Source organism: Acipenser ruthenus, chromosome 16, assembly GCF_902713425.1.
Source record: "Acipenser ruthenus chromosome 16, fAciRut3.2 maternal haplotype, whole genome shotgun sequence".
NCBI lineage: Eukaryota > Metazoa > Chordata > Actinopteri > Acipenseriformes > Acipenseridae > Acipenser > Acipenser ruthenus.
The window spans coordinates 7,748,461-7,892,639 of NC_081204.1; the positions used below are offsets into that span (position 1 = coordinate 7,748,461).

General features: G+C 36.1%; 1 protein-coding gene across 4 annotated transcripts; it reads right to left on the reverse strand.

Annotated features, from left to right (window-relative positions):
* Nucleotides 1–13,547: 13,547 nt before the first annotated feature.
* On the reverse strand, nt 13,548–112,746 carry LOC117412625 (E3 ubiquitin-protein ligase PDZRN3-B). Of its 4 annotated transcripts, XM_034021139.3 has the most exons (10): nt 111,924–112,746; nt 108,145–108,225; nt 106,437–106,544; nt 21,818–22,071; nt 20,711–20,798; nt 17,880–17,978; nt 17,189–17,251; nt 16,959–17,060; nt 16,531–16,647; nt 13,548–16,050 (listed from the first exon to the last, which is right to left on the reverse strand). In XM_034021139.3, the coding sequence occupies exons 1-10, from the start codon at nt 112,635–112,637 to the stop codon at nt 14,500–14,502; spliced, it is 3,177 nt and encodes a 1,058-aa protein (XP_033877030.3). In that variant the 5' UTR covers nt 112,638–112,746; the 3' UTR covers nt 13,548–14,499. The 4 variants fall into 4 exon arrangements, with proteins under 4 accessions (XP_033877030.3, XP_058844647.1, XP_058844648.1 ...); XM_058988664.1 differs by lacking the exon at nt 108,145–108,225; XM_058988665.1 differs by lacking the exons at nt 106,437–106,544; nt 108,145–108,225.
* Between the last annotated feature and the right edge of the window lie 31,433 nt (nt 112,747–144,179).

Genomic DNA, 144,179 nt, shown 5'->3' on the forward strand with positions numbered 1-144,179 from the left:
TTTTTGTCTTCTTAATTAGCCTTACAATTGCCTATGTGTGATCTGGTGGTAACCAGGAGGTCCCCGGTTCAAATCCCAGCTCACTCACTGACTCACAGTGTGACTGTGTGAAAATGTAAATATATGAAGGTTAGCAATTAGTCCCATATATTGCACCTTGTTTTACTATATAACTACATAAAAAAAAGAAATATAATGTGCTACATCTAATATGATTGTTGTCACGTTTTTATATGCAATGTATGCAAGTATCGAAAAACTAACCAGAAGAAATATGAGTAAAAAAAATCATAGTAAAAAAAAAAAAAGAAAAAAGAAAAGAACAAAAATGTAACACACAAATCTATACTATATTATTTATGTGCAAATATATTAGATTTTATTTTAATGTAAGGGGTACTTGTTAAATATCCATTAGAACAGGTTGTAGAGAGATGTTTATGAAATAGGTCACTCTCTTCCTTATTGTAGAGCCCCTCGTAACAAAATGAACTTTGTAGACACCAAGCAAGGGACTAGACTTGGTCGGTTTAACTCATTAAAGGAATATTAAACAGATCATCTATCAACACCCAGGAAGTGACACTAATCTGGCATTTCTATTATAATGACATAGTACCACAACCTGATTAATTTATTTCTAATTATGCTTGTATTACCTATAATCAGACCATTCCTGTAGTCTGTATACAGTACATTGTCTCCTGATGATTGTTATTGGAGGTATGCTTAGTGCCTATTGTCTCTCCTTAACACTGATTTTCATTTGAGCTTGGAAGGAACATACAGTGCAACATACTATAGTATAATGTATTTGTTCTACCCAAACACAGTTCTGGGCTAGTTTTTTTTTCTTCTCATTCATCTTGAAATAAGTTTTGTGTTTTTTAAAGCTTCCCCCTCTTTTGCTGACCTAATCTCTTAAATCTCTCTTCTGAATGCGGTTGGAAGCCTGGAGACTGAAGAGACCAAAGGTTTTAAACAAACAAACAAAAACCCCTCACAAACACAGATGAATGTTAGGATTGTCGAAACCTTTTATGTAGAACATTTTCCTGTATAATGTGCAGTAAATACAACCTTCTGTGAAACCTCTTTGTTATGTCAAAGGTGAACACATGTGAGTCGAGAATAGCATGGCACTGCCACTCTTTGTCGCCAATCCAAACTCATTCCACCTGAGGAGTAAAGAGGATTTCATCAGTCCATGGAACCTTGTCCTAGTATGCACCATCACTATCTTCAGCATGTTTTTATTAAGTTGCCATTCATCCATTCAGTTCTATTCAGCCCTTTCTCAATGCATAATTGAACCGCCTATGCTACTGTTACCGTGTCCACAGTCGTCTCTCCAACCTTAAAATAAAGTTTATAATATGTTGCATAAGATGTATGCTTAATTCCTAGACACTTGATTTAAAGTGTACTGTGAATGGAGACTTAAAAAGTCCCCTACTTTCCCCTTCATCAATGACCTCAAGCTATGGAAGTGGGCATTTGAAGATGTTCATTATAGAAATGACCTGACCTGATGCTATCTATGTCACAGTTCACCTACCAAGTAGCACTTTCAATAGGTCCTGAGGATGGGACATTAGCATTCACTGCATGCGGCACAGATTTAGAAGCAAGATAGGGGAACCTTCATGCTCTACGGTGTAGCCAAATACATGTTTGGTATAATCAACATTGGTATAATGTGATATATCTGGCCAGCAGTTCAAATGGTTATATTCCTGTTTCTTTGTAAATGTATTTGTATAGAAGACATATGTAAACCAGCAGATTTTTCCTATGCTATTTCATAGACTGGACTTGGTTTTCTTTATTCATACAAACTTGACACCGTGGCTCTAAAATGCTACAGTCCATACATCTGCTTTTCCAATAACATGGCTTCCATGTTGATTCTGCTGTCAAGGTTCTGTCATAGATGTAAGGATATGTAAATTTAGCTGGATTAGTTACGAGTACCTTATTGTTGGTTTACTAAAGAGATACTTATTAAGTAACAGGGAATGGATCAAGACAACTGTAAGAGCAAGTCAGATGGATGGGATTTGTCTTTGTGTAAGACATCACACCTGCTAGCATGGCTTAGTGCCAAGCCAGGCCCAGGTATCCAAGCAGACATTGGAGTAGAAACACTCGTTTCCTTCATGAGCCCAAACCAGATTTGAATTAAAGAATATGTAAACAAGGTCAAGGACTTCAAAGACTTTGGTGAGTGCATTTCAACCTGCCTCTTACCAGCTGCTAAACGTACGTATTGGAACTGTGCCCTGAAATTTAAACATTGCAAATAGCACACAAAGGAAACAACATGGCAGCATGGAAATAAACACCTGACAAGTTTAAATCATTTTTATAAGTTATCCAGGCAGACAAGTATGTTATTATAATAATAAAAACATCAGGAAAGAATCTCCCCCCAAAAATGGATTGCGAGTTCCTTTGTTTTCTTTGCATGCCATATTGTTATCTCCCATTAAAGAGTTTGTACACACTGTTCTCCCAAGACATAAATCATAGCAGTCTGTGCTCAGCCATCCTTACAGAGGGGTAATCAATTACATCCCAGCAGCCAGAGATGAATGGCTTGAATGTGTCTTCTGGCTGCTTTTATTTTAATGCCATCTCTTGAAATAATCTACATTAAAATAGAAATACTGTGTTTTATTTTTAAAGCAATAGAAACACCCAAGGCATTAAAAAAGTATATACCTTTTTTTGAGGACATGAATTCATCTGTTGATTATCTCCAGGAAAAAAAAGTTAGTGCTTGTAACAACCCTAAAAAACAAACAAATGTTCAGTTACATGCAAATGGAATCACTGTTAATATATAGCAGTCATAGCATAAACTATAAAAAGCAAGAGTGTTCCTGACTGTCAGTCTTCCTAAGTTACTGTGGTCCAAAGTTAGAACTAATCAGGGTCAGATTCTGGATCCTATTTGTTGGTCCCTCTGTAGTTTTATATTTATTTACAATAAAGCATTTGTTGTTAAATTGTTTGAACCAAATGCTAAATCACAGTTTATTACTCACCTTACTGCATTTAAAGTGATCAGTTTCCTTCACTCATAAACTGATGTTTTTAATTGCAGTTTAAATAATAATAATAATAATCATTTTAAATTCTCTTTTATTATGAATTTGAAATTGCCTAAATAAAACAAAACATTCACTGAGTAATGGTTATATCCTCCATAACTGTAAATAATACTGTTTGAAATAAATGTGGTTATTGAAATAAAACAAAGCTAAAATGTTAACGGGTCTGCAGTTGGTAGCTATCCAACAACACTGATTATAGTATCGTACTTAGCCTGATTCATGGTTTTGCAGTGATTCTGAGTATCCTGTCAAAACTGACAGGTTTCATTTGTTATTGTATTGTTGTTGTCTGTAGCAGAAGAACTACTAGAAAGTATATTTTGAGAAGAAAGCATGTTTAGCACGCAGGTGCATTTCTGCTGTGATACTGGAACTCACTTTGACATAGTAGATACAAGTAACCCTCTTTCTATCCAATGAACTGTCAGTTTAAAAAAAAAAAAAAACTTCCCATTCACAAATCCTTCAGTTTGAGTTCTTTGCTACATAATGTGGTTCCGGGACTAATTTGATATGCAAACGATGACTGCACTCATTCAATCCTGGCATGCACTTGAGTGTATTAAAATGGTGCTGCAAGAAATTAATTCCGTTATGCTAAGATGGACAAGACAAAGGAGTGCGATTAACGTGTGTTAAAAAAAATTCTCACAAAATATGAAAAAATATGAACGTGTTAATCGCAGTTAACTGCGATTAACTGACAGCACTAATAGATAGATAGATAGATAGATAGATAGATAGATATTCTGTATACTGACAATTTTGTTACTTTCAGTGAAGTTGACAAGGTAATTATGGTTCATTGAATACATTTCATGTCATTCTGTCAAGATGTGATTGACATGTTATTTCACACCATGTTTTTACAATTGTTACTGTCAAAGTACTGTGGTTCTCCTGTCTTTTTTGTAATTCATTAATTTTAGTGCTTGTCACTTAAAGAATAAATAGAACAGAGTTATGCCAAAGTCAGGGTCAAGGGTTGCCTTTCTAAACGAACAAAAAACAGAGGTCAAGGCAATCACCTCTGCCTTTGCGGTCAATTCAAGCTGGACATCAGTCACTGATCTGGTCTGTCTCTGTAATCATTGTTAAGGTAACGTGGTGAAGGAAAGATCGAATACTGACAGGTTCATTTCACTCTGTTTGATAAGCAAATACCAAAGTGGTACCTCTAAATCAAGTATTTGATGAATAACATGCAATCCTAGTCATGTGAATTTGTTACTGCTTAAATAAAGTAATGGTCCCACAGTGCTGTGCGTGATTTTTATTGATGCTCAGTGATTGTATCCAGCGAATGGTAAAATAACGCAGAATACATTTCAGTGTAGTTCTCCAACTTAACGGACTGATAATAATAATAAAAATATGTTTGCAGAGTACAGCGTTGAAACAGGACTGACTCACCGAGAATGGAAATACCCAAACGGCAATGAACAGTCAGTAAGCAAGATCCGCAACAACCAGACGTTTGCTGTCCGGTCAGTGGTTCTGACAGGACACTGTACAATGATGTCCGGTCAAAAACCGGACAGTTGGCAACCTTACATCTGATGTGGCTGCACGCATATTCTTTTCAGTTGTTAAAAACGCAAGTCCTTTGTATTTATTTTTTTATAATTGGAAGTGTTCCAGTTTGAATGTAATTTGTGTCTTTTTGTTGAACTGTTATGCACAACAGTGTTTGTAGTTATTCAATTTTGTGTTAAAAAAAGAAAAAACAATGTTTGTTAAAATAAAACACCAATGCATCGATTATTGCTGATAAATTCCTATATGATAATCGAATAAGAAATTAGTGTGCTGATTGCACTAATAAACTAATAAAGTCAATGATGAGTGAAATGGATTCTGATGTTTGTTGTACAGAAAAAGCTTCAGATGCATTAATAGTTAAGTTTATTAGTATATTAATTTTACTCTAGAGCTTAAAATAGATTGAAATTCTATTACACATCTCATGTCCTACAAATGTATCCCAAAAGGCAGATACTGAAATGGTATTTAAGCATTTAAATAATCGATACTGATAAAACACAATGCAATCTAACTGAAAACTAAAGCATATTTAAATTGCTTTGGTAAAGCAAGGCACATTGCTGCTTTCTAAGACAATTAATTTCCAGTCAATGTTATATTCGTATGATATATATATATATATATATATATATATATATATATATATATATATATATATATATATATATATATATTAGTAAACATATTGGATGTGTTTATGCTTTAAAAGGCAAATGACTCAGGCAGCCTACAGTACTTACCCCAAGATAATAAATGTGCACATGCAAGAAGCTACGAATGTCAAATGTTTTGTTACAAGTATTTAATTGGATTTGTAAAGACAGTATTCTGTGTGCATCCATAACAACTTTAACTAATAATTCAATCTTTGTATCCTGTGTTCCTAAAGCAGTATGGGTTTTTTTTTTGAGACAATCTTCTGTCTTAGGCTATGACAGTAAAATCTGTTTCTCGAGTTTGTAGGAGATTGTTCACCAACTGTTGACGGATTATATCAGGTTTAAGAGCTCTGAGTATGTCTGCTTTAAGGAACAATCAGTGCCAACTGCTGATGAAAAGAGAGACTCATTCACAGAATCACTGTAACCAACTATGGTTAACTATGGTATTTACAATGTAAACGCATTGTGTTATCACATCTATGGACACTATCCACAGAACAGGCCTGTTGCAACCAAGTTAATCACAAGACCTTAATAATGGAATCAGTGGATTATATCACACAAGATGTTTAAATTAATATCCCCCCCCCCCCAAAAAAAAGATTTAGGGGTAGATGTACTAAAGTGTTGCGCCTGTGGCAATAGTCGCAAACCTATTACAAATGAGTCGGAAGTCATGGGTGAAATGTACTAAACAAGCGCAATGCTATTAGCGACTTTTTAGGGACTTTTTCTTTGCGCTTCAAGTTTAGATGAATGTGTAATTATGGGCGTTCCTGCATAAATTTGCAAAAAGGGGGTGGAGTGCAAATGAGGGTCCTCAAATATTATATTGAGATGTACTAAAGCTGCCGGCAATTGCGACACTTACAATTGCATCAATTTGTTCAGAACTTTTGAAAGCATGTTTTATACAGTCGCAATTGTTGCTGGCATTTCCCAGTCTGCTTTTTCTCATGCGTTGCCAGTTGTGCTCAATGCATTTTTGAGGCGAACACCCAAGTACCTATTTCTCACGGAAGGCAGGGTGTACTTACAAGCCTTGAAAACAAATTTCGGTGACATTTTTGGTTTCTCCAGTGTGCTAGGAGCAGTAGACGCATGTGCCACTAACCCCTCCAGCTCATTCTGAGCATTTGTGTAGGACCATGATCTATTTTGTGTCAATTGTCTAGGCTACTAAGTAGGCCAAGTTAAAAATAATAATTACAAAAAAAATACGCTAAAATCATTTAATTTCAATTTAAATAATCTTTTATTCCCATTATACACCAATGTGTACAATGCAGCAGCAGCAGGTATTCATTTGATTTTACTACTGTACAGTATACTGTATAGGTCTACTGTACAGGTTTATATTTTTACATACTAGCCTACCCAAAACACATTAGTGTCATCTGAATGATTTACTTTTAAAATACATTGAGCACAATAAATGAATTCAACTATTAAAGTATTAAAATAGATCAAATGTAAACAGAACAGAATGCATTGTACAGATGACATTTACATTTAATAAAAACAATGTTATTTTGATTCTTGCATCCTTGCATGTATAGACGTTATCTCTTGGGCACCCTAGCTGCTGCAGCAAACCACAACTCAACTCCCGCTATTTTTTTGAACAATGTCGCACAACTCTCGCAAGTATATTGCTGCTGTCTTCATTAACATTATTTTCTCTTAGTACATACGACAAAATGTTTACTTTGTCAAGTGTCGCAACGAAAATGCAAATTGCGGTATGTTTGCCCTGCGACTGGCCCATCTTAGTACACCTACCCCTAAGTCTTACTGTAGTAAAGTCCTGCTTTTACTGACTGGAAACAAGAGATCAACTGGGACTCTGTTTAACTATTAATCTATCTTATTATACCCTTGGCTTTGGTGCAGTGACAGTCTGGACCACAGATCAATATAGTGGTCACAACTGTAGCAGAAAGATTAATGATCATTCAATTAATCTGGTTCAATTACTCTGTCAACATCATGAGAAGCGATTGGCAAAGAAGGAGTTTACTTCTGCATTATTTGTACTAGCACATGTTAATCATGGAAGAGACACACGATACATAGCTTTCAGCAAACCTAAATGTATTAGTACTGACTGTGGTTCAGATTAAGGAAAAGTATAAAGAAAATTTTTGTAGGCAGTATAGCACAAACGTCTTTGAAGTGCATTTTAAAATGCACCACTTCTCGTTGCTTTCTGACTAAGATTTTAAATCTGTTTAAATAATTGGTTGACTTTATTGCTGAGACACTGGGGTAGGGATTACCATGGGAAGCAAAAAATCAAAACCCTACCACTGCTATCTGAGAAGAATCTATTGCTGCTTTGTCCTGTCAGTGCTGGTTTGGTAAAGTATGTAATCGCTGTGATAGGTGGAAGATTATACACTGGAAGTCTGACATTCCTTTTCAACCATTGAAGATACCGAGGAGCCTTCACTAAAACCAGTAAATGGTTGCTTTACTGTAGCCAAGGTGCATTCTAAATGATTATAAGCAATTTATTGTGCTTTCATATTGTCACTAATCTATTTAGATGGCTATATTTTCCCAAGGTACTTAACTTTTCATATCAGCAAAACAAATGGATGCATTTTTTTCATTCTATGGTAATAGAGCTTTTCAAGAGTATTAAAAATAAAGTGTAATTCTTGGTTTGTTATTATTTGACTGGAGTATGAGATTTGTGTTCATACTGTATATCATATCATACACCCTTTTACAAATTAGGATAATTTATGTGTGTTATGTACAGGTTGTGCAGCTACAAGTTACAGTGAAATGATATAATATAAGGTTTATAGCTAAATAAAACAACTACATGAGATGAATAGATAACAAGAGCAATAACACAAGGCTTCTTAGGTGCGCATGTTATAATCATATGGTACCTTGTTGATAAGGTAATGGATGTACTGGTACTGGCAACGTTTTACATTTGTATACTATGAAGTTACTATGAATGCATTGAATGTCAACTAGTGATTTGATAATTAGCATTCTGCAAATTACAAACATTCACATGATATTCTTCAGTCAGTTACACAATTTCAGCAAGTTCAGAATCTGGTGCATGTTTGTTGTGCCTGGAATTGAAAATAAGGTGCTTTCATGGAACAAAGAAGACTACATTGTTGATGCAGTGGTCTAAGCAATCAAAGTCGTGAGCCAATGTCTGTTGCATCTCTGCTTTCTGAACTTGGGGTCAGTGAGTTGTTTCTAAGTTTACTTGCCAGTAGCAATGGAATGGAATTTCTTACATTCACTAGGGAAAGACTGTTGGACAGGAACAGGTAAATGGTAACGCACAGGTACCAGCTGTACTTAAAAAAACACAGGAGTGCTTTATACTTCTGCATTTTAAAAACTCACCTGGATGTGACGACAGAAATCGAAAACGATACACAAAGTGATTCTAAACAAAAAGAATACATCAATTAAGATAACTGTTATTCCTCATCAGTTTTGATGATGTATAGTATTGCCACAAATCATGTATTTGACTGTGTTAATATGCCTATTTGGCAGTTTTTTTGCAGTTGTTTCAAGATTTTGCCTGATTAATAATCTCTTGAGGGTGTTTTTCCAAACATGCAAATGAGGTTCCTGGGCTCCCATCCAGGCCGTGTTGAACAGATGGTTGTACCACCTTGTCATTGATACTCACAATTACATACTGCATTAGAAGGGATAAGTTGTTCAGGTTGGCTGTTACATTGGTTTACATGATAACAAGGCAATACATGTCTATGCTGGTTCGAGGTGTGTAGCTCTTTGTTAGTTGATTATGGGACACATATAAAACATAAGACATGTCTAAACACTTTGCTTTCGCCTGAGCAGCAAATTGCGCAGCAGATATGTGTAATACCGTGCGGCCGCTTAGAGCTAACCCAGGCTTTAAATAAATCAGGAGTTTTGAGATCCAATATTCTTATACTAAGTAAAATAACTTTTAGGTCTGAGATTTAATAAGCCTAAAACATATTGTACAATTCCGTTGCACTTTGTTATATCTACAATGCTTAGTTATTTATCCTGTGGCCCTTTGTCTTGAATTACATTTCCTCACGCTTTTTTCTAAAAGGGAATCCAGCCTGAGTCAGAGGGATTCAGTGTCAAGACCAAGAGGTAAAGGGCACATATCTGCTCCACTGCTCACTACACACTTGTTTATTTACAGCCATGAGGGACCCATAATATATTGATAGGCAGCTATAGTAGGGGAAGGTTATCCCCTTACATACACTTAAGTGGGATATTTATTGTTTGAAATCAATAGACAACATATGGTGCACAAAGTACACGTATAGAACAACATTTCGAACTGCTACCTTGGCCTTGAGCCTTATATACATAATATTGTGTGAACACTCTCTCTACATACTGCTGAGATTCGTAAGTGAAACCTTAGGCAAAGAAACTAAGTCAAGTAGACAGATGTTTTGGCTAGGGTCTTCATCAGCATAAGGCACGAGCCAAAACATGTATCTACTTGACTTAGCTTCTACTTGACTTAGACACTTATTATTTCTTTTATTAGATCAATAACACATTGAAGTGGCATTGAGTGGTTTATGGAGTTTATTGAATGATGCTTTCTATGTATTCTAACCTGTGCAAATTCTTCTTGACTGTGAATGATCTGTTCTGGTGAATATTGATAAGAAGCAGGTAACAATATACTTGGATTACAATTATTTAGGACACACCATATGTATAACTAATAGGGGAACTATTGCTGGCTTACCTCCCACTGTATACTCCCTCTATTCCCCTTATAAACTATATACTTATCTTTTTTTAACTTAAAACCACTTTCTGCAAAAGCTCTTTTGTATTCTCTAATTCTGTGCTGTCCTTGGGTCTAGCTTTTGTGGTAAAGATATCACATAACTTGATCTAATTATCCATAAGCCATGATGACTAGATTTCCAGATGATGCTTGTTTGCCTGCTGATCCCAGTTAGATGAAAATCAGGGATTCCAGTAGGGTTGCAATAGTGAGCTTCACTTTAATTAAGAACTGTTGGTAACCAATAACATGTTTAAGGGGAAGACCATGTTTAGTCATGTATGCAATACTAAATTGTAATGTGATCCTTTAAACCTTCTTAAGTCACAGTTATACTGCATGTAGACAGGGACTACTGAAAATTGTATATTGTGTATTTTCTGATTAGATTGCTTTCTTTTATGTTTTTCTAATTATTTAGCTGTCGGCTTTTCTTACCTCAACCACATTTCTCTACCAAAGGCAATTCAAAAGGCAGCTCATCCGGTTCATTAAACCAATGTTTGCCCTGCTTTGCTCATTCCCACTATATAAGCAAAGGTAGTATTGAAGTCAAGGCAATGTCTATTAGTAAAGAATCAGTAAGACGATAACTTGTACTGTGAAATAGTACAAGTTATACTGCGCTTCTAATAACCCCAACAGCCCTTTACCTGCATGTTTCCAGTCTACAAGTTATACTGCGCTTCTAATAACCCCAACAGCCCTTTACCTGCATGTTTCCAGTGTACAATACAAGATCTGCGGCTCGTTTCTATATACCAATACCAAGTGGTATCAGGCTAGTACAACATCGGGAGCACAATATACGATAGAGGGAGCGTTTCTATATGATATTATTATTATTATAATTATGTATAATTATGTAGCCTATCATTTTTTTAATGACTATTTCTTGATACTGTAGACTTCTTTCTCTGTAACCACGTTTAAAGTGCTTTGAGATACTGTGGTAAGAAAGGCGCTATATAAATAAATAAAATTGAAAATCGATCAAGAAATTATAGTGATCCTCTCTTCTTCTGCTGAGAGTGTGTAGGGTGAGGGGGCCTCTGCCTGTTTGATCCCATGTTATGGCCCGTGAGCCGCATTCATTTTATTTGCAATTTTCAGGCCTTTTGATTCCCCTTTTGAGGAAAATGTTACACGGCTGTGAATTTAAAACATTAAAATGTCCTTATTAATTTGTACTTCTTCTCGCAGTAGGCATATCTGTAAGCTAGCTCTGCTAGTATAATGATTTCTTTTTTATGCTGTTTCGGCAGATGCCTTCACTGATTTTCCTGTCCAGATTGTCTCCTAACACAACCCACAATTCCCCTTAACAATTAGGCTCATTATATTTTGTTTTTTTAAATGTGTCACATGTGTTCTAACATAGTTAATAATTATTTAGTTAAATATTAAATTAGACTTGTTAAATAACTCCTTATTAGTAACACCATGCTGTGTTTATGGTGCAGTTCCAAACGTGGGAACATATACAATTACACATACAGCATACATTAGATAGAAATAGATAGTCATATGACTAAGGATTATGCAAATGTGATTTCCACGACCATTCAAAATACATTACTTGTGGTGTGTGGTTCATGTATTTTTTGACATGGCTAGTCTATCTGTCGTATTGAAACACGACACCCACCAGCTATGATTCAACTCGAATATAGAAACAGGTGATAACAAATCGAAATTGCAGGTGATCTCGTAATATAGAACCGAGCCCCAGGTCCTTAGAATGGTTTTAAAATCTACATCTAAATCAAGACAAATGGGGGTTCTATCTGAGGGACAAAGCAAAACTAGTAAATGTTCGAGGAAGTAAATATTAAATAGTATATCTCTATTCTCTCAAATGCATTCTCGCACTTGCCATAAGTAATCTGTCATATAAGTCTTTTCTATACAAGATGCTACCTTTCGCCTTTGAACTTAATACAAAATACATTAATGCAAATTAATGTTTCTGATCAACCAGCACCCCACATTTATGTGTAACGCAAAATAACATTTTAATCTAAAGATAAACATTAGTAATGAAGCAGCTGATGGAACTACAAGTTATATTACGACTAGCATGGGAGTTTAAACTGTAATACTGAGCTACATGTAAGAATTCTTTATTACATATTGAGGCAACGTTTCTAGGGTTGTGCAAGTTTAGTTTGTACTGTAAATTAAGTTCAGAGCTGTTTACTGTGCATTTCCCCAACAAATACTCCTGTCAGGAATGATATGTATGATATTAAATAGTTTCTCCTGCTTTGGACGTTATTGACTTATTTACTGATGAAAAGGAAATGTATAAAAATGTCACATTTCGTGTTCTAGTAAATAAAGTCTGTGCTAGACGAGTACCAATAGGCTAGTAAAATGAGAATATGGGGAACCAGTTGACAGCTACACATACCTGAACTGTGGCAATTTATCATGCATAACTGAAGACCTTAATTTACAGAATATATGGCCTCTGTCTGTATTAAAATAAAGTTGATGAAAAGGTGCAGTCAATATTTCTAAAGTTGATTTTAAAAAAAAAGGTTTACACTGACTAACAGTCTAATGGAATGAACCCAATTGATATAAGAAAATACCTTGATTTATGAGCAGACAATTTAATTTAATGCCAGCATTTATAGTTCATTGTCTCTGGTGGTGCTGCTTGTGTTAAAAATGAAGGGCAATATTAATACTGTTTTTGGGTAGCAGTCTGTGTGTGTCTGTGGTGATTGAGTTCCTGTCAGATAGCTAACAAATAACTGTTTGGAGTCTTTTAATTTGAAAGGAACTGTAAATAACACACAAAGATATATGTAATACATTCCATGTGTCTCCCTGGCCTGCATCTACAGCATGTGGAACAGAATCTCCAATCAAATAAAAAAGCACAGATTAATCAGAATCTGAGAAGTGGTTCCCATGATCTCCAGGAGCTACATCTCCAGTATCAGAAATATCTCCAACTCATACAATTGCCAAGATATGGCCCTCAATAGTTTTGTATTCCCCTGAATTTCGACTGAATCAACAATCTTCGTCTTCAACAATCAAAAAAATAATGGCAAAATGTTAGTCTAAAGTGGTCACTTAAATTGAATCTATACCATTGGGCCTCTTTAGTTTCTAAGAAACAAAAACTGCATTTTATTAAATCACAAATAAAGGCTGCCAATGTGTGAAACGAGGGGAGCATTACAAAAAGCAAATGACAAGCACATTTGATGGTCTTCAAGGAAGCTTCACAATGCCATTGACTTCAATGCCTTTCAACCCAAACTTGTAGATTACTTGTAGTTTTATGTAGAATGTGAAATAGACCTGACCAAAGGAATGGCTTCAGTTTCATTGTGACCCCTGAATTAACCAAAATGCAAGAATGAAACATACAACACCCACTATTTTGAAAGCTCATCAAATATAAAACAATAATTTATTATTTCTCTCATTTTACAAGACATCACAATGTGCTGCTAACTAAAGATTCATTAAAATGCACTATTTAGTTCAGTACATCCAATCCAATCCTACAAAGCGCACAGTAACTACAACAGGCTTTAACAATTCCAAGTGTTTTGTATAAACAAATTAATTAACTATACATGCAAAATGTATTTGAGAGGCTGCAGCTGTTCGCAGGTAGCAATGATATCAATAGACAGCAGCCCTGTTTTACCGCAAGTCAATTTTAGCAAGTGTTTTACGTTTTTGCAGAATCCATTTGATGGCGCCTTTTAATATAGACTAAAAAAGTACAGTCAAGTACAAAATGTTTTTAAAGTACAGACAAACCGGAACATCAATGATCCTTTGGAAAAGTGTAAAAACATTTACAAATGTCCAATATAAAAAGGATACTGCAAATAACCTTGAAGCTAAATATTGATTTAAAAATACGTAAAAGTACACATACAGTAAAATACTGGTAGAAAATACATGTCTTCTTACAAATACATATTGGCAGTTATTTGTATGACCTAGGCAAGCTTTCTGTTTCTACAATTGCATGAGGATTTTAAAGATCGTAGTAAAACTAAAAACTAAAAAATAATGATGCTATGGCTATTGGTGTATAAAGGTTCCAGAAGTGTAACAGTTTTACGTATTATTCAAAAGGTACAAAGGTATAAAGATTATTGAAAGCATGTGAAAAAAAATCTGTACTTATTTTGCCTTCAAAACAATACTACAATTCATGATCTGTTTTTAAACATTTCTGATACCCAACCTTTTACATGTCGGTATTGTAGCTCAACATCTGGGGACCATTTTGTATTTACACAAAAAAAAGGGTTGCCACATTTAACGAGGCAGGAATTTCTACCCCAACTGGTAGAATCTTATTTACATTATTTAGACAGCCCACTTATACAGTGGTTACAGATAAAAGGGAATTGTATACTCTTGTTCCATCTGGGGATTTAGTGCCGTGAGTTAACAGTTCTTGGATCGTCATCCAATTGTCAAAAACTTTCTTGTTCCTCTTCTTGTTCATCTTTTTGTGGCTCAGTTCAATAATATTCACCTCCTTTTTCTCCTCTCCACTGCCCTGCTCCTTCAGACAATCCTGTCTGCTCTGCTTCATGAACTCTCGCCTCTGCCTCTGCTCCTTCGCTCGTACTATATGCTGTTTGCGCTCCTCCTTGCTCCAGTAGCGGCCCATTTTCATCTCGCTGACTGCGTCATCGTCTGTCGTCATGCCGCTGCGCTCCTCTCTGATCCTTATCGCACGCTCCTTGAGCAGCTTGTCCCTCACCGGCCTCTTAGTGATGTACCGCGTCCCATCACTCCTGATCTTGACCTTCCACTCCATCTTAGGTTCCAATTGGCTTGGAGAACTGGGGTCTCTGCACATGCTGACCAGGCTCATCTGGCTCTGGGCATACTCTACTGCTGACTTCTGCTGGATCAACTGCATGTAACTCTGATAGTGCTGGGCATGAGCTGGGATGTGAGCATGCTTGTAGGGAGAGTGCTGGTATGATAAGTTACCAGCTTTTGAAGTCTTGCTGGCATCTGTAGTTTTCCTATCCTTTCCCTCTGACTGCTTGCTGGAGTCAGAATCCTTAGAGGAGTAGGAGCGGGATTTAACAGAGCTCGACTCTTGGCCTCCAGCTTGGGACAGAGAAGCCTTTGGCGCTGTTCCGTTGGGCCCTGTGCTGTTGGCCACCACCCCTTCATTGCCCTGGCTGTTGATATCATCAGCAGTTCTGCGGAGAGAGTTGTCAGGGGACATCTCCAGTGTAAGAGGAGTGCTCCTGCAGCTCTCCCCAGTATTGTAAGCACTCGAGCTGTCCTTATCTGATTTCTCCGGCAGCTCTGTGATATCAGACAGCTCGTGTCTGCGAGCGTCAATGCTGGTGTTGTAGTTGTGGAAGCCGCTGTTGTGAAGCATCCAGGACTCTCTGTACTGCTCTTTCAGCTGCTGCATCTTGTGAGCTCGTACAATGTTCAGGCATTCCAGCTCAATGCTTCTCAGCTCTTCGTTCAGCATCTCCAACTCCTTGTCTACACTTTCCTGGTCGCTTTTATTCATGTCCATTGCACTGGTGTGATAATAAAGGCTGTACTGGTTTGCACTCTTCACTTGGCACTTCAGCTCAAGAAGCTCTCGAAATCTTTCGCATTCGTCTGCAGGAATCCCCAGAAAGTCTGCATCGGTGTAATCGGCAGATATGAAGGACTCATTGCTGAACTGCATATCCCCACTTCCCAGGGTGTCATGGCTGTAAGTCAGCTTCTTGCGACTGCCTAAAGTGTTGGATGAAGTGGTGTGGTCGTCTCCCATGTTCTCCTGCTCTGAGCTCTCATCGTTGCGTGTGCTCTCGTCGGTACGCCCCACTCCGCTGTCTTTCTCGTGCTGGTTGGATAAAATTGTAGCCGTGTCTGTAGTTCCTCCATCCTCATCGTGCTTTTTCTGGAGACACAAAATAGTGAAGAATTGTCAAACAAAATGAAAAGCTGTTCATTTTCGAAACAGTTAATTTGATAGATCATATCTGTGCATATTTTTTTTATTATATTTGTATTACTGTATATTGTATTTTTACTTTACATGTTTTAATTCTGTTCAAAATATAAATTAAAACATACAATTTATAATGACTGTTGAATAAACTGACAGGAATGTTCAACTTAACAACCAAGCTGGCTGGGGTTAAGTGTAGTGTTTAGGACATAACATAAACTACAAAACATGACATTACAAACTCCAAAAGAAAATGTTATTAATAATTATCTTTCGGAGAATCAAGTCAGAACCAAAATAATCAAATGCGAAATGATTACTGAACCTGAAAAACATGTGTTTTGGGAAATCTTCACAATTTCAGAACCGAAACAGTATGTATACGATATGACGTTTTTGACAATGCGTTGTACTGCAGAATAACCTTACCTGCTGAAGCATGCTGGCAGTAAATTGCATCGCCTGATGGTGCTGCTCCTCCAGCATATCTATGTGCAGATCATCAAGAAAGTCATTCCTGTCGTCATCCATCCATCCTTCGTCCAGCTAGAAACAGCGAACAACAAAAATAAGTTAATCGACAGCTTATGGTAATACGGTTTGTACCAAAAAGCTTGTCGAAAAACTCTCAAAATGAAGTAACACAGCCCACTTCCGAGCGAGTCTTCTGTAAAGAAGGGTAACAGTAATGGCTTTTTTTTGTGTTCGTCTCCTAAGCTTCCAGTAATCCTTCAAGCCCCTCGATCAGAAGAAGGTATTAATACTGAATTTCACCTAACCCAGTTGACATAGTTGTTACTTCTTACATTATTAATGATGTATACTGGCATTCTAGATAACTGTAAATGAGCGCTCACCTGAATCTCAGGCCTGGCTACGAGGAGAGACACATTCTTGTTGTCTTCGCTGGTCAGAAGTGACACCGCTTCCTCTCTGTTCTGAATCTCTATTCCATTAATCTTAATTAAAAAAAAATCAATCAATCAATCAATCAATTAACATTAAATAAAAGGCAAGGTTGTCAAAATACAAAACCAATGTACTTGATTTGCTATCAGCAAACTCCTATTTAAACTACATAAAGTACCTGGATAATTCGATCTCCTTCTCTGATTCGGCCATCTTTTGCAGCAATGCTATTTGGATCAATCTAAATAAGAAAGAAGACAGTTTAAATAATTGCGATTTAAATATAATTTCCATATAGCTCTACATTCCCTTCGATAATTTACACCACCTCCCAACTATCAATTGATTGTTTGCAGTATATATATATACATATATATGTATACATATAATCATGTTTCTTTTATTTCTTATTATCCATTAGTGCCTATTTTAGGCAACTACCTCTCATTTATGTTTTAATTGAAGTATGGCATATTTAGTATTTTATATGTTTTTAGGTCTCTATATGTAAGACTATATGTTCTTGATAAAAGTCAAAATCTTTAAAGGCAATTCTATCACAGCACTGAATAATATATTACCTAAAAGCAATCGCATGAAAGGAATGCTGAAAGAAAAAAAAAAAACATTTACATTGGCTGTTGCTATAGAGACTGTAATATGATAGATGGGAAGTGTACAAATGTCACCTCCAATTCCCTTCTTACAGCCACTAACAAAAAAAAGGGATTTGGGGTAATGTCCTTGATATAAAACCTGCCCCCACAAGCTCTGAACACTACTGATGCGTGGCTCTTTCATTTCAGTAGATACAGCAGATGAAACAGATTTACAATGCACGTTCAAAACGAAATTCACGGTGCACCTACCTCGCTCACATAGATCCCTGTGTCATCTTCATCATCTGTTCTATAGCACAGTGTGAGCCCAAGCTTGTCTTGGCTGTTAAGTCTGTACAAGTCCACTTCCTAAAGAAAAAAAAAAAAGTGTCAATTAAACTGGTTTCATTTTTTGCTGTGTATGAAAAATGGTTCAAAGTAACAAAGTACAGGTACATTTTTACCGTAATTCATACGTTTTTTTTTTTCATTTATGTAAATATCTTTATATTAACATCTGAATTTATTCAATTAAAGGGTTCCCTTGGTTTCATTTGTGGAACCCACTTTAGTATTCTGCTGATGATAACTGCCAAGAAGGGAAGGCTTGAGTGACAAATATGTTTTGTAATTACTAACTATATCTAACCTAGAATTTGTAAACCACTAAAAATACTGATCACGTAACAGTCATCATAAGTACACTGTATTGAATATGTATTTAAGTTTGCTCTCATTCAAAGACTGGAGTATAAAAACCTTGAATGCTTTGAAGCTATTAAGCAAATTGAAGATGGATTATTTATTGATAAATGGCAGCTGCCAAGCACTGACAGGCCAACAGCCTCTTCTTATTGACTTGTCAACATGTGTACTTTGTTAAATAACATGGTAGTGAATGCTACTGACATTTTACCTACTCAATCAATAACACCGGCAGTGAAGTGCTCATTGCTAAAATGATCAGCACTCATGTAAGTACAAATATATTCCATGTATTAAAGGTATTAAAACAGAAGATACATTTTAAAGCTGAGAAAATAAAAACGCATGCAGAAGGACACTATGACGTGAAACACTGGGTTTGGTGCAATATGAAGAGCATTCATTTTAATAGATTTGTTTTATAATACTGCATGTTTTGCTACTGTATTCCCTTTTTCAATACATTCAGTGAAATAGCCAGCATATTAATATGTGTTTAATAGTGGTTGAGGTGCTGTTTTGACAGCAAGTCATTAAATGCTTTTCCGCAACGTCATATAAAGATAAGTAATTTTCTGACTCCATCAAAACAACATGTAAATGACTGAACTATTAAATATAAAAACTCTGGGGGGAAAATGAATATAGTTCTAAAAGAAAGATTTATAATTGGATTTCAGGAGGTTGGGAACACTTTTCCCCGCAATACCGTCCATGGAAAACTATATATTATAGCAAGAGAAATGAAGCACTCCCATGTCAGCCTGTACATTTCTAATCATAAGGTACTTCATGTCAGATGTAAAAAACTTCAGACCCTGGCAGTAAAACATTGCGATTGGTGATATATTTATGACTTGCTGTATACTTCTTACAACCTTTAACATTAACTTTCAGAGTGTGCTAAAAGGTAAATCACTGTACTAAAGAACAAACAAGCAAACCCGACAAGATACTTTGACACTGTAGTTGTATTACAATATAATAACATGGTACTTGAAAGGTTAATACAAGCATGAATACATACTATACCTACAGTAAACATGTCATCTTCCCTGTTAGACTTAATTGATGGAACCATTTAGTTACTTGTGACCAGGTTGAAGCCTAAAGTCAGAACTTACAGATTTGTTTTCTCATATTAACATTTACAATGTTTAATCTTGGCTCCCAAATAAGATATTTTTTTCTTACATATCTGTAATAATTGGAGTGCCTGACTGAAAAGTGGCAACAAAGCACAATGTTTAATCTTGGCTTCCAAATAAGATATTTTTTTCTTACATATCTTTAATAATTGGAGTGCCTGACTGAAAAGTGGCAACAAAGCACTAATGTAATTACAAGGCGATACCAACAGGTCAAATATATATATATATATATATAAAAAAGATTCTGCAAGTTTATCTGAGCACCCCTACCAATCTGGAAACTCTCTGCTATTATAATAGTACTGTGTGAGCCCAAAGCCCTACCAGAAATGGCAAAAACAAGGATGCAGACCAAATACTGCAAAACAGTACCATCCGGGACTGTGGTACTGCACTACAAATGCAGAAACTTTAGATTCAGGCAATGTCCTCTACACTGAAGCCTTGAAGAATGATTTGATATTTTTCTTTTGCTGCCTTGACATTTCCATTACAGTAAATGGATATCGGGCCTCTGTGGTCTGTTAGAGAGCATTTATCAATAAGAACAAAAAGCACAAGGAGAGGTCGACAGGGAGAGCACTGTTATTGCTTTGACCCATCCATTGATCTTTGTCTTTAAGAACTAAACAAGGTTCTTTAGTGGTTTCAAGACATGCCATCAGGCCACTGGGAGTTTTTCTAATGCTCAGCTGCCTGTGTCAAGCGGCCGTTCACCTTTTGGCACAACGTAGTCTATCAAAGTCAAAGTTATTGATGCTAAAATTTGGGCCACACAGTGGAAGGCCAATGACCTTTCTTCTCTTCACTTTAAACGTATACAAATACAAATGTTCATGAACAATATACTGCCTCAGTTTTTCTTATGCAGACTACAGCTTTTTTTATTTTTAGTTAACTCAATCAAAGGTGTATTAACGGTTGTCACAAGTAAGTAATGATGTTGCCGCTTGGCATCTGTTAATGATATATATTAAACATGCATCTCAACTCTTGTCTGGCATATATTTAAATGTGTATACAAAGACAAATTAGCTGTGTTCATAAGTAAAATTGTTACAAAGCTACGGGGATCATGTGGTCTGCATGGATTGAGATGCTGCTGTATGGAATGCTAATTACAAGACTGGGTTGCTGCTATGTTCTTCCATTTGCTCAGTGCTAGCTAGTTTGCTATAGAAATTCTTCTGGCTGTTTTGTAAAAGTGATCGCACCATCATAATATACTGTTATTCTTATTCGTACCTCATATTCCAACTCTTCTCTCTCCATTTCCTGGTGCATGCCTTCCAAGAAATCATTTGGGTCATAATATTCATGTCCTGGTGAATGTCTAAAAGAATTAATATAAAACAATAAACTGATGTGTTAATACTTCTTCTTAACACAAAAACATCAAAATTATCCTGTTCAAGGTCAATTGAATATTTAGACAGATTTGATAGAAATTAAGTTCTGTGCTCATTCTGTACCTTATATTATCATTCAATCTTCTACCGATTTGGTTTTATGTTTTATCATCAAGGTCATTTTGTTAATCTGAACACAAGCTTCAGAGCCTTGACTCCATTAATGTAATGACAATCCACTCTGAAATAGGGTATCAATGGCTCAATTGTACAACATAAAGAGATTTCTTTATAGGAAAATAATTGTGAATGTATGCCATTCAAACCTATAGAGCTTTAGTATCTAGAACCATTATGATCTAACACATAATAAACATGAATAGTGAATATTTTATTTTAGAATCTATATATATTTCACTTTTATCTCTATCAAGTTATCACATATGGAAGATTGTAATGGTTATTTCTACTGTTACCACTGAAAGGTTAGCATTGAATTCTGTCATTGACTCTTGTTGATTACACTTCTAATTTAGCAGAAGGGCTGAAACTAATATTAATTAGCCCGGATAATATTTATACATACCCACCCTAGGTTTGGTTATCCACATAGACATTGGTGTATACTGTGTAAGTGAATGTTTAATTGAACTGCATTTTTCCATTTTGTGTCAAACTATATATTTGTTTTAATAATTGCAGTGCTGTATGCCTAATAAGTGATCCTTGAAATATGCAAGTGTATAGCAAACCCTTACTTCAAATGAAATTAAAGCTTGAAAGAATGTGGTGGCCTTTCTGAAAGAGTGAAAGGCATTCAATGTAAATGTTAAGTGTGTATAAGATTTTTGTTATGTTATGGGATCTTTTGAACAGGCCCACTTTTGTCTCAAGTGTGTGTTATAACAATTTATTCACATAATATGCTTAACATTAAGATAAGTAAGTGTTTAGAAAGCACTGTGCATAACAAGTAAAAAAAAGCTTCAAAGTTTCAACTTACTCTTCTGGCAACAGGTATTGCTCAAGTACTGCCACAGGTGGGGTGGGGGTGGTGCGCTTTGCAAGAGCCATGATGTGTTCAAAGGTTATGTCAGTCTGTGTGCCTGTATCCAGCAGCTGAGACTCATGGGCAGGGTTGAGCATTTTGGTTCTAGGAGCTCTTCGTAGAACTTGAACCACGATTGGCTCCTTGGCTGTTCTGAAAGCTTCTACTGCCTGTTCATGGGTCGCCTTGGACAAATCTTTACCATTGACCTATTAAACACAGCAAAATAAAATTTGTGTTACCCTTTTAGAGCAAGTACAGTACCTATTTGGGAGAAAATAAGGATGTCCTTATACTTCTGTAAATGTATAGTTTACAGTAGTTCTTGCATAATTTTACAAAGCATTGACACGTTTCTACAACGCATGATTTACTACACATTGCTAGACTTTTACCATGACAAACAGTCACAAGTGAAGATAAAAAAAGGAGCGCAATTAATTGCAAAGTTTTGTTTTAAATTAATAAAAGGTAGAACAAATTTCCATAAACATAATAATAATAATAATAATAAATACTACTAATACTAATAAGTACAGTGCAATAATTCTGCGCTATATATGTTACAATACATTTAAGCTCAGGTTAATCTTAATTTTTTTTTTTTTAATATTGACCTGTCTGCCTTTAAACTTGTCTATAGACTTTTCAGATTACAGAGTTTAGCACACCAGGGCCAGAAGTGTATTAGAATGCAAATCTGTATACTGAATGATTGACCAAGGTTAGTTCTTTTAATTTCAATTTTCAATTTGAATAAGTTTTCTCTTAAAAAAAAAAAAAATAGGAAAGACTTTGATAAATGCTGAATTTAATTTGAATGCTATTACTTCAGACATACAGGCAATAAGCATAGACACAACTAGACTGTACATCAATGTTCATGCTGGGAACACCTGCTTTAGCTTATCTATTGGAACACTGTTTACTTTTTGTGGTGGAAATATTTGTAGTTGTGGCCTTGAAGAGTACTTCTCAATAAATATTCTCACCAGGAGACACAGGTGATACAGATGGATAGAAGCCACCAGCACTTCTGATGGTTTGCTTTCTTCAGAGAAGCTCTACTAATTACCTCAGGATATGTTAACACTAAGAGCACTCGCTGGAGACCCCAATGTGAAGGCAGATATGCATCAACATCACACAACCACAGCTGCTCACTGTGAGCTTTTATCTGCTCAAACAAATGGACTTTAAACTTCAAAAACAGTACATTTTAAAAGAGCCCTTTTATAAAGCCTCTCCCTCAGGAAATTAAAAAGTGTCACGACTAGACAGTTTAGTAGTTTAATTTTGTTAATATGATCATTAGACATTTTCTCATAATCCTATCCTCTAGAAATACAGAAATATGTATATAGAACATATGTGTACAGAAATGACCAAACCTATCATGTTGGGTAGCTCTTTTTAAATGTTGCTGGACACCGTGGTAAAACATTGCAAATTGTACTAAATTATGGTAAATCACTGGAGCACATGGTTCATCATATGTACACATGGGGGAGGCTTTTAAAAATAGTTAACCAAGAATAAGGATGGTAAATGCAATACAGTTGTATAAGAATGGGAACAGTAAGGGAAACTGCAAAACTAACAAGCACATTTACCATGGTCAAAGGATAGTATAATACAGATTAACTTCAATGATGCAAAAGCTGTCTTTTATATACACTTTACCGGTGCCTTTAAACAGAAACAATGGAAGTGTACACAAAACGAATTTGTAATGACTGTAATTTATTTATTTATTTAGCAGACACCTTTATCCAAGGCGACTTACAGAGACTAGGGTGTGTGAACTATGCATCAGCTGCAGAGTCACTTACAATTACATCTCACCCGAAAGACAAGGCACAAGGAGGGTCACACAATGAGTCAGTGGTTGAGGTGGGATTTGAACCGGGGACCTTCTGGTTACAAGCCCATTTCTTTAACCACTCGACCACACAAACTAACTTGTAATGGTTGTAATAATACCCAAACCATATTGCTTCTCGCAACTGATACAACTTCAATGACACATTTTACTGACCTTTCAAATGTATAATAAGTGTGCAAACAAATGTACAGTACAAATATTACTTTTTCTTTACAAACTACAGGTCTGCTTATTGTAACATTGAATAAATATGCTCAATGCAAACACTACACGCGCTGCCTCCAAATGTAATTAAATGTATCTTTGGCTCTCCTATTCAACATTTTCCTCCTGATCAAAAGTTGCTTTGAAATTAGGAAAATCAATTTTCCCACTCAATATTCTAGTTATGTTTTTTTTTTTTTTAACTCTAAATTACATGCGGCTCAGACATAATGCATACACAATAACCATGATGCACCAATGATGATGCAGCAGAACATTCCTTTTTATTGATCAAAGTAAAAATAGAAAACTGTACTTCCACATCCAATGAACATTAAAGTCAAAGGATGATATATGATAACATGTTAATAACTCTTACTAGTTTATAAGGTCAAACTGCTGAGCAAAATGAGATATTAATTAGCATGAGCCCAGCTTTGATTAATCAAGGTCGTTACACAAACTGAAATGAGGTGCCCTCATTTAATAAAGTAATTTCTCCACAGTGAAAAATATGGCCTCCCCTTGGAAATGTACTGAACACAATATTTTAACCTATGAAGATTAATTTGTGAAAAAGGCTACAGTATGTTGCTATTAAGTAGCTAATTAAACCCGGATGCGCCACTTGACACATTTAAACTGCTCCTTGGTGTTTTTACAACTCTTTCATTTTAATTGAAGATGAAAGGGATGCTATAGTTTATGATTATACCACAATTGATATTGATCCAAGAAGATTTTCTAATGGATCCTTCACTTCACAGAGAATTGCTGTATATATGTTCCTTGTCTATCATTAAAACAATGAGCTATCCCGACATAAATGTTTACATACAGAAATTTTTAATTGGCATGGCAATTCGTTCTCTAATAGTTTAAAATATTGATTAAAAACAAATATTGAATGTTAATTTAACAATTCAAACTAATTATAAACACTTTGAAAACAAAAGTGACAAAAACCATTGAAAAAACTGACATTACAAAGTGGATCATGCTATCCAAATAGCGATAATGTTATACTGATAATTTTTTTTCTGTAAATGCATGTGCTTATAAGATAATAACCTTTTTTATAATGCTTTTTTAAAACAATAATCTATAGTATCTATCAGTGCGCTAATGTTTTTTTTCTTCCCAGAGGAAGGGTTATAACAGAAAATATTGAACTTTTTTGTTTACCTTTTCAGCCTTCACAGGTGTACAGAAATTGAGTCAATGGCTCAAACAGTTTTTCTAAAATATCTTTAACTGCCTATAGGGATTTGTCAAGAGGTAGACTAGTCCACACTAGGAGTACAGCTGTGTCAAACAATTTCATTTTTCTGAACCAGTTCACCTGAAAAGACCCTGCTTAACTGGGTACATACATAATTCATATTCACAGCTTTTAATGTATGAATATAACCCAGGATTTAATGCAATATTTAAATGGCTTTTTACAGAATGTCCAATAGGCTTCATCTTGTGTTGATATCAATATTAACAGAAAGTCAAATAAATGGAAAATTGTACTCTTAAACTTTGAAGAGCTTTTGCGGTTGTTAATAACTAAAAGGGATTATTGCTAATCCAAGCCTGAAGGATAATTGGATCATCTAAAATGGACCCAAGTTTTACTCCTCAAACATTTAAATTGAAGAAATATTCCAGCACTTTCACACTACTTAACTAACAATTGCTTACCAGTCAGTGTTTTGTGTTTGGATTTTATTCCCAGTTATTTGTAATGCAGAAAGCTGAAGCCCTTGGCAAACACCCTTTACCGACTCTCACTCATTGGTTACACAATGTAACAAAGCATTCTGATTGGCTCATGCATTTCTTACTGAAGAAGGTAAACATGAGGCATCCACCAGGATATCTGATCTTCCAACGCATATATATATATATTAAATCTTTGTAAATTTCTGAACTTTTAACAGATATATGCACTTTAACTTATTGGTTAGAAATGGAGGATAACGCCTCTAGTTCCTGTCACAAAACACAACATTGTGTATTCACTCTAGGACAACTTTCCTCCAAGCCTGTCTTCGTCCCTGAGCTCAGGGGAGCAATTTACAACACTATAGATCAGCTGTGTAAGATAAATGTCATGTGTGGCGAGATCTTTCTTCTGCTTACTGTCCTGGGCTTTACAACTACAGACAGTAATCATTCTCCAGGCTTCCCACTGTTTCACAAAGGCAGCACACCCTAAACAAAGCACTGCCACTCCCATTGTAGCCAGTGCCTTTCACTTGACTGAACATGGAACATGATTAGCACTTAGTTAGGGGCAGACCAATACCACTTACAGCTCAGACCTCACTTGCTAGATGGCTTCGTAGAGAATGGCTTGTGCTGTTATCCAATAAAAAAAAGGAATTTAAAGAGCTACAAGGATAAATATCATCTCATACAAATAATGTGATATGCAGTTGGGTTACTGGGATAGGCTTATCCATTTAGACAATTACTTGTATGGTATTTTACTGGAACAGGCCTTACTGGTATCTCTTACATCTCAACAGATCCTTTATCAGTATGCTAACAATTGATCCCTTTATTACCAGACCTCACAATAACGCAAAAACTTGTATTTATTTCTCAATACGTCATGCATGTGTTAGAAGTTGTTATACATTCAGCAAACCCTGAGAGTGTTTAATCCAAGTTACAATAATGATAATCCTTATGAAGCTTGCATGGTACAGTGAACTCTTAGAGTGTCTGGGTATCCTGTTAATACTTTCCATTCCTTTTTATGTTCAGGATTTCAGATAGCATGACGTAACCGCACATTCAAATAATGCAATTTATTTGTCGTATGACATGTAGGTCAAAGCTTTTTTTTAAATAAGGCTGAATCAGGTTACTTTAGGGGAAAAAAACAGCATTATCAATTTTGTTATATATAAGGTTTATACTTTAAGCTCCCCTTTAGATTATTAAGCACCTGAATCCTTTTAATATAAACTCAACACAGTGTGTCCTTTGTTAGGAAGGGCACGGTGCCATGTAAAGCTATGACTGACAGGTTGCAGAGGGGAACTGACACCTCTCAGTGAACACTGCTATATTAAACTGCTTACATTTTACTCTGACTGGCTCTTTTTGTGTTTTCTTTTTCTTAAAAGAATGGTAATGAGGTCTGGAACAAGGCCTTGCTTCACTAGGGCTGACATCAAATTTCAAATTTTTTGGGGGGGGGTGAAGTACCAGGGCACTTCTCAGAAACAATGCCGTGCCACTTTTCATTAAAGATATCAGGCTTGTATCATCCTGGTCAAAAATGTAATTTTTCCTGCTGTAATCCCCCTTGTTATTTCGAGAGACAGACAGTCTGTTATTCTCAGCTGGAGGTGATGTTGCATACTGTGTTCCTTACTTCAAATCTGTGCCCCAGTCAAGGTCAGAACATCAGAGATATTTCTAAACATCTCATTACACTGTTTTTAGTAAAATCATTGTTCTGGAGATCATTTAAATTATCAAACACTGCTGTATTTACACCTTGCTGCTAATTCCATTAATTTATATCGGACATAATTAAATTCTGAACACAGAGCAGCAGGTGTTAGCATTTCATGTTTTTTTTTTTTTTTTTATACAGACCAAATGCCAAGGAGGCTCAGTCATCTTCTTTATAGTGGGATTCACCTTTGTTCTGCTTTCACATAATTGTGTGTAAGACATTTCTGAAACTTCTGTCCACTGGAACATCTGTTTTTGTTGCCATTATTTTAAAATGAACTGTATAACTTGTAATTGAAAAGCTATTCAGATACTGTAGGTTCATTTTGAAGTTTTATGAACTTGCAGTCATTACTCTAAAGCATTGGTCTCCTGGTCTCGGAGAGCCCCAATCCTGCAGGCTTTACATCTTTACATCATCAACGGTTAAAGATCTGGAACATGTTAATCTTGACTAATTAAGCTAATAATTGGTTCAATTAAGTAACTGAGAACTCGGATTAAACGAAAACCAGAAGGCACTGTAGCTCTCCAGGACCAGGGCTGGAGACCCCTGCTCTAAAAAGATACCTACAGCTAGCACTTGTATATCTCACACAAATCAGTAGTCTTCAATTTCTTGAAAGCCATGAAAATCCTTGGGAAGCGCAGCCTCTAAATGCTCATTCCAACTGCCCACAGATGTCTCAAGCACTCTCTATGGTCTGATACACTACTTAAGAAAATCCTTAGAATGATGCCTTTTAAGAAATAAAGAAAGCTTTACAACTTTAAAGGTTTCATAGAAGATGGAGAGGCTTAAGCTTATGCCTTAAATGGAGTGTCGGAAAGAGAGTTCAAAATGTAGGTTAATTCTGGTTGCAATTGCAGTTAATCCTCCTTTTATTTTACTTTTAACAGTCTTAAGAAAAGCAATACACTTTCTTTAAGCCTGATAATGGACTTTTTTCCATGTATGCATGTTATTCTTTTCAGCAATTCATGAAAACAGTTACCAAGTTAGAAGACATTTTCTTTGCTAAATTACAACACAGAAGCCTTTATATTAGCATGATGTATTATTGAAGGAAGAAGGAAGGATAAACAGCCTAAGTAAAAGTAGTTAATTAGCATGGAGAAATAAAAAAGAAGCCATTATTTATTCTCTTTCTTAATCTTATTTAAACGTTGGAATGGCATTTTCTTATCCAGGGAGATATCAATGCAATATACAACAGCGTCACAAATCAGTTATTTCAGTTATTGTTAAGTCCTTATTATTTGGTATGACTCCAAACCTTACCCAATACCAAAAAAGCTTTTCTGAAGGAGAAGTCTAAAATAGATAAGAGAAATGTGTAAATGTAGTTTTAGCGACAGTCAAATAAAAGGCAATTAACAACGTATGTGTAAAAAGCTGTAGAGCAAAATCTATGAAACAGATGATGATAAAACTGTCTCAAGTCAACCTGAGGAGGCTGAGACCTTACAGAGCAGCTTGACAATAATGGGCTGTCATCCTTCATTAGTAATAGTATAGCAATCATTGCTATGAATACCACATGATGTAGAAAAAAAGAGCCTCATTTTGTTAAGCTATGATTTAAGACTTGACAGAAAATCCTTATACAATTTACTCCAGCCACTTTTTTTGCACAGCAGCTGTTCAGTCTTTTCAACTAGTCTAGTTTAGTCCCAATGTACTGTGTCTTGTTGTTCCACTGATGGCCATGCACTAACAGAACCTTCAAATTAAGTGTTTTATTCCAGTTCAGAAACGGCATTGGGAAAGGAGCAAGCATTACTCACCCAAAATATATGGATATCGCAATAAACCACTGTCCCTTGGTATGGAAAGTGAACATGTGTGTTTCAGAGTCACAGGTCATGTCCAGCTGTCAGTTTAGATACGCATTTGTAACTGTATTTACACTTAATAATACTGCCTCTAAAGCTGTAAGAGGCTCCAATGCTTAGAGGCTAGGCACGAAGACCTGTAACCTAGTAATGAGGAATAATGGGACTAATACAAATTAAAACGGCTACTAGGTTATTTTTAGTAACTCCTGAAACCCTGGTGGTGTTTCAATGTTTTATTCAGGATGTGATGTTACCGCACAATAGAAGGCATCCTTCTTAGGCCCTGAACACACGTTTACACTGCACTTTGGCAAATTTGCAGTGTCACTTTCAAACAAGCCAGTTTGATATGCAAATGTTTAAACAGACACATTTCAGTGTGCATTTTTTTCAGAACGACAGAAGCACAGCAATACAAACAAATTACACAGTGGTTCTGACGCTGTGTAATATTACACTTTATCGACGTTAGAATAAACGAGAATCCTATACAATTCACATGAAGCTACTTATAGGAAGCTCCAATAGGCAGTCTTGTATGTGTGTCATGCAGCTTCCTAAATGTCTCTTAAATAAACATGGATAAACAAAAAACAGATTTATACTTGAGACCATTATCAAAATGTGCCTCCTCTGCTGATTATACCTAAGAGATGCTTCTGTAGTCATTTCCAGTGTAAAGTGAGAATCTCTGGACATGTTCCAATACCAACTGGCATAGGCAGCAAATCTATACTTGGCTACCAGGGAGATGGGCAACTGCCACTGGATACAACCCACAGCTTTCAGCCACTGACTGCACACATTTTCAAAAGATGTGCTACCATACTTACAAGCCTTCAGGTGCTCCTGCTTTGAATATCAGTAACCAATGTAAGTTTTCAATCTAAACCAGTGACCCTCTCCTGAATTATAAATGCAGAACAGAGGGGGCTTCGTTCCTTTAACTTGCACTCTGTGATTGCCTTCAAGGTTCCCTCTCTTGTCTTCTTTGCCTCAGTCGTATGTGACAGTACGGCGGTGAGAAGCCGTCTCCAATGTCTTCTCCCCTGTGGCTCCCTGCCACCTGCTTCACAGCATTAGACAGATGTGTAAATGTACAACCGTAAACCTGCCTGTTATTAAATTAACTACATTGCATTATTTAGGCTTCACCAGCACAATGTTCTTTCTTTTAACCCTACAACTGTCAAGCTTCATTACCTATTTGCAGAAGAAAGCACTATGTACAATCTGCTTAGGAAGTGCTTCTTTTGCACTGGGCACATACATGCAGTGTATACAATCTGCAATGTAATATTATCTGCTCTTATACTGAATGCAGTATTATTATTAATATTAATACAATAGATATATTTTGTGGCAAACATATTTCTGCTGTAAGACACCATCAACCTTCTCCTAATATTGTTTTTACACTTGAAACAAATGTATTCTTTTATTTTTAATGAAGGCTGATAGACCACCTTATTGAACGATCTGTTTAGAAAACACTGTCATTTGTTGCCACATGGCTTAAATTAAATAAAGAGCAGACTCATCTCCATTCTTCGCAAGACAAAATAATATATATATATATATTTTTTTTTCTTATGACACAACACAATGTAAACGTCTTTCTTTTAAAAATAAATAAATAAATAAATACCACAAATAATAAAAGCATCCAGCAACAGTAGGAATCATGATATAAATAATTCACAACTACCTATTATTTGTTGTTGGCTGGCTTGCCTTCCAGATATTACCCTGCTGTGATTCATTTGGAAGCACCACACTGGTTTTCAGAATAGGCTCAGATGGATACTGTGTACTGGGCAATCACTTGAACTTATGATAAAATAGTTAACTTGAATCAAATGTTTTGTTCATCAGGCTAATTTTGTTTTGTGTATGACACACAACTCAAATGCTTTTTTTGAGTAACTTAAGACACACACAGCATCTATAAGACGTGGTCACTAAAATGCTTAGAGATCAGCCCATTCAGCCTTAAACAATCAAATCAAATAAAAGTAAACACAAGCAGAAGTAATGCATTATTAAAGGCTAGGTCAGAAGAAACATTTCAATTACCAGTTTGTGGTAAAGTTCTAATTAAGGAAGGGGGACTTCAGAGTCACAGACGGGCGCCACAGTCATTAAAGGGCAGTTTTCTGAAGATTAAGGGTCTCCAGACTGTCAAACAGAGTTTTTGCTGAACTACCTCTGACTGCAAATCTATTGGAACCAGCATCTTGTTGAAGCACATACCTTCCTGCTTTGATGCAAGTGTGTTGAATTCATGACAGTTATTGAGGTCACTTGAGTGGTACTGCTTTGAGCTTTCTTGTATCTTTTAATCATTCCTCTAAAGAAAGATCCTGTTTTTGCAGAATCAGCCTTGAAGTTGCTTTAAACATTTTTTTTCCAAAGCTACACTTTAATCCTCCTCAAAGGCATGCACTTAATGCTATTATGCAATGACTACAATGAGACAATTAGGATGTAAAACCTTAATGACAATGTTACTTTTCAACTTGAATCCTAGTTTTAGGTATGGCGACTACTACACAATGAACAATACCGGTATTATTATAAATGTGCCTGTTTTTCTGGGCATCTCATCACAAATACAAATTGCTTATTGATTGTCATCATAGATCCATAACTAAAAAAAAAGATACAGGTGTTTTAATAGATTTGGACAACCAATGCACCTTTGATTGTGAGATCAGGATATCTGTTTATGGACCATATCTTCATATTGCCATAAACTAGAAATGTTATAATGGATCTGTAAAATTCATGTTACAGCAAAAACCCCTTGGTCATCATAACATTATCACTGATACTGTGCAATACAAAACCAGCTTGCATCACGACTGCATGGCAGGTTCTATTGATATACAGTATACACAAATGGATATGTAAGTTGGACAGTATGTAACAACAACGCAAATAACTAATTGTTAGGAAGGTATTCTCCATGTATAGGTTATAATAAGGTGATAGCTTGTGTAGACTAACCCTTTCAATGAAACATGTTTAGTGGTATTACAAAAAAGATGAATTGAAAAAGATAATTGAATGTGGCAGATATTGGCTCACTGTCAACTAAACAGAAGGCTTGGTAGGAAAAGGGTTAATATTGTCTAAGCACTGATGGTTTATGAAAAATGAAAATGTCTGGTTTATTTCCTTACATTGCTTAATACACAAATGAAAATCAACATTGGATTCCTGATGCTTATGGAGGTATTGTTTGTACAAGATGGGTGAAATAATGTATATATATATATATATATTTTTTTTTTTTGTTAAAGCAAACAAATGATATGACTGGTGCAAATCTATATTTCAAGTGCTTGGTATGTAAATGTATTTTTTTATTGTATGATTAAAGCGCAATAAGGTATGTGTGCAACAAGAGAGAAAACCATTGTTCTGCATCATTAAACAAAGCCCTGCAAGGAAATTGCAGGCAACATGCCAGAGTCCTTAATGAAGAGGATCTCTTTGAATTATCTGTGGATGAGGCAGGAATAAAGCCTGAGACCCCCGTATATCTGATCCTTTTTGTGTTGCTCGTCATGAGGGCTTAAGAAGCCAGGCGCACTGGACCTACAAAATTGCAATTTATTGAAGCATTAATTTCCTAGCCAAATCAAAGCTTTCACCTCCAAAAAAAAGAAAACACCACAATATCCAGGTGCTACTGTATATAAATAAGAATTTGAAAGATGTTCCCTGGGATCGCTTTCACACCTCAAATGTGTATTTTAACAGTTCATTAGACATGAAGCACAGTGTTTCAGCAGGAGCTTTCTTAATTGGAAATGCCCAGACTCCAAGAGGAGGTAGCTCCACCTTGGGTTAACACAATCAATTGCATATTATAAACTTTAGGTCTAGGATTAAATAGGTCAGAGTAATTCAGGGAGGGTTACAAGTACCCTGTTGCTTTCAAAGGCTTAAAATATATATTTTTAAATGATTAGCTTTTACTATTAGTATACAGTACATAACGATGCAGTGATTGAAGATAATGCCTTAGTTACCAAGTGGAAATGACATCCAGACTGACCCTGTATTAAAAATTACATCCAGACGGTATTCTACATTAAAATGCTGGTGATAAAATGTATCCTATATATATATATATATATACACACACACACACCAATTGATGTTCCTCTGGTAATTGGCAAATGGAAGCATAGCATAAGACAGTCAGCATGGTGCCTCGACCATCATCCCAGTCCTTGCCAATCAAAGATGACTGACAGATCGTGTGGCAGATCGTGCTGCTCGGGTACAAGTGTTCTGAGACAAACAAAGGTTTGTAAAAGGTCCATCCTTTGTTCCATCTCGTTTGACAACAGAAATAAGATTAATACAACATGGAAAACTATGCTGTCCTTTGATGACTTCTTGATCTATGGCATCTGTTGAATTTATGAGCAGGCAAACCCACTTATCATTGTAAAACTCAAACTGCAAACCTTTTAGCTAACTACTACCATAGACACTGAGTGATCAAAGCACAAGAGCTCATAGATATAATACAGACCCTTCTGGACTCTATATAATGACAGAATCATTTTCAAATAAAGATGGACTTTTACTAAGTGTCTTCTTATTAAGTCCCACAAGCCATAGCTATATTTAGTTCATGATACAGTCAACGTGATTTTTTCTTTTTCATCTTTTTAGCATGTACCAGAATACAAATTGACATCCTCATAGTTATAACATCTGCTGGATATGTCTTTAATTACTGCTAGATAGCTACAGATAGGAAAATGTTCTGCTCCTAACATTTCTTTGATATATCTAAAAACAAAAAAAAAATCTGCCATTAATAAAACTGATATTTGTATTAACTGCTGCCCTTTCACATTTTCAAAGATTGTAATCATTTATCCCCCTTGTGGTTTTAGTATTGAATCAATGGTAATTTGTGCTGCGTTACATTTAATATGGATTCAAATAGTGCTCTGGTAGCGTCTAACACAGACCTTAAAAAAAATCCAAAAATGCTTTTTCAACAAGGGGTTTGAGCTAATGCTCCCCCTACTGGTTAAAACAAAAAAACATGAACTGTATTAATCACATATCCATATTTTTTTTAAATAATTATACAAGAATCTCCACTATTGACTCAAACTCTTTGCTTTCAGAAGCTGCAGTTAGGTAAGTGAACAAAAGAATATACAGTATATAAGACAAGCGCTGGTAGTTTACTGTTGCTAAGTAAGTATATTTTAATTTCTTAACTGATATGACAGCAGGTAAAACTAAGTAGAACAATTGCTCCAGTAACATAACTATACATGTATCAGATATGTTTTTTTATAGGTAACTTTTTCCCAAATGATGTTGACCTGTATGCAGCAGCCTACTGAAATAAGCTCATTCAACAATTTGTTTGCTGGCATCTAAGTGCTCGAAATCATATCTGCATACCTCTGTAGCACTTTTTGGGGGAGCCATTTCATTAGGCTTAACCAGCATACTTTATACTTCCTCTGCACTGCATGAAATGTTTCAGCGACTCAATTAACAGTTTAAAAGTTAAAATAAAATGTCACCAGCTTTAATAAATGGATGTTGGATGTTTTCAAAAGAAGAAATGAAAAATGGGAGTGGGACGAAACTGCTCCGTCAGCCATTAGGGGTTAAAGATAAACCTTGCTCAGACAGAGGCTGGGGGCACAGGACCCAAAGTCAGCACTGAGTTCTATAGAAAGAACCAGCACATAGCTATCTGCAAACACAGACAAAAACTACCAGGCATCAATCATCACTCCTGTCCCTTGCAACTTGCTCAAAGAGTGCATGACCAAGCTATGACCCTTCTTACGACTTCTTAGGTGGCTGTAAGAGAAAGAGTTTGGTGTACCATGTGTTTGCAACCCACTTTTACTTTGTACTACTTTATCAGAAGTGCAATGTTTACTGGAAGACCTGTATAAAACATACAACTGTGTATGATGTCTACACTTTCAGAGATTCTAAATATTGTCTTTATTAAAAGTTACCTAATTACAGAATCAACCATATCCAGTAAGCAGCCAGGCAAACATGTTCACACACACACACGCACACGCATACGCACATGCACACGCACACGCACACACACACACTCTGACGCACACACACACACTTCACATTACATAGAATGGCCACATATACAGAAAACACTTAACTGTCAAATAATACAAAAACAGCAGCCCTGTACTTACCTGGCAAACTTCATAGAGTAGTTTGTATTGCTCCTCCTGCTTCTGCAGAGTACACAGACTGCATCCCATGATTAAGAATTATCAACATAAAACCTCTTCATCCAGCAAGACAGTTCGATACAAAACAATGCAGTCAGCTTAGCTGGCTCACACGTGGCTGCTCCTTCACGTATTCTAAGTAAATGAGCTCATCTGAGATGATTTACGTTGATGTTACAGTCCTAGAATCAAGTGACTCCAGCAGCAGTGCTCTCCCTCTGTCTCTCTCTCACTCACTGTACGCTACCCTCTCCTTGCTGCTACAGACAAGCTGTTGAAGTGTGCACCAGTGCACAGCCTATATACGGCTGCTCATGCATATTAATTGCCCCTCATTGACTATTCATGACACACACCGTTACAGGGGGCCATAATTGCTGACTATGACAGACGAAGTTTCATTAATTAACAATCATTACTTCTATTGTGGGGAGACAAAATGAGAGACACTCAAGCATTTTGTAGCTGTTACAAATAAACATGACTTTATCTGAGGAGGTCACACAGTTTCCACTTCTGTGGCAACCTTGATATGATTTTAATGGTCAGAAAGAGCGAGCCCCCATTTCATTAAAGGCACTAAGATGTTAAGTGTGGGGTTCATTAACACATTTAATGGGCAAAATAAATGTATTTTGAAATTAAGGTTTACGTAACAGTCAATCTGATATTATGTATCTAATATACTGAAGTCATATAAGCAACAGGGTGCTGTAAATTACAATGGTGACTTTTAAAACCAGCTATAATAATATTGTGCAATACTAAACAGTTTTCTTGCAAGATTTTTTAATTTCCTAGCAGCCTAATAAACAACTCTATCACAGATCTTCAATGAGCAAAATATTGGCTTTGTGTACAGTTAGTCAAGAATTTAAGTCACATTTGCATTGCTAGAAACTACATTTACTTTTTGTTGCACACTAATGGTAGGGAGATTCACTAATATAGCATCTAATATGTTAACAGACAGGTGCTGCACTGGTGGATTTATACACATGTCACAACTTCTAGAATGTCTGAAGTGGTAAAGATATCCCTCATTTCCTATTGATGGGCTGTCTCTGAATGGGAATGGGTGTTGCTCCTGCTCATTAGTGCACACTCAAGGGACCTCAATAATCCGATTTCTTCCCTTTAATTTCTCCTAATTGTTTGGGCCAGAGCCAAGCCAAAACAAGAGGACGGGTGAAACTATGCTGGTCACTTCCGAGCCTTACGTCGGTCTTTAGAAAAGAGTACCACATTAAAACGTGATAAACAACTTGTTATCTTCTCACTGCGCTCTGCAGATAGGTCAGAGAATGCCCTCTGCGGCACTCAAGCTGACGAAAGTTACGCTTTCCTCCTGCAGACTAAGCGTCAGTTCTGACGAAGGGACTTGGTGCCAATCAGCCAACCAACACAAATGCCAATTAACAAACACAAGCAAGTTGGATGCAATTTGAATACATTTCCAGCCATGCTTATTACATTAGGAAGGCACCATCCCAGGAACACTGCGGCTCTGTCCAAGGAAAGAAAATGTTGAATTCACGCAATTACCGGCTTACGCTCTGTGGCTGATGTCACCCGATATTGCAATTACGTTCTTGGTGGATGTTAGACATGTATTAAAAATAGAGAGGGGGCGTGTCTTTCTTTATAAACTTTTTCAGACCTAACAATAGTCTTTTTTGATGAATGAATTCAAATTTGTTTGCTGAGAGAAAAAATGTTCTGGCCTGTATTATGGCCAGCTTGCCCCAGCAGAAATTCCCAGACACATACTTATCATTTGGTTTCCCATTGTTGCACCAAAAATGGCATATCCTTGCCTGGCGGACTTTTTTCAGCATAACAAAACAAAAACAAAAAAGAAAATCAATTGTGGCTTACACACATAAAAAATAATATACTAGATGTTTAAAATCCATGCTGTGTTTTAATTAACCAACGAGTTAGGATAAACCCATTTCCAGAGACACATAGGACTATACTGTATGGAGTAAATGCCTTTTTTATAGTAGGTGTGCAAAACATCATCATTTGAATGCATACAAAGTCTCCTTACGTATACTAATGCCATATTTCCAAGCTATATACTATATTCATTAATTATATACTATATACTAATACTAATTTAGTCTGTAAATCTTTTCTTGTTCAAACCTGAGATTGCTTCCATCTGCAGTCTGCAATCCAATCTTCAACATGATGTTACATAAAGGTTAAAGATGGCCCATATGCAGGGTTAGTCCTAAAGACTAGTACCTTTTGAAACTTGATAGTCCTTATGTAAACTTGCTAGTCCTTATGTGTTCCTGAGTCGGAATCAAAACAAGTTGTTGGGGTCCCTAAATTATTAGGCTTAAATTTTATTTTCCTAAAAAATGATGTGCCTTGTATGACAGTCTTTGCCTTCATCAGTTTCATAGTTATAATGATTACTTGATTTTTCATAGGCTTTAAAATCGACTATCTTAAAGGTAGATGACCCAGTGACAAATGTGCCACTCTGGCTTTTGTCATACTGGACACAAACCTTGCAGTACATCTTATTTTCTGAAGGCGTAGACTTACTGCAGCCAGTCAAACTGTAAAAGCGAGGTTACTTGAAGTGTGGTGCCTCTTTTCTCTGTCATATTCCTTGTGTTTGCGAATCATCATCTTTTTTTTCTTTTGAGGTGGGGGAACACAGAATGGTATAAATCTCCACATTTTTGTAAAATTACTTAACGCTTACTTCAAAGAAGGAATACACTATTAATTTATTAATCGCCATGGTTTAAATCTAAACTTTCCGATTTATAAACTAAATCTACTTTTTAGACAAGGTGAGATGAAGGGAGGTTTCAGTTCTGAGTGACTGTTTTGTAAGCATTATGTTTGTTCACCACTGCTAAACCCTGTTAGAAAATGTACTTTCCTGCATTTTTTTAAATGTAAACCTGTGAACGTGAGAGTATATCTGTACATTTTTTTAAGCACTCAGCCCCAGGAGTACTGAGACACAGACATCAACTAGTCCTCATCAGTTTTAATTTGCCTCGGGCGAACGGGTGAGAGTTAGTTTCTAACCCTGCCTATATGTATCACATTTTTCAATAATTGCTGTTTATAAATGAATTCACCAACCTCCAATATCTCCCTGATAGTATAAGTAATTGCCCCTTCTCTGCTTTGCCTACATTCCTTTCCCCCTGCAGTCCAAGGTAACTCCCTCAGTGCTCTTTGGGGAGACTGATCTCTCTCAGCCCGCAATCCTAACTGACTGGCTTGATCTTGCTCTCCTGCCAACATAAACTGTTTTCAAATCATTTTCCAGTCTGTTTTGCATCCTTTCTTTTGTTATCATGAATTGGATTCACAGCACAAACAGGCTCTCACAAGTTCAGGCTTTATCAAACTGTCCACTCACTATCTCCCATTAGTCTCCTCGTTGAACGTGCCTTGGCACAGTTTAGACATTTGCCTTTGTGATTCAAGATTATTATTATTATTATTATTATTATTATTATTATTATTATTATTATTATTATTATTATTATTATTTTCTTTTCTTCAACACATTTATTCATAACTTAAAACATGTATGGCTGGTTTCACAGACCCCAATTAACACTAATCTTTTGAGTACCTCATGTTACCTTGGGTAAAGTAATCTATTACCCCTTTCACACAGATGAGTTATGACGCCTCATAACCAGCACTGATGCAGCATTTTGGTCTGTGTGAATTGCCTGAGCCATCATACTTTATGCCGTCTCTGAACCACCTCGCACTGAACTGTCTTAAGTGCCTGTGTGAAATGCTATGCCGGTACTGAAGCGCTATAGTGGCCGTGGATTGAAAGTCAACACCCCACGTGACTGCATACTGGACGCAGTTGTTCAGCCAGGTACTCAAATCTTTCTCTTCCCATGCGGAAAGGTTTTTTTCATGCACTATCCGAAAATCTTGGGAGTATTTGGTTGCAAAATTCATCACCATGTTGGCGTTCTATTACCCAAGTGGAGCGTGCACTCTGCTTTTGCCTGAAGAGCTGGACTCTTTTTCTTTTAAATATATTGTATTGCCTTCTTTGCAAATAAAATACATGCCCTACATTGTGCCTGAAGCTACTGCAATTTGACACTTAACTGGTTGTTTCATTGTATAATATAACTGAAAATTAAAAGCAAACAAAATGCAGCCAAATTTTTTTTTTTTTGGTTTTGTGATTTTGTTTGGTTTCCGTTGCCATGAAAATGATCTGTTGGCTGTCAGGTTTGGAAGTTGTACTCACATGATCCCTTTGGCTGTGTGAAAGGGTAGATTGCACAATTTCGTGCTGTGTGATGGGTATTTAAAAACAAATTGAAACGTCTCTGAGATGGCTCAGTAATGGCATTTGTGTGTGAAAGGGGTATGCGATTAGGGCTAGGGTCTGTGAAACCAGCAGTTAATCATAAATAATTATTATTTTTTTTTAAAACAAAAAACGTTTTATTTAGTGTTATGTCCACACATTTCAGCAAAATCTTTGGAAACTTTGAAAAGAGGAATTTCCACAGGAAAAAAAAAAGATAAACAGTGTATTTTTATTTGAAAAAAAAATACATATGAGAGACTTCCCCTTTAATAACCAACAACTAGATACGATTAAGGAGCAAGTTCAATAAAAATGTCACAGACAACATTTCCTTTTGTCAATATATTATCATTAATTCAAAATAAAACCAGACAGCTCTGCAGATTAGCTGTCACAGCTGTGTCCTAATAGTGTTAACAAAATCAAGCAGACTTGCAACATGCTTTGTTTCTTAAAACAAACTACTGCATGAATTTCTTTTGGAAAGATCATGCATTAAATTTAAATAGATTGTAAATCATACATTAAACATTACAGACTGTTTGTTATCTGGTACATGCTTTGTTCTACAGTATGCTTATTTTACAGTGTAGGTGAAGTCTCTGTTTACTTTTGTACTGTAACCCAACAAATGAGCACTCTATAATTAATAGTAGGCTGAGTCATATTTAAAAATAATAATAATAATAATAATAAAAAAATTATTCACAGTATAAGAGCTCAGCTTTTGTCCCAAAAGCCCACTGTTACTATAAGGAGCTCATATCAAATGAAACATTTAGCTCTCTCCAAAAATATTTCAGATGTCGTGATTTTGATAAAGTACAGTTTCTATTAAGAATTATTTATTTAATTTGGCACCTGGCTGTTGTCACCTGGGCAATGCCTTTCCTAACTAAAGAGGCAATCTTATTACAGCATTCTAACCACATACTGTGAATCTTTTACACTGTAGAGTTACGGTAGCCACAGGTTATGCTTGTGGGTAGGAAACATTGCATTGTGAATGTTATTATTATTTTCTCTTGTCGAATGGCTCATTTTCCTGCTTTGACAGCAGCGTTAGCTGGTGGTCTTCTCAGTACACTTTCCACAAACACACATCGCACTGAGATTAACACAGAGCCTTATAACCATAGCCTAGGGTCAGGCTGTAGTAAACTGAAGTGATTTAAAAAGGAGGCTGCCAGAATAGATCTTGATATTTGTGGAATTGCAGGAGAGCTATACAGATTTGAGAAGAAAACAATGCAGTACAATTCTTATCACAACTTCCCATTCTTCATTATTTTGACCCTGGTGCAAATAAAAAAGCAAGCCCCTTTATTGAGGTCAATTTAAAGCATGCTTTACACACCAGAGGCACTGCTGTGTATTTTGTAAAGGGTACAAGGGGGGTGGGCTTGAATATTGTGAATACATCTGTTCTCATATTAGGCATGTATATTTGCCTCTATGTTAGATTTCGCATAGGTCAATCTACTGTAAACGGATGTGAAACTTATTTAGATAGAGTTCCTTTACATTACAGTATATTAGTATTTTAAGTTTCAACAGTAGCTGCTGAATGCAAATGTATAATACTGGCACTAACAATACCACTGCTTGTTAGTACCTAAACATGATTGCTTTGTATTGGCCTGTAAGATTACTTAGTACAAGACCTCATTACAATAGAAAAATAAATAAATAAATAAAAAATGTCACTGCTGCATACATTTTTTTTTTTTTAATGTTATTTGTAAACAGCCTTCAAACAGCATTTTTGATCTAAAACTCTGGAGAAATGAGAAAATATCAGCAACAGTTAATTAGAACTTAACATATTCTCCTGCCATGGTGTGACTAACAAGTGAAACTAAAGGTAATGATGTAATCTTGCTTGTCAAAATGAAAATAGAAAGGGGACACAGAAGGTACACGGTGCCATGGGATCTGATGTGCCATGCCATCTTCTAATTAACTAACTGATCCTTTAAACTGTCAAACTCCACGAGGAACTCCACAGTCCAATGTCTTATTAATATTCATGTCTGGCCATTTAGAACCATGATTCCAGTCCCAGTGGTTGTAGTTAAACAGTTGTCCATTTTTTTTTTTTTTAACAAGCAATGAAATAACAGAGGGTCCTCGCCAAAACTGACATTCATCGGGAAATGAAGGCTGGCCCACCCCAGATTCTCTAATCCACTGTTGGAGTGAAGTCCCTGAGGATGCATATTGATTCTGCAGTGATTGCTGGCATGAATATATTGAAAAAGTTATTTAAGTGTTTAATGAACAACAGACTTCATTACACATCACGACATATCTCTTCAGTTGTAACTGCACTTTAGCACAAAAAAGCATGTTGCAAAATAGATCTTTTTTTTTTGTTTTAATTTTTTCAGCGTCATTAATTTGTTCTTTTTTTTTTTAGTGTTTTGCTTTTTGGATGGAAAAAGACAAAGCTAAAAGAGTTAATACACATTGACCTTAGCATTTGTCATGAGAAGATGAAATGTCAGTCTATCAGTTTTATGATTCGACAGTCTGGCAGGCCAAAAGTTGTTGAATATTTTTGAGCATAATGTCTATTGGGAGTTTACGATCCAGATCAAAGAGCACATTTATTAATCCAGCAGAGACTAAATGCCAACAATAGGGCCAAGGAAGGTGACAAGCTGACAACCCAACAATGACATCTGAAACAAAAATGATGAGACCTACACGATTTCATATCTACAATTCCAAGACTATGATTAGCGAATTCCCTCGTTAACTTTAGACTAGACTCTGTGAAAGGTTATATAAAGACAGATCATAACCTGTGAGAATGTTCCTTTAACAGATATCTTGTGAAACCTTCATCTAAGAATTTCTTACAAGAGGCAATTATAATGATTTCTTTAAAAAGTTTCAGAAATATGTATCTAAAAAATATGATAAATTAGTAAAACAAACAAACAAACAAACCACAACAAAAAAGGCTGTAACTACCTGTCAGAAATTATGGTCTGACCTGGGATTCACCCAACTAATATAGTAAAATATTTACAATTATGAAGCAGTATTTGTTTTAGTTTTGATTCATGATTCTTTAGGCAGAGGAAATGGGATGCACTAATTCTTAAGCCTCTTTCCACGATCGTAAGAGATTGCTGCAATCTTCTGTGAGTTGACATTGGCTCTTGAATGTGGAGTCTGCTTATTATATGCTAATCTAAAGAGGATATGAGAGTATTAGAGCTGGAGAAGTGACATGGCAAGCCTCCTGTAATGTGACCCAGTCTGTTATTTTTTTTTTTATATTGTTTTTATAATGGAGTTACACGATTAGTGCCTCTACATTTCCACTCCAAAGAGAACAGCCTAATGAGCTCCATAGCAGAATGCCAACCTCCCTCACAGGTTTGTCCACGACTTGTTCTTTTGCATAATTTATCTGACAGCTGTCAAAGGTGGGCTGTTATCCGGACTGGCTCCCAATTTTGCAATATGAACACTTGCCAGTTGCATTAAAAAAATCATATTTAACGATAATTGGACAAAATATTTTAATAACATATGTGTCATTAAAAAAAAACTTAATGATAACAATTTGTAGAGCCAGCACAGTTGCTTAATGAACTGTTGGGCTTCTCTGTGCACCATCTGCACCCGGAGGTTGGGGGGTTTAATCCTAGCTGGGCAGCAGACAGATCTATACTTATAGATGAACTTTGTAGTTTCCAATCCCAAACATGCTCAGTTATGGGACTGGAGGACACTGGGATTATTCAACATATTATTACATATATCTCTTTACTCTATATTACTGATTAGAGCAGTGACAGATTGCAATCACTATGAAGACTGCACTTGACACTTCAAACACCAGACCTTTGAGAATATTAAGGAATAAAATAACCCAAAACCCAAATTCTCTGAATGATTTCCATGCTACTGTGTTTGCGAGCACGACCACACTATATACTGCAAGTGATCCATAACTGCTCCACGTCTGTAAATTGAAAAACGGACCATGAGATCACGTCACCTGAAGCTAAATCCAATATCCAAGGGAAACAAAGAGAAACGTGTAAAATACACACCAGCAGTATCATTGAACCTTGTTCTGTGCAGTCACGTTGGATAGCAGGAGGAGTGTTGGCTTTCTCAGAAAACAGGTTGTGTTACACAGGTTTAAAAACAGCTCATTCATTTTACCATCTAAAGCCAAAGAGAGGAGTGAACATAAATATGTTATAGTTTGGTATATCAGGACAATGAGAAATGAGCCAGCCTTGGATTACAATTATTTTACAATCACTATTACTTCTAGACTTGAAGGCTGCACATAATTAATGGGAGGGATACTGTTTATTTGTTTCTGATTTTAAATGTCAATGCTATTAAAAAAAGAAAGAAAGAAAAAATCATTTGCCAATTTATGGGTCTAATAAACACAGTATCTGTTGACCTGTCATACAGTTCAAATTCTAAAGGTTAAGCAAGCTCGTTGTCTTCAAAGCTATAAAAGATAGACCCACGACCAAACTGGATTTTGAGTATTGTAATGGCCGGCATAATTAGCACACTAAAATCATCATCTGACCTCTGGTACAATAAACAAATAAGGTAAATAACTATTATGAGAGAATGAAAAGTATGCACAGTTAATTATTTAAAATGTCATGACATTCTTAGTTAACTTATGCTGCTTGTCAGCGCAGTTATTAAACTGCAATTAGGAAAGTTCACATGTCATATACTGGTATATATACTGTGTTGTATTTTAACCTTTCCCTGACATATGTATGTATAATATATATATATATATATATATATATATATATATATATATATATATATATATATATATATAATGAGAGATAATTCTAAAAACAGGGGAAAAAATAATACATTAATAAAAATAAAGGGTGTTTCAAATCAAATGACTGTGCTGTCACACTCCATCAGACTTGAAAACCGCAACACAATACATCCACTGGAAAGTAAACTGCTGTGCGCAAAGTCCCATAGGAACACTCCTTATGTACCGGGCTGCCAACTGTACAACCATGATTCAGTCTGGCAGGGGCACAGCCCTGACACATTTGCCTTTAATTGCCTAGTTTCCTTCTATGAGATACTCCTGGGTGACATTGCTGTTACTGCAACAAAGGGAAACACCAGGGAGAGTTTTACAAGAGACACTGAACTGCAGACATGATTAGAGTATCTCAGTGAGATCTATATAAACGGAGAATCACCGACAGAGGCTATCTTAGATTGAACAAGCTCAAAATTCCTTTGCAGTGAAAGGATCCATATTGTACGCATATTATTGATACTTGGTTTAATACTTCATGAGCAGAACAAGGTGTAGACAGCAGGCTTTTAAGAACCAATACAGCATTTGAGAAAGTTCCTGCTCAATTGTACTCTTGAGGAGTCTAACTGTGATGATTGGTTGGAAACATCGCTCTTCATCTTAATGAAGTCAAACAGTTTAGTCCTGTAGGATGCTTTGAAAATATTGAGATTTATTTGTTAAGCATGATTGGTTTGTTTTGACACATTCTGATAATGTGTTAGCAATGCAGGCTGTTGACATAAAGGAGTGCATCTGGCAAAATCTAAACTATGTCAGTTAGAAATCTCTGAATGGAATAATACAATTAATGAGTGTTTGGTAAAGATCATCTTACCTCTCATCTGAGAAAAAAAAACTACTGTACCAAATTGCTTAAGAATATACAAATACATACTTCCAATGAAATGTGGTACTGAAAGCTAAATGGTCCTTTTTAAAATGTTACCTTGTCAATTTTGGACAAGGTAAAACAAATCAAGCAGTCAAATTATTAGATTTTAATAAAACAGATGCTCAGAAGAGCATTATCAGGATAATCCATTAAAAATCACCCACTAGGCACTAAACTTAGGTATTGTGTTCTACGTTTAATATAGTGAATTAACAGTAAGCTGCCTGAAATCCCTATTGAATTCATGACCGGTTGGTCTTCTCATAGATAAAACCAAATACACTGAAGCGTTTTGAAATGCAACGCTTATTTCCTATACATTCTTTTTTAATTGCTTATACTATAATTATGTGCTGTTTTGTGATGAGCATTGAACTAAAGTATTGTGTGATATGATTTGCTATTGTTACACTGCTAGGATGTTAACACCATAAAAAGGAAACACATATTATGAGGCTATCCCATTTAGCACAATTTAAAATAATTCTTTAAAAAGAATCTTAACATCAGGTCAGATCTTAGGTGTTCTTAAGTACATGTAACATTTTTTTTTTTTTTTTTTAAGAGACACACAAGACAGAAGTCTGACGGATGCAACCAGCTTAGGCATTCGGCTGAGATTTGCTTTTCATGTCTCCTCGCTTTTAAAGTCTGACTCTTATTGTCTTTAATGCTGCTGAGTAACCTGGATTCTCCGCTTATTATTTGCTTCTGAACATCACAAGGCACAAAAAAAGTGTGAAAACGGATTCTTTGACATTCAATAAAAGAGCAGCAGTTGAAATTCCACAGCGTGCCACAAAATCCTTAGATACTGTAACACATCATAAAAGTACAGACATCCACTGTACTGCACTTCTGAGAAATGTACTGTCAGCTATTTTGTGAATGTTGTATCTTTAAAACAAATATATTACAGCCAGTTTTGCAACGCTGCTTTCATTGTTCTGTTTCTGAAATGGATGAATAACCTCTTTAAATTATAAATATATGCTTTTATCTTCCAGTAACATGGCTTACTGAAACCATGCATTGAATTAAATAGTACTATCTAAAAGGCTATAATGGTCAGCTTCAGTTTTTTTGAATTCTCTGTCATTTAAACATATAGCTATACGTACCAATGCTACCCAAGCTCTCCTGCAATAATCATTTATCACAATACATCCCTGGGCTATGTAATCATCAATGTTGCATTGATTATTAATGGTGGACTTTTGTGTATCTTTGGAACACAGGACAGGTTTATCTGAAAACTACTAGATTGTGCTGCTGGTCTTATAATGAATTGTAAAGTCATCAACATCTGAGTCCAGCCATTAAACCCTTAACTGTAAAACATGAAATGCTAGGGGCCTTTGTGGGGACATTCTTATTTAGACATTCTAGGTCCATATCCCTTGAACTGTATACCATGACGTTTCAGAGGATAAAGAATGGTCTTGTCTTATATATACATTCCCTTCTGTGTATTTAATGGTTATAGAATTATTTGTCCTATACTAGTGTGTAGTATATCTGTAGATGTCTTTGAATTAATAGAGGTCTTGGATACAGGAGTAATTTGTCACTGGTTAGATGGCCTAAGGCTAAGTCTGGACATTTACTTGATACAGAGGCTTCAGACTGTTTCAAGTAGGCCGTTGGGACTGTACCACTGACCAGTCAACATTGCGCTCCAGTGCAGCACTTCACCGCACTGTGTCTTTTCATTGACTTGTCACAGTCCTGGCTATTCAGAAGCACTTTAACCTAAATGTGCCCTTAGTTGGGAGCTACTAATGACCTCCTCCTGGCCTTAAACACATATGGCTAAGACAATGCAAACCTCATTTAAGAGATAAGTAAATTCAATAACCCAATTACAGCACATCAAAGAAACATTTATCAAGCGCTCCATTCCAGTTTGTCTCAAGAGCTCTCAAATTTAAATGGGAATGCTTTTAGGCAAAAGTAGCTAATCCATTTAGTAGGGATGAAAAATAAATGTGTAACAATTGGTTTTATTGAACCTTCAATCTTCTTTTAAACTATTCAAAACTTGCTTTGCCATCGTGCCACTCAATGACACACACATACACGCAGCTTGCCTACACATTTGGTTTCTTTCTTCTATCGTTTGTTATGAAAAATTTAACTATAAATACAATACAAGCATACTACTAATAGAAAATAAGGGAGACACTGTATATATATATAATATGAATGGTTTACTATGCAGAGGTAAAGTAAATCTCTATTTTACATATATGTATACTGCAGACACATTAAAGCTGTGCATTAAGGTATATTGTAAATGATCAAGAACCCCTTTATAAATCAAATCAAGCTTAACAACATACAGACAGGGCTACAGAATTAATGTGTTACATTAACATGGTCACATTTCCATCATAATGTACTTCTGCGCTGCCGTTTGGTACTGTTTAACATCTTAACATTTGCCACATGTTAAACCAAAGACAAAGGTCAAAACATTAGCAGAGAGAAACAAGAATCGGCACTAACATTACCTTTATAAAATGGTAATACAATTATACACCGTTTATACACTCATATTTCAAAATGTATTAAGAGGTATATCAACACTCTTGAACGTGTAGTAATAACTTCATTCTAACAAAATCACAGAAATGGTAACCCCCCGGCCACCCCCCCAAAAAAAGATCTTTGGCTATAGTTAAGATGAAGATAGTGTTGCCATAATATCATAATAACCACTGTGGTCACGAATTGTATACAGGTCATTAAAGAAGAAAAATGAAGCAAGACTGCTCTGGTTGGAATTTCTTATTAAGAAGCTGGACCGATTAGGTCTTTTATTAGCACTGCAAACGCAACTGCAATTCTGTAAGAGCTGTTTCCTGCTACACAATGTGATAAATTTGTTTGAAGATAATACGGCTCTCCAGTTTTGCTCAATCTTCTTTTCTTTCTTTTCTTTTAGAAATCGAATCAGGAAAATGGACATCTGCTTTAAAAGAGCCTGGCTCTATAATTTTCTTTCAATTCAAACTTCATTTATAGTAAAAACTGTGCAGCAAATACTGTTATTATGGTGACACAATGCTCTTGCCAGACTGGGGGACAGGAGGTCATTAAACAAAAGAGGGATCAGCATGGGGTCCTATCCATCCATCGTCTTTTACAAAAAAAAAAACACATCTTCTGCCAGATGAGAAAAAAAACAGATGAACCTTCAGGTGTAACGAAGAGGACACTGTGAAATGCACCCTGGAACCGACAGAGAGACACCTCACCTTTACACTGCCAGCCCCCGAGGTGCACCTGAGTACAGAAGGGGACATGAGAAAAGAGGGGGCAGCGCAGTTATGTGTGAAGAGGAAAGTTACTAAAATAAATCATGTCTGTGTGAGGTTTCAAATTGCACACTGAAGAATACAGGGAAGAACAATGAGGCAAGGTCGGTTGCATGAGCATTTAATGCCCCCAAGGATAATGCAAGCAGTGTTGTCCATTTAAGTCACACAATGAAATGTATTCAAACCTCCAGACGCTTTTTTTATTCCTGAAAAAGCTCTAAGAAAGGTATTGGAATGATACTCTGTCAGGTTAATAGCGGTAGTGCAAAACAATACATAACATTTTTTTTACAAGGTTAGCCAAATTGACACACATGTTGTGGCTAACATCACTTCCCTTTAAAGGTGATATTGCTTGCTTTTGTTTGTTTTTAATGATCAACTTCAGTTGTTATCTTAAAGGGAAAGTCAAATCCAATATTATGTCAAACTTTTAACACACACCAAACAGCCAGGATTCCTCATAAATAGATTATTAAGATAGAAATTGTATTTAAATGCAGGCCACATTTTTTGTGCTTTATTATTATTTAAATGTTTTTTCAGCACTTTTTTGTTTGTTTGTTTGTAATTGGTATAATTACAAAGCCCACCTATAATTTTAAACACCCAATTAGGAAATCAAAGCAAAACATCGAAGTACACCTAACAAGGCAAATTGATTAAACTTTTTTTTTTTTTTCATAATTACAAACTGAAAGCTTTTTACTTCAAATGAACACATTTTCTTTCTGAAAGGAAATAACTCCAATTACAAATTAACTATATAAAAAAAATAACTTCGACTGCTTACAACTTTGTTTTTAAATAACATTGTAATTACAGTAGCAACTACATGTTATTATAGTGTAATTAAAAACACTTAAAAAGCCTTACTGTTTTAATAAAACAAACAAACAAATAAACAAAAAACCTCTGAGCAGTTCTCGGCACAAAGATAGGATCCGACAGTGCTGTATCTAACCTATGTCCTCTCTCTCTGCTGCAGTCTCACCAGTAAATAAAACGTGGTTAGCTACATAAGCAGAATTCAAGGGAGGCAGAAAGAATATTGAGAGAAGGCCAAAAGGTGAGATTGAAGTTATGAAGAATGTGGCTCAGCAAGGTACACAATACCTTGGCCTAAAGGGCTTCTTGCTCACCTGGTGATGAAAGTGTATGTGAGCCTTAAAATGAAACTGCACACTTCAGACAAGATATGCTCTGAAAATGATTAAATTCTGCAAGCAATCTGACAGCGCTAGCTTTATCACCACACCTGCTACTTCTCTGACCTACCCTTGTCCATTCATATCAGGATTGCATAAAACTTTGTTCTCCCCAGGAGATACAGATGTACAGTTACAGACACCTTACTGAGCATATTGAGCAAATATTTGAGGCTTGATTTACACATTTTAAGGGATAATTAGCATTATATGGACAGGTTGGTATAGCTATATAATATATATTATTACTTCACGCTTTTGGTGATGTCTTGTGGTGGCTTCTATGAATTATGGACTGGTTTCTAGTTTCACATCCATTGACAAAACTCTTTTTCACATGCGTTTGAACATTATATACAAACAGCAAGGGTTCATCAAGACATAATCCAGTCACTTTATGTTATAGGTTGCAATGGTTTGGCATCAGCCTATTGCATTGAACGAAGAGGCAAGGGTGGGATGCAAACCACTAACCTCACCATTCAAAAATGAACATCTTTCTATTCAACTAAAAAGCAAGCTCTCTAGTGAAGAGTATGTGTCTTATGCTGATGTCAGTAATATTTAGTGATCAGCTTATAGGAGGAGATCCTTTACTAGGTTATAAGCATCAGCTCATTTTGCAATCTCCCCATACATTTAACAGGAGTAATTACAAAACATGGTATCACAGCATACTTTTTTGGACAAAATTAGCGATTGGAAAAAAAAAGAACCCATTATCTCATGATGTCCCTAATACAGTAAAAACAAAAATCTATAAATGACAATTTGATTTTGAAAAAATCAGATCTTTGAATGTGCTATCTGCAGTTGTATGTTAAAGTGGCCTTCAAAATTGTTGTACTAAAACATTATAACATCACTTGAGGAGCAGTCAAAGATGAGTATTATTTTCATTCAGTGGTCTATGATTGTTTAGCAAATGTTCTACATGTGTTGAAAATAGCCAGCATTAAAGCAATACAACTCACTCAGAAGAACACATTAGAAATCATCTGCCCCAGGGTAGAAGGGTAAATGACATAATCACAAACTGGCGATGAAAAACAATGTTTTAATCCTATCAAACAAGGGCAGAGGGATAATGGTTTGTTCAAATGGAATATGCTGTTCTTTTCTCATTAAATAGTTGGGCTGCATTGAAAAAAAAAAGAATTGTCAGTTACATTTCACAGCATTGATTTAGTAGAAGGCAGACTGATAGGTAGTATTAGGTAAACATCTATTCAGGGAATGAAGCGTTCATTTGAAACTGCAGTACAATGCATTATTTTGATTGGATCCCACAGACACTTAGCCTTAATTGTTTAATTTTTTGTTTTATGGTTAGTCTTGTAAAACTATTGTTACATATTGTCACAATATTGCTTAATAATTTAATATTATATTCCAGTAAACTACTGTTTCCTCTTCAAACAATGCTTACTGAGGAGTTCTTTCTAATGAAAGCTGCTTTAAAGCATTAGCATACAAGTTTTGTTTATCTGCTCAAATCTTAATGTGTTGCTGTAATGCTTTTTTATTTTACCTCCTTGCATATTTACATGAATGTAAAAAAGACCCTACTTTGACAGCTACAATTCCCCTCCAAGGCTTTTGAGACATGTTTAAAAAAAATGAACAGCAATTAGCAAATTAAAGCCGATACCACAAGAGCACAGCCACAAAGCTTTCCTTAATGGTCTAAACTGACTAAATGGGAGTGGGAAAGAAATATTACAGTCAGCCTACTTGCATACTATTGACATAGAAGTATTTAGTAAGGTTTTGCCATTGGCAGACACATCCTATCTACAGCATACACTTTTGCTTGGACGGTACACATCTGTAGTATTTAAAAGCTGCATCTCCCTGTTGCAAGACAACAGATCCAACATCTTTGATAGAAAGGTGACAGTCGATGCTGAGTTGGGGAGTGCTTCTGTACCCAGGATTGCACAAATCTTTACAAAGTCTCATTATATGAGTCGTTCCTAACTTGAACATGAATTATATGTCCGTGCTGTTCTGGGGTGGTCCGATACCCTACTGACAGGTCAAGGGAGTAGTTTCTAATTTTGAAAGCAGCCTAGATAAAAAAGCCTCTTATGCTTCATACATTATGTATAAAATGAAGGACTCGTATGAAAAAAAGAAAACTATATTGTGTTTGTTACATCTTCTTCTAATGAAACTAGAGGAGCCAGGTAAGGCTTTCATTGAGGCAATTAACAGTGGAATGTATCGTATAAAAACAATCCACTTTAGCAGATGCTGTGCACACTCTGGTATTGTATTTACAATACGGCATGGGGTTTTGAGAAGCTCTTGTACTTTGCTTGCTGTTGATGGTCAATCTTGTTGAACTATGTTGTGCCCTTCTTAAAGGTCCAAGGTTTTTTTGTTGTCACAGATTTCCAATTATTTTGTACATGTGCAACGCCAAAGTCCTTTGTAATTGCAAGCACAAAAAACAAAGGAGAAAAGCTACCATACTTTTATCTCCGTTCTTGCTACTGTACAGCTGACTGACACGGATGATTCTGGAATTCCCTGTGGTCATTCTCCAAGGGATGAAGAACAGTGAATCGTTTGTTTGTAATTGTCACTCACAATGTGACACAAAGCCCTTCTTCATTTTAAAAAAGTCACCGGGACCAGGAATGGTTCACCCTTCCAATAAAGCGGGCATCACCTCAATCCTGACAAATGTTTACCACAGGAAATTTGCATAGTAATTTTGCAGTGTTCCCTTCCTTTTCTAATGGTTATACTCACCATTTTAATATTTTTTTACCATACCTCTCCCTTTACAATGCTTGCCTATGCTTTACCATGCATTCACTTTGATTTATAATACTTTGCTACGTATTTTACTAAGGGAAAGTACACCCTGATATTTGCAAAGCCAGAAATAAATGCATCTGAACTAGTCATAGATAATCTGAAAATTCACCTGGACTTCACCAATCTTAGCATGGCATTATAGCCTCGTTTACACTGAGAGCCTTTCAGTCGTATGACAAAGGCATTTTTTTTTTTTTTTTTAAAACTGCACTTTTGACACTGAGATGGGAAATCATGGCAGCCTATCCATTAGGTGTGTTAACTTATCTTTTTTATTTTCTGTTCCCACATGCTAATTATAATAACATTTAAATAGCAATGTGAACAGTCAGTATGTATTCTTCTACAGAATCTATTTCCACTGATTAATGATATATCTGGAAATCCATTATGTGGCAACCACAACTCCCAGTGCTTTCAAATTAATTAAAGCTTGTGAAGGACAACTTTGAGGTTTACAGTATACAGTGTATTCAGTTATTAGCAAGTCATTGACTGAAATGTGGATGATTGAAAGGTAAAGCAACTGAAAATCTAAAAAAAGGGGGCAAGTTGCATATTCTTACAGTAATCCATGTTTTTTTTTTTTTTTTTTTCTTTCCCACATGGGGTTATTGAAGTTTTTACTGGAAAACATGTAGACATTACAGAAGGCTCTGCTTAGCTCATCCCATATTGAAAAGCTTTAACAGTCTTCAAAAAAAGAATACCCTACAGCTTATCGTATGTATAGCAGTGCATTGAACCATTCATGAACCAGATAAAGATAGGTTTTAATTTATCTTAATCCAAGAATCTAATGCAAGTGCTTTAGTCCATGTCGATAGTGCATGATAATGGCTCTGTGTCCGAAAGCTGGTCCTAATTGTACACCTGGACTACTAAAGGATATATCCTGGAAACCGTTTGCTCTAATTTGATCAAACTTGCAGGGATATTTTGATAAAAACCAGTTGGGGAATAACGTGGATGCAGCAGTACCGTGGTACTTTATACATCGTCGGACTGTAATGCTGGTCCTTTGAATGACGACTTCATTATTTTCAAAGTGAAAAGCATACTGCATTAAAATAAAGCCAAAGTGTAAGTCACAAAACAAGATAATATCACATTCGTTAAAATGTGCCAACAAATAGAAAAGGGCTATTGTGAGTTTGACAGCAGTTTGGTACCTGCCTTTAGTACTTTACATAGGACCGTCACCAATCCATAGACCACTAGAGTCCCCCAGAACTGCAGGGACTCATTAGGGCTCCATCTGGGATTGTATCTGAATTTGCTGTAATTATGATCAGATTAAATGATTGCTGCTCATTACTATAAGTCCACATTGCTGCTTTCATGCTTCAGAAGACACCAAACTGTAATGAGGTACATGCAGAAAAAACAGGTGCTCACCAGAAGCAATTGAAAACCAATTTGATGCTGATATTCAATGAGTATTTTCTGAAAATTTAAAATCAGATTAATGCCATAGTGAATCAGATTTACTAATCTCCCCCGAGCAGACAAACAATATCATTACCATTGTTGTTTACTGTATTTGCAGAAAATAACATTTCAAAACCCAAATACAAAACACTAAAAGGCTTGATACAAATTGAAGTCCACATCTCTTCAGGTGTCTGGGTTTCTTTTCATTTGTAAATAACACACAAAACAGCGGGGTTTCTTTCAAAGCTCTGTACACCAAATGTAAATGACTTGCTTTATTCTGTTGAACCAGGAAGGGGTGGGCAGAGGTTCTGCATTTACTTGTTCATTTTCATTGTGCGCCACACTTAAGGGTCCATTTATAAATCTAGAAATGTATTAATGACTATACAGTAACTAAGAAGGAATAATAGCTTATGACAATAGCATTTGAAATAAACTAGTGGGAAGCTTCATACAATTATGTTTCTTAACAATTGCTTTGGTACATGTTCTTATATCACAGGATTGTCTTCTTGTTAAAAATACATGTTGAATACTGTTTAAACATCCATTTGCCATTTTGCATTTTTGTTATAACAAACCCTGACTAAAGTGTTTAGAAGAAACTCAATTGCCTTATAAAACGGTAACATTCTACAGCTTTTTGCAGGATCAATTCCATTACTGTGAAGGATGTAGGCATATCATAGTTTCACAAGGATGTCACAAATTAGTCTTCCCAACCATATAAAAATGCCTTCAGATGTTCTCTTTTTTCTTTGTTTGTGTCGCTTTGTATCGAGTCACCCTATCCTGCGTAAAACATGACCTTTCCTTCAGCACCTTGCTGTTTTCTCTGACAGCATGTCACAGTTAGATCAGGGTACTTCCACGCATTGCCTTTGGGAAGCTCTCAGTCTTTTACACCTTCAATTGAAAGCTGATTCAGAGAGATGTGGTTGAGAACTCTGTGGTTTAGCATCTATTAAAACATTGCTGATGCAACCAAAAGCAAAAAACTGCTTTAGGAATACAAACTAACGATAACAAAAATGGCGAGAAGGATGGATGTTTTTGCCAATTTTTTTCAGTTTTAGCTGCAAATAATTGCAATGGTCTTTATCATGGTTATTGTTATTTGGTAGTTCTTTAAATTGTAACTATTGTGTGGTTCTGGTGGCATGAACAAGGGTTTCTTCTCCATGCAATCTTCAATCATCCATTTTTTGGTTTGCACTTGTTGCCCCTTCACCACCCCTGCAGCTGTCCTTTATGGGGAGCAGGCAAAGGTTGCTGCCCTGCCCTGTCGGGGTCTCACCTCCTTGACAGCTCTAAGTGAGATGGAGGGGGACCCCTGATCCAAGCAGTAGAAACCACTCATGTATAAATCCACTCAAGCATAACCTGACACTTTGCAGACAATGCTCCTGTCCAGTAAATATAAGCTATGGCAGTGCCATAATTACCATGTAATCCCAGCCAGGAGGATTACATACAGGTATGTGCATTTGTGTATTACTGCATCAATATTGAGAAGATTTATGAAGGTTTTAAAGTATAATGTCCTAAAATAACATGTTAAACAAACCTGCTGAGTTACTAGTTTGGTAATATTAGCAGTTTATTTCCTTTCACAAAAATAAAACAAAAAAAAACCTTCCATTTTACTAGTGATTTCTTTTTAACGCTGAAAATGCAACTTTTTGATGAAAATCTGAAAAATGCATTCTATGTATTCTCTAGACTGACATGGATCCACAGATCAAGGCAAAAACAACACAAATGAACTCTTCCACATCAGGGGAAAAGGCAGAGCAGCTCATTATAATAATAATATTTTGTGTGCAGCTGAAGCTTATAGCTTATAGTATTTCTGAACATTACCCGCAAATGCTCTGCAGATTAGCACATTGGGAATATAAATCCCCCATAGTGAATAATATTAAATAAAAAAAAAAGGATTGTATGATGATGCTGAGCTAGTCTTCTCAAATGTAGGGTACACAACTGTTTCATACAATATTTGGCAAAAGCTGGACATAGTGAATATCTCTCTAATAAGGTAAGAGTGGCAATAAAACAGGTACCTGCAGTTGTCCCAGTTGTCATGGAAACTCCATTTGTTATTGTCTGTTACTATGGTGCTTCATCTCACAAAGTGTTTTGTGCTCAAGAGCCTGTGGTTTTTTTTTTAGATATATTTTAAGGCCCTGACACAGCCTTTCAAAAACTTTTCTGGTAATACAAGCCACAAAACACACAATAAAGAAACTCTTGCTATTCTAGTTATTTAAACTCTGAATGTAATTATCACTCAATTAGGTGACTTTACTTTAAACCACAAAATATAAAAGCAGCATACAGTAGAAACTCCTGAGATTAATTTCTCCTGCATATCCCTTGTTTAAACTCTGAATAAGCAGATGTTCACATGAGGATAACTGTGTTTATTTAAACAATGAAGTAAACACGGGTGCCATGTACATGAATTACAATGAAAAAGAAAGTATGTTTAAACCTAAATTAAATGCCAACTTGGCATTAAAAAATGGTGCTTCGTCCAGTCATTCTATGTGAATGAATGTAAGGTACAGTAGATTCCAAAATGGCAAAAAATAGTTATTCACATAAATCCAACGGCAGAACGACAGGGTGAATCTGCTTTAAACTACACTGCACTGCTAAGGAGATGCAGAGTTTCATTTAAGGATATTTAGCTGATTCATTTAGCTTAATTTTACTCATGCAGTAACCAACCAACGTTGGTTATGGCCATTTATCTATCTTCGAATGGGTGCACTCTTTCTCAACTGACACGTGAGATGTTCTTTCAATTCCACTTAACCAACACGACTTGTGGTTTGTAAGGGAGAACCTTCAAATAAAAGGATGATGACCCAAAGGCATCTGTTTCTCCGAGTGCCATTATCACCAGGCAGACAAAATGACCTTGAGTGTGAACAAGACCTACTGTCTACAGCCATGCATAAGAACCACAAAGTGCCTTATCCCTAAACCAACTCCACACTCCTAAACCACACATTTGTATGGTGAGCCACTCAATCAAACATGCGGGTGAAATGTGGGCAAATGCACTCTTGGGAAGGACCATGAACACAATTGATGTATTCCAGATTCAGGGTTATTAGTCTCCACCAGCCACAACAGCAATATAAGCATATTGTTGTCCCGTCCGTTACATATGTATACATGGACATTTAGATCGCACTGAACGTAAAACAAACTGCTATTTTATGATTCCAATTTCCACTGCTGTTTCTTTTGACATTTATATTGTCAGAAGGGGTGTATATTTGATAATTTATTACAATCCTCCGTGTTTTTTTCTTCATTGACCTCCTTTGTCCGATGACTATAATGCAGCGGTGTGTTGCTTCTGTCTATATAAAAGACAGGATATTTCAAGTGAACATTACAAATATTACAAAAAGAAGGTTTTAACAATGTTACATTTACATTCCCACAACAAGCAGGCAGGGGGTATGGGGCTAATTAAACACAGTAGTATACTGACTACTCACTATACCTCCATATGTTGCAAATACAACTGAATACAAAAACTAGCAGATTATTTAAAGTAGGTATTCCAACAAGTGGAATTAGGATTCCAATGGAAACAGGATTACGCTTTCTAAAAAAGATATGCATTCTGTTGGACTGCTGGGAAAGCAACTGGGAGCTTCATGGAAACCTTCTAATTGAATGAATAATATTGTTGTCAGAATCCTGCAAGTAATGGTGCCCAATGAGATTATTCTACTCTGTCAAGCTCCCCTTTGATGCCGAATGAGTCTGCAACTCAGGTAAATTACTGCTTTTGTTCTGGCTGCACACTCTTTAATAAGATTATCAGTTAAAATCTGGGCTACCATGACTGATGGAGGTGTAATTGCCAAACAAGGCCAACTCCAAAAAATATAAGAGGCAGCTCATTCTGAATGAGAAAATAAAAATAAAACACACAACAGCAACACACAGAAAATTAGGATGGCAAGCTGCTTAGAGCATTCAAATAAACCCTGAAGTAGTGAAATCGTATTCACTTTGCATTTGACAATATGTGTAAGAGCATGCTACAAGTCTGCGTACAGAGATATAGCAAAAAACCTTTCCTGACCCTGGTTTACTTGTCTTCATTTATGATAACTGATACAGTACGCTGCAGTGCAGACTGTTATAGAGTATGACAGTACTATATGTACTTATGCTTAGATGTTTTACACAGTAACACGCAATGCTGGTTTCTCTCCTCCAAACTGACAACAGAAATAGGACCAAACTTCATTTTCAATAAACAATCACCCTGCAACAGAGCAAGACATAGACACAGCAAGCAATACAAGACTATCTTAACGGGAAATTTGATAAAAAGCTGCCAACACAATGAAACCAAGCACATTTTTTTCAGTTCTACACGGAATACTAGGCTGTCATTGATTATACTGTGTCTTCTAATATCAATATAATTATGGCTTTGATGGGGCTAGGATTTGCTGCCGCGCTAGTGTAGGCTGGCCTTGAACCAGTCAAATCCAACATGGGTCAGACCTGTTTGCACAAGTAGTTAAATAGACAAACCAATACCTTGTCTCACCAACAGGGGTCAGCATTATCAAAAACAGAAGTGTTCAACACCCCCAGAAGGTGAAAGGTATCCTTAATCATCAGTGACTTCATCAATCGTGTTAAAAAAATATAATTGTGATACATCATCAAGCACAATTCCCAAACTATAAAAGGGTTACAGCTATTGGACTCTACCATTTTGCCCCTGAATTACCTTTCTTTGAAACAAGGACAGCCTATCCTTACACATCTGTTTGCGTACCACTTTTTACTCTGCAAAAGATTGTATTGAGACCTATCTACTACTAATAAGAGAAACTTCAATGTATTTGTAGTTTGAATCTTTATTTGGTAAGAGTGCATGTAAATCCTGAGACATCTAACTTAAAAGACAGTAATCGAAGTACATCCTCTCCACAGTACCTAGCCAAGTAACGCATACTTTGTGGTCCAACATCCAGTTCTCACATTAGACCACTGCTTGCTCGGATGATCAAAAACAGGTCATGCCCTGTATCAGGTCTCAGGGGAAATGAAAGAATGAAGGCGCATAAAATAAGAGCTGTATATGGCCCCGGAGCAGAGGGTTTGAGACTCCAAACAAATGTGCTGCTTTGAAATGGATCCAGGAGCACTAGTGGGTTATTGAAGAGTGATGTAAGCATTGGTAAAAAAAAAAAAAAAAAAAAAAAAAGCATGAGCTCAGGTCAAGTCTGGTAGATTAAACAACATTATTAGTCACACCCCATTACATCCTTTGTCAACTACACTTATTATTCTTGCAGACAGGATGTTAATGAACAGAACCAATTTCTAACAAATACTTTGTTTCACTCCACTAGACACAGTTATAGCTTTTCTGTTGCTGGCATCTGGCAGAGAATCCTTAAAACCACTGCTTGATTTCCCATTTACTTGTGTGTAACAAACCTCAAAGTCAGGGGTAACGATTACATCCTTTTTAGGACAATTAAATGCAGACAGACAGTAGGTACAGGCTATGTGAAAGTCAATGAAAATATTAAAAAAAAAAAAAATCAAAAACTGGAAACCTTGCACAACCTTGAGGAAAGCTATGATTTTGCTGAAGATTTCTGAAGATTACTGTCATCTCTTCAGTCTGTGTAGAACTGTTGTTTTAAACTGGATTGAAACACATGCTTTAAGATCAGGTCATTAGGCCTTAAAGACGAACCAAGAGTGTCAATAACAAACATCAAAGTGAAATAAACAGTTGTTTTGTACAGTTTTTTATGTAACCCCGCATTTGGCTTATAGTAATGCTGTACTGCCACCTAGTGGCTTTTGAGTAAATGAAAATGCTTATTTTATATGCCTTTTCACTGTTAATAAAATAATAAAAATGACAGTTGGGAATGCAGTACCACATTATTGGCACTGTTTGGAAACCTTGTAAACAAATTAAAAATATATAATTAAAGTCTAAAAATACTAAATCCTGACAATACCATCTCTGAAGTACTGGTACAGTCTAAATGTGTGTCTGTAGACAGTAACAGACACTATCGGAGCAAATGACTAACAAGACAAAATATGGCTTGTTTATGCTGTACAGTTTAACTGTCAAGTGCAGAGGTATGCGGCCTCACGCTCTGTGCTGTAACTGTAACATGACTCATTACAACAACACTGCTTTTGTGAGGTGGGGTCCCTTGCTTGCTTAACCTTCCTGCAAACAAGACTATAAAAGTAAAATACAAGAGCATATGTTGGAAACATTCGACCTGCTAAGTTTTGAACCAAACTGAGAATTAGTTTCAACGAGTGCCTTAATCTTGGAGCTGCAGCCTTCGGAACATGTGCAATGGCCTGTTATTTGCCTGCAAGATTCTCTTACAGTCATAAATCTGACAAGAACGTCCCCTTCTAAACCCCAGTAAAAAACAGCTGGAGCAGGAGCTAAGGATCAATCTGGCTCCAGTGATGTGACTCACCATTTGGATATTTAAGCCTTTAGGAAAATATGATTACAAACAGTAACATCATGTTCCGCTCAGACCTGTAATTAAACATACTGTATGGAACACTTGAAATAAATCTTAAAATGATTTGCTCTAAAATGTTAAATATACTGTAGTTCTCTTAGGGACACTGATCTTCCAGCTCAGACTTGACCACAAACGGATGTGTATAATAAGGTCTTTTTCATTCCAAAATCGGTTTAGTTAGTCACTAAACTACTCTAAACTTTCCAGTTAAACATATTTTTGAATGCAACTGTTTTTTTAAGATTGTTTATTTCTGTTTATTTAATGGTACTTGTTGAGTAAAGTTTGACTACGTACGTTTCCTAAAATCACTTCCCTTGGGAATACATTCCCAGTATTCCAGTAAATCCTTGGAACATCAAATATCATTCTCTAAAAAATGGATGATTCTAACCTCTAAGATAGGTTTCTGATATAGTGTATCTCTCCCTCCCCCTTACACGCTCCAACAAATAATGGTTTAAAATGGTTTACTTGAGATACAGGGCACTGGTAGCTTTCAATTAACTTCCAGATAGCTGTGAGTAGCAGATTCAGTGTAGAAAATTAAATCCAGCACACAAATACATAGAAACTTGTATTTTTAGGCTTATACAGGGCCTCCAATTCTCCTCTAATTTCCATTCACAAAGTTAAAATGTAATGTTCTCCAAGGCTTTACTAATAAGTTACTGATAGTAGAGAAAGGTTAAGATCCTGAATGGATTTCAAACAGGTTAAAAAATATCAAAATAACAGCAATTTAGCACTGGAGGATTCATTGAAAAGCACATAGAACGCTTTGTTATTGAAGCCACCACTCTTATAAAAGATGAACTTTTCAGTGAACAGGTGGCAGGCCACCTGTGCAAACAAGTAGAGCAATCCTAAGGAAATGAAATCTTCCATCCTTCCGTAGGCTTGCGTTTCCATGGCAACGACGGCTGAAGATATGTGAAATTCCACTTTGTTGCAAGGTGGAATTTCAATCACTGTGCTAATAAGATTGCCCCTGCCCCAAATACAGGTGTACTGGTACATGGGTCTGCCGTCTGCTAATTGGATTTTTTTTCATTAACACTGGGTTTTTCTTATCCTTTATTATTTTGTACAAAGGCACATCAAAAAGTGTGTTTTAATACCATAGTCATTAAAAAAGGAATAGCCGCATGATGACATAACGCTTTAAAGAACACAAGGACATTCCAACAACTGACAGTTGACTAACCTGTGGCAATTATTATTCTGTGTGCATTCAAATACTACAGTATACACAAACTATACCTAAAACCAAATATAGGCCTGTTAGTGGCCCACTGATCTAACTCAAACCTATAAATGGTAAAATTCACACAAAAGGCCCGCAGCCTTCCTTTTTGGTAGTGACTTGGAACCCAGATAAAATTAGAGGCTGCTTAATTGAGAAATTACCGTCTTGTCTGCGTTCCAGAAGCACTTCAGATCCAAACACTTTCTGTTTTTCACTGCAGGATCTTGACAGCCTGCAATTTTCTGATTTCAGTGTGACCGTCCACATTCTTACAGCATCGCGGAGTTCAGGAGCATGCTGCTGGAGTAATTACTCTTTATAGCCAGACAGGCACCAGACAGTTATGAGGAGAACTGAATAGGTTTAAAAAATGTCAATTCAAAACAAGTGGCATGCAGCAGTTGTGACGCACCACCTGAGTCACCCCGGCTCAGCCGATTTCCTTTGGGGCTGATCAGATACAAGTGTCAATAATTCTATATATACATTTTATATATACATTTGTTTGTTTAGAACAGCCCATTTACAGATTACAAGTATTTCAAATTTGTTGCCCAATATCAATCGATGCATCAAAATTATACAATGGACTTATAAAGCGTATTTATTGCAGTCCCATGACAACAGTTGCCAGCAAATAACTGTCCACTAGGAGGCTTCATGGCACAAAGAACCAACCGCAGTCGTGCACAGGCTTTCAAACAAATGCGTACTGTACAGATTATTACTGAGATTTAACTACATTACTTTTAAAGTTACAGGGTTACCAGTTTTCTGTTTTTTATAATTTTTTTAAAATTTAATTTTGTGAAAAGTGAATTTTTCACTGTAGCGCACATTTTTGTTAGCATATTATATGTTACAAGCTTGTCCATAAATCAAAATGCAAAAATAAGACACCAATTTATATAATATATTATTTTTATAATGTTCATGATAGCTGAGGTACTTTCTCCTTATTGTTTACATTCTGTATTTGCAGTTTAATTTAAATAAATTATACTGTACAATAGTATTGATAAAATCTTTTTACAGAAACTGGCATTTTGGCAGAACTATACTACAGTGTAGAAAAAAAATTAAATAAACAAACAACTCCATTGTCAAATATGTATTACAAACTACCAGCCTCTGTTCACAGCTTAAATAAAGTCAGTAGATATTATTCAAACAAATGTAACCATTGTATATAAATATATTGGTCGAAAACCAAGGAAAAAGATCTGGTTCAGACAATATGCAAACACTTCATAATGTCTTTATGGTTTTAACATTTCTAACAGAAATGGTGTTCGGTAAGCCTATTATAAACTCACTCAAATATTCCTACACTTTAGACAGGAAACACCTGTGTCTATGGCTAACACAAACGTTCCTCTAATTTACATTTGGGAGCAGATCATCTGAACTGTTCATAAATATTTGCCTTGTTGTAGTACAACATTCAGCTCTCCTGTCTATAAACAAAGTACAGTTCAGTTAATCCAGCTACATACAGCCAAAATTGACTTAGTTAATATTAATATATGCTCTTTAAATACATGCCAGCTATAAAATGAGAAGACAGCATATGGTATCTCTATTAGGAAGCACTCAGGCTATGCTTCACTTCCGCAGCACATCAGCTGTCAACTAAAATGTGGGTCTGCTTTTCCTCTGCCTCCAATAATTCACTCAAGAAAGCTCTTTTCTTGCAGGTGTTCGTTTGACCACTTTGAGTTGTCAGGAGTTTCGAAAGGGGTCCATTTTAGCTTTGGCCTAATCAGTGATTTCAGTCTACATTTGATTTAACAAGCTTTGTATATTATTATTATTATTATTTATTTCTTAGCAGACGCCCTTATCCAGGGTGACTTACAATCGTAAGCAAATACATTTCAAGTGTTACAGTACAAGCAATACAATAAGAGCAAGAAATACAATAACTTTTGTTCAAGTGTGACAAACCACAATTCAATAATACAGCAGATAATAGTGATAGTTACATCAGGATATGATTAAATAGTGATAGTTACATAAGGATATGATTAAATACAAAATACTACAGGTTAAACACTTGGCAGATTACAGTATTCTGAAGTACAGGATTAAATGCAATAAGATAGGGGGCAGATAAGAGCAAAATAAAGCACATTTAAATGAAGGGTGATAGTGTCCCAGGATACAAACAGAGGAGTTCTACAGGTGCTGTTTGAAGAGGTGAGTCTTAAGGAGGCGCCGCAATGTGGTCAGGGACTGGGCAGTCCTGACATCTGTAGGAAGGTCATTCCACCACTGTGGAGCAAGGGTGGAGAAGGAGCGGGCTCTGGAGGCAGGGGAGCGTAGCGGAGGTAGAGCCAGTCTTCTAGTGGAGGCGGAGCGGAGAGGTCGAGTGGGGGTGTAGGGAGAGATGAGGGTCTGGAGGTAGCTGGGTGCAGTCTGGTCAAGGCATCTGTAGGCTAGTACAAGAGTCTTGAACTGGATGCGAGCGGTGATCGGGAGCCAGTGGAGCGAGCGGAGTAGTGGAGTAGCGTGGGCGAAGCGAGGCAGAGAGAACACCAGGCGGGCAGCAGAGTTCTGGATGAGCTGGAGCGGACGGGTGGCAGACGCAGGGAGGCCAGCCAGGAGGGAGTTGCAGTAGTCTAGGCGGAAGAGTACCATGGTCTGGACCAGGAGCTGGGTAGCATAGTTGGTGAGGAAGGGTCGGATTCTTCGGATGTTGCTCAGGAAGAATCGGCAAGTGCGTGCCAGAGTGGAGATGTGCTGGGAATAAGAGAGGCAGGGGTCCAGGGTGACTCCAAGGTTCTTAGCGGAGGAAGAGGGAGAGAGTGTGGTAGATTCCAGAGGAACAGAGATAGAGAGATCAGAGGAGGGGGAGGGGGAGGGAAAGAAAAGGAGGTCAGATTTAGAGAGGTTGAGTTTGAGGTGATGCGAGTGCATCCAAGAGGAAATAGCAGACAGACAGTTAGAGATACGGGAGGAGATGGTGGAGTCAGAGGTGGGGAAGGAGAGGAAAATCTGAGCATCATCAGCATAGAAATGGTATGAGAAACCATAGGATGCGATGAGGGGGCCCAGGGAGCGGGTGTAGAGAGAGAACAGGAGAGGACCCAAGACTGACCCTTGGGGGACTCCAGTTAAGAGAGGGTGAGGTGTGGAGGTTGCTCCAAGCCAGGTTACCTGGTAAGTGCGGTAGGAGAGGTAGGAGGAGAACCAGGCCAGAGCAGTGCCAGAGATCCCCAGGTCAGCAAGAGATGATAGTAGAATAGAGTGATCAACAGTGTCAAAGGCAGCAGAGAGGTCGAGGAGAATTAGGACAGAGGAGAGAGAGGCAGCTCGGTCACACTTAAGTGAGTTGGTGACAGACAGGAGGGCGGTTTCAGTGGAGTGAGCAGAGCGGAACCTAGATTGGAGAGGGTCAAGCAGAGAGTGGTTGGACAGGAAAGCAGAGAGCTGGCGGTGTACAGTCCGCTCAAGGGTTTTGGAGAGGAAGGGTAGGAGGGAGACAGGACGGTAGCTCTGGAGGGAGGTGGGGTCGAGGGTAGGTTTTTTGAGGAGGGGAGTGATAGAGGCTTTTTTGAAGACAGAGGGAAAGATACCAGAAAGTAGAGAGGTGTTGAGGAGGGAGGAGATGAAGGGGAGTAGAGCAGGAGCAGCAGCTTGAAAGAGGTGTATATATATATATACAGTACTGTGCAAAAGTTTTTGGGTTGAAACACAATCATTAACTGAAACAGAAACAGCTGTGTAGGAGGAATAAAACTGGGTGAGGAACAGCCAAACTCAGCTAACAAGGTGAGGTTGCTGAAGACAGTTTACTGTCAAAAGTCATACACCATGGCAAGACTGAGCACAGCAACAAGACACAAGGTAGTTATACTGCATCAGCAAGGTCTCTCCCAGGCAGAAATTTCAAGGCAGACAGGGGTTTCCAGATGTGCTGTCCAAGCTCTTCTAAAGAAGCACAAAGAAACGGGCAACGTTGAGGACCGTAGACGCAGTGGTCGGCCAAGGAAACTTACTGCAGCAGATGAAACACACATCATGCTTACTTCCCTTCACAATCGGAAGATGTCCAGCAGTGCCATCAGCTCAGAATTGGCAGAAAACAGTGGGACCCTGGTACACCCATCGACTGTCCGGAGAAGTCTGGTCAGAAGTGGCCTTCATGGAAGACTTGCGGCCAAAAAGCCATACCTCCGACGTGGAAACAAGGCCAAGCGACTCAACTATGCATGAAAACACAGGAACTGGGGTGCAGAAAAATGGCAGCAGGTGCTCTGGACTGATGAGTCAAAATTTGAAATATTTGGCTGTAGCAGAAGGCAGTTTGTTCGCCGAAGGGCTGGAGAGCGGTACACGAATGAGTGTCTGCAGGCAGCAGTGAAGCATGGTGGAGGTTCCTTGCAAGTTTGGGGCTGCATTTCTGCAAATGGAGTTGGGGATTTGGTCAGAATTAATGGTCTCCTCAATGCTGAGAAGTACAGGCAGATACTTATCCATCATGCAATACCATCAGGGAGGCATCTGATTGGCCCCAAATTTATTCTGCAGCATGACAACGACCCCAAACATACAGCGAAAGTCATTAAGAACTATCTTCAGCGTAAAGAAGAACAAGAAGTCCTGGAAGTGATGGTATGGCCCCCACAGGGCCCTGATCTCAACATCATCGAGTCTGTCTGGGATTACATGAAGAGAGAGAAGCAACTGAGGCTGCCTAAATCCACAGAAGAACTGTGGTTTGTTCTCCAAGATGTTTGGGCCAACCTACCTGCCGAGTTCCTTCAAAAACTGTGTGCAAGTGTACCTAGAAGAATTGATGCTGTTTTGAAGGCAAAGGGTGGTCACACCAAATATTGATTTGATGTAGATTTTTCTTCTGTTCACTCACTTTGCATTTTGTTAATTGATAAATATAAACTATTAACATGTCTATTTTTGAAAGCATTCTTACTTTACAGCATTTTTTACACCTGCCTAAAACTTTTGCACAGCACTGTATATATATATATATATATATATATATATATATATATATATATATATATATATATATATATATATATATAGCTTTAATATCAAATTGGGGAACAGGGTATTACCCCAATGGTCAACAACAGATGCCTAACTGTAAACAGATAATTTTAGGAGAGACACGAAAGCTTTGTCAGCATAATAATTGGTCATGAGAAAATGTCCTACACATTGACTGTGCTCTTCAGCTCAAGAAAATTCCCAGGAATGAATAAACTGGGGATCCATGATCGAGCAGAGTAGAGCAGAAAACACATTTCATGTGGGACACAGAGACCCCTTTAAAGATGTGTTATTCTATGTACTGTAGACCTTAGACAAATCATGTTCAGATGTTTGGAATTAAGAACAAAGACATAAAAAAAGCAGTAAAAGGAATATAAGTTTCTAATCTGAGCCGTTGTTTTTAATCAAAGTCCACAGAAAAATGTTAATATCTTCAATAAGTGACTTCATGACTTCAGTTAGCTACACATGGGTACAGTTTACTATCGGTTCAAACACTTCAGTCTTCTTTTTGTAGCTCTTAAGCTCAGTTTCGAATTAAAAGAATATATGCTACTAAACACAATGTACGGTAAGTGGTAAACTATAGTCTGAAATCATAACACTACATGGTTTTAACCAGGGAACTGTCTCAAAGAGACACACTTAAGGTTTGGTACATATATTCAAAATACATTAGAATGACAAAAAATGTAATAGACTGGCATGCCAATGCTTTATGAATATGACCCTCGTCAAAAAAGTCCATCTTCAAACTGCATACAACTCACTGCATCAGGTTACTTTCAACCTGCTTTCAGTCACAGTAACACAACTACACTTTCAAACTACACAACAAACCACAAAACACAGCCACTGATACACTCTAAAAGTTGGGTTTGTATTTGCATATTTATTTCTATACATATATTTACATAATGCCTTTGTCCACGCCGAATCTCAAAGCACTTTCTTTTGTAGAGAAAAACAGCAAATGATAGTGAAATATCCAGATTTTCCATACAGATAGATATTCCAGTTTCTTGTTTCTGAACTTCAAACAAAAAGAATGAATTTGTTCATTTGGAATCTACAGTATACACACACACACGAACACACACACACACACACACACAAATTATTATTTTAAAATAAGACCTTGACAAATACTATGTGTTAGCTTCACAAATCCCACTTAATGTTTAAACCAGTTGTGATGAAAAGAATAAACATGTCTAGTTCACAGCTATCCCTGGACCATGAAGTCAGGAGTTTAACACAACATTAAGTGTGTTCTGTTAGCAAGCTGGTGCTTGTGTGTATGAATAGGGTTATTCTTTAACCCACAATTACAACCTGTTAAACAGAACCCTTCTCTGATGTTTATGATTAGAACTACAACAGCTGTATAATAAAAGTGAAATAAGACTCGTGCCTTGAACAGTGTTTCTTCTGAATCAGTGGAGTGTAGGATTTGGAGTCTCCAGGAGGTTTATTTACTCAGAGTACCAGATGAGTGCCTGCACAATTTTAGTAAGGCACCATATAATGATGCAATACATTTGTACAATGTTCTTAACAGTGAACCTTCAGTTATTTCATTAGATGAAGTTGACCTGCACACATACTGTTGTCATCACTGTGATTCATCTGATTTTATCACAGCCTTTTTCTCTAGTTATGGTGTTTAACACTCTCATTTGTGTCAGGCATTATAGCTACATAATAACAATTATTATAGAGTCAATGCAAATACTGACAGCTCAATGTATTTTAGTACAGTATAAATAAATCAGATTGAAGTTTGTTTTTAATTATTATTGGACTTAAATATAGATACTGTCAAATTAGGAAACAAAAAAGAGACCTTCTCTGCTGCTCTTCAGTGTTGTATTATTATATTTGTTCTCTGAGATACACATATTTTGTTTAAGGCTTTCCGAACAAAATATTGTTGAATTTCAATTAAATCAGCTTATACATGGTTGTATCTGATGCAGTTCAGAAATAATAAAAGAAACGCAAATTCAGTGACAAACGTTTCGAATCCAAGTCTTTTTTAATGTCTTTAAAATTGAATTTAAGTTTCTTTTCTTATTGCTAAATGTAGCACTATCGAGTCTTTAATAGTTCTGGATAACACATGATGGAACCTGGGTCTAGAGCTTGTACTGAAAGCAAAACAAATAAATGGCTTCTATATTAATACACAGACTGTTGAACAAACAACATAACTGCATGTTTCATTTCCCTCATGAAGCAGTTATGTTCTCCAGACTAATTTGACCTATTTGTGCCCCATGTGTGCAACAGTCCTTAGGCTATCACAGCGAGATTGAAGCCAAGCTCTGATTAACAAATTAGTTAGCTCTAAGCAGATCAGGTAGCAGTCGGAGGAATCAATGACCCCTGAAAGCAGTATTAAGCCTCCTTTAGGGCACTTATTACAGACCACTTACTCTATGTGCAAACCATGTCAGGTGTGCCCCTGCAGATTGGAAACAATCTCTTCATAATAAATTAAAGAATACTTGGTTTTTCATTGTCTCTCTTTGATGTAGGATCAGTCAATTCCAATAAAAGGGATTTTTAAGGACAAAACCAAAAGGAGCCAGAGCCAGATACTCAGAATTGGTCAGATAAGGGGAGTTTTGGGTTAGCTGATCCACTCACTCTGTGATTTAATTAAATTACATTTATAAAGGGAAAGTTATGGTCCTACTGACAGTCAGAGGTGAGGAGTACAGATTTAGAAGTGTTGTTAATCTAATTGTACTTACTCTTTTGGAAATACGCCAGTACTTTTATAAGGTTGCACATGTCAAAAAAAGGTATATACAGCCAAAATCCCTGAATAAATGAGTTGCAGAATAGAGAGTTTAAAAATATATATTTAAAAGGAAGTTATGCATGCAATGAACAGGACTCAAAATATGGACATTTGCATGCACTTCGAGCAGGTGTGGTGGTGCTATATTTAAAGACAGCTACAGGATTCCTTTTTGAAAAAGTCAAGATTGGCTTTGTTGGGTATAAAAGAGAAAACATTTACTTATCCGAGAAAAATTGTACAAACTAATACAAAAAAGGTAACACAAAGTCTGAATAATATTACAATTACAAAATAAATCCTGTCAATAACCACTGAAAGCACCCCCTGGAAAAAGAAAGAACTGGAACTGACAGACACATTCAAGATTGCCATAACAAGCAGGCTGCATTTCTTAGCCTTGACGTCACTAAAACACACTGGAAGGGGTCCCAGAGTTCACAACTTTGTCTGGTTGGGACAAAAAGCAACTGCTGTGCTTAAGAATTGTTTTCTTTTCCTGTTCTTACTTTACTGTGCAGTAAGAAGTACTACAATAATCTATGGCTGACCACCGGCTCTGTAGAAATGTCCTTTCTTCCATAACAATGATTGTGTTTATTAAGGAGGGGACATGTTTCTAATTTCAAAAGCTTTAAAATGAAACCTGCTGAGTCCTGAGTCATTCACTCCTGGGATTTGACATTTCCAGTGCATTTATTTGTACTAAAGATTTGCCAGTTGCACTTCATGCCTGCCATTACAAGCACTGGACAAGGTAAAGGAAAAAATAAAGAAAAACAGCAGCCAGCATTAACAGTGTTAGGAATGAAATGCAGAATGTATTTGTTTGGTTTTTTACTTGGAGCTTTCTATTGGTCTCTCCTCTAGGTCTGTTTATGGACCGCCCACATTCACATTATGCTGCCAAAACACTTTAATCTCTACAAAAGAAATCTTCAGTCTGCTGACAAAGCAATGTGACTATTTCCTTGTACTTTTTGGCTTGCGTGCGATTACAAAATCTGTCCATCAGGTGTCCGCCCCCTGGTCTGGTGCAGACATTTGGATATGGGTTACAGTTTGAACATTTTTTTAATGCTGAGCACGCTGCAAGCCTACAATTAGAGCTGCTGAAACAAATTACATTTGGATAATTAAAAACCGACTTACAGCTGCAATACCACATACCACAAAGCTACTCCCAGGCGACTTGTACAGTTCCATCAGCACTTGGGTCCACAGTTTTGGTCATGTCACTCATGGGCTTTTGCTACAAACATTAAGACTGAAAGGGATATACACCAAAGCCACCTAATGGTCATTTAACACATTACAGCTCATTATTTGAAACAATGTAGTCACTAGGTAACCTATAGCAGTATCTGATATCCAAGTAGCCTTTTTTGTTCTTTAGATTAAGTTATATTTAAATTACAACTCTGATACAACATGTCAAAAGAGAGGATGTAAGATCAATACAACAAAAGACTGTGTTCATGAGGCAATTAAAAATAATGTAATTAGCAATTAATGCTTCAATTAAATAATGACAGTATTGTAAAACAACAAAGTATTGTATAACAGGAGGGATCTCCGCGATGGTAATTTGACCCATTTAGTTTTAAAGGTGGAAGTTTGGCTGTATTCTGGTCTACATCTTCCCTTTATAATATGATCTAAAAGCAATGGTTGAATTGAGGCTTTGATTTGATAATACTGAACTGTTTAAGATTGTCTAGTGCAAACTCAAATTCCTCAGAATCACCAGTCTGTAGCCTAAAGGACAGACTTTATTTTTCTTTTCCAGCCACAAATAAATAATAGCTCTTGGGTTATGAAAAAAAGGCAACTAGATTATTCTGTCAATTTGGAGGTCGAGAAGGACCTTAGGCTACAATGCTCAATATATGAACAGCACAGCACAAACTACAGCTAAAGTTTATTCTTGAAGAACTAACATGAGTGAGACACATGTGCAATACATGCAGCCAAAGGTTCAACCCTGCCCCTATTTATTTTTTATAGGAGCAACTGTTTAATGTTTATATATAAAGATTCCCAGTGTGCCGAAAACCTCAACATAAATAACAAGCGCTTGTCTACGTGGTATGAACAAGAAAAAAATATTGAACAACTGTCATTCTTTCCCACTGGCAAACACTTCTCTGAGATCAAGTGGTCCAATGCCTTAAGGAGGCTGCAGACACTAATATGCAGATGTTGCAGAGCTGCTTTGGGAAAAGTTACAAGATCAGTGAGAATACTGCTTCTTCCAAAGGATGTTAGGCAATTTGGGGCATTAACTATTAAACTCCTTTGCTAATGACTTTAGATAAGACCCGTGCAATTCACAAACTAAGTATGTTGTGCCTCTGGGCAGAAGTCCTTATGAGATGCAGGAAAGCAGAATTTGTAAAACTATGTTTCATATTTTTATATGTTTGACATGTTCAATGTGTCACTTCTCTCTATATATTTTGTGAAACCAGACACACAAAACAAAAGCTGCACATGCAAAGGCAAATAAGACATTGGCAAGCTACTCTACATTGTGGTTTGCAAGATATGGTTGAGAGATTCTCTATTACCCAATTCAGATATAGTCCACTATAATGGCTGTGTATTCAGGAGGCAGCAGTCCTAGTACAACATGTAGTTACCAGTGTAAGTTAGTTAGAAAATGAAATTGAAATAATGGGACACATTTACTAAACATCACCATTGATACGCATGTTCTGTAATAGAAACATCTTGTGCCACAAAGTGACTGACAAGTGTAAACAGATATAGTTGGCTTTTGCTGATTAAATACAACAGGGGGGCCGTGGAGTGTAAGTGTAGTTCGACCCCACTCGTATCAAGTTGCTGATCTTGGCTAGGGACCCACAGGGAGTGCTGCATGGGGCTTTGTGCTCCCCTCTGGTTAGTGTGGAAAATCACCTCCGTCTGCTCCAGCCACCACTACTAGTTAGGAGCTGAGACTTCCCAAACTGGGCCTTTGCGTCCCGGTTTCAAAAGCTTGGTAGCAGCCATTGCTTCCATTCACCAGATGAAAAGAGGATGGCTTGACAGCAGGAACGCTCAGATTGCTTTTGATCCTACTGGTCGATATGTGGATTACACGGTCAAATTACCCCCCACCCCTACCCCGATGAATAAAAAAAAAAACAAGCATTGCCAAAGTTTAGCAAAAAGAAGTTTCATTTGTGGTTTTGGTTTAGGGTATTAGGGTCTGGACTGGACTAGAATTTGTTGCTTCTAAATGTTACCATATATTTAGGACATCCTACTGTTTGATGGATTGCAATGAGCAACCCAAACCAGTTGTTATTTTTTTTATTTTTTACTTGGTTTCCTTTAACTGCATTGAATCGGCTGTTACTTAGTAGGATATAAAGTAGGCATAAATTACTACTTGGGTAAAACAAGGAAAATGCTTAGAAGCAGGTTAGGCCAGACATAATTATATTGGTTAGAAAGGGATTACTGTTTTATCAAATCATTTCATACATTTTATTAACCACATTTAAGGGTTGTGTAGAAAGAAGCATACCTTCCAAATTCTAGTCATTAAATGCTTGCCTCCCTAAAATCACTAACAGATTTATTTGCTGCTGACAATCACTTTTTTTTTTTTTTTTCAAGTCAAGGTCATGTTTTTTTTCCCCTGAGTTTTTTTTTTTTCTTCTTTAGCTATCTTGTGGAACTGTTTCTAAACCAAAGAGGCATGTGGTCTGGGACTGCTGCTAATGCCAGCTGCCAATTTGGCTCCTTCACTTCACGCTTAGCTGAAGCTTGGATTGGGAAGGCTTGCTTCCTTGAGTAGTCAGCTCAGTGCCTCCCTCTGAACCATTGGCCAACTTATCCTTTGAACATAGGAGCTACTGCTTTCACCCTTAACACTGACAAGGTTTATACTACCTGATATATATTTTTTTGTTTCTTCTTTTGAAGTTCTGTCTATAGCAGATTTGAAAGCCTTTAACTCGACCCAAAGGATTAAAATCCTCACAAGTGTATTTACTCGGCTAATATTACTGTTGTAGTAATTTCAGACACTTTGGAGGTTACTATTTAGCAAGGATTATTCAAAGCATTAAGTCAATATAGGTTAAATCTCTATTATAGCTACGCCTATACCACAAGTAGAAAATTGCTCGCAGCCAGTGCTCCTTTTGTTCCCTGGAAAGAATAAGCCAGAGATCAAGCTGCGCCGATGATCAACATTACTGTTTGACTGACACAATGAATTATATGTACTATTCTTCTAATATGAACGAGCATAGGGAATATGAACTGGTGTTTACCACTTTACGCTCTTCTACAATGGGCATCAGGGTTGTAAGTTACAATATGGTTTGCCAAACAGGGATCAATCATTTTAAGAAGCTGTAGAACCTGAACACAAATATACTACGGTACTTACGTTACACACTATGGGATTTGACAAAGGACTACATTCTTACCTGCAAAAAAAAAAAGAAAGAAAAAACGATTTAAGTGTCATGGGAGGTTACAGAAAAAAAAAGGTTTAATTCAGTTAACATTATGGGCCTCTCTTCAGTGCCACTGCCACTTTCATGGTAGTTTTCTTCTTTTCATCTGGCTGACTTGATAAAAGACTTATTTTGCCTATGGCTTGAGCCCTATTGAAACCTAGCATTCCAGAGGTTTTATGATGTTTAATTAATCCACCGCATCACTGCATCCCCAAGGAGATGTCCTGTTTAACATATCTTATAACGTCACTTTGGAAATGTATTCAAGGTCATAACACAAGAAAGCATGCAAAGATTTGGATTTAACTCTTTAAATAGCATTTTCTTAGGGAAGCCTATATATGCCAAAATACAGCTCTATGTAATGTTACCTATAAAGCTAACTAGCCTGTGGCAATTGCATGTTAAGTACAGGGGTACTAATCATGTCTAAAGCTTCAAAGTACAATGTCAATATTTATGTGTATTTTTATGTCATGGAACATAAATACAATCTGTACAAGTTTAAACTTCTGTAAAAGTACTAGTACAGTAGAATGTTGTTACTGCACCTTAGTATAAAGTATATGTTTTATTAATGAGACAGCATACTTCTAATATGTTATGACAACTAGAAATTGCATTTGGAAGTTTCATTTGAATTGGGTGAGCAGTTCTGAAGATTCTATACTGACATTCCATATTTGACATAACTAGGAATAATAAAACATTCAGTTTGGATGAGAACAGTATTATTTCAACTTAAATATGTCCAGCTTGGGTTTATTTAACCAAAAAAACAGACAGGTAGTTAACACTGAGCAAGGACAGAGGTTCAGTGTTCTTTTCTTTTCCTTTCCTGTGAAGGGGAAGACGCTTCATGCTTATTAAGAGAATACATTATTGCTTATGCTATCTCATTCTATTCATTTACTCCTCAAAGTCAAAACTTTCATATAATTGACCCTTTAATGGATCTACATCCTGACCCCAGGTCTCAGAATTAACAAGTTATTTCTTAATCCCTCTGAGTCACATCAAAGAGGGATTAATTAATTGACAAAATTTAATGAAGCAGGAATGAAGCGCTGGGACACGAGGCCAAGGCACACAGCAGTCTTTCTATCCCAATTTTACACGTTACTAAGCACATTTTACAACAGCTAATTCCCAGCAGACCTTGAAGGCTGCATCAATGCATTGATTTCTTCTTCAACAGAATAAATACAAATACTGTAAACAGTAATCAACTCAAAGTGTTATAACTAAAACTTCAGGAGGGGGTCAAATAAACCAGTCTTACTGTCTGACTGATTGTACATTGTAACTCATTTTACTAAGCTGTAAAAATAGTTTCAGGTAGAACTTCACTGTCACTGAGATACAGCTTTTGACTTTGCACATAACAGATTAATATAATTAATTATAATTAAACACACACGATTAAATGTAAAGAATAGAACTTTAATTCTGAATGTAACAAAAACATTAGTAAAAGCACAGTGAAATGGGTACTGTAAACTGCTCCCAAGAATCAGAAATCTGACTCTTAAAGGGGTTTATAGCTAATTAAATAAGCTCAATAATTTTATCTGTCGTACACTTCCATTGGCTGCTTGGGTTTAAAGTGCAATTTATAAAGAAACACGTTATACCAAACATGCATTTTCAATTAAAAAAAGGTTCAATGAGCTTTCCTTGCAATACTTGTAGGCAGTCTTGCACTTCTTAGGTTACTTCACCTGATCAGTGACACTGTAAAGCTACGTCTTAGTTGGTGCTTATCTTGGCGAGAGCCGAGTTCAAATCAGCATGAAGTTTTAACATCTACTCTCGTGTAATGGAAATCATGTTGTTCCTATTCCACTCAATGTGTTTCCTGCGATTAACCAATCAGCTGCTTCTCCGTGCTTTGCAGCCAGTGACATGCTTTAACTCCAAATATACAGCTTTGCTGAAATGACCTTCCATAGGAAGTAACACAGTAACACTCCACATGTAAACTGAGAATGTACTTTACCCTGTATGGTAAAAACAAAATATGCTTGCTAAAGTGGCTTTAAAAACTGCACCTATGAGAGCTACACAAATGCATAAGACATGTGAGCTTCTTGGATCATTATTTAATTTGTTAAAACCGCTTTAAAAGAAGTCTGTAATTTTCCCCTTAGCAAGATAACAGTAGAGTTTAACTCAGGAATCAGGTCAACACATTTTGAGACAGAACCTGACACACAGCACAATGCGTTCCAGTGAAACAGCTGGGGCTTGGATTTGCACTCAAGACTGCTAGCTTCAGACAGACAAATAATGGCCTGGTCTGAATGTCACAAGATACCACGGGCTGCAAGTCGACAAGTCGAAAACAAAGACCAAAATTACGATGATGAGCGGTCTCTACATATGGAAACTTCATTAGGAACGTCCCGCATGTGTCTAAAGAGCAAGGCTGTGTTTACAATGAATGCTGTATAATGCACAGTAAATCTGAAATATCCTTGGAGCCACCAAAATTACATGAGTACTGTTAGGATGTGAAACTAGTAGATATGAATTTGATTATTTTGAGGCCTCTTAGCCACAAAAGACCAGCTTTGGGAAAGATACCAGGTTTCTGGTATCTGTGGTCTATCCATGGGTTTAATTTCAGAGTAAATTGGGCTTGGAATTTTATATTTAGAGAACCATGCTATCAAAACCAGCCAGTCCGCCTACACTAAATGGATACATTATAATCCTTCCCATTTGCTTGAGGAAACCGTGGAAGATAAAGGCATTACAGGTCTTTTTTCTATACACTTTACATCAGTATATGTTATAGAAGGGGTATCCTGCACAGATGCTTATTAATTCCCAGGTTTAACAATAAAGTCCTGCTTATCAATGAGAATACATACCCAGTTAAATGCAAATTCTTAAACAAAAATCAGCAACCTCTAAATGCCAGTTCTCCTTCTTATCTTTCAATTTGTTTGAATGTGAAGCAGAATGGTATAAAAACAGCACTCTTGGCGTTCTGCTTTCCCACTTCAATATTGCCATACAGACTCTCTGGAGTCCATACAGCTGTTTTCCAGTGGCCACAAAGACATCTTTAATTGAATCTCAATGCAAAGCAGAGACTTTTCATTTTACCCTGCTACACAAGCACGCACTGAGCACGCTCCGAGCAACATTGTGGCTGATTGAACTTATGCAAATGTCTGTTCCATCTTCTCTGATTTACCACTGCATTGCTCTGAATCATACACTCCAGTGAAACCAGAACACATACATGGGCTTTACCAGGACACATCATCCCTGTACTTTATTATTGAACACCTACTGTTCTTAAATCAAGAAAAGAACACTTAGGAACTATAGAACGTATAACATATTTCTGTTTTAAAAGGCCCTTGCATTGTTAAATATCAGTGGGATGTGTGTCTGGAATTTTACTAAGCAGATTTATTTATCAGCATGTCTAATTTTAAGATTAGTTTATGAGTAGCAACGGTATTTACAAACTTGCCTGATACGACTTTGCCTATATCAGTAGTGTACTTTGTTGCTGCTACTTTTTCATATTTTCCATGCTTTGAAAACAATGGAAAACATTACACAGCCACTGAACTAAGGCCAAATGCTGCGTGATTTTCGATTCAGTTAATTAAAAAGACTGATATTCCTATGGATTTCATTTGAACTTTGCTGTGTACTGTAACAAAAGAGAAAAGGTAAACTTGAAATTCGACTGGAAAGCAAAATAACCAGGAACCCCACATCTCTGCACCGAGGAGGCATTGTGTGTGATGTGCTACGTAAGTTATGTTATTAAACTATTTTGCTATCTGGGACCATGTGTCACATCAATTGCCAAACTGCTAACATGTGGTATTGTTTAACCTTGGTGGTTATGTCAGGCTTTTTCCAAAACAGCCCATTTCGATGAAGTGCTGCAGGCCCAATGAAGTCTTCAGTAACACACACACACACACACACACACACACACACACACACACAGGCTGATGACCAATGTTTTTGAATCACTCATACAACAACTAAACATTTCTTTGCAAGACCCTGTTAAGAGTTGCTGCTGAAACAGCCACAAGTTAACAACTCTAATTCAGATATAGTATGAATTTTTTACAGGCTTCAGCAATGACTGTTTATTGGAATAGAAAAAGGCTATTTGAGCAAATCAACTAAAATAGGTTTGCACAAATTCCCGCTGCTACAACGTACCCTCTGGTCAGGGTCCCGAGAAGAATCATAAAACATATTTTTGTTGTTGATACAGAACTAAACAATTAGTGTTAGTTCAAAATAATAACAATATAATTACTGAAAGGAAACATATGCTCTGTAGCCAATAGATCTCAACTGTATGTTTTTGTTTTCCTACTTATTTGATAGATTTGTAATTGTTTTCATTTCAGAATCTGAAGTAACCTAAATAAACCTTGAGCCGATAACAGGCTAACTGAAGGGAACATGTCGTAAGCTACTTTAAAGCACATGTTTAAAATGTTTTATCAACAAGGCTTCAGAGGGAATAAAGCCAATAGAAAGGCTTTGGCTTACCATTTTGCCTGCACTTTTTTTTTTTTTTTTTTTTTAATTGCATCTGGAGATGTTTAAACGTCATTAAAATATGTGCTGGGTAAACTGGCAGGTCTCAAATTACTGCCAAAAATGGTCTGCAAACCATGGATTCCTTGTGCTTTTCTACAACACTGAGTGCTGGCAGCGTGGCCTAATCTAAACATTTAGTATATCTTTAATGGTCAAAACAGGTCTTTAAAGATTCATATTTCAACATTTTAAATGGATGCATCGAAGTGATAGCATCTGAACTTTTATTCATAGGCTGTTATGAAAAGGAGAGAAATGTCCAAAAACAAGTTAAAAGTGCTCTGACTTATTTCACAGTGTCTGGGCCGTCCCAGTGCCAAGAAAAACAAGGTCCTGAGCAGAGTGGGGATCTGATTTCAACGGCGAGGCATGTCAGGAAACAGTGCTCCACTGAGAAGGGAGGACAGAGCACTCTGCAGCCCGGTGAAGAGGGCTAAACAAACTGCATTCTGTTTTCAGTCTTCCAATAACAATGTCATACAGCACAGACAGTTCTATACAGCAATCGGTCAATCCTAAAACTAAACTGATGGATAGTGTTTGCACAGTAATGTAACATTATGAGTGCTCAAAAGTTCCAAACACATACTGTAAAGTCTTGCTGGTCTTGACTCTTAAATTGGGGCTGTACAAATAAGGTGGATGTGCAAAATGTGCTGGCTTTATTTACTTGTTGAATGATTCGTATTGGAGTTCAATGAGGTGCAACATGACATTACAGCACGTTTCAGCCATCTTAGAATTTTTAGCCATGCTTGATTGGTAACAAGATTGGCTGTGTCTAACTAAGATGATAATAAAATCAGATTATTCTACTATGGGATTTAACCTCCCAACAAATGCAAAAAACGTGTTCTGTGATAAATAGCCATCAGCCAATATCTAGTAATTAAAACATCTACAAATCTGGGATACAGTAAATTAATCCCATCAGGATGTTGCATTTGTGCGACAAGAAATTGCTTATAACAGCACCTCTTTTTGCGCGTTAAATTCTCCATTTTCAGTATAAGTATAACAAGCTCCAAGGTGAGCCTGCTAACAAAAAGTTACTATCACTTGAAGTCACTTACAGGGGTGTACTGACAGTTAAAAAAGAGAAGTGGTCATTTTCTGATGATCCTATGGTCTGTTGCATACATGGAGAAAGCATATTCTGTTTCAAATTCTGCTTTTTCATAGTTCTTTCTCCTTCATTCAGCTGTAGATCCACAGTGAGACTGCTACAGGCCTTTTGACAGCTGTCTACATTTAGGGCAGCTCTAAACTGAACATGTCCTTTCACCGGTAAGCTTCTCTATTTTATACCTATGGAAAAGCAAACACTCAAAAGGATCATTCCTGTTCCATTAATGCTTGTTTCTAATTTTAAAATGTGGCAATCCAGTATGTTTATAAATACTGGCCCATCCGAAACTATCATTATTAAATACTATATATAGTGTATTAATGTACTTTGTAATTTCGCTTCGTGATTCTTTTTAATCCTTACCTCCTGCTTTCGAGGCCCTGGATGTCCTGCATTTCCTCTCCTCAGCAGCCCACTTTCCCACAGACAATGTCCTTTGATTGCTATGGGTCATATCTGCCTTTCCTTCACCAGCTGTAGTTTTGTATATCATGGCTGTCTGCCCATTTGACAGTGTTTAATGGTTCTTGTGTCAAATTCATGTTACCTACCCGCCAAAAAATAACCAGGAAATACAATTCCTCCAAACAGTAACAAAAGTACAGTATGCAGTACTATTGTTTTAGCATTGGCAAGGGCGTCAGGGTAGAATCAGATAGTTTAGAATCTTTAACCTGTTTTTTGGCATGAAGGAATGTGAATGAATGACATTATAACAAAAATATATACCAGTATATAACAAATGATTTCAAAGAGAAAATTAATACGACCCTTATAAAACTATGTTATAACGTGCCTCGGATATAACGCTCCTACAGCATGTCCCCCAATTCACTATACTACTGATTCATGCAATATTTCGACAGTAAATACAGTACCGGTGTTTTTCAAACTATAAACAACTTCTCAGTCTAACATCAGTTTCTGTCTCTCCCTTTTGATACAGTATCTGAACTGAAGAAAAGCTGCGCTGGCACTTTATAACACAGCATTCGTTTTATAACTAAATAAATATTATTCCTATTACGTGGTTATCCTCTTCCCCTCGGCAGACCCGCTCTCCTTTTCGCACTTGGTTTGCTTGTCTGTCGCTTCGAACTGAACTCCCAACCGCCGTTTAGCAAGGCAATTTATAGTTTAAAAACGGCTAATTAAAATGATCCATGAGTAGAAATATTACCTTTTTTATTTTTTGGTAAAAAATATAGCATCGATTACATGGTGCTTCATGCATGGTTAATTCATGGAAAGTTACAGTTTTGCTTCACTATATACGCATTATAGAGGGGGAGTTATTTTATTTAGTATTTTATTCAGATGTGTGTTGTTATGTGTCCCGTGGCACCCCCCACCCCCTCCCCCGTTTAACGTTCTTCGGTTATAACGCTCATATTGTGTGTCCCCCGAGACCTGCATTATAGCGAGGGAGCACTGTATATATATATATATATATATATATATATATATATATATATATATATATATATATACACTGTTGGCATACAGTTGATGTATAATTTGCTTGAAGAATAGATCATATTTATCAGGGGTGCACACAGTCCTTGAGATCCGGTGCCCTCCTGGTGTTTGAAGTAGACTTCTCTTCAGGGTAACAGTAATTGTGGATGCTTTTTATGCATTGAAGCATAATTATAGTAACAAAAACAAGAATAAGCATATAGCCAGACAGGGAACACCCAAAGGTATCCATTTCAGGATCAACACAGAAAAATTATGAAGGCTTGAAGGTAACTTATTTTAAAAAGGAGAAAGCAAATTGAAGGCCCGTGAAACATTAGTATTTGTTTGACAAAATCAACATGTAGCAAGATGGTAGACCGAATTCCTGACTTTGCTACAATAAAATAACGATCTGCAAAATTACAGAAAACTGCTGTGGGCTGAGTTCTTCGAAAAGACTGACAACTTTATCACTTGATGACTGGGATGCATAATAAGATTTATGATCACCACAGGAAAACTAAAAGGCTTACCGTACAAGTCTAAATCATTTCTGTAGCTCTTACTAGTTGATTTAGAAACCAGAACGGCTGTTGGCAAGTGAAAAGGTATTTTTGACCTTAGATGCCAGCTGGCTCTGCTCAAGGAAGTCCTGAAAACCAAGGACTGTATGTTACTCAACTGACCAACTCTGCGGTTCTATTCAGGCAAGAAGCCAGAGACTGATCAGGGTTGTGTGGATCAACTATGCATATAGACAGAAAATGTCCACTTATTTTAGTGGAAGGACAGAATCGGTTCTTTAGCATAAAGGAAACACTATGTTATGTATGATTTTATCTAAATACATCATTACACTATAATGACACTGTATTAATGTATGTGTGACATGAGTCAAAATTTCTACTAAGATTGTTAAAGCTGAAATATCAAGTCCCAGAGTTTGAATATTTTTTGTTTGCTCAAACTATACAACACTCTTGCATTTTGTGTTGTTACTGTGTAATAAAAGAATGGCTACTTGTTAATGCATGTTTGTCTTTAGCTGCTGTAAGATTTGTTTTATAAGATGAGAACATAAAGACCCAAATGCTCCATCAGAATTATTATTATTATTATTATGGAAACAGACCATAGTTTATTTGCTAAGGCATTGCTTTGGCTTTTTTCAGTGCTCTTTGCAATACTACTGCAGATCTTGTTTCCTGAAGAACATTTCCTAGTTCTAAGTTTTACACTAACAGTGGAGGATGTGTTGATAATTTACATGCAGTTGATGTTGATTAGGCTGGACATGACATTTTGGGACCTCAGCTGTGTCTGCTTGCAAACAAAGACCTAATCCACAAGGCGGTGATGCTTACTGATCCACATTTACAGGGCTAACTGTCAAATAACCATATGAGCTTGAATTACATTGGATCTGCATTATGAAAACAACGTCAGTGTTCATTAAAGAGAACAGTAATCGGTTAATTGGTAGTCTGAAGTGGAAACAAGAAGTAAAGCACAAATACTAAATAGCATGACATAACACTAAAGCCAGGTCTTATACAGGCTGCATTTAGTAGAAGAATGCACTTAAACTAGAACAAAAATAAACACTTTCCCCTATTAAATATGGAATTTAGATTGGAATGTTGCTCATACACTGAGCCAAGGGCAGGCAGATTAGCTACCAAATTGCAAACATCTTGATTAACTTCAGATTTTGTTTGTTACATACAGTATGACAAACCATTAAGCAGAACAACGTGCACTACTGAAGTGCTTAGAAGCAAAAATGTATATATGAACACCTCCCTTTCATTCGACTATCCCTAATCGTACACATCGGGCGTCTTCCCATAAAAGTACAGCAAAAGCAGGTCCTGTCTCTTACATCTTAACTGAAGATTGAGATTTACCCTTTAAGATAAAATTTGCAACTATCCAAAAAAACTAAAAACAAAATATCTGCAACATCTATCAATGAGGGGGCATACATTGGCACAGAATCCATAAAACTATGCACCCATTCCCCCTCAAAATGTACTCATGAGGTTCAGTTGCAACATGTTGTAAATCACTTTTGCCAATTTCAAGGGCACAATACTCTTTATGCCACAAAAAGTCAGTATCAAACAGCTTGTAGAGTCATTATCTCACAGCATGGTTCACTGTACAGTTTTCAACATTTATTGCTGTTGAGGATAACATTGACGTCACACTACACACTAAGTAGAAACTTGACCTCTGGGGATTTAGATCAGTAACCAAGATAAGAGGCTGGCATAAGAGCCTTTGGATCTGGGTTTGATTCAGAGGCTCATCTTAGAAATTAGAAGTTTTAGCCACCCCTCACCCACTCCTACAACACTGCAGATGTCTGTCCCAATGGATGGTAATAGAAATGGAAGACAGCAGTGGAACATGCACATTAATTAGCTATATTTACAGATCTGTATCATTTCCATACTTGAGGGTATCTATTTCTGTATTCCTAATTGTGCCATGGTTGTCTGCAAACTGAGATGGTAATTTCATTTCCATGATCTGGGTAAGGGTGTCTGCTAAGAAAGAAATAATAATAATAATAATGATCTGTTCTCACAGGGATGAAAGCATGAAAGTATATGACCTGACATCAAATACTGAAGGTATCCGATCCTCAACTAGGATGAAACCTGGCCACTTCCACTGGACCTTTTACACTGTCCTTAACATCTCCTCAATCTGTTTTCACTCTTGGTAAAATGCATCTTATTTTGCACAGGTGACAGGATAGCAAGATATTGATTACATGCAGGATACTTTCAAGTGTAGTCTCCATGGAATATTCACATCTGCAGATACCCTAAGATCTGTCATTTCTACTTTTAAAGCAATGAAACAAAAGTGTTCATAGTATGTTACAGTTAACACAATACTTTTAACCATTCCATAATACATCCTGGTAGATAAGATTATTCCAGTTTCTCTTAAGATGTGATCATGCAAAACAAAATGACTTTTTTGGCATTTTTACTAAACACAAATGAACAATGCAATTATGTCAAAAAAGTTAATGCAAACTAGATGTTAACTTTCACTTCTTAAGTTCTAGAGTCTTATAAAAATCAGACTGCAGGGAATTTAGCTTGGTTGACTCAGTAGTAAGTAAAGTCTCTGGTAGAAGTCTCATCAAATAAACACCACATGATTCAGCACATTGACAGTATCCGCTCAACAAAAGGTCCTAACAGAATAAGCATGAAGACTGAATTATTTAAGACTCTCCAGTGAATCAATGACTCATGGTAGAGATGCACTGGCAAGGTACTGTAGCATGGTTATATCTGTATTGCAGCTGCCAATGCAGTAGCACACAACAGGCCTTTCTCTAAGAGATGCGTGTACATAAGCCCAGAGAAAGGCAATGGTCTTTCTTTGTGAATTAGGCAAAGTAAGGCTTCATTCTGTCACTGCTGAAAATAACCACCTCTCAAAAGCACTGAACTTTATCCAAAAGAGAATCTCATACTGTTTACTTCATATGGTGCCGCTGTCTGAGAACATTAAGGTTGTCTACTGATAATCAAGGTTCCTTGACAATTTTGGAAGGTTTCTAAAAAAATAACTGTTCCTGGTCACCCCTCCTGTCCATCTGAGTATCTTAATAAAAGTCCTGCTTTTTGTTTCCTGTTGATGTTTCAATTTCAACTAAAGAAACAAAATAAAAAAAAATAAAAAATGTAATTTCAGTTCAACTGTACAAATTGTTTTTAGCTATTTTTGCCCTAGGTTTTGTCTTTGCACTTTAAGCAAAGTATTGCAATTACAATCCAACCATGTCAAATGGAAACAATCCCTAACTACGATTATTAAAACGCAGTCTTGTAAATCTAATAGAACGCACGCTTGAAGCACAAAAACCAGGAATAGCTTCAACAACGGATCTTGATGAGAACCTGTTCAATCGTTGATGTCATAACACATTCTAAAGAAGGCTTTTTTTTAGCCCTGTGCCTGCTACGAAATGTAAGCCATTACAAAGACAGAGATTTGCCCATGGCACAAAGTCCTAATGGTTACACTGCAGGAGCTAACCTTTTTAAAAGCACTGTAACTAAATAAAAACTGGATTTTGAATGTACAGTAACAATGATAGAAAAAACCACACAGTAAACTGGCTACCCTATATATCAATGTTGTTATATTTCAAAACAGAATATACCAGCCCAAATAAAAAACAATAGGCCTGCTTTTCGTCACTCGGGTCTGGAAATATTTCGTTCAGCTAATTTTGAGTTACTGTAAACTGCATTTTTTGGGTCTCGGGTCTCAATTCTAAATTGGGCTGCTTGTCACAGTTATCTCAACAGACCACACATTCTGCTCAAAGGAAAATGTTGGTTTAAATAAGCGTAGGGTCAGAACTATGCAAGATATGCTTAAATAAGTATAGCAGGGAACTGTCCCCCAGAACAATCCTTAGGCACACCAGCAGTGAAGTGCAGAGAACCTCAGCATTGTTAACAGACAAAGGGCTTGATCCTTCCGTACCACCTCTATCTCCCCTTTTACAACCTATACATTTATCACAGTATTGAGGAAGAAAAAGGGTCAGTGGTTGTTTTTTGTCTTCTGAGACTAGATAAGATTTAGTCTCAGAAGACATATTCTAAGATGAACCAGAGATCTAGATCAATGATCAATTATCAGCCACACAGGTGAAGACTACATCTTTAAAGGAGGGCTTTGGGGGGCACTTCAGCAAAAACTGTATTATTTGGATATCAGCTAGCTGGTCAAAATAAGGTTATCAGTTTTAGAAATGCCTGTTCTCTTAATCTATTTTTTTTTTTTTACAGCAAGTAATACCGCTCAGCCAGTTATGACTGTACGTGTGATATTTCCAAGGACCTTTTCTTTCTCATTTTTAAACAATGTCTCTTTTCATGAGGTGCACACAAACTTCAAACTGGTCATTAGTACTGAGCTGAAAACCAAACGGGCTCAAGCTTGGTAATGTAAATCAGCCTTTGTCAGCGCCTGCAAGATGTAAGGCGTGGAAATTATTTTGGCACCTGTCTCGGAAGAATAATTACAATATAAAAAAATCTGGTATACATTGCAATGCCAGGAAACAACATACACTAACCCAGGGTCCCCCTCACTTTATTGTGCTACAAGAGAGGCAACATTTTATTCTGGGCACGTAAAAATTCAATTTACACTGTCCCAGAGGTATGTAAAGGCTATCTGTTTCTCCTTGAACGTAATTATCCAGGTTGACATAAGGTAAATGGTTGACATCACATCACAAAGAAGCTGCAGCGCTTATAGTTAAATTAAAAATTACAAAATCGTAAAATAATATAATCTTAGATATGTACATTGAGAAGCCATTTCCTTGCATGCAGGTTTAGTTACAAAACTTCAGAGTTGTAGTTTGTTTTACCATAGCATCCAACCTCAAAGGACATACCTGCTAAAGTCAAAATCTATGTTCATAAGTCCACCCAACAGATCACAGTTATAACATGTGTGACTTAAACGCCAGCTTTTAGTATGCAGCTGACAATATCTGTAAAACGGCTGCAGACAAAACTGGATTTTACAAACATAAGGTTTTTCCATTAAGCTTGTGCTTCTGGGTTATCCAAACATAAAATGAATGCAAAGCACAATGTGTCTTTTGTTATGTTATACACATAGCCTGACTGTATTATTCTCAAATACAGTATTCCTTTCAAGTGTAGTGGAACACACGGTTGCTCTATCCTCGACCTTCTTAAGTAACCAGTTGGTATCCTGATTACAACTAACCATGCATCACTCACAGTGCTGTGTTGTTTAACCAAAGAAGTGTTGATCCCCACCCCCTTTTAAAAAATCCTATTAATTTAGCTTTGACAGGACTTCTAAATTTGACACTAGTTTTTGCAGCCTTGTTTAATTAAAGAAAAGCTAGGATTCCCTAACCATGATGGAAAAGCAACAGCCAAACCTTTTCCATCAGGGTCAAATTAGCATTACACTGTCTGTTAAAAATATCTTGTGGACATTGTTCAGGTTGAGGTCAAAACACAGGGCTTTCATATTTGTTAGTTGCAGATGCTTTTTGCATTTAAGGCCACTTTGTTAATCGGTTAGATTTAAGTCATTTGGATAAATTGTTAAAAAATGGGGGAACTTTGAAGCTGCAGAAAAGTAAGGAACTAATTGAGTTAGCAAATCACGAGTTTGCCTACTTTGTTTAATGACACAGGCTTTACTCAAGCATGAAAGCAAACACAAGCAGATTTTCACAAGAACGTGAACAGGAGAAACAATTACAGTAAAGGAAACAGGCAATGGAGTCACTCACAGCAGGATTGCTTTTGATCACTTACAGACTCTGTTTACAGTTATTGTAATAGATTACTATTAAATTGGTTTACTCTTTCTGATAAGAAAATGATTATATCACAGCATTTTACTATACTAAATTGAATGTAGTGTGTCTGTTTCTCAAACTGACACATATAAAGATCAAAATCCTGATTGGCGAATATCATTTGACCAACAGGCAATGTTTCAAGACTCCATTTTAAACAGTTTCACTAATTCACTCACAACTTTTTAATGTTTAGCAATTTAAAGCTCAGAAACAACTAATTAGGTTTAATATTTATGTGGCATTTATTGCATCCAAGAAATTTATTAGCAATAATATGTAGCAAAACCACAGTTCATTCTCATCAAAGAAGTAGGCCTACCACATTATTCAAGACCCAACCAGACTTAGATGGAATTAAAAAGTAATTCAAATAATGTCATCATGATAGCAGGAAAAAAAACTAATATGAAAACCAAAACTATTTTCTGCAGCTGACAGTATTTATTATTTGGAGTCTAAAGTCTGCCCTCCTAGAGCTACTGTTTCATATAATTTTATTCACGGGCCAGAACAGTAATGGTTCCCTCCTCCTGCTATTAGAAACAATTGGCTTGTAGTTCAACACCTCCTAAGAGAACACTTTGCCTAAAAAAACACCCTTGTGGTGAAACATGAACATCGCTTAAAACAACACCGTTTTTGCACCGCTAGCGATTCGTTCACAACTGGTACAGTATATTTTGTAACCTGATAACTCATCATCATCAAACTTAAATTCAAATGGTTTGTTCAATCTTTTCAAATGTGACTTGTCATTGCGAGAGTGTCTTGAGGCACACTGATTGGTTTATTAAATCTTTCCAGAACTGCCGTCATATCATTACCTCGTTTTGTTCTGATTTCCACGAGTGCACCTCATCGCTACAAAATGGCATGTAAACAAACTGTGAAGCACGCCACTGTTTCTGACTGCTTTTGCTTCTTGCCTCACCATTCTGTTAAATAATTTTGTGCATGTCTTGAATATTGCTCCTGTACAGGTATTCATTATTAATCTAGAGCTGCTGCACTTTTTAACGGTTGTAGGGGTGCTGTGTTAATTTAGTTTGACAGTTAGTTTATTAACGTTAGTTTGTCTGTTACTTTAATATTATAGTTTATTAACATACACTTGCCTATTGTTTTTCTCTTGCCTATTCTATTAATTTCACATGTTGATGCACGTGCGTCATGACAATACGTTTTTATTTATTTATTCATATTGTGTCTGGTGGTCAACTCTGTCTTAAAGAACACTTCGGCTAAGAGAACACTTTGCTTGCTTCCCGACGGGTGTTCTCTGTACTTCTATTACATTTTACTATATGAACCGGGTCCTGCAATCAATATTTTTGTTTTCTGTTTTTTAGAAAAAATGCTGATATTTGTAAATTCCAACAATGTTATAAATGCAAAGCACTGAGACAAAAGAAATCACAGACAGAATGTATTCAATGCAGATATAAAACTTTAAAATGCAACACCAGGCACCCGGGTGAACAACGGAGGAAACTGCATTATAGAGTGTATATTTTAGGTACAATCCTTAGTAACCATAGCAATGTTGTTTGATGCATTTTGGCAGTGAACTCTCTTAATCCAAATGTGTTTACAGGCTTGAAACCAAAAATGAGTTCCAAGATGTGATGCTAGTGAGATATGGTATATACATAAAAACGTTATGTGGGTTAACACACACCCATATCTATATAGAATTGCAGCTATCTCTGAAGTACATCTGAAGTTAATAAAAAAAGGAAAAGGCAGTTATGAACCAAGTTGTATGTGTTTTAACACCATAACCCGTTAACATTTTAAAGGTAATGTAAACAGACTTTATGTTTCCATAACATGACTAAGTACATACAGTAAGAATGGCTATACGGGTTAAAAGCGTTTAGTTGAAGCTGGCTGATGTACTCGGGTCGGTATATGAGATATTTCTGCTTAGCTGAACATTATAATAGGGCTGTGCGGGTGGGTGGAGTGCCACGGATGGGTTTTTCCAATTCCACTGCCAGACTGAGCACAGATTACTTTGCAAAACAGTACATATTAAATATTACATCACTTTCTAATAAAAGCAATACAGGAGCTGACCTTAAGACTAATGAATGATATACTGGGTCCTAAAAGTCTGTTTTGATAAATAGATTTGTGATTAAACTGTTCTCTGACTTGTTAATAAGTCTAGATTTAGTGAATACATCATTGTATTTAATCCACATTTAAAATAAATAAATAAACATAAATAACCTATGCATTAGAGCATTGTTAATAGGGGTGAATATTTAATAATTTTTACATTTAAACTCACAATTTTACATTTAAACTCTCTTTTTTTGCAACATACTCTTAGCAAACTTTTTTAGCAAAAAAAAAAAAACAATTACAATTGTTATAACATATTACAACGTGATTCAGTAGGGTAGTGTATACAATTTAGAAATATATCTCCATGATCATGTTTCTGATAGCAACAATCCAGAAAATCTATTCATTACCTTATAAACAGCTGTCATCTCTTTTCTCTACATCATCTTTTTTTTTCTTTTAACATTCTGCCAGGGCATGTTTAAATATAAACAAAAACGAGTTGATTAGTCTATTTCTAGGACATGTTGTTCAAAAACCAAAGCTACTAGGGACAACTGTTGTACAACTGGAGATATGTTTTTGTCATATTTAAAAGTTTGATCAAGTGAGTCATGCAAGTGGCTCACTTAACTCTTACTGTAAATGCTTTCCATGCAGTGTCAGGCAGGTCGTACTTTAAGAAAAGTTTACGTGGTGGAGTACTAGTTGGCTTCTTTCCTTCTAACATACCAAAACCACTGTAACTGGTTGATGTGATTCGATTGCTTATGTTTAGTTCCAGCGTTGTCAAACATGGTTGAAGGTTGAGGGATTAAGCTATCTATCAAGGCATCTGGAGGCTTTATCATGTTTTCTTTAAAAAAAATGCAATAGTGATTAAAATCATTAGAACTGCACAGTCACAGTGTGGTAAACAGTACTGTGGCAGTATATTTTTAATATCACCAGACAGATGGTTTCTGAGTTGCTCATTTTACGTGGAAAATGACTCCTTTGTTTCCAGGGTACAAGCCTGTCAAAGAAACAGAGCACAAGAGGCAATGTTTATTTTATTCCCTTAGAACATTGTGAAGAGACTGGAGAGGATTCCTGGAAGAGCAGAGATATAAACATGGTGTTTGCTAATCCGTCATCAGAACTAAACCCAAGTTAAAACAACCAGTTCTCTCATTGTCTGGCAAGCCATGTCTGACTGAAGTAACCAGTCATTTTCCTAAACAGCACAATCTCAAACCAAGCATTTGCTTGAAGAGTTGTTCACAACAAAAGAAAAACACAGTGATGGATCAAGACCAGCCTGCCAATGTCTCCCAAATGGAACACATTGCATCTTGCTGTATCAAAAGGGTTTAGTATACATAAATGCACAGCAGTTTCATTTTATAGTTTGCTGCAGGACATCTTTGTGCTACCACACAAAACCAGAATAAAGTCAATAGGCAGCTGACTTGAGGCAAACACTGCAGCTACTAACAAAATCAACATCTGCACATTCAGCCAAACTAAATTGAAGTACACTATCCTGTTTGACTTGCAAAAGCCTTAAAAGTAAAAGCTTCCTCCCATAATGAAAAGAAAAACATTAATATCAAAAACTGCTTTCTACTTTAACAGTACACAAAGACACTCGAGTTTATTGTGTTTGGATAGGTTGCAGTTCAACTCTTACGATTGGTCCATGAAGTCTGTTTTTATTTTAACAAGAAACAATACAGAACATAGTTTACTTTAACAGTCTGCTGACGAGACACATTAATCTACTGTATAGGCAGGTAATAATTTCTACAAAGAATACCTACATTTAATAGTTACTATAACTATTACTGTTACCATTAAACCATTTTGTACTTTTGAGAGACGTCTTCATTTTGTAAGAGAAGTTTATAGTAGCTCCATATCTTTGGCTTATGGCAGGAACATTGCAATTCCCAATACTGAGAAAACATCTGATGAAATGATTCACGTATTTAATATTAAAAGTCACATCTTTTTCAGCCAGATATGTGCTTGACGTATTGTCCCAACATGAACTTAAGAAATCAGATAAAAACTACCGAACTGAGCCAAGAAGCGCCATGGGACAATTGCAAGGTGGGAAAAAAAACAAAAACTGAAGCATCCCATTTCTTGGCAGAACACAATCAAATTTAGTAGTTGAATGCTGAACACCCTGGTCAGTGCAGGAGACTGAGGTCATTAGTATTGGATTCCTGTTAATACTTCAAGATTCAATTTGAAAGAAGGTAATTTCAAATTAAAAGACCTTACTGAGAGACGAGATTGTATATTTAAATAACATTACATTACAAGCTCACCCTGAATTGTCAGCATACCTTTTCATTCAAACAACTAGTGGACTGATATAGTACTGTAGGTCACCTGGTGGGAGATATTTAACAGGAGACACAGTACATGCCTCCCGCTCTCTCTCTCTCTGAGCACAAGATTAATAATAATAATGACACGTCAAGGCCTGCCAGCATTTGTAAGACTCAACCAAATCAGAACACCATCCAGTAAGTCTACCACTGCTATGAATTATTGCTGTCTAATTGGGATGCTGTGTCTCACTTTGAGTTGTTTGTTAGTGGATAAATGGAAATAATTTAATCTTATCATTTTCCCCATCATTGGGGAATACTTATTTCTTTCAATGTTTCAGTTTTTCATTATAAATACACCGGCAGTTAGGTCCAAGGTAGGGTGAGATGAAGCTGATATCCTTCCATGTGATTTCGTTTTTTCCATTTTCCATGCTGAGAACGAGTTCAGACAGACCAAAGTTGGGATCCTAGCATGCGATGTGATAGGGAGTTATCCAACATAAAATATGCTGGAGTGAAAGTGACCTTGCAGCAGATTAGGGTGGCAAAGAACAGAAGAAAAGAGACCAAAATCCTAATAAAATTACAAAGGAACTGTTGTCAGGAAGAGTCAGGTCGTTCAATCTCTGTCAGAAACATGATCCTTACAACAGATGTAAAATACTTTTTTTTTTTTTTTTTTGGTTAATGTCACTTACCTTGTCAACAAAACTAGGCTAAATGTGAAGTCCCCACCTATAGCCCTAAACACCCCCTCTCTTCCGCCTCCATCCTGACACTTGTTCTCCACATGATAAATGACCTACTATGGGCTGTTCTGTTTCATCTCAGACCCTGGCTTTCTGACTTGATGATTCATTCCATCAGCTCATACTGTACTCGCCTCTCCAAAAGCAGATATTAATATCATGCCTTGGCTTTCACCCACTGGGCATCTGGACAAGCTATTAAGCAAGACACTGAAATACAATGAAAAAATTTAACATGTGTGGAGGTGTCAGCAGTAAGATTTGCGTTAAGTTAATACTGTATCACTGGAAATTTTGGCCGGTATTAAATTTGTTGGATTTGCTACCTTGAGGGATTTTAAATTGGAGTTTTTCACTTAGCACGCTCACAGAGAAAAATGCCACACAGTTTTGCATTTCTACTTTTAATTCCAAAAACATTCAAATAAATGTTTACTTAATGAAATATGTCTGCTAAAACAGTATATCATTTACAGTAACTCATTATACAACCTAAAATGTCACTGCAGCAACTTGGAGAACAACAAAGAAGGCCTTCTAAAAATCAGTTACAGTATTTATTGTTCTTATATGGCCCCATAATTTTAAGGTAATGTGGCAAAGTCAGTGTACAGGTGCAGGTGATCAAGAAACAGACAATTAAAATCCAGGAGCAAAGTTGTTTAATGGGTTTGTAAATCCTGTTACTTAATTAAACCCTTGTAAAAATGCTTAACATTAAAAAAAGAACAGTCCTACTACAGTTGCAGGCACAGTTTACAGTACCTCTGGGTTTCTGATCACATCATCAATTCCAGATTTTTTAAAATTCATTGATGGAAATGTCCGGTCTACTTTTAATGTTTTCAAGCAAATTGGCTTCATCACTGCCATTCTCATATCCACTTTACACATTCTTTCCATTGTCCAGTGCTTCTTTAACCTGTTCTGTATACCAGTCTGCCAGAGGGTGGGATCGCTATGAGCACTGTATGCAACCCTCTGATTCGTGGAAGTTTTACTGGTGATCCAATCAAAACCGCCAATAAACCTAAAATAAATTATCAGTCAAAATTTATCGTTATACGGTATAGGTTAAGATGTGCATTGTAATAACAATTAAAAAAAATCCTGAACCTTCTAACTCCCCCCCAGGATACAGTCTGCACCCCTCCCCCCTGAGGGTCCCGCCCCCCAGTTTAAGAACCACTGATATAGAGCATAACTATGCACACACCCACAACTATGACTGTGGAATCTACATAAAAAGCCCCCACACTTCCCAACCGCTTGCCTATTAGTGCATGCTAGATCACACCCTAAACTTTCCACACTCCTTGCCCTTTCCTGTTTCTTCCAAAGTCAACCTTGCTCCTCATGCGTAACATTTAGTTTAACCACAGAGAAATTACTTTTTAAATTCAGCCACAGTGGATGAGGGGCTTTGAGTAACAAGAAAAAACAGTGTGAGATGATTCATTTAAATAAATACATTTACAAAGATCAAAAGGCACATATTTGGCTGCCTACACACACACAAAAAAAAAACAAAAAACATAATTTTTGACTAGAGCCAATTGCTGTACGGATTTGTCATGCCACAGGCAGGCATTTTGTCAGGTAGGAAGTCTGTACAGTCCTAAAATCCTTTATAGATCATATATTTAGCAAAAAAGCTGCCCAAAGTTAAGATTCCCCTGTTTATGAACAAAAAACGCTAAACTTAAGACAGTTTACAGTACTACCTAGCACAGTATAAACGTTTTTTGCAAAGTTGATTTATAGTTACATGTAGGCTACATTATTCCCAAAAGTGGTTCCCAAGATGTAGCCTTTAATAGCTCAGCCAACCAGGTGTCCAATAACAAATGGAGGCACAGTACTTGAACTACCTGCTTGAAACAAATGTCAAGCATAGATTAATAATCATTAGTCTTAGTTAGCCCAACCATTCAGAGGTAAAAGGCATTAGTATATTCAAGAACTTGTGCAAATTAATTTCCATACCCAGTGTTTATAGCGTATAGACCTCCAAGCCTTTCAACTATTTGGAAATAATACATTTATAACCATATTATGAATTTTAACCTTAATGCCTGACTTCATCAGGCTTTCAGGATAGTTAATGAATGTGTAATGTAACTAAGGAGGCTACCATTGGCATAGCAAAACAGTTAAACAAATGTAAGCGATCTAGGATGACTCTTCTATCATGCTGGTATTGTTTGAGAATGGTTTAGGGAGGGTTGGTGGTGGAAAAATCACAAATTCATTTTGAAGTAGATTATGTATTGAGTACTAGACAAGTCTATGCGAATACAATTAAAACGATTCTTGTTTTGATTTGACAAGGGATTTTGCAATCACCTGCTAGGATCTATCACCAAGCTACCACACAAACAAAAGTTTGCGGTTGCCAGTAAAAAAAAATATATATATATTAAAGACACCTGTATGTTAACGCATGCTATTACACGCTGCAGCTGCAGTTCATTTTAAATCCCAAATGCTGTCATGTCAAATGCAATTAACAAACACCCTTGTGCAGTGTCCAAACAGTTGTCTTTAGGTTATCTTTCCTGACATTCTGACTTTGACCTTAACACACTGCTCCTTCACAGTAGGCGGTCTCTAACGTGTACAAACCTCTTGTTATTACTTTCTCCCTTTACTCTGTTCACATTATGCTTCATTTATAGGACATGGAAAAAAAAGAAACAAAAAAAGACACATTTTATAATAATCCGCATTAATATGATTGTTAGTCTAAACCTGTACACCCTGGCCTCATGAATGCGTTCACAATACTGACGGGTTGAAGTTGAAACCCAACCAATTCCATGTGAATATAAAAGACCCTGCTTGATTTTTTGGTCTGGTGGAAAAAAAGCAGTCAAGACCTTTCCCAAGACCTTCATTTACAGCTTTGCAAGAACCTCTTTGCATTCGCTTTTGACAACAGGCCAAGCAATGGGGTTTATCGCTTCATTGACAGCGTGGCTTAATTAAACAAATAAGATGAAGGCATGATTTCCTGTATAAATATAATACTCTGTGGCCTTGCCATAGGAAGCATATTTCACTTCATGCTCTACAGAACTAATCCAGAATATTCATTGACCAAACATCTGCAAATTAATAAATAAAGATAGATAGAAACTTAATTTGCTTGTTAGCCACAGCTGGCCTCACTTTTGTTTTCCTTTTTCAGAAAGGAAGGCTAGGATCCGGTAAAAGGTGAAACATGACAGTCTTGAATTTGAATGAATTCTGCTAAGCAATCAGAGACAGCGAAATGGAGCAAGGTTGATAATGAGCCCTGCTGTTGGGACAATGTTTTCTATTTGCACACATTTGCATCATAAAACACTGCACCAGACATTGCTTCTACTTTATTTGTGTGTGAAAGGATAGTTAAATGTTCTTAAAACTGAAAAAAAGATTTTAAATAACGAAACAGACACATCTTATTAGGATTCTAATAATGAAATATGAACAGCTTTAAACTCATTTTCTAGTGTAGCTACACAGTACTTTGACACTTAGACAGCCCCAGCATTTACTGTTGAACACCTCTTTTTAAAGTAATAATATATTTTTTGTTGTTGACTTTGATATACTGTAAAACCATAAATGCATATATGCTTGTTTCTTGATTTTAGATTTTGTCAAGGAACATTACCACACACTAACAGCGATCTGTTCTGCATGCTGCCAGAATCATGTTGTGCAATACTGATCTGTGACTGTTAATGCAGCTCTTGATCAGTAGCCAGCCTTATAGCTGACAACATGGTATAAATGATAAAGTACTACCCCCCCCCCCCTCCCCCTCCCCTCACACACACACCACTGCAGACAATCTGCTGTTCACACACAGTTATTATAAAAGCTGTAGCTCTAGCTGAAACATTGGTTGGACAATGTATATATAAGTTTGGCAGCAGCAGATGAAAACTACAGCAGACTGGGTATTTGGCAACCGGGGTACGACTGAAATGTTGCCGCTCAAGCTATTGTGGCTCAGGGCGAATTGTTTGATTATCTCATGAGCATTCAGACCTATGTGGCGGCCTATATGGTAAGAAAGGGGAGGGAGATTAAGGCAGAAAGCGTCACCATAGACAGACGGTACCTTAGGTCTACATGATGTAATCACCTGCCAGCATGACACCCATACATCATTGATAAATCATCTAAAAGTATTTAAACAAATAAAACAATCTGATCTTGTGTGCGCAGTCTCTCTCGCTATGGCATCTCCACTGTCGTACGTAGGTCTGACCAATGTTGTAACAAAGGGATGTCCTCATTGACTCGCCACACGAGTCAAGATTTGAAACCATGGTACATGTGTTACATGCCAAACGACAGCTTCATCTAAACAAGGATACATTTAGTACCCCAGTCGACAACCTGAAAAAATATTGGGTGTTTTGGGTGACACAATGTCATGTTCAAACAGCGCTATTAAAGATTTAAAATTGTAGCATTACACTTGTGTATGTTGGCTTGAAAACAGTAATCATAACAAAACTTTATTGATGTACAAACTTTCCAACAGTCATGAGGCTGGTGCCAAGTGAATGCAAACTGAGATCAGAAGTTCGTCAGCTGACCTCACTGAAATGAGAATGTTGGCGGATCCTTATAATAACACTCTACAATTCAGTACAGTTCCTGGTTCACTTGAAGCCATTAACAGAATCAGCATAGGAAGTGAACTATTGTGTCCCTCCAGTAAGAGATGACTGCTTTGGGTTAAGGTTGTGCAACACAGATAGCATGATGTTGAGTTTAATCTAATACTCCTTTATCTGGATGTATGCTGACAGGTCCTACTTTCTAATAATTTCCATTTCCTATCCCCAAAAGGCAACATGTGCAATAGCAAAGACTTTCACCAAATGACCATAATCTAAACATTTGACATCCTAAAATATGATGCCAGACTGCTGCCTTTCCTGGATACTGTACTTCATGTCTGTTTCTTCAGAAATCACCATAACGTATACTCTGTATTTTTATACCACCCTTTAGGTTCAAGCATCCAGAGCAAAAAGCTCACCAAAGCAAGTGTCAAAAACGTAAAAAAAAAAAAAAAAGTGTTTTAGTTTGGTTTTTAAAAAAGTCAACTGTACTGTGAATAATTCCAACAAACAATATATTTGATTGGAACAGAATGCTTTGTTTTAGACATTAAATGTTTTACTGTTACACTAGAGAGATAGGGTGGTAGTGAGGTACAACTTCAGAATTTCAACCAGCAAAATATGTTTTGCCAGAACTTTTTATTCTAAAGCATTAGATATTTTTATTGAAACAGTTTTAATGTCCTTTAAAACTGAAAGGACATTGCCCCAGTACCTGTAAGCCCAGGTACAACAGAAAAAAAAGAAAAGAAAATCTGCTTCAGTGTGAATGTTTAAGTAGTACCATGATTAACTAGCATTAACACTTGAGCACAAATTGATCAAGACATAATTCATTACAAACCTTAACACAGACAGACAAAGGGAAAGCACAAGGCTGTTTGAAACAACTGAGGTCTGTAAGTCGCTCAATTAGCATTTAATTCACAGTGTGTAATTATGAACTATCCAATACTCCACACCATGGAGAGTTAACTGACCAGGAACAGCGAGAGATGGAAGCTTTGTGAAGGGCCAGCAGCTGCAAGAGAATGTGATACTGTTAACGCTGATCTGTTTACACAGAAAATGTGATTGATTTGCAGGAAAACTTGCCCTAATTAAGCCCCTCTAATTTCAATGTTTCCCTTTGTTTATAATGAAGCAGTGTATCGCAACTGAAATGGATGAATCTGGCCTATGTCGGTAAGCCTTAAAAAAGAAAAACTGTTTAGAAGAACATTTTTAATCCATCACTGTATATATATATATATATATATATATATATATATATATATATATATATATATATATATATATATATATATACAGTATATATATATATATATATATATATATATATATATATATATATATATATATATATATATATATATTTATGTATAGTAATTGTTTGGAATTGTTGTATTTTTATTATATTTTATTGAGAACCTGTACTGGCCCTGCAGACACAAAGTGAATAAACTAAAGTATTCTGTTGTACTATATAATGAAGCTTTGACATTCAGGACTTCCTATTGAGGTGTGTTTCTTTGGCTTGACATAAAGACAAGAAGATTGTTTTTATCCTTACATCAGAAGGCAACAGAATCTGTGCAGCCAACACGATAAAAAAATGTGCACTGTATTTGTCCCAACACCGGTTCCTGGGTCTGCCTTTGCTTCAGCTCATTAGGGGGTGACATAATTAGGTCTCTTTTGATGAACAAAGCTAATTCTGCTCGAGGTAAACATACCATATGAACTGTGCTGGGGATACAGGTTGCAATATTGAAATACTTCAAACCTACACAAATGCTGACTTTAAAATGTTGATACCATAGGTTAAACGCCTTTACTTTTCACATGTGGTGAATTGCAAACAAAGACCTGGCTGTCTGCTGGAGTAAGTGTTGTTTACATTAAAATCACAAAGCAGCATACTCTGTTTTTAGGAGCTGATGGTCGTCCAGAAACAAATTGCTCCCTAGAACATAAATCTGATTTAATACACTGCATTAGCTGAGACAGAACTCACCAGGATGGACCACAGTGGTAGTACTCTGTTATGAGAACACAAAAGCACGTAAACCAGACACCTCAACTTTGCTCAGTGACCAGGTAGCCAATAAGGGCCAGGCATTCAGGACGAATGTTAAGTCTGCTAAAATCCAATAAAATGCTTCATAATGGCCCGTTTCATCTGTGAAATGCCAAACAACTTGTGATCTCTGGTACACTAATTGGTGTTTCAGTTCTTCCAAACTCTTGTGCCAGTAACAGTCTTATAGTTATAGATGTATAAGCAACGCTCAAAGAAAACAAATAATGTAAATCGACTTTATTTATAATTTGGTTTTGCAGCAACATATGTATCTCACAAGTTGCTTGCTGTATATGCACACCCCTTTATTTGGCACATGATAATGAACAGTTAAATGATACATGTCCCTTTTACAAGTAGTTTTATTTTCAAGCATAATTCCTTAACTAAAATACTGATCCAGCTATCTACTAACCCAAACCGTGCAAGAATGGAGATTTGCATGAATTGCTTCTGTGATTACTTGGGTATCAGTGGCTGACAAAAAGCAAGTGGTATACATTGTTTTTGTTCACAACTACATTTTTTTCTCCAAATTTCCAGTGCAGAATAGCCTTGTTTTATTTACAGCCTACACAATGACACAGCAACCTTTACTAAATTTACAACAACAATGTTATTTAAATTCTAAAGAGAAGGTTAAGATTTTATAAAAGAAAAATGTTTACAGTTTTCTGCCTTTTAAGACAATCACACAGGCTACATCAGCGGCTTAATTTACACTCACAATAGAACTAGTTCGAGCCTAAAGAATTGCTGGTCTGTCTTTTTGTGAAAAGTGTTAAAACCTACCCAACTATAAACTGACACAGTGGCAGTAGTTTCCCCCTTCTTTTCCTTACAAACTGTCCAAACAACTGTCCTCCACCTCTGACAGTGGAATGCTAATATGCAAACTTCAAAAGGAATTAAAGCTCATCTACATGCATACACAAAGCCCCTTTTACACAATTCACTTCACATTTCTATCAACGCCCATTCAAGTCTTTTGGCTGCTATTTAGCATCACAACTTGCTGGTGAATTGTCACTAAAATATCTTGGGAAAGTAGGAAATGTTAAAAGTGCTGCTTGAAGGGTAACCGAACATTTCTGAAGCCAAATAATTATTTCCCAGACCACTGAGTAAAGGTTTTCCTAATTTCTTTATTGGCTCCAGATAGTTTCGTTAGCAAGCAGCTGACAGCAAGTTTAGTATTAGTTGATCACAATGCACTGCTGCAATGTTCCATTACAGAACAGAATAGTTTACATAAAACTTCTAAACTAGAAGCTGCAATGAATGACAGATATCGCTTAATATCAAAAACAGCCTTGTCCAGTTTTTCTGGATGTGACTGTTAACCATCTATTTCAGGATTTCCACCTGCATTATAAGATCAATTTAAGTGAAACTGTACTCTTTAAAATGGCCTATACTCAGAATATAAACATTTTAAAGCTTTACACTTCATGCTAGTGCCTCTTGACTTCCAGTTTGTAGCAAGGGGAGTTCAAGTCATAAAGCTGTTTAAATGTCAAGACTTCTGCGTTTATATGTGCTGACTGCCGAGTTGATTTCCTCTCAAATCCCCAATTTAAAAGGGCCATCTTAGTTAAAAAATCAGTTGATTCAAGTAGAAGCAGTAAATTCAGATAAGACTAAGAATAAAAAGGTGTGGGTAATATCTTGAAAGTTTTGTAAGGGGTTAAGTTGTTTTCTGTGGTTTTACTGCTATGTTTGTGACAACCTTACTAGTCATCAGTGTGTTTATGGGATTTACAAGGTGACAGAGTATATTCAAACTTCTCATCCACTTAACTTCACTGTTTGCACTAAACTGACCGTTTGCATTCATCCCATCTGGAACAGCATACTGGCAACAAGGAGATGTTTGAGTTACAGAGCAGTTGCTTAACACTGACATTAAAGGCTTAAAAGATAATAGATAATAAAGAAGAATATTGTTCATCAGGCATATTAGTACAGGGAAACTAGCAATATAAGAAGCCATTAGCCCTTCTCAACAGAATGAATCTTCTGTATCTAGATTCTTTCCCATAATGCTGCAGTATAGATGTTGTTCCCAAGGACACGCTGTCATAACGTTTTATCATGCTACACATTGTGTAAGTAACTCTACCTGACAAGGGCAATAATGATGAAACTCATTATATTGATGAAAATCAGTCAAACACAGCGTGCAAATGGTTGACATCCATCCAAATCTATCTTACCAGGTACAGTCGATGAGGCATTGTTTAAACCCTTATTTTTGTAAGCTGCCCTGATCAGTCTTCTGCTGGTGCATGTCAACATCTAACCACTATTTCTTGTCTTGATTGCCTGGTATTTTTGGGGCAAGGGTTTTGTGCTTTAGAAAAATGTTTTATATAATAACAATAATGTTAAAAAAGGCATCAGCTTTTTAATTAATCAGTGTAAAGTTGGACCATATTGTTCACAGGACATCACAATGCTCTGTAAAGTCAAGTGTATATGTATACATTCAGCATGAAGTCACTGAAACATTTTTTTTTTTTTTTTTTTTTAAGAGTGGCTATATTTATTTTAAAATGTCTGCTTAGAACAATGAGCTATTAAGTTGTTAGTTTTTGTTGGGCATTAGATTAAGAAAGCAGTACATTACTGTGGCAATGTGCCCCGCCCATGTGTGCATTTATATGTTGTATGTTGCGTGTGTTAATGTTTGTGTATAGAGATGGCTGCACAGGATATAAATGGGTGTGTGCAGCACGAGTTATTTAAAATGTATAATTGTATTTAGGCACGGGATTGCACATCACTTCACGTGCATTTAAAGTATTTAATATGTGAGCACGAGGTTGCACGTAATTAATTCACGTGCTGGGATTCAAGTGAATAATTAATTAGTAATTGAATCCCGGCACAACAGGAGAACGGGCGTGGAGAGGAGAGAATTAAGAACGAGAACATTTAACAAAGTAATTTATATGACTGTTGTTTTCACTCACCTTGTTTGTCTGTTAGTCCGTTTTGTTTGTCTGTTTATTTTGGCTTCACGTGCCGTGTGCTGTTTTGTTACAACCTTTTTATTTTCTGTTCTGTTTATTTATTAAATGCTGAGCGAGACCATCGGTATAATACAGTACATTATCAAAATATATTAGTGCAGAAATCATGCAGAAGCGGGTATTCGCACGCTTTATTAGTACAGAAATCAGCGTATCTATGGGGAAGCGGACAGTCATCATTTAATTTAATTCAATTCAATTGAGTAAAGTATAGTGCAAGCCAACAGACAGTACTGTATTGTAGTTACTGAAACCAGTGACAAGCGAGCAGAAAGCAGACTTAAGACTCTCTTATCCTGGCAGCTGAATGTGAAGAGCAGCAATGACAATTAAAGACTCATCGCAAGATCAGTGACCAGATCTCTGCCTCTGAACAATGCTGATTATGTACAGGATATATTTTGACTGTTGGGACAATATATTTGATTTGTATTATTGCATTTATCGAGTTTTCAAAAAAGCGTAAGGATTTCCCAAACAATAAACTCAATTTCGTCTAATCTTGGTTTATCACTAATTCATGTTCAAGACGCACGGATTAACGGGAGTCTACTGTGTGTATATATATATATATATATATATATATATATATATATATATATATATATATATATATATATATATATGTACGAGAGTAGTTTACAAGCTGTGATCTAAATAAGCTGTGATCTAAATAACAGACATTGATAGATGCTTAACCTGTAATTTCGTGACTGTTTCAGGCTAAAAGAAACCAGGCCTCTTCAGGTTTATTCATTATCACATGCTAATAATCACAGGGTTCTGACCAGCCCTGGTGCTGGGCACACTGCCAAATAATATCCTACTTCTGAAGATGCTGAACAATAAAACCTTTATAATACAGAATATATATTAAAAAAAAAACAAAAAAAAAAAACACTGGGCTAAATTCACTAGCATTTGCTCCGGTGAAGAGTCTGTAACTCTATAAGGAAACAAAAATTTTATTATATAAATAATAAATAATAGAGGAAGTTATTAATGGGTTCAAACACACTGTATTCCTTTGTAATGTGTCTAACTGTACTTGTTTTGTAACATTTTGTACTGTGTCGTAATCAGCACTTTCCCCCTTTGATTACAATACTCAAAATGTTCTAAAATAAATTCATATTAGCATTAGTCAATTTTGGTTGCCCTTGAAGGCTGTCTATCCGTCATCTAGATTAACATAGCTCTAAGAACATATTCATCAGCAGGGGTTCAGTACACTGCAACATTGTTCTGATGGTGGGCTCTATTGCTGATTGTCCACATAGCCACCAGATCCTCCAAAGGAAAACATTCATTTAATCCCCTTTAAATGATATGTCTGCTTCTAATCAACTGGAAACCATGCAAGGGGGCTAGCTCAGGAAACCACACTGCATCTGTGTACCCAAAAGCAAGGTACCAGTAATGTAAGTAACCAACCAATAAAAATTAAAGTCTTTAACCAGATAGAACTCTTAAGTAGCCTCTTTAGACCATTATGTGTTTACGGTGGTACGTCACACACACTTGTGAATGTGTATTAACAGGCAACACATGTTGTTTAACTAACCACATATATTGATTGCAAATTAGAAGTTAAATATGTATTTAAAAAAAAAAAAAAATTCCTTTATTATTATAAATACTGCGAAAGAGATTTTTTAATCTCTGCTGAGAAATAAAGGCCACACTATGTCTATACATAGATGTATGTACCTACATTTTTTGGCATAAATAAGTATTTTTACCAGCTTAAGTGGGACGTATTTTGAGCAAAAATCAATAAAGAGAAATGTATTTTTCAGTAAACATATGATAAACTAAAATAACAACAAAAACGCTCTTCAGCTTTCTTTGAAATCTTGATTGATTTTTACCAGGTTGTCATTCAAAAGTTACCTCAAAAACCACGCCAAAAATAGATGTGCGAAAGTAACACTACACAAAGGAGAAACAGTAACCAGCAAATATTTTAAAATGCAACCTAGTGCTTTTCAAAAGGGTGAGGAATAGGAACAGGATTCTAACTTTGTTGGTACAACAAGCTAGAAGTACAATATCCGGAACTGAGCTTTTCAAAATCCACGCTTCTTTCCTAAGTTTTTTTTTTTTTTTAAATAAAATGTAAAAGATTCCCTAAGCTCCTCCATTAGAACCTCGAGTACCACTAAATAAACCACTAGCCAAGGTGTTTATTCAGCTGGCAAGAGGACAAAGCTTGGTATATTTACCCAATTAATGACAACAAGTGTAGTGCGTTATCGTTAAACTTTAGAATAACCATTATAGGTGAACTTTAGGGAACACCAATTATACATCACTTTGTTACTGTTAATGGTTGAATTGGGGTCTATTCAATTGAGCTAATTGGTGGCGGATATTAATACCATCTCAATTTGAATAACAAATACAACTTCCAAGGTTTTGAAAATCAAACATCCAACAGTGCATGTTAGTCAATGCATTTCTGTCTGTGGAAATATGTTCATATTTTAATAATTTAAATGATGGCAGCATTTAGATCTGCCACGGTTTCGATTAATTGGGTAGACCCCACTGTACATAATGTGTACCAAGAAAACTGCCTGAAAAAAATCTGATTCCAAACTGTCAAACACTTATTTTCCAAAATAAGACAATTTCTGCCTGTTTTGTGGTTCTAACTGTCTATTATTATGGGGCTTATGATCAATCCAATTGTACAACAGGATTAAAGCCTTCTATTACATCTGCTAAATATAGCTACCGTTTAAATTATTGACACTCAAATGCACCAGTTTTTTTGTTTTTTTTTTACTGGAACTAGGCCAGAACAGTTCAGTCTATAGCTGCTTCTGTGATACTAAATTCTTTCAGAGATTACTCAGGGAATTCATCCATTGGCAATTAAAAGCATTACAATGGGCAAAGGCTTAAGTAGCTTAACTGCTATCGCTTTCATCAAATTTCCAAAGAGATAAAAATGACCCTTTTCACATGAACACACAATTAGAAGGGTACAATCCGTAGAGAAAAATAGAAAATGTTAAACGAGAGGAATATTTCTGTAAAAATGGTTTACAAAAAAATGGTACACTATTCTCAATGTAATTCAGCCAGGTTATATACAAAACAAGAAAAAAAAAGCTCTTTAGCTGGGGCCATCTTGTTACAATGGTGATTGCATTGTTGGTGTCATAAGAAGGCTGACAAGTGAAGCCCACTGTCTTAAAAAGCTAAAACATTTAGACAATGAACACAATCTGAAGTCTATATTTAGTAAGTACTATGTCCAAAGCAAATGGTCAGTCTAAATCTTCTGCTGTTGCCGAGGAAGGCCTACATTGATTGATATATAGGCTGGAGAACACACTCTGTCATGCCTTCCCCCAGGTCACTTTACTTTACAAATATCCAGATAGAGAGCCGTAGTTGAAAGTTCACAAAGGACCTTCTAACATACCTCCATAATCCTGTCATGGATTTGCAGTCCTCCTTCCTTGTCAGCTGGCCCATTCTCCACTATTTTGGACACAAAGATTCCTTCATTCAAAGAACCATCTTGGTTGTCCTTTAAAGGTGCAGGAAAAGTAAAAATAAAATAAAATAAAAAAAGAGTACAAAAATGATACCTATGAACAGTAATTCAAACACACCTCCTTATTAGCCTCAATATGCTGAGGAAATTCTTAATGTTTACTTCTGACCTTACGGGAACCTACACTGGAAAAATAAAATAATAAAAGAAAGTGCCTGGCTGTTGGTTTCCTGTTATGTACTGGAGTCCAAGGACTTGCAGGCTGCTTCATTTTACAAGGCAAAGCTGCTTACCTTAATTGGAAGATATCAACAGAAACACACTATCAAACAGTAGGCATTTGTAGGGACTATATTGCAAGGAAATACCATTTATAGTGTCATATTAGTGAAATAACCAGTGGAAACAAATATGGTATTGATGACTTATGAAGAAGTTATTATAAATCATAACAATTTGTATAAAAAGAACCTCCATAAAATAAAGAATAAACTCTAAAAGTGCACCACAATCCTGAACCCTTTTTCTTTAGCCCCCACCTTAAAGAATGGCACCAGAAGACAATAATTAGCAGGATCATGTGTTACACACAACCACTGAAGGGGACATTTTGTCTGAGCTGCGAGAGGAACACTTGACATATGTCTTTCAGTCGAACTACAAGACGTTCCTGTCAAATTGAAAAGCAGTTGAATAACCACCCGCTACCCTGCTGGAGGCTAACATGCTTTGTATTCCACAAAAACACATACAGAAAACACAACATGGACCTTAGAATGGACTATAGTGGAAACTATAACGCTTTACAAGTCTGCATTTCTTTTTCTTTTCTTTTTTTTCAACATGCTGTTTACAATAAATACACTTCTTTAAAACTGCCTTCAGTGAGTTAGGAATGTCACAACATCATCTCTTGAATACACGGATATGCCCCACTGCATCCAGTGTCCACAAGTAGAATGGAAAGACTGTACTGCCTGGGCTTCATGCTTATATAAGCTCATATTTGATTATACCTCTTGTACTGTGCTTATCATTTCTAAGCTTAGAGAAACGTTCATGGCAGCTAAAGTTAAAAAATGTCAGCTATGGTCTAGTTATATTACTTTATGGACTCCTGCAATTACTTACATTTTTGTCTTAGGACATTGATAAGCAGGGCTACAGCAAAATATATACAAGTACCTGCATTTCATTTACACGATGGAACACAAATAGCATGGTTTCTTAAATATGGTGCCCTACTACAGTGTTACTGTATAGCACAGTAATATAAAATGTTCTCAGATAAGCCCAAATGTATTTATATTCCTAGAGCTGTATATTAACATAGTCTCACTTATATAATATAAAAGACACAGCTTGGGTTTCTTACAGAACTGAACTGTATATACGTTTTGCATAGAGCCAAGTTTATGACACTTGTTTTCAACATGAAGTTCCATTCAAATAGCTGTCCTTCACACCATTTGTGTAACTTGTTGTGTTAGAAAATGAAATAAAAACTAAAACATCTGTATTTATTCCATCTGTATTTACAATCAAAGCATGTTTTAAAACAATTCAGTCAACTGTCAACTTCAATATATGACAAGTTCAGTACCAGTGTAACACTTGGTTATAACTAACATACCGGTCTGCCACCAACAATATTAAATCCCAGAGATCCAGAGTCACGATGAAGGGCAGCTTTGAAGGTTTTAGTCTCTCCACCCTATGGACAGAAAAAGAACAGGTGCTTTATGTCTTAAATCTACACTGTTAAACTTGATAGGCAATGCATGGAATAGTCGATCTCCGGTGACCAAGTTAACTGCTTTGACAAGGGGGAGGTTAACAGATTCAATTTAAACAGTACACATCAAGTGATGTTAATCTACAGGAAGCACCAGCGGCTAGAGTAGATGTTTTCCTGGTGAAAGGGCTGCTAAGTGACCAGCTGTATCAAGGTTAAATACCGTATCCCTTGCTATGACTGACTTCATAGATTCTATATTTATGTAACAGTCATAAATTTCACTCAATGAAGGGATGACAAGTGCTGCACTGGAAAAGTGCTGAGCCGAGATTTTTGAGAGGAACATAACTGCAGCTTTAATTTCTGCAAATCATGGGATACAGTAACTAAATATAAAGCAGGCATTGGTGGCATTCATGTTCTGTTTCATGCCTGCAGTCTCGGCTAATGGTCGTGTTGATAGTGCAGGCATTTCAGTGTCCTCAATACTCAGAACTCCAAACTTAGTTCTCCAAGCTCAAAGGGCAAAAAACACCCTAGAAACCAAAACTATAAAAGAATGGCTAAGAATGAACACCTGTGAGTCTTTACTGTTCAAATGAAAAGGATTCTGAAATTGATGATGATTAATGTCAGTGTGAAACTCCAGAAGTAGTTGCAGCTAGTAGAGGGCCCTGGCAGTATCTTTGTATCTTCATTCATCTTAATTTCAGTGACATTTTTAAAAAGAAGAAAGTTGTCCATCAAAAGGCCTGCTTTGGCTCTAAAGATGGCTGAAGTCACAATAAATCTGGAAAAGTTCCTAAACGCTTGTAACTCATTTTATATGCGACTCACTCAGCACAAATATTAACACACATTGAAGCTCTGTTACAGAATAATGACAGCCTCTAACTCGGACGCCTCTTACAATTCATTACACTTTTTCTTTTCATTGAAACTAAAGCCAAGTGATCATGTTCATGTTGCTTGACTGAATTTGAACAGTAAAAATAACCACATCATCCACGTAATGTTTTTTTGTTTTGTTTTGTTTAAAGTTCACTTTCATGGATAATTTGAATAATCCTTCCTTGGCTTTCAACTCCTTGCATTACAAACACAATTCAGAGAATAAGATTGTACTGCATCAGCAAGCTTTGTTCCCTGTTTCATGTGCTTGTCAGAGCAGACACTGATTTTATTAGTTTTTTTTTTTTTTACTGATTTCATATTGCTGTAATGTCTCTAACTGTCTATGTATTGTTGTCTGTTGTATTTATGTTGCCTCTTGGCCAGGTCAGCATTTTAAATGAGAACTGGTTCTCAATGTCTTTACCTGGTTAAATAAAGGTTTGAATTGAATTGAATTGAAATGAACAACAGGCTTGAAACCTGAGGCAAAGACTTTCATTATACAGCTATGGCCCAAAGTTTTGCATCACCCTATAGAATTAACTCATTTTGCTTCATAAAGTCCAATGAAACCTGCTGAATAATGTTACGTTAACATATTGAATTGCATACCGCTTTGTAGTTTTCCATACACTTTTGCGATAATTTTGTAGCTTCTTTGATTACATTACGTTAAATAAAAGATCTAAATTACGTTCAGATATTTATATTTTGAATTATGTCTCAATCCTACAATTCTAGGTGATGCAAAACTTTTGGCCATAGCTGTTCATTTGTAATGAATGAACTCAGTGGCAATGAGCAGGAACAATACGGGGTTCAAGTATAAGCCTACAGTCTCAGGTTTTGCCCAATTTCAGACCCCCTCCTCTCATCATCAATCATCCTGACAAGTTTAACCCCCCCCCCCCCCCCCCCCCCCCCGTTATTACATCATCAGTGGAACCAACCATTTCTGAAGGAAGTATTTAGTTCATTTAATTTTAAATGTTTACATTTTTGATGTATCATTTTTTGATTGGGTACCCTCAATAGCAATGTCACAATTAATGCATCTGTTACTTTTTTGGTTAAAAAATAAACACTTACTGATTGATATCCTCCCCCAGATTCAGACTGCAGCTGGAGAGTTTATTAAATCATTTAAATTTTTGATTTGATCGAGATGTTAACATGAGCTAACCCTGAATCTCATGAATGATTTTTTCTTCAGTTTTAATCTTTTGCCATATTTAATACTGTTTTTCTTTTCTTCACAAGATACAGTCATGTACACTGACAGTTGCCACAAGTAAACGTTACCTTTACCTCGAGTCCAGATACTGTAAGAGGATTTTGAAACACTCTGATAGTATCTTTCATTTTCAGCCAAGATTATCCAAGGTTTTTAACTCTGATCTTTCATTCCCTGAATGTTCCTGATCCTTGTTAACCTTCCTGTCCATGCATGGGCAACAATCCCAACCACCTGCCTGAATTTTTATATATATATATATATATATATATATATATATATATATATATATATATATATATATATATATATATATAGACACACACACACACACACACACACACACACTTTTACAATCCACCACAATGCAGATGGGTGGTGAGTGGGTGTGTCTGGGATAATGTTGTGGTTGTTGCGGTGGGTGGGTGGTTATCTTTCATAAAAGGAGAGCAAACACGTTCATTTAAAATGTAATTGTAATCGTTTTGCTCAACATATACATGTCTGAAACATACAGTATGCTATTCTTTAAAAAAAAAAACAGTACAAGAACAAATGAAAGCGATTGAGTGGTTTAGAATGTTATACAAATGCTTGCAAATTACAGCTACAACGCAGTTGTATTTAAAATCCGGTCTAAATACTGTTTGTACCAATTAACTCTACTGCACTGCCTTCATGGCATTACTGTAGCTTTGATAAAATACCAGAAAACATTACAAGAGATAATATATAATAACCTCCAGTAAACGACTATAATCAGAAACCTTCGTTTCTGATTATAGTCGTTTACAATGGTGTACCGTTGAAGTTGATAATTTTAAAGCAGACTTGACAACATCTGATTCTAATTATTTAGTGTTTCGTAATGTCACAGTAAACGACGCAATCGCTTTAATAAAAAAAAGGTTGCTTTGAAAGCCAAAGAACTAGTGTAGGAAAATGTTTAAAGTGGAGAAAAATGAGTAATTTTGTTAAGTGACGTTAGCCAAGTTGCTCTACAAGGTAAACCCTGAACGCAGACAGCAATTAATATTTTGCCCCTCCCCCAGAAAGTGCCAGCTGGCAAAGACCGCAGCTGACAGACATGTCTTCAGGCAAGAGGGGCGAAAGCACAAAACCTCTGACCGCTCACTTAGTTACTTAACAGCCCCTTCCAAATAATAAAACGGTGAAAATGACGTTTAATTAAGAGACATTTAAATAAGCCCGCTTTTAACCACAGGAGCCTTTCAGTCTGGCGCAAGAAAACTGTCGCTTATTGAACTTGGATCTCTCTTTTCATCTTTTCTGAAAACGCCTCTTCAGAGGTTCCAGTTTCCATTGGCTTAAGCTAACTAATAACGTTTAATAAAACACACCGCAGAGGCTGTGTCTAAGTGATGTTTTAGTCAAAGTGAGAAAAACTGTTACAAAATACTAATAGAATGTGTGCTCTCAAAAATCACAAGTATGCGACTTTATAATGCTAGTATTATTGGAGGCAAACTATCTAAATCCCACTGCGACAAAATGCTCCACAACTGTTATAAACTAGCTTGGTTACCTTGCACGGAGGAGACAGGCTTTTAGTCAGAGAGTCGATCCTTGCGCTGTACTCTGTGAATTTCTTTTGGTATTTCAGAGCTGTCACTTGAAGCTCATTCTGAACAGATGAGAGCTGAGCCAGAAGAGATTTCTCGCGTTTGCTTGATTTCAGAGACTGTTTCTTAAACTCTTTATCCAAACCTACCATTTTACCCTGCAAGGCGCTATTATGAGCCTTCAAAGCTTTAAAACAACAGTGATTATCTAATGTCTGCTCTTTGTAGATTAGCACCAAACCACATCCTTTCTCACAAATCCCAACAGGTCTATAATCACACGTTTCTCTCATATGGGCATCCATGTCTTTTAAATTGAGGACTTCGTTGCATCCCTTATTCCTGCATTTGGCTGGCGAAAAGTCGCACATCTCTGTGTGCTCTGCTAGATGCTGCAACTTCACCACTTTCTCGCAGCCCCTAGCGTGGTTGTCACACTTGATGTCCAGCTTCAGTATCAGGTTTTTCAGAGGGAGAACGTGGTTCAGTTCTTTAGTAGAAATCCTTTGGCACTTTACGGGGCAGCTGTTTTGCTGGACAACCCATGGTAAGACACAGCCAGCGCAGAAGACGTGACCACACGGAGTTGCAAGCGGATCCTCCAAAACTTGATTGCATAAGTTGCATTTGAAATCAGGGTCCACATCCCCATTAAAACGATCCAGCTCAAATCCCATGTTTAAGCAATAATTCCTAGAGATCACGCAAGCAACAGTTGCTTCTTTTCGCTTGTCATTGGAAGCTCCCAGACCGACTGACTGACTGCAGTTCTTTACTGACTGAACTAATTGCCCGAGACTTCCTCGAAAAAAGCGCTGGAGGAATTCTCTACCGTAATTAGCGTAAGAGAAGGGCGTGTTTTCACGTTTGTGTAGTATTGTCTTTAAAACCATGTTTTTAAATGTAATTGGTCCTTGTATTTAAAAAAAAAAAAATAAAATTTCAGCATTATAAAACATTTATGCGATGTATAGTCTCAATCAAGATACAATATGAAATACGTCTCTGTACGTCATATTTATGTGCTATAAATATGTTTGTTCTTATTGTCTTGATTAGAAAGTATATTTGTTGTACATTAAACACAAGCAGCCACAACACCAGACTAAACTATGGTAAAATTACAGGTATTATTTACAAAGGGATGTGATACCTTTTATTGGACTAACTAAACAAAAATGAATCACAAGCTTTCAAGACCTCAAATGCCTCTTCTTCAGGTGAAAGTGGAAAGGTACTTAGTCCAATAAAAGGGATCGCATCTCCTTCTCTTTGTCTATCATCTCTTAACTAATACAGCTACCATATCATCTATCAACAGGTATTATTTAGAAATGTCAATGTCATTATTATTGAACGGTTTTACAGTGCACATTTTACACGTTTATAGGTGTTTGTCAGTCATAAATCTGATGCACTTTAAAAATATATACACAATTAATACACTTGCATTTCTATACGTAAATTCCCAAACATCCACTGATATAGAAATTGCTGTCTCCCTATGCCTCCTGCTGTTAATTATAGTTGTTGTAGGTAATTCTTTTAGAAGTTCATTATCTTCTAATAATGATGCTGAAAACACATGTTTGCTTATCATGTGTGCCTTACCAATAACTATGTATTTGTCAACTTGAACCAAATGTATTTTTGGAACTTAAACAAAAACTCATGGATTTGAATAGTCTACAAAACAATACACGTGTTTCTCATTGACAAATATAAAATAAAAGCTAATTCAGTTTAAAGCAGAATTCTGAAAAAAAACAGGATTAAGATAAGGTATGTTAAATTCCATCTTTCCCATTTTCTTCTGGTTCCTGCAGTCATCCATTGCCTTTGCTTCATTTCCATTCATATAACGAAAGTCTGCAACAACTAAACAGGTCTCTTGAGTGGCGTCCTGGCACATTGCAGTTTGCACATGGGTTTAAGCCAGGTGTGCCATTTAAAGTGTCTTGTTTGCTTGCTTGCTTGTTTGATAATTACTCCATTAATTAGCTCCATTGTATGTGTTGTTAGGTAAGCACTGTCAGTCATGGGCCATTTTACAAAACTTTAAATTAGTTAAGTTTGATATTTTATAAATGCATATCACATATTATTTAAAAACATATCACATATTATTTGACATTTTTTTTAAATGTATTTATTTTAAAAGTTCAAATTTAAAACAGGGTTGTTAACTGTATCAAGCAAGTTACAGTGGCAACCTTACAAAAGATGGGTTACTGACCATAAACAACATTGTCATTAATAAGGCATTTATCATATTATGTGTATCATAGTGCATTTAATCCAGTCATATGCTTCATTATTGATATTATCTTATTCAAAGAATATGCACAGAAACATCCAGTCATATTTATGCTTTTTTAAACTTCTTACTCATTTGTCATATAGAGTCTTCAGATCTCAACATCGGCCGTTATACTTCTAGACATGTTTTGATTTGGTTATTAGAATGTTTCTTATTATTGCTGGTACTACTGTATATTTTATTATTACACATTCTGCATTTATCTCTAATTCAAAAACCATTTTCTAAATTTAATGCTGGTCAAAGCATCTAATAGTATTAGTTGTAATATTAGATACATCTGTATTATGTATGCACTGTTGAAACCATCTGTCGGTGGACTGAAAAAAGGGCTACGAACTGACATAAAGGTTATCTTAGATGACAGTATAGTCTGGATTTGTGGGTTAGGAAAGAAACCTTAAATCAACTGAATATGACTGTTTAGTTTCAACCGAATATTAGTATATAACATTCATCCCCATGTTAGGAGTATGAATCTTGACCAAAAATAAATACATACAAAATATTAGAGTTGCACATCCCATTTGGGACAAAGTTTTTCCCTAATCCTTAAAATACATGAATGTTAATCCCCAGATACACTGTGAATTAGAACTAATTTCACAATCTGGCAACCTTTCACAAAAGGGTTTCTCAACTGATTAAAACATAGGGTGTGACTGCTCTCCAACAATTCAAGGAATCCGACAGAGAGCATGCTTTTCCTTTGTTCTCCTAGACAAGCAATTGAAACATTTTTAAAAAAGGGTTGCAGTTTACAAACTGTAATAGCATTAAGAAATTAGGTATTTGTTTCGTGAATGGTTCCGATCCAGTCAAGACTCCAAGTGATCTCATGGCTGTTGTGTGAAATGAGTTATGATAGAGGACCTCAAAACACATTTCAATTTATACTAAGTGCTGTCTTTCCTGGGCATGCTGACTGCTCTGCAAAATGAATGGGTCAGTAAAACAAACTTGGGGAACATTCAGGGTTTCTGTACAAAACAGCCAATCTAGAACCAACACCTGTGCCTTGTATCTGAGATGGTGGACCTATACATTAGGCTTTCTACTCATAGTAAGCTGTTTTGATTAATGAACTATATTTTTTTTTATATTGGTTGTTGGTTTGTTTGACCATAGTTACTGTTTCATAAATACAAAATACTAGTTGTGTTAATAGGGCCCAGTGGCCCACTATGAGGCATTTAATATTGCTGAACAAATACTTAAATTCCTCACTACAAAGTTAAATGCTTTGACTGTGAACTAATTATAATAAGCACTCGATTAGTTGACTTAGCATAGTGCTATTAAACTATAAAATTAACAAGCAATGTTGGGTTCAGTTCCCATGGGAACAATAAAATAAAGTACTTTATAAAACAAACAAAAAAAAATGATGAGAACTTGGGAGTGAATTCTTCATCACATGTGACAAATTTGCTTTGACAACCTTTATGAAATATCTTGTAGTGAGTTGCCTACAAGAAATCTGGGAATAGTACTACATTTTTTAAAACACAACTTTTTAAGCAATGTATCATGCATTTTAAATATTCTCCCATCTTTGTGTTGCTGCAGCTCACTGTGAATCTTTTATAACACAAGGCGATTTAATTGAAAAATGCACCTCCATTTAATACAGGGATTTTAACCATTTTCTTTCTCCCCAGGCAGTATTACAGTCATAAAAGCATTTGAATTGTAAATGATTAAAGGCCAATTCAAAGGGCACACCAGTTGCGTTTGGTGAAGAGCAAGAATGGTATGCATACTCAAAGCTTAACTGTCCTTTGTGAACAGAATCCATCTTTGTGCAGACATTATATTCTGTTACAGAAGGAAAACATACTTGATGTATTATCTGCTCCCAGTGAAATCAAATTCCATGTGATGTTATGCCTCAACAATTCAATCCACATGTTAACTATTCAAAATAAGATCTAGTGCGCATCACTGGTTAGGGGGATGGGGTACTTTGCATAAGCACAATTATAACCAGCTATGAAGTGAGGTTTGAGATTCAAATCTAAACTGATCTTCACCCTGGTGCCTTGTTAGCTTGGGTGAATGCCGAGTATGACTCAAACTCAAAATATGGACAATAGTACTGTTGTGAGCTGGGATTTTATTTAAAGGTATTGGTGGTAGAACTTTCTGAAAACACAATGCATTACCACATTTTCTTGTTATTATTCAGTATTGTATTTTGTTACTGGTATTGGAATTTTCTGGAAACTAGCTTCAGCATTCTTTGGTCACATTCTAGATATAGCAGCAGGACTGCACCAAAGTCTCTAAATTCATGTCCTGCTAAGCCAGCTGAACAGAGAAACAGAAGTACACTTGAAGTTACCTCAGTGCACAAACACTTTAGATTGGCTGCTTGCCAAAATTGATGGCTGCATTTGACTGGCTTATTTTTTTCTGCCTGTAAAATAAGCATGGGGCCAAATGTCCACTTTGTTCCACAACCTGTTCACTGCGAGTATAATCTAGAAAACCTGTAAGAATGAGCACCCATGATCCATGGCAAGATACTTACATTATTAATTATTTAGTTTGCCATTCAGTAGACTTGAAGAACTACCAAGGTAGTTAATATTCTACTAGGCACTAGGTCATTTCTTCAGCAACTTCTGAAAAAATACTGAACTTTCCCACCGAGATGGGTTACTGCTTATTGCTCTACTTTGTATCGTTGTGCAGTTCAACTTTTCAATTCCAATACCTTCAGAGAATACTGTATATTTTTGCGGCTTTTTTTGTAGACTGAAATTAGAGATTGCAGCATATTCATTAATTTAACAGAAAGGGGTACTTACTTTAAATCCAAGTAAGCAATGATATATAACAACTCAAAAAAGAGAAACATTTCTGAGGCTGCAACTGTTTCTGAAAGATTTTTTTTTTTTGTCAGATGGAAGATGTGCTGCTGTAGACAAAAGGTCACCTATGTGTTGCATAACGCAGAAAAGACTGAGTTGACGTGAGGCAGGAAAATGAAGATTACCTGATAAGGGCTAATCCAGACATTTATACAATACCTACTGGACTGTTGCTGAAGACATCCAGATATAACCAAAGACCAGGCGTGTTTTCCCAGAGGGCCTTCCACTCCATTAGCGCCTATCATACATGCATCAAGATCTTCCTTTGCTGAAACTGACCAGCCTGTTTTTTTGGAGCATTAGAGATCCTTAGAGATCCCAAGCCTACAATGTACATTTTGTTACCGATACTTCAAATGAATTATAGTGCTGTTGTACAAAATTATTTGGATATAAATGCCTATAGCCTCTTACTTTTTTTTGTAAAAGTTCTGATGTCCATGTGAGGTTTCTACATGCCAAGTGACATTTCTTGACACGTGAGTTTTATGGGTCTGTTATATAAATACAGGACATTAGACACCACATAGCTTTTACAGCCAACAATGTATCATATTAAACCTGCCCAGGATGATTATACATGTGACAAGGACTGTGCATGATGGAACTTGTTAACATTACCTTTTTTCCATACACAGTAAGAGATTGAAAGGAGCTGTCTATCTCTGACTGGTTTAACAAGATCAAGCTATAATTAGATTCTACTAAATACTGTACTTCTGAGAGAAATGTTGTGTCAAGTAATGTGTTCGCTTATGTCTAATTGAATGCTATTAAGAGGTGTTGAATCTTCTTGTTTGATATGAATAAACACTGCAATTCTGTTTTTAGGTGTTGGATAAAGTGCCACCACCATGCAATTCTAGGGTCTTGACAATGTCATGCCATGTGGTCACTGTTTTATCCTGAGGAATGTGACCCTGTATTTGTTTGATGCTGGTAAAAATAAATGCTATAAAAAAGCCAAAACATAAACCCTGTAAATACTGTCATGTAAATGATCTTGCCAACAGTGTCTGCTCTCCTAATTACCAGTAGGACATTTGTGGTTATAGTTGTTGAAATATTGTCATTTTGGAACATACATAACTCGATTTTGCTAGCCTTCAGTTCTCTACAAAGTTAATTTGGTCAGTTTCCAGACGGTCCCTGAAGTAGTTTTTTTGCGGCAATCCTCTTAATATAAAGTTGGATGAAATCTTTTTTTGAGGTTAATAAATGTGTTGTTAGCAGTGGGTAGAGTTTAACTAGAATGTAAATCAAACCAAAAAAATTATATTATTTTTCCTTGCTTCGGAATGTAGGACAAATAAAAAAAAGGCAACAGCAATTTTGAAATGTGACTACGGTAAAGCTGAATTCAGTTATCAAAACCCAGAATATTTGTTTATTTATTTATTACTTCAAATATATATGTAACTCTTCTTGTTCCAAGCAACAAAAACAATATAAGCAATGTTGTTTTAAAATGATTGGCATTTTGTTTTGTAGAGCATGTATATCAGATCACAAAACCAACCAGAATATACAATACAGAGTGCCTTGGAAACCAGATATTTGTGGGAGCAAAAACAGGTTCAAGTAAAAATCCATCATGGCCTTTGCAAATGACTGTAACTTGCTCTGCATGCAAAATCAACCTTAACTTAGCAAAAGTTTAGATAACGAAAATACATGTTTGTCATATTCAGTAAATGTTTTTAAGAAATACTACATTATAAAATGGTACATTTTGACTGGCTTAACAATAAAGGGTTAATGTTTAGTACAACATACACATTAATGATTTGTTGAATAGTTTACAGCAGAGTTACAATATTGCATTTTTAGTTTGAGGGATTTTTACGTCAATGCAGTGGCAAGGGGACAATTATATACCACAGACAGCTACAATGTTAAGACCTCTTAAAATGGTACCAATGTGGTATAGCATTATCATGGTTTTTGACATACCCATGGCATTGACATCCATTGCAGTACTAGTGGGACAGTGAAAGATAAAACAAAAGTTTAGAATTTCAATGTTTAAGTACGAGTAGAGTATTCATTATTAGCCCCCTTGAAATTACTTTGAATTGTACATGTAGCAACAGGATGCATGTTTTTTATAAAGCAAAGTGACCTTGCAAACATATTTCTCAAGACAAATCAAGTGGGTTTCTGGATTATTGAAAGATACGTTTTTATAGACTTTTTTTTCCCCCTGCATTTTACATAAACTTTTGCTAGAATCAAAGACTGGAATCTTGGAACTGTTTCACAATTCCACATTCTCTAGGGAACGAGGCCATAAGCATGTGACAACAACTGTAAATTAAAATGAGTGAGATAAATGTATGCAACTGTCTGTTTAAACTTGGAGGTCACCTGATATCTGCCAACACTGTTTTCATTACAGACGCTATGTAGACCTAAACAATATATTCACACGGTGAGACTAACCTTGTAGATACAATTCATTATTAGCTATTTTCAAGTGGTATAGTTCCAAAAACTACATGGATTCTTGATGGTATGTTAAACAATACACTTTAGTCTAAAGAATTGTTACTTTGCTCAAGGTTTTACTGACAGCAAAAGTGAATTAACTTGAAATAATGACCATGTATATCACTGTATATGTACAGGTAGTTTTTGGAAGTATTATAATGTATGCTTTCCTGAAATCTATTTTATTAGAATTTTTTTTAACAGAATATCCTTAAGCTTAAGGAGTGTCGAGAGCTGTCTGACCTGTTATTTGAGTCTCTATTTGCAGATGTTTTTCTTCCATTTCTGTTTACTGTAATGTGTTAAATATTTAGCAGGGGGTGCTGGTATGTATATATAGAACTCACTGTAACCTGTGGTCTGCACTGTACCTACCCTGGGTAGGATTCTAGGACATGGTCATTTTATCAAGATGGGGTATTCTTAATTTAGAGGCCACAATACAATTCTTATTGAAAATCCATTCTCCTTAGTCCCTGTACGCTGTTCTGGCAGATAGAGTTTGCTTGCTACCTGCATTCCATTTTTGGGTGATTGTTTTTATTGATCTGAGCCTTTCTTATGTCACCACACGCAGGCTGATCAGTCATTGTCTTCTAGGACATTTGCCATTGTGAAACATTGTTCAGTTTCCTAATCAGCAAAGAAAGAAGTGCTGGATCTCGGGAGTGGTGGCAGGCATGCCTGGACAAATGCTTGAGCTGCCAGTATACCCCTTCTCCGTAACTGAGCAGGGGAGGATCAGGCAAGGAGCAGTATATTAGTAAAAGCATCAACAGGACATCACAACTCATCAAGAAGAGGTTACCAAATGAAGACGTTGGTTGTGTAAAAAATAAATACATTGTAGTTACAGTGCCGTCCAGTTCAGTCAAATCAGTTTGAAATAGTCACATTGAAGAACTATGGCCACAGGGTGACATGTTCAATAATAGGATGCTGCAATTATACAGGGAAAACAACTCCTTATGGATAGCATCCTTAAACTCGATAACTTTTTTTCCCACAGCAGCTGAGTGACCAAGGTTACCCTTCCCCTCTACTTTTCTGTTGTAGATTTCAATCAGATTTTATTAATAGGTGTTTATTTATATGTTTCAAATAAGCACTTAACTGGGTTTTAATGTGTACTCAGCTATACAACAATCAGCAGAAGATAGCTACAAAAAGTTCAATGAAATAAAGGAGTTCATATGAGTATTCTGAAATGTGCTTTTAATTTTATTGAAATAATGCAATGGTAATGAACAGATTGAGAGGCTAGTATTGAAATACTGGATGCAGCTGTTATACAAATAAAATTCCACAGGGATCAAGCCATGTGATATTACAAACCTGTATTAGTACAACAGCAGAAACCATTTGACATCCTACTAATTAATACATAATGGCCTAAGGACTCAGAAACTTGACTGAATGCCAGGCATACAGAAATAATAATTAATAACAATAACACAGTGAACTACTGCTTTAAAATACCTTTGATTATTATGAATAGAAATATCTAGGTCAGAAGTACCTTCAAGGATAATCCCATACAATAATTCTGGGATATCTTATATGACCTGAAACACAAATAAAAGCATCTGACCTATTTTAGTTTTTGCATGCACAAAGTAGACCAGACGAGAACAGAAAAAAGGAAAGAGAATGTCCTTCTGTACCATTTGGTTTCAGGTACTCAATCAATCACTTTACCATCAGTTAAAAATACAATTTAACAATAGATTTAATAAAGAAAAGTCCTAATCACAGGCACCAGTTAACAATATCTTTATTGACATTTTCCATGACCTCAAGACAGCTTGCTAGCACACACATGCTTCTTGGGGGTATCTTCGACACTCTTCTTAACAAATTCGTTTAAACTGCCCAATACTTCTTTTCAACAGTCTACCAATGCTTAGTTGGTTTAACAACTTATTTGCCTGGGCTCTGGACAAAGAACTGTGAGAGTTCCTACCCCTCAACCCTAGTAATAAACCTTTTAGCCAAAACTGACAGTTACTGCATGCCATTCAAGGGAGTAATATTGATATTAATACTTTTCAATACTTATGAACACTGTATAAATTCATTTAAATCTATAAAACATGTATTTTGTTTACCTTAAACAAGTGCTATATCTGCATCACAGCCTATAACTCATGTAATCCTTTGAGACAGGAATGACCCAGAAAAGTTGAGGTACAGTAAATGTGTATCAGTACAGAGCACTGTGGATTCTAACTATAGGCTTAATTCAGAATGTCTTAAATTTATTCCAGATCTTGAATTCTATCCAAAAGGTATTATGTACAATGCAGCAGTATGATTTAGTTTGTGTTACCGGTAGGCTAAAGTAAAAAGAAAGTGCACTAAGTATTCATTTGATTTTATTACTGTACTGTATAGGCTAACTGCACAGGTTTATATTTTTACATAATGTAAAGCGTAGCCTACCCAAAACACATTAGTGTTATTTCAGTGCAATGGTTTACACTTAAAATGCATTGAGCACTATAAATGTATATGTGTGCGATTTATTTAAACCCGACACCTCCTTATGTCAGACAAACATGCTTGGTTTAACGAGGGGCTACTGTATGAAAAGCTTTTTGGGGGTGAAGGTGGCGGCCCCACTATAGAATCTGATGGGATTAAACTGCCTTTAATTTTTCATATATACAACAGTATTAAAATAGGTCAAATAAATGCATTGTACAGATGAAGTTTACATTTAACAAAAGCAATGTTATTTTAATTCTTGCACCCTTGCAGCAAACCACAACTCAACTCCCGCTATTTATTTGAACAATGTTGCATGACTCTTGCAATGTTTAATGCTAGAGATCACGCAACAAATATTTAAATTAGTATATTGGAGCTCTCTTCATTAACATATTTTCTCTTATTACATACGACAAAATGTTTACTTTGTTAAGTGTCTCAACGAAAATGCAAATTGTGGTGTGTTTGTGCTGCAACTGGCCCATTTTAGTACACCTATCCCTTAGTCCTATTTTCAAACAGTTCTTAAAAAAAGTGGTATCGCTTTATATTTAAAAAAAATATTTTACAATTCATTGAACTATGTCTTTAAAATGCTGTTATCCTGTAAAAAAAGAAATGGTTTAAGCAAGCAATGACAAAATTGAATCAATCTATAAAACCTTGGCAGCAACCAAACCACATTTTGTTCAGATTAATGGTGGCATGCATTAGTTCCAGTATGCAGACTCTGAAACAGATGAGTCCTAGGATACACTGGAATTATAGGCAAAGAGAGAATTCCAGAGGTAAAGGATTCAAAACACATTTAACTCGTTAGACCCACTAGCCACTGGTGCTTCCATTGAAGACTGATTTATTGACCAATTTATTAAAATCACTTAAAGATAGTGTAAGGATTATTGCCCTCATTGTCAAACAGGTAACACAGCAATAACGATCCATGATGTGGTACGGAACTGAAAAGCCAGAGCACTTTTTTTTCTTATCGCTCTTTTTGGAGTGATTTAGAGGACAGATCTCAAACCCTAGTGCACCATTACCCAGAGTAGCCATTTTGAAAATAGCTTTGAAACAGACTTTAAATTTATAAGTGTAAAACGCTGTCAGGATGTTAACAATGCAAATACATTACAGGTACGTTATATAAACAGTTGTAGCAACATGTGGGGATGTATAACACTATATTTTTCGGAACTCTGCTACTTACTCTTTAAGGTCAATTTGATCAACCTATACTCCACAGGGGAATTTTTCAGCACTGGCCTGGTGAATCACTGGATTGCATCACCCAACTTTCCATGGTTATTATCCCTAAAAATAAGTGAATGATGCAATTCAGGTTTCCAATTTTACAGGTATATAGGTATTTTACAGGTTTGGGGTATATAATTAAAATAGATCTGATTGTTAATCTTGCAATGAAGTCAGGTATTATATTCTAGATTATTTGCACCCTGTAAATGTGTATAACCATGCCTGACTTACCTGCTCAATATCTCATTTGTCTCAGGTTAAAATATGTTCATTGTGTTATATTTCAATAACAAATTAAAAACATGAAAACAATAGAGTAGGAAAACAGTAAAATCACATGCATTGAAAGGATTTGGACAGGCAGGGATCCCTGTATTTGAATAGTTTTTTTTAGGGTAGTCCCTAAAGGGTTTTTCAACTTGTCACGATGGACAAAGCAATGATGAATGTTAAGGTAGATGGGAGATGTGCTACATGATAGGTGAGAGTGAATTAAGAACAAACGTAGTAAATGACAGGAGGTGACAGGCAGCACTCTAGCTGTAAGGACAGTGTTGACAATCCAGAGAGTACCTTCCAGCTAATGTATAAAAAGAGCTTCTTACAAAGAAGTAGAAATCCCAATTACAACCTCAACATAACAGAAAGATACCACAAATGACCAAGCACACCCACTCTTTGAACACTGTAACGCAGTCAAGTCCAGGAAGTTCTTTTAAAGTCCACAGAGACAAATCATCAAGGCTTTTCTTTGAACCAGCATTCTGGCACCATGTTTTTATTTTTATAAGCCAAATCGCAAGGTCACATTTTTTTTTAGCATTTACTTTAACAAAAATAGAATGCTTTGTGAATTCCACTTTCCTATTCCTGAACGTTCTAGAATGAAAGATCAGCAGGGACTCTTAAATATGTACTCGTTTTGAAAGCATATCATGTGCTGTATTGACTGTTCTGTTGAATGTGTAATATGTTGATGCAAAGTATGCATGTTACTGCTGTTGCCCTAGTAAACCCTTTGAAAATGTGAATCTCATAAGGGCTATCTTAGTCTGATAATTGTAAATAAAATCAATACAATGAACTGACTTTAGTTACTGCATCTAAATTCATGATCAAGTTGTGCTTATAAGTAACCCCAGAGTACATTATTGTCCAATGGGCTGTTTTGGATTCAGTTTCTTAATTACCTTTAAAGGTGCATGGAGGGTCCGATTGTAATGAGCTCTCACTGCTGCCTGACTCAGTTTTATAATATTATTTTTTATATATAATGCAGAAATATACAGGTTTATCTTGTGATGCCGTAAATCCTATGCACATGCAGAAACTTTCACCATGCCTTTTCTGTGTACATGAATGATCAACGATCTGACAATGACCCGCTTCATTCCGAGTCGGCAGTCCTTAGCAAGGTTATGGCTGGAGATCCCTGGGTTGCACATCTCCAGTTTTGTAAAACCGTGTATACAAGCACCACCAGTACTGCATTGCTACTAATTGGACAGCATGCTTAAATAGGAGAATGTGCAGATCTCTCCACTTTGATTTCTAGATGGCATTTCCAGTACAGTACCTTTAATCTTCATCTCTTCAGAGTTCCCCCATGTAAATGGTTACAGGCACCCTGATCTACTCATTTTCTCATTGTTTTTTCATAAGATTTTAGATACAGTAACTGGCATTTGAAGACGGCTTCAGTGTGTCTTTGACTATTCCCAGAATGAATGTACATTTAAGTTGGTGCCAGTGCTAGTCTGTCAGGACCGGTTACAAACTTCACGCTGTGTCTCGCCTCAGGTATGGTTCCTGCTTTTCTAAGCAACACATTCCTCCCAGGGACAATAAGAGCATGCAGCTGTAGGAACCACAGGCCAGAACCCAACCAAGGAAGTACACTACCCAATTGCTTGTTTTTTCTTGGGATACTAACATTTAAAATTTAAGAATGCACAACTGTTCATGTAGTGGGGAAAAATACATAGTCTATTTGTATGGGGGAAAAAAGGACAGAAGCAGTGCATCATTGTCTGAAACCAACATGCTTAAAAGGACAAGCCCACTACAGCAATACATTATTTGAAACACATAAAGCTTGTCTTTGTTTTATCCTTGAGTCCAGTGAATTGTCAGAGTCTATTTATCTGTATTTGTGTACAAACCAAAAAATGTGCAACTGAGACAATAAATTGAAAACCTACACAGCTTTTGGCTATCCCCTGTACACTGCATATGTCAACACAATGACATTTTTAAAGGAAAGATGATTATTTTTACCCTTCAGTCCTATACAATCTTCAGAGAAATCCTGAAGCAGCTTGAAGTGTGACCCACTTGTCATAATATTTTGCTTAGGCTTGATCTAGATCACCGACATTGACACGCAATGATATGAACTTGTCATATTCCGTGTCTTGAGAAACTGGGTTTAAAAATAACACCAATACAAGCATTGCTCATTGAAACGGTGTTTCTAGCTAACAAAATAATCTCATAAATCGTATTCAGTTGCATTTGTAATATACTGCTGGTCTCAAATGTGCAGTGCAAACATGTATTGTTATTTTACATGGTAACTGGTACTACAATATATTAGAGAAATATCTGTTTGCAAACTATACTTTCAGATTGTGTTGCACTTCCTTGGTAATCTCCCCTCCCCTTCAACAGCTATCCTGTCATTAACCAACCAGCTGCTTCCCATGTTTACTGACATGCTTTCAGCCAGTAAAATGTTTTGACCCAGAATACACTGCTGAGAGGAAATGGAAGGCATGGAACCTAAGAACTTTCTATAACCTAAAGTATTACCAGCTATCATGTTTTAAAATGAAAATACATGAATATGAGTGTTTATGCAGTCTAATTTGGTTAGCGGACAACATTGGATGTCATTAATCAAGCAGATACAAAAGCATATCATATTTCAGTCACATCTGTTTGGCATAGGAGGTAAGAAAGAACACAACTGAGACATCAAAAACAGATTATGTGCATAATGTGTTTCTGGATACATCAAGGGCCATCTGATTGAATGTAGAGATGCAATCCTTAATTGGGTTTCTTGGTAGTCTAAGCAAAAAGATTGTCATCTGCATAGAAAGAGTGACTACAGAAGTAATTCTATTGATTAAAAAAGAAATGTTTCTCTCAAACTTAAACATTAAGCGAGGCACATAAGGCCTAAAAGTGTAAGCCCTTTAAGTATTATATCAATTTAGTAATGTTTTCATTTGTAAAGTGTAGTAGGAAGAAAGTGACAGCATGTGCATACACAATGACCCAGAGGTTGTCACCAGCTAAAGCACATAGCATACTGAGATGAATGATTACAACAAACTAATATTGATACTCTTTTTACTGTGCTTCAAGTGCCAGGGACTTGTGTGACCAAGAAGGCCAATGTTCCCTCATAGTTAACATTTAATGTTATCTTTTTTAAAATATTGGTAACATTCAAGAGGCTAATCCAATAGTTTAAAAGAACAACAACAACAAAAAAAACATTTTAGCTTTTAAAACTGTTAATATAAGTAATAGGTCTGTCCTATAATTTTACTATCTTTTGTTATTTAGAAAGTCACAGTATTGTGAATGAAAACCGTTTACAATGCAGGGATTAAAGTCTTTATTTGTGTATTTACCTAGAAGATTAATACAGAATCATGTTGACAAAGCTTAAACATGCAAGTTAAGAGGATTACCTGAAGTCATGCTTCAGCATGTCACTACACAATTTTAAAAACTGAAATGTAATCTGTTATCTACAGTTCATACATCGGTCTGCACAATTGAACTGCTGTGGCAAAGCTTACACTGGCTTCATATCTGAAAGCTTTTTATTTCAGGGGGCAATTTGCACCTTTTTTATGAATGTAATGTTACAAATCTAGAAGGAAACAACTTCTGAGTCCCTAAACAACCTTTAAAGTTTCCTTTTAGTTTTGTAACACTGCCACAGAGTACACTTCGATAAATAGGTACCTTAAATCTACAGTTTAAATCTACAGTATTTATACAAGGCACAAACTCTTACTTATGGGGTTTTGCCTTCTCATATTGTCTGATATCACCAAAGTTAAGAAAGAGAGAACATAAATACATTGAAATAACATCTGACTAAGTATTTTGGACACAAAAAATGAAATGAAGTAGGTTGATAGTAGAGTACTGTGTAAATAAACATTGCAGAGTTGTGTGGGATAATACAGGAAGAAGCAGTATGGAATTTGCATCCAAGTACATTAATGAACTGCGGCTGTGCAGGAAAACTGTTACCAGTTGTGAAGAAATGGTCTAATGAAAACAAGCAAGTTAAACAAAACAAAAAAACAAATAAAAATAAACTTCTTTCACTGCAGTCCTTGAACAGTACAGGTTACACGGAAATAAGAAATATACAGTGTGCAATCCGAATGCAGATTGTAAACATTCCCACAGAGTACCATTCAAATTGATTCATTACATGCTAGACTTCATATAATAGACATGGGAAAAGAAGGTTATGGTCTGTTTAAGTAAAAGGAGTACACATTTAAAACACATTTAAAGTTTTCTAATTAAGCATGCACTACTTACACATTCAAATAACACTGACTTGTGATGTTGCCTTCTATTCTTAGAAAATGTAGACAATACCTCAGTTTAAAAGAAACAATTAAAAGTTATATATATATATATATATATATATATATATATATATATATGCAGAACTGAAATTTAGATTCTGATCACAGTCTTCCTATACAGTACAACCCCATTTTGTCTTTAAAACCACTAGACCATGGGACCTTCAGAGGTTTCCTCCCAAGTGAATGTTTTATCATGGGTCTTCCAAGTCAATAATAAATCATGATGTTTGGTTGTGTTCTAATCATGACTTAATTTATACAGAAGACCAGTGCATATGTCACTTATAGAAAAATATATATATGCTGCAAAGAGAATAACCAAACCATTATTATTTAATAAAGCACACACATTTTTATGTTTTTAATGAGGCAATATTATAATAAATCTTCTGTCACTCAACATTTTCATCATAACATCTGGTAGCAAGTCTGCATTTTACATTTGAATTCTGTTCCATAATTAATTCCATAATACTCTTACCAATGAAATTTGAAAATCCAATGTAACCAGAGCAGTTTTGTTTTAATTTATCATTCTGTTTTTTTTTTTTTTTTTTTTATCTTTCAACATATTCATAGCCACAATAATGGGGATATAGTAATGCTCCTGTCTCAGTGTCTGTCAACAAACAATGTGTTTGCTTTTCATTATATATTATATATTTTCTCCTGCTTTCCCCCATTATAATTGTATGCACTGCCAACCTAACTGTACAATCATGTGCTATTTGAAGCAAAGCAATTTGCCACAGACCACCCCTGAAGTCCTACTTAAGTTTTACCAGGTCACTTTTTCATTTGAAGGATCTGGCTACCTACTTCCCTTTGAGATGAGAAGTCAGCTGCGAAAAATGAAATATACAGCACTTAACATAGTCTTGCTAAACTTTTCCATGGTTGCTGGAACTGTCTGGTTAACCTTTTTTTTTTTTGGACAAAGCTTAGCCCATGATCTTGACCATCTGCTAGCCAGGGGTCCGTTTCCCAAAAGCTACTTGAACCAAACCAATGTCGTAAGACCATCGTAAGATGAGCGTTTTGAAACTGCCGTGTTTCCCGAACATCATCGTAGCTCCAGTAGCTCTTGAAAGTCTACTTGAGTTCACGAGTGGTCTGAGGTAATCGTGAAATGTTCATGGAGGTATTTACCCTTTAAAAATATTATATTACATGACTTTTTTTTTCTTAATATATACACTGCTGTGCAAAAGTCTTAGATATGTTGCATTTTTCTACTCTGATGCATTATGAGCATCAACAATTTACTCAAAACCTCCACTAGTGGTTCTTGCATAAAGAAGGAAAAACATTAAGTGAAATAGCTTGCATCACTCGTTTTTCAAGGTGTGGTATCCGAAGCATAATCAGCAAGTACAGAGAAACATCATCTGTAATTGACAAACCCAGTACTGGAAGACCCAAAAAGCTGTCTAACAAGGATGAGCAATACTTGAAGATAATATCCTTAAGGAATAGAAAGAAGACAAGTGTTGAATTGACAACAGAACTGGCAGAAGGCACAGGTGCCATTGTCCGTCAAATCAACAGTATGAAGGTCACTCTTAAAATCAGGACTTAAAGGATGTGTTGCAGTAAGAATACCTCTATTAAGAAAGGGAAATAAGACTAAAAGGCTAAAATATGCACAAGAACACAGAAATTGGATTATGGAACAATCGCTTAGACCACTTATATGTGTTTCAAACGTGCCTACGCCCTTAAGGGCGAATCAGACACCACCATACCACCATTTGGGAAACGCATTGTGAAGATCGAGTGAAAGCAGCTGAAGTGAATCATAAGAATCATTTTCTAACACCAAGTACTACCATTATCGGGAAACAGCCCTCTGGCCAGTTCCACCTCGGACAGAAGTGGCTTTCCTAGAAGTGTTCTTAATTATGAGCACCTGATACTAAAGGCAGCTAAAGGGCTAAATTTTCAAAGTGATATGTGCTTGCAAGGCCACTGAAAGAACCTACATGTGTGATCTCGGCCTGTGAACAAATTGGAAAGAAAAAGGTACATTGTATTCTAAGACACCAGGGTATCAGTTTTCGCAATAGTATTTTCCTAACAGGACTGTTAAGCTTGGACAGGATCAACCTCTGAACTTACATACCAGAAAGATTTTGTCTGGCATATAAGTTTAAGAGCTACAACACAAAGGGCAGGGTTACTAAAGTTTCCTAGGGTCATATTCATAAAAAGTAGCATGGGTTTAAGCAATGCAAATGGGTCTTGGTATTTTGCTTTCATTCATTCCTTCACATTTTCTATATTTTTAAGAACATAATTTTGTTGTACTGCAACAGACAATGCAATAGGAAATGTAATACGATACATTAAAACAATTTAGCATTTTTAGTAAGTTTGCAATTTCTAAACAATGAAAATGTTATTAAAAACCCACATTCATACAGGACCTTTGGGGGAAAGGAATATGCATGTCTGCATGTCTTTTTAAGGTCAGACCAAAAGCTGCTTTGTGAAATTCTTGGGTATTAATTAAAATGGCATGATGTGAACAATGTTGTTTTTGTGTGTTATTGTTAAACAGGTGTAAAACTATGCATCAACTGTAAAAATCACCCAGATACTTCATTAAAATCCCTTCAAACAGAACTGTCTCCTCTTTCCTTTATCTCAACAACAGTTACAAAAATAGCTTAGTTATTTTTATATCACACACACACACACACACACTGTCCCCTAATCCCAAATATCCTGGTCTCATTTTAACCAGCTTTTGTCAGCAAAGTCTTGTCTGAGAACATTGAGATGCCATTTTGCTGTGAGCTGCATAAATACGGTAAATAGTGTTAGTTTTGGAAACTCCAGTATCCGTTGGCTGAAGCTGCCTTTGCAAAATAATACCATTATACTTTTTTTTTTTTTTTTAAACTCATTTAAAAGAAAAACAGTATTTATGAGCAAATAGCATTTAACTATTAAGGTTGTTGATAAGATTTAAAATTGGACTGTTTATTTTAATGTTGTAATCCTAAATTTCTGTACCCAGTTGAGTCTGTATTTTTTAGAGAAAATGTCATGTCTTAGCTGGTTCCTATCACATTGGAGTAGAAATAAATAGTATCATCTGGAAGTGATTTTCGCTTTGGAACCTATTAATATGTTTCAGACTCAAAGTTATCGCAAAGCTGTGTTGCGCTCAATACTTTATATGGTGCTGGTCTTTTTGCTTTAACCAATTCAATATAGCTTTTTTTCCCTGTCTCTGCATTGCAATCTATTTTAAAGAGGTTCATTTAAAACATGCTGTGAGTTTGTCAGAATATGTAGATGTAAATAATTACCACACAAATAAAATCATTTCTTGTCAAAGTCCCATGGTTGTATTCACAGGTGCTGGCATTTTAATTCAGATAATTGTTTTATTTGAACTCATATGTAAAAAGTGATTACATATTTGCTCTAGATATTGATTTGATAAATCTTGAAGGCCTGTTTATGTCTCATACTTTTAAATATACTGCCAATACAGCATATGTTAAAACACAAGTATACAACATTTACAATAACTTGTTGGGTAAAGTACTGTCAAATGTTAAAAAGCCATTTGTATGAAGCTAGTTGATTTCCCCCAAAGCTGTTCTCTCTACAGCAGCAGAAGAATCATTAACAGTTATACATGAATCCCACTAACCTTTGCCTAATAGTCTCATGAACCCCTCCCCTCCTCCCTTTCTCCCTTTTAAAGCTAAAGAAGCCATTATTTTGTGCTTTGGTGAAGTCCATTTTTATTTTTTTAATTTTCAAGCAAATCTGAATGTAGACTTTCAATGCTTTTTTACTGATTTAAATTGACCTTGAAAATTGACACTGGAATTTAAACCACATAAGAATATATTTAGAATCATTCAATCCTGTGAATAGCACAATCAATTGAATGGATCCCATTATATCATATAACTAATGCACTGGTGCTTTGCTAAATTCTTCCTGAAGTAAAGTCTGAATTATCCTGTTTTTGTCCATGTTCACCATCGCGTTAGTGTTTTCAAATTAATCCACCATGTCCATGACAATTTATTACAATGCTGGGCATACAATAGACTCCTTTGTTGTTTTTTGTAATGATATTAAACCCCTCTACTCTCCAGGGATCACTGGTCTCCTGCCTCATTAAATAAACCATTCCCATAAAGGTTAATGACCCCAACTATAAGAAAAACCAAAATGTATAGAAAAACTGTCTTTGTAACTTGCTTTAACAGTAAAGTGATTTATAATCCAGCACCCTTTTAACTATGAACACAAGTAAGACTGTACAGTAAATGAAATATATATTTAAATATACATTGAAAACATTAGCTATGTACATATGGACAGACATATACATTATAATCTTAGAATATAATAATGGTTTGGATTTCATTTAAAAACTGAATTATTAAAATTCCTCAGAATCATAGTAATGGGCTTTATTCATAAAACTTTATGGATTTTCTTTTTTTAAAAGGTTTTTTTTTAACATGTTGATCAACATTCTCTTAAACAGTTCTTTGATAAATAAGAATAAACTAATAAACTGTAACTTTGATTTAGTAAATCAAACTGGGTTTTAAAAAGGATTCTTTAACATATTTTTTTTTTTTTTTTTAATATTCCTTTTTCAAATTTTGGGAATGGGGCCAATTGTCTTCAAGGGTTTTATTCAAAGTCTGTTTTTATGAACAAATTCAAGTTTGCTATTCCTGAAACTGTTTTGAACCATAGATGGTTTAATTAGCAACAGTAAAGAACAGTATCATAAATATCAAATTTTATTCAGAAAAAAATACTGAAAAAGCTTTGTGAAAAGAGCCCCAAAACTAGGATTGTGGACCTCAACAGATCTATATTGAGGAACACTTATATATTATATTATAAAATGGAAAGAAACAACAACAAAAAAAACACTAGCCGGGATGTTTACTTGACAAAAAAAATGTCTTTATGATACTTAGCTCTATTACTTACTGTAGTGTGTACAATAAAATGTAATATGAATGCAGTAAAGTAAACTTTTAAAAGTTTCACCTTACAGATAACCAGAACTTCTCTGAATGTACTGCAGTCTGAAATAGAACAATATCCATCCATGCTTTTCTTTTAATGCAATCAAGAGGCATTCCACATTTTTAAGCTCACCCTATTTCTATGAGCAATTGTTTTAAATATTATAAAGTGAATTAGCCTACATGTATTAATAAACTATTTAAGGGTTGTCCATTTTGTTTTTTAATTAACATATTTTGCTAAGAATGCACACTTCAACAAATCTGTTTCTGCAGTTCCTGAAAAAAGAAGTAAAGGGGAAGGCTTATTAAAAACTACAGTATTATTCACTTGTTAATCACATTGACTGACATTAGCTATTCCATAAGAAACTTAATGTAATGTAAATTTCTAAATATCATGAATACAGATCCCGTTTCATCTCCAGTAATGCAGTATTATCAATACTCACTAGAAACCTGTCAGACATTAAACAAATCGTTTTCATACTCTGCGGGCACATTCCAGCAATGCAGTTTTCCAAGACAACACAACACATTCATCTGTTGTTTATTACTTTTCAAATAGCATTCGCAAATCAGATTTTTTTTCATAATACTCAACATGTTTTTTAACACGTTTTACTTATTTCCAAGCAATACTGAAAATGTGCTCTTCGTAAACCGTCACACAGTAACATGCTGTCGTATGTTTCCTAAAGGAGAAAGTTTGGTCCCTGCATTGGAAAGGAAACTAGACAAATTCATAAATATTTATACCGGCTTAATGAAAGCATATCATTTTGAATGGAATATGTGAAGTATTGTTGTACATAAATATGAACCGAACCTACGAGTTCTAAATTATACTCAATCTAAATTACACACCAAACTCTTCCTGTGTCACCAGTCATTTTATTATTAGCCCCTTTTCTGTGCATACATTCATAAGCATGAATGCAAACACCACATTTAGCTGTTGGATTTCTTACAACTGCGCGTGTGTGTATGTTCTACACAAGGTTCTTTATCATCTCAGTTAACTTGTTAAAATGTACAACACCATGGAATAGCTTACAATCTCACAACAGTTTAGTTTACTATTATAGACACCTTTCTTACTGCAGTTGGTACAAGTCGTGAGTCCAGTTTCGTTTGTTTCTCACGCGAGTGTTCACGGTTCAACGAAATGCCGTCAGCACTGACAATGGCTCTGAGTAGCTTTCACATTTCCTTTATTCTTACTCTGACTGGCTGTAAAGGTAACACGGCTAACTATAGATTGGATAATGCTTTGTCAGGTGGATTTTTCTTGTGTACTATTGCCTAGTAACTGAAGACATGGTATTCTGGGAGATGTCGTTTTTGGTGGGTTCTGTTCTCCATCTACTTCAAACGTGAAATTATTGTATCATTTGTCCTGTCTGAAAACAGATTAATTGTGAAAGCATTTACAGATATTAACAAAGGCTTGATCAGTACATACTTTATTAGCACAAGGTGCTTTCTTGCAGGTACAAAGGGTCAAGATATATAAAATATAACAAAGCCTCTTAGTGGAGTATACTGGTAAAACGCCAGCAGAGATACATGTCTGCATGAACTTATAAACTTTTATTTTCTATAGGAAATACCAAAACCCCTCATAAGATATTAAGGATAACATTTTCATACTCGGTTCATTAAACATCCTATACTCAATGTCTTCTAATAATATCATATAGATAATTCTTGATTTTGCTGTGAAAACATGCACTTATCTCTATACCCCATGACCTGAATTTGATCTCAATAAAATTCCATATGATATGGGGTGCAGGATCAATTTTCATGCACACCCTATAGCTTGCAGTGTACCTGCCCATATTAATACACACAAGGCTCTGTAAAAAAAAAAAAAAAATGTCTGTACTGAATTCCGTGATTATGTATGCTTTCCAAGATCCCGCTGTATACAATACAATGGATCTTATTTTCCTGAGCGAGCGCCCCTAATTGAAACAGGAGGATATACGAATGTCCTCACATTTAGGTAAATATTTTTTTTTCCTTCTTCTTCTCACAGATATAAGCCTTGCTTGTTTTGTTTAACATTGTCAATAAATTGACTAAATGTGGAAAAACAAGCATTTATTGTTGTTGTTGTCTGGCACAGATGAATCCAATAAAGAGGTAAATAAACTATGGGATATAAAGGATATACATAGCAAAGATTCAGTGGTACCTTTTCTACAGAATTGAGGAGTGTCATGTGAAATATATTTTACAAGCTCTATTTCTAATGCATGTGTATTGTATACAGAGGGCCTTTGGATATCAGGCATAAACCCTTTTTCAGGACTGTAATGCACATTAACGCTTTAATACTGTAACATTGAAGCATTTCAGGACATCCTCTTGAGAATGAATACATTTGTATGCTTTTGAACCGGTATTCCCTAGCAACAGCATCATTTTCCATGGGATACCCACATTCTATTGTCATGGAAGTTTCACTCTTTTTTTATATTAGTTCTGTACAATGGACTGTTTTTTCATCAGCAAACAGAAGATGAGCTACTACTGTAAGACCGGTTGAACTGTACATTTTAAGTTTTATTTTGTTGACAACTTTTATTCCATATCCTGTAAAAAATATATAATGTGCCGAACAGCCAATCATTTGATGTTTATGTAAAAAGATGACAACATAAATTTAAGGAACGCACACCAACACCAACAGTGCACATTTCAGAATCAGTAAATGCTCCTTTCAACAAGAAATGTGTGATGCGTTTTGACAAAACAACACGGGCTACGTGTATTTCTCTATTCACAGAATTTTATTTTTTATCTTGGGCTAATTTACCACAAAATTAGCAATGTATCCGTGTACATTTTTTTTTACAAACACACACATTGGGTTCATTTAAGCTGTTTTTATCAATAAGAGCCACAGTATAAACAGATCTATGGGTTGATCCTTAGTAATTTCTCAGAATATGTTTTCAATATTTTGAAGGTTGCACAGTGATAATACAGTAAGATAAAATGTAAGTCTTTAGAAGTTGAGATATGAGAATGAAGGAAGAGTAATTGCCTGTCAGGATTAAGCCCATATAATACAATCACACCAACAGCTCATCGGTGATAAATGTGGGAACTTTAATCTTTACCAACCGATACCAGGTGGTATGAGGGCTGTTTCTTAGATAAGATAAATAGATGTCATTGATACCATTGCAAACCTTACAAAAGCATCAAAAATTGCTAGCATGCCCAAGAGAGTTATAAATACTGGTTCAAGGAAGATAGAATAGCTAATATAATACTGGGTAACCTCATTACCGGAGTCTAAGTATTGTCCTACCTTTATTAACTTTAGTGTCATTTATACTGGTTTACGTATCATTGCTAAACAGTTCATTTCTAATCCATTAACCCTGAGGTTTACAATAGTCTTCTCCTTCTTGTTTAACACCAAAGGGTTGCTCGTCAGGAGATGGTTGTTCAGGAATCTATATGTGCTCGGCTGGGGGTGTTCAGAAGACTGTAATCAGGAAGGGCCTTTTCTAAATTGATGACACAGAAAGCGAGTGTGGCATTGGACTATATTAATTACCATGTGGTAAAGGTAAGGGGTCAAAGCCTTGTGCTGGTAATAAAGGTTGCCAGGTTAAGAGGTTTGCTGCAGAAAAGTACAAAAATAATATAGGAGCAATTCAGATTTGGGGATATCTGAATTACCAGTACAAGTACTGGCTCTCAGGGCTGACTGTTTATTTGTTTTTCCAACAGGAAGGTAATCTGGTATCCTGTGTTACTAGGTACAATAAACTCTTTTAGGAAGGAAAATCATGTGTCAGTCACCAGAAAGTTATCCAGCTACAAGTACATCTGAAAAATTACAGACTTCTATGTAGGCTTTTTCAACCATTTAATTAATCACATTGATTTAGTATTGTGTCAGAATGAAGGGAAGCCACCACAGTGGGTCGGTCTATTACAGTGATTTATACAATGCACAAGGCTGTTTCAGAGTACATTCATTTATTACACAACAAATGCACAAATACAGAAATATCTACCTGTGTACTGACTAGGCACCTGTCTTTTTGAGAACTGGACTATTGCAGATGATTTAATGCTAGATGACAAAACTCAGCAGGCTACAGGAATACTGTATTTGCCTGTGATAGAAACTCTTAAATCCTTTTTGGACTTCAGCTGGAACTGTGTCAGACAACGCATACAACAAGTTAAAGAATAACAAACTGCAATAAATCTTAAGCATGTTTGTTTATTTATGTTCTGTATCTTTAAGGCACATTTCAGCGTAAAATACATGGCCAATAAGCTTAGCTTATCTGAACGTTTGTGTATATCTGCAAGGCATTTCCTTTCTAAACCTAACAATGCACAAAGAGATGTCAGAAGAGAAGACTTTACTGCTGGAGCAATAACAGATCCTGGCCAGTGTGACTACAACAGTCAACACAGTGCTTTAGAGATTACAGACCAGGCTTGTCCTGACAGAAAGCAAAGTGAAGAATTATAGCATGTCTCATGGATTCAGACACACAATAATTACCACTGCCACCAAGACCAAGAGCAGGCCAAGAATCAATTTTAGTTATCACATAGCAACTTCAGTTGAGTTAATTTCCATGAAATAAAAAAGGAACCACTGTGATCAAACAATACTCACATATTTACGCTCGGTTTTGCAACCAGTGAGTGACTAGTCCCTGTTAATTAGTTTGAAACAAAATAATTATTCCATTTAGGAAATGTGACAAATGAAGAAGTTATCAGTAGTAAATGTAGTCCTTTGTGTAATAGAAGTGCGACAGTCTGGCTAATGGTCAGGCAGGCAGGGCCGGAGTCACATTCATAACATATTAAATTAAGTCCTTTTGGGCAAAAATAAACACAAATTGTCTCACGCGCATTTAAAAAATGTAAACAGAAATAAGCTCCGCAGCTCTGAACTTATGTAAACACACATCATAGCACACAGAACCAACTGTACTCTCACCTCTTCACTGTTACACGGATGAATGCAGGACTTTTATATACACCTGTGTAAGAGGCAGCTCAGCACAAAACCGACGACACTAAACACATAACAGAGGACCTCTCACCCAGTCCAGCCCTGGCCTTTCCATTCAATTCAATGGGCTAAGATGCGAATTCGTAACAGTGGCACTCTTGGGGAAAGAATTCTGACCCCTCTGGTTGAAAAGGGTAATGCAATGTCCATATTCTTTGCATTGTTATAAGCTTGCTTGCGAGGCAAGTGTTTCTCTAAAGCTTAACTATGAAATATATTTTTTTCATCTGTAAATCATTTTAAGTTAATGCAACTCACATTTTCCTTGGAAACGTATTTGTATTTCAGAAAGGAGTAAACACCCTAATCAAATACGTAATCATCAAACCTATGAATATCAACTTCATCTAAGGCCCTTATCATTTGTCATTTGTTTGGCCCCCCTTCTCCCATGCCTCCACCTTGCAGCTTTGTCTATGGGGAAGGTGGCCTCAAGTGCCACTTGTCCTGCCTGCTGGCATTAGTTCTTCATCTAGTTCATATACTTCATTCAACATATTCGCCAGCATAAGGGCAGCTAACGAGCTCCAATGGGCAAAACCATGGACCAGACTCAAATATCAATGTAATACATTCATAGTTTATCTGTCAAATCAATAAACTGTTCATTCATTCCATTAGTGTGTCTCCTTTCTGAATATATCATCTGGAACAATTGAAAACCTGCCTAAATAATGAAAAAAAGAAATACAGAAACCTTTTATGGAATGTGTTTGATATTTGCTTTTCAATTTTCAAATAAAAATGAATTAGAAACACACACGCTACAGCTTTTGGACCAAGATTTCTATGGAAGAATTACGTCTCTGAATCATTCAGACCAGGGGAAGTAGGTGAATAAACACCCCTCTAATTAATGTATTGGTTATCAATGTCACCATCTCTTTTATATACTTTTCCACATGTTCAAGATTGAGTTGCCGCACAACCACAGTAAGTTCAAAGATTTAATTAAAATATTCAGGTACCGGTGGGGTTGTTTTATCTCATGAACTCACAAGAACTAGTCTTTGTACAGATATATTTCAAAAGTAGAATGTAAATGTTAGAAACTTGCAAATGCATTATGAGGAGAAAGAAATAATGGCAGGCACTCAATTTTTTTTTTATTTACATCCTCCAGATGATTAAATGATTAGAAGGTAGAGGTTTCCAGGGTGTCTGAATTTCCAGAGGGTATCTGAATTATTCCAGATGCTCTTATTGTTGGCAGAATTCGGATCCAAACTTGGAATCATAATTATAAAAAATGGTAAAAACATGTCCAACTTCTTTCAAAATGTTGCAGACGCACTCAAAACGAATTGCAGAAAACCCCCGAAAATGACTTTCAGAACGTGCACTCTAAACAAAGCCACTGAATACTGTTTGACTGCATGAAAGCAGTTCCATTGGTAATGTAAAGGAAAAAAGCTCAGCCAGTTAGTGTTTAGTGTGCCAGTATGCTACTTGTATGATGCCTGTTAGAGCATCGTTTTACATATATTATATTTGATGCTGCATGTCGTTTCCATCATTCCATTTTCAATAATGAAATCACTTGAAATTGCTTTGCTCTATAGGATAATTGTGTACTTCTCCCATCAACTGTCTACAGGACAATTGCCAAATTGATAGGTGGATTGTGGATTACTTTGGAAGGCACATGTTCAAATTAAGGTAACTGTCTACCTGAATGGATTTTAAATTCAAGTTGAAAGGGAAGTATTTTCTAGATTATATGTATCTATCTGTTTGTGTCCTTTCTTGAGCAGGTTGCTGTCCCTTACCAGAAACCTCCTGGAAAATGACGCTGTAGTGTGGTAGAGCACCTATAAATATCACGAATCAGGACAGACCACCAGCTGAATTCGAGGGATGTTTGAAAAGTGGGTTTTACATTCTTTTTAGCGCCCCCAGGTGTGAGATGTGAAAATTGCATTTGTAACTGGCCATTTTCCCATTGGGTAAAATGGCCAGTCACAAAGCACAGAAATGTAATTTGCAATTGCAACTGGGATTCAGATCTACACTAAGAACTGGCAGTCCAAACAGACCTGATCCTTTTGAACAGCACTTAAGATGTTTGCATTGGATCTGCAAGACAGTAAACTTAAAAAACAGCTTTAATAACATCTTTCCATTTACACCTATACCAAACAAAAATAGATTGTATCTCACAGTTTTGTTCATAAAAATGACAAAACAGTTAAAAATAGTTCCATTAATCGCCATTTCACAACGGTAAAAGTTATGTAGTCTAAATGAAGTGGATTTTGGTTGGAATAAACACATGTATTTATAAGCAGCTATCTGTAACAACATGTTACTGTGTTACTCAGATTAAATAAAGTGGAACCAGCTGTGATTTGATTGATTGCACAGTTGGTAAGCAAACATTTATGCACGTTTTGTTCACTGTGATTATTTTTAGGCAATGAGGTTATCTTTGTCAGAATATTTAAATGATCTTTTATAAAATGAAAGAATATAGATTTGTGACTGGATACTGTAAGCTATTTGGTCACCAACCACCTAAATTAAACACATTTTAAAACATATTTTGTAATGTATTTTGTGCAATGTAGCACTGTAAACATATTTTACATCATTTAGGGTTAAAAGTTAAAGAAAATTGAATTGCCGTCCAGCTGCTTCTACAAAGATTTGTTGAGTTCCTGGCGTCTAATAGAACAGCAACTAAACTATTCATATGTTTGTTTTTTTGTTACACAAACAATTTTCTATTTAGTAAATGGTGTAAACCACTTCTGTTTAACAAATGTAAATCTGAAATGTGACACCAGTAACCTCTTGACAGACAACAAGCTGGCGGACGTACAGTATTAGCAAATTCAGGACTTTTTTGTGGGAAATACGTGTTCTTCAGATATAAGTAGGGCTTCTGTTTTTTTTATTTTTTATTTTTTTATTAATTTCATTTTTCTGTGCTTATTTTGAACTATTTTTGATTTTTATGTACATTGTTTTTTTCGGGGCTTTCGCTTTTTATATACTGTATGAAATTTGGGTTTTCGGTTACTTTCCAAAGACCGTTCTTTTTTTCTGTCGAAATATGTATAGTAGTAACTCGACAGTACTTGCACACTTAAGTTGTACCTTTCCTTTACTCTCTTTCACAACTAAATCTTTATGGTCACGGGTACATTCTTCTGGGGGTTTTGTGTGTAGGCATTTTTTTTTACATTTAGCCACAATTTGCATTTCTGTTTAAAATCCTCTGTATCTTAACTGTAATACAACTTTAAATCCAGTGAACAAGCCTCCATTCCAAATTGTTAGCTTGTTTTAAATTCCACAAGCCAAGTCTCCAATAGAAATGTAGGAATGTACTGTCACTCAGTAGTTAGGGGGCGGGTTTAAAGTATTCAGAATGAATCAATGATAGATACAAGTCAGGAGGGACATTGCCCATTTTTTTTTGGTTTTTTTTTAGTAGGTTTTATTTTTTAATGGGAAAGGGGTGGTCAACGCGAATTAATTAACCATTTCTAGTTTTTCCAGTGTTTATTGGCGATACACCTTTTTTATCTGTTAAAACCAAAAATCAGAAGCCGTAGATATAAGTAAAGGTACAGATGTATGTTGAAGTTATTGGTTACTTAAAATGCCAGAATGCAATGCAAAATTGAAATTAAAGCCAGTTAAGACTGTGCTGCACATTTTACAAAACCAAGACATTTAAAATATCACAGCGGAGTTCACAGACATTTAAGTTCTACTTGAATTTTATTCTATAAATAGACAATTCAGTAGAACATAAAACATAAAGATTACCTATGCACTTGCAACTATATTTTTTTAAGTGTTTTTTTTTAAGCTAAGAGGAGTGTTAATGTATTTATTCTGGAAACAAACCAAAAAAAATGTCTGCACGTAGATTTTTAATCCGCCCACCCTTTCCTTGGAGGATGTGGCTGCTGCTTCTGCAAAAATTTTTGACATTTTTATTACATTTCCTATGCTATACATTCTGCCCTGCAATTAAAGTTTGAATACTGGCAAACGTATAGGTCTTTTATCTGACATCACTTTTGAAAACCACTTCAATATTAAACCACTTAGAGCATACAGACTTTGTGTCGCAGTGGTCAGAGCCCAAGCCTTATCCTCCTACTTTCATGCCAACAAAATTTGGACATTCCCATCCGCTGTTTAGCAATAAATATTCAATTGGACATAGAGTACAGCTTCATTGCAAAGTTTTGCCACAATGTTACAGCATTACAGCCTTAAGTGTTCATAGGGAAGACAACAAGATTGACAGGCATTAATCTATAGTTTACTGGTTTACTGAGTGAACAGTTCATACTTAGCAGTTGAACTCACTTCATGATGGAAGTTAGGTGTCACTGCGGCTAGCTGATCATATATTAAAAATGGTATATTTAGCTTGAAAATTAGTTAGTATAAGTAGTTCTGTTAAATAAAATACAATAGACACTACACGTATTTAGTTTATTTATTGAAATTTTATTTCAAGGTCTGAAATGACAACTTTATCCTGTTTAAATATATTGGTAAAAGTTTGAATTCCTTTCTTTGAACAAAGTTCAGGAATACATAATGAAGATGAATTTGAACACAGTGCAGTATATTAAGACAGTAAAGCATGATTTATAACAAGTGATGCAATTTTAAGATGCCCATGGTCATACAGTGAAAAAAGTTAAACCAGGTTATCGGTAGTTATAAATGTAAGGAGAAGACAAGTGACAATAAAGCCATTCACAAGATATAAAAAAGCATGCAGCTTTTCTGCAATAGAGTTCTAATTATAACAGCAGGAGAAATATTTACATATGGCTGAAATTACGCTGTTCCATTATACAAGCATTCTTTAAATATTAGACCCAAGCTGTTTTTCTCCAGAACAGTGAATCTTAATTGAGTGCAACAAATATGTACAGCTTTGGTATTCTTATGCTGAAGGACATGTCAGCGAATAGGAAAACAATTCAAAGTTGTCTTGTGTTCAAGGCGAGGATCATAAGGTAGAGCTTCTAGGAAGAAGGCTGCAGTGGAGTGCCACTATTTGCTTGACTTACTGTTTAAGCCCTGGAATGTAAACTAACATACAGAAGTTTTTCAATACTGCATTCTTGAATAGATTAGTTAAGAACATTTCTACTCAAATGTACAATATGCAATATTTGGGAATGCAGTTTACATCTTAAGGACACATTCTTGCTTTCCCTTGCGTGTGGAGATCAAAGTGCACCAGGAGTCGCATCATCATCATCAATAAGATTTCAAGCTTGTCCCTCTTCCTTCTGTATGCTACCTACAACATTTCATCATAGCAAACAGTGAAGACACATTGTAAGTTACCAGCTGTTACAGTACACCAAGAAAAATAACCATTCAGACTGAACTAGTCTAACATGAAGGGTACGCACGCCTCCTTAAAACATTCTCTGTTATGTTGATTTACAGTGGACTACAAAAACCAACACAAAAATATGTCTTATATGTGATAATGAGGTATCTGTATTCACGTGTTTTGTAATTGTTTGAAATCAACTTATTTGCAATCATTCTTATCCATTTATAGTACTTATTACGTGCTCTTAATGGAATTTACTCTTATAAGCAAACATTTGTACTGTAAGTTTACTGCTCTTAGTCAAATTCGCTCTTAAATGTAATTATTTACAGTATTTTTATTTTGCTCTTATTTGAATTTGATCTTACTTTCTAATGATTTTACTGTACTTTATAACTGCTTTTATCTGTAATGTGATATTGTGAAATGAGATAACAACTCTAAATTGCCGTGGATAAGGGTGTCTGCTAAGAAAGAAATAATAATAATAATAATAATAATAATAATAATAATAATAATAATAATAAATAACTCATTCCCAAGTTTAACTTTTGGGAAGCACAAGGGTTTGTCAGTTTAGTAAAATATAAAAGCCTATATTATACATTTTATACAGATGTGAAAACAATGCACAGCTTGTTCTATTTACATTAACATTCTCCAAAATAACTAAAGGGGTCTGAAATATTTGACCCAATTCCCATGCAAACACATTTCAGCACTTAATCCTAAAG

Coding starts and splice junctions, on each gene's coding strand:
- LOC117412625 (XM_034021139.3), bottom strand. CDS start 112,637: ATGGGATTTGAGCTGGATCGTTTTAATGGGGATGTGGACCCTGATTTC. Junction 108,226..111,923: donor GCCTGTCTCCTCCGTGCAAG/GTAACCAAGCTA, acceptor TTCTGTCCATAG/GGTGGAGAGACTAAAACCTT. Junction 20,799..21,817: donor CAATACCTGTTGCCAGAAGA/GTAAGTTGAAAC, acceptor TAATTCTTTTAG/ACATTCACCAGGACATGAAT.